Below are 142,558 nucleotides of genomic sequence, written 5' to 3'. Positions count from 1 at the left end.
CTCAAACTGGTGCCCATAAGGGGTTCCGGCATTGTAGGTGGCAGCTTAAACTGCTATGTTACAAAGCTACCTGCCCCTCCCCTCCAACTTCTATTTCTGATTCAGCTTCCTGCTGATGTCCCTGGGAGGCAACACATGATGGTCCAAGTACTTACGTTCCTGCCTCCCTTGTGGGAGACCTAGATGGAGTTCCAGGTTCCCGGCTTTAGTCTGGCCCAGCTCTGGCTGTTGTGGGTATTTGAGGAGTGAAGCAGTGGATGGAAGATCTCTCTCTCTCTCTCTCTCTTTCTCTCTCTCTCTCTTTCTCTCTCTTCTTCTCTCTCTCTCCCTTTCTCCTCTCTTCTCCTTCTCTCCCTCCCTCTCTGTTGCTCTGCCTTTCAAATAAATAAATATATCTTAGAAAATCTAAAGGGTTCCATGAAATAGAGACTGGGAGTGGGTAACATTTAATCAATGTGGGTCATTGATAGCAACCCTAAGGTCACTGTATTAATGAAATGGGAAGACAGGTGGCTCACTTCATTGAAAGAGAGGGTTTAATGAAAGACAATGCTTTGTTGAACCTGTCAGGTTAAGAAACAATGAGTCCCCTAGGGCTGAGGTATTCAAGCAGAAACTGGGAATGCTGACAGATTGTAGAGGACTTTTCACTAGGATCAGAGTTGACCTGGTTGACCTTCAAAGCCCATTCCAACTCAAAAATAATATAATAATGACTAACATTTGTTTAACAATTATTACATATGTCAAAGACTATTCTAAGACTCATAAATACCACTCTAATGAGTCTGAGCATACTATTCACTTAATCCATGCAGGTTTATGAAGTGGGCACTATTATTTTCTTCATTCTATAGATGTGGAATCAAGATCCAGGGAGATCAAGTCACTTAGTCAATTGTCACACAGCTGATGACAGGTGAAGCCTGGATTGGGATGCAGACAGGCAAATTCCAGAATCCATAGGCATCCTTTTTACTAAGGTTGGAGTGCTGATATCACTGCACATTGGGAATCGTGCAGAGACAGTCTGTCAGAAGAACTCAGAAACAGCAGGGGTAGACGCTGACGTGTCAGCAAGTTCTCATCCATTGGGTGAATTGCTTAGCTCAGTAATCTATGAAATGTCTACAAATGCAATCACCCAGGGGACACATCACAGCCCATTATCCCAGAGTGAGGAAGTAATCATGCCCTTGGCGGCCAGCCTCTAAGAAGCAGGTTACTCAGCAAGTGTACAGATGTTTGTACAGTGTAGATCTCTGCTGGTTCCCTGGAAGTCACCCTGGGTTCAAACACAAGGCCACTAAGTCCATGCGATTCTATTATACATAGCTCCTGCCCTTAAAGCAAACTCTTGTCATTGTCACAATTCACTTATATACAAAATCACATAGCAAATGGAATAGGAATGCTAGAGAGAGTTTTTAGTGACCATTTAGTGACCATTTTTTCATGTGTCTGTTGGCCATTTGAATTTCAACTTTTGAAAAATGCCTGTTCAAGTCCTCTGCCCATTTCTTAATTGGGTTGCTAGTTTTGTTGTTGTTGAGTTTCTTGATTTCTTTATAGATTCCAGATATTAACCTTTTAGAGTTTTTAGTGGGGAGCATATCCCCACAAGAGCAGTGGAGGAATCTTGCAGACAGGAATTTAGTTCATTCATTCAATGCCAACTTTCTTTTTTTTTCTTTTCATTTTATTTAAGGTATACAAATTTCACATATTTCCTATATACAGATTTAGGAACATAGTGATACCTCCCACCCCCCACCCTTGCTACCACATTTCTTCCTCTTCCCTCTCCTATTCTCATTCTTAATTTTTACAAAGATCTGTTTATTTACTTTATGCTTATATGATTAACCATGCACTAAGTAAAGCCTTCAACAAGTAGTGAGAAGAAACATAAAACACTGTTCCTCAACAATGGAGACAAAGGCAGTGACAATCATCAAATCTCAAAATGTTAATTTCATTCCAATACATTACATTGTAGGTGCTCTATTAGTTACCACAGATAAGGGAAAATATTTGATATCTGTCTTTTTGGGACTGGCTTATTTCCCTAAGTATAATGGTTTCCAGTTACATACATGTTGTTGCAAAAGACAGGATTTCACTTTTTTTAATCACTGGGTAGTATTCCATAAAGTATATATATACACCATAATTTTTTTTATCCTGTCATCAGTTGATGGACATCTGGGTTGATTACATATCTTAGTTATTGTGAATTGCAGTGAACATGGGGGTACAGATAGCTCTTTCATCTGATGATTTCATTTTGTTTGGGTAAATTCCCAAGAGTGGGATTGCTGGGTCATATGGTAGATCTATTTTCAGATTTCTGAGGTATCTCCATACTGTCTTCCACATTGGCTCACCAATAGTGGATTAGGGTTCCTTTTCCCCCACATCCTCACCCACATTTGTTGTTTGTTGATTTCTGTATGAGAGCCATTCTAACTGGGATGAGATGAGACCTCATTGTGGTTTTGATTTGCATTTCCTTGATGGCTAGTGTTTCTGAGCATTTTTTCATTTGTCTGTTGGCCATTTGAATTTCATCTCTTGAAAAATGCCTGTTCAAGTCCTCTGCCCATTTCTTAATTGGGTTGCTAGTTTTGTTGTTGTTGAGTTTCTTGATTTCTTTATAGACTCCAGATATTAACCTTTTATCAGTTTCATAGTTTAGAAATATTTTCTCCTATTCCCCATTTCTCCATCTTCACTTTGCTGAGTGTTTCTTTTGCAGTACAGAAGCTTCTCAACTTGATGTAATGCCATTTGTCAATTTTGGCTTTGATTGCCTGTGTTTCTGGAGTCTTTTCCAAGAAGTCTTTGCCTATGCCAATGTCTTGCAGAGTTTCCCCAATGTTCTTTAGTAATTTGATGAATGCTAACACTCTTGATGTTGTACTTGATGCTGGGAATGCACCAGCAAGTAAGCCATATGTGGACCCTATCCCCAGAGAACTCACCTTCTGTAGAGGAGGACAGATAACTATTCATCCCATAGCATGGCTAAGAGATTGGGTGTTGCTATCAGACTGCTCAGGTTCAGATTCCATCTGCTGACCAAATGACCCAGGGCAAGTTCCTGAGCTATTGCAAGGTTTATGTGATTTACATAGGGGGAGAAATGAAAAGCCTCACCAGACTGGCTGCTTGGCATATTGTAAGTGCTCAGGAAATACTGGTGATCCTTCCAAATGCTATGGAAAATGTGGGCTGCTGTAGGCAGCATTGGAAGTGCACCCAACTACCCCAATATAGGAAAGAAGTATGCCAGGGTATACTAAGTGGTGTATATGAAGAGGTGAAGAGGATCAAGAACAAAGACATGGAGATGGGATTCCAGGTCCTTTTTGGGAAAGGAAAATTATTAGCCAGGTGGGTTGAAAAAGGGTCAAGTGGTGAGAACTAGGTTTGGCAATTTGTTTATTTATTAAATATTTATTGAGAAAGAGAGAGAGTGAGAGAGAGAGAGAACAAGCTTTCAACTGATGGTTCACTCCGTAAAAGACCACAAGGGCAAGGCTGGGCTACACTTAAGCCAGGAGTCTGAAACTCTAACTGGGTCTCCCAGATGGGTTGCAAGGGCCCGAGAAATTGGGGGCATTTTCTGCTGCTTTCCCAGTATCATTGGCAGGGAGTTCTATCAGAAGTAGAGCAATTTATATTGAGAGTAGATTGTGGGGGACCTTGCCCGGCATGCTAAGCAATTAACCCAGTAGGAGGAGCCCTGAAGTGTGAGAGCAGGGATTGACTTCCCCTTACTTAAGCATCATTCTTTTGCAGATTGCTGAGTTAACTTAGAAGCAGGAGAAAAGTGGAAAGCACATCGATTCAATAAGATATTATAGGGAACTGATTGCACTAGGGAGTGGTTGTTTTATAATTTAAGCAATTCAAAAATTTGCAGAAAGTCCTAGATAACCATTGAGCTTTGTTTATTCAGAAAATCTTTAGTAAGGAAAAGGCTTGGAGATAGCAACATCTCCTCACTGGGAAAATAGAAAGTAGTTCCTTATTTATGGTTCTGAGTATCTAGGGTGTTTTGGAGGAGGGCATCTTGCTTGTACCAAAGCCACAGGTGTTTCATATAATTGTGACTCACAGGCTCTTAGAGCCAAGAGCAAACACTGAAGTGATGTGGTAGAGTTTGGCTGAGACTAGAGACACAGTCATGCAGGAGCAGGGAAGTTGCATTCCCTGGGCCACACAGCAAATCACACAGCAGCAGCAAAAGGCAGACCTCTCCTTCCTCTCGCCCTTGTTCTTTCAGCCTTGCTAATTTTCTCTCCAGTAGGCTTTGAGAGCTTACGTCTGTGGATATTTACTCGTGTAGGTATATATGCAAGGTGTGTAGGTATATATGCAAGGTGTGTGGCAACTCAGTCACAGCAGAGGCCAAGTGTTTTCAGAAGCATGGTCCCCAGCTGTCTGAAATGTAATTCAGTCAAACAGTGGCAAAATCCTAAAGAAAATAGTAAAGGTGTCACTTCTATTGACAAGGCAACGGATGCCACAACACTTAGACTAGGCATCCTTGGACTATTTGCCACACATGGTGACACCAGCATCAATATTAATTGTGAGACACTTCCCTATAATCAACAATCTATCTATCAATCTCTATTGTTCTCTTTCTCTGAAGACTCTCATACAATAAGCAAACAAGCTTATTTATTTACTTTCTGTTATGGAAATATTCAACGTACGCAAACTGGAAAGAATAGTGCAATGATCATCTATGCACCAGTTGTGAATTCACAGCCAGTCAGGTTTTATTTGTATCCATATAATTTGAAGGAAATATCAAGAATTATGTGACAGGCAATGTTTTGGAATGGCAGGTGACTGATGATTGCTGAAGCTGGGTGGTGGGGATATGGAATTTCATTGTTTTTTTCCAATTTTAGATGTGCTTGGAAGTTTCCATAATATGCAAATTAGCAAATAGAGATGGTTTTGCTATTACAAAAATTGTGCTGAGGATATAATTCATAATACTCCTCCTAAAATTGTGTTTCAGATACAATATATTCTTAATGAAAACTCTCATATTTAAAGAGTAAAACAACTAGTGTTCTGGTAATACAGATCATAAACAGGTGCCCCTAACATAAAAACTACAGCACACTTTCCCCTTTCTAAAAGCAGTTAATATTTATGGCCTGCTTACTACAGGTTTGCCCTTTATTAAGTGCTCTGTTTTGCACGGCACAGCAAGTCAAGGTTTCAGGGAGTGCCATGGAGGCACGCGGCAAAGAGGCAAAGACCTTTCCGACAAGGGGTTAGAGCTGCCGCCTCTGCAGAGTGAGTTCCTGTCGCTGGAGGTGTGCATGTGCAGGCTAGGAAACTGCTTCACCCTCAAGGGCATCAGTCATTATCTGGGCTCCACTAGTAACCCTCCGTATGGACCATCGGTTCTGATGATAGAGTCTCTTCATTCCAGGTGAAGTGTGATGAAGAGCGGATCTTCATTTGAGATATTCCAGAGTCACTGGTGCATCTGACTGGAGTTGGACTAGATAATCTTCAATATGCCTTCTACTCCTTGACTCTGCTGTGTATATATTTGTGTTTCCAGGTCATGTGGAAGAGGACGAGCTAACGTAATTGGATGTGAATTTGATTCAAGGTTAACCTGTGACTACCGGTAAGTGCGTATCTGCTAACTAGAGCAGCTCCCTCTGACTTCCAAAGAGACAACACTTTTCCCTTTGTATTGATTTTTTTTTCCTTTCTACTGTAATTTTTTATTTTATTTTATTTTTTATTTTTTGAGAAGTCATGCTCTGGGGAGAGTAACGTGTCAGGATGGAATTTTCTTTTCCCTTCATCCTTTCCTTTCCTTTCTTCTCCTTGCCCTACTGAGTAGAGAGTATTCAATTATGTTTTGTTTATTTGAGAGAGAGAGAGAGAACATTCTCACCTACTGATTCACCCTCCAAATGCCTGCAATAGCTAGGGCTGGACGAGGCTGAAGCCAGGAGCCAGGAATCCAGTCCAGTTCTCCCATGTGGATTGAAGGAACTCAACTTCTCAAGCCATCACCCCTGTCTTCCGGGATCTGTATTAGTAGAAAGCTGGAATTGATTGGGAGTCAGAGCTGGGAAATCAAGCCAGGTACTTTGATGTGGACACAGCCATCTCTCTTTTTTAAAGATTTATTTATTTATTTGAAAGTCATAGTTACACAAAGAGATGAGAGGAAGAGAGAGAGAGAGAGAGAGAGAGAGAGAGAGAGAGGTCTTCCATCCTCTGGTTCACTCCCCAGATGGCTGCAATGGCCAGAACTGCGCTGATCCGAAGCCAGGAGCCAGGAGCTATCTCCAGGTCTTCCACGCGGGTGCAGGGGCCCAAGGACTTGAGCCATCATCTACTGCTTTTCCAGGCCATAGCAGAGAGCTGCATCAGAAGTGGAGCAGCTGGGACTCGAACCAGCATCCATATGGATGCAGGTGCTGCAGGTAGTAGCTTTACCCACTGTGTCACAGCGCCGGCCCCCACAGTCAACTTTTTTTTTTTTTTGACAGGCAGAGTGGACAGTGAGAGAGAGAGACAGAGAGAAAGGTCTTACTTTTGCTGTTGGTTCACCCTCCAACGGCCGCTGCAGCTGGCGCATCTCGCTGATCCGAAGCCAGGAGCCAGGTGCTTCTCCTGGTCTCCCATGCGGGTGCAGGGCCCAAGGACTTGGGCCATCCTCCACTGCACTCCCTGGCCACAGCAGAGAGCTGGCCTGGAAGAGGGGAAACCGGGACAGAATCCGGCGCCCTGACTGGGACTAGAACCCGGGGTGCCAGCGCCGCAGGTGGAGGATTAGCCTAGTGAGCCGAGGCGCCAGCCCCCCACAGTCATCTTAATCACTAGGCTGAACACCTGCCCTAAGTGGAGGCTCTGACATAATAGTATGAAGGGACACAAATTCTTCAGATGTAGCTTTGCTGTCTTTTACTTATATCAGATATCCTGAAAACAAGGAAGAGAGATTTTTGAGGATGTGGTAATTTCTCTCCAGTATGTCCTTTCACTCCCTGGACCATGACACACTTCCCCTGGTGATAGCTGTCGAACATCTCCTGATAGAGTCTTTTCAAAGACCAGGACATACATTCAAAAAATAAAGTATAGTGTTTTATAAGGGTAAGAGTTCAAGAACCTGAAGATTGGGGGAGTTTAGATTTGAGGCTGTGACTGAGAAACATGTGAGCCATGGTATAGCTCTGATGTTGTCCTGGTCAGTGACAGCAAAGTCTCAGAAAATTGGGTGATAGCTTGAAATAGAAACTCAGTGTGTGAGGGGAAGAGGCTGGAGAGGTAGGGATTCCTATGGATCGTGATCTGGCATGCAGAGGTGGGAGGTAGTGGTGAACTTACATACTTGTGATGGAGTCCTCTGCTGTGTTCCAAAGGGAGCAGTCATACTGTATCCTTCTGGCCATGTGATAGAATTGGATTGAACTGGGGCTGTTGCTGTGGCTCACTAGGCTAATCCTCTGCTTGCAGCGCCGGTACCCCGGGTTTTAGTCCCGGTTGGGGCGCTGGATTCTGTCCCGGTTGCTCCTCTTCCAGTGCAGCTCTTTGCTGTGGCCCAGGATGGCAGTGGAGGATGGCCCAAGTCCTTGGGTCCTGCACCTGCATGGGAGACCAGGAGGAAGCACTTGGCTCCTGGCTTCAGATCGGCGCAGTGCGCCGGCAGAGGCAGCCATTTGAAGCGTGAACCAACAGAAGGAAGACCTTTCTCTCTGTCTCTCTCTATCACTGTCTAACTCTGCCTGTCAAAAAAAAAAAAACAAACAAACAAACAAACAAAAAACATTGGATTGAACTGGCTAACTCTGGCTATTTTACTTCTCTAATACTTAATTTATTTGCTTAACAAAATAATGTCAAAATCCACTCCATCATAGAATTTGACATAGCTTTCTCGAATGTGCACAGCTTTTTGGAGGATAAGGAAAAATGGTCAGCCATGGAGGTCAAATCTTCAAAGTAGCTTCCCCCAATTCCTTCCCATCCTGTAGGCACTACATGAAGAGGTACCAATTTCCCTCTCCCTTAAGTCAGGCCATTCTTGTGATTGCTTTGACCAACATAACAGGAATGATGTTCTGGAATTTCTGACCTCAGCCTTAGGAGGCCTGGACACTTCCTTCTTCTAGGAAACCAACCACATTGCTGGGAGGAAGGCTAAGCAGGGGAAGACAGTAACAGTGAATGGCAGAAGCGTTGTGGAGAGGGACGGAGACTCCACGTCTGCAGTAACAGTCTACCTCCCCTCCTGGAGATGGTCTAATGTGGTTAACCTGCTACCAGGCAGTTGGCTAATCGCTCCTGGCATCACACGCCAGTCAAAGGATCAGTGTTGATTTCTGTGTTAGCATTTGGGCATTCAGCAGTGGCTTTAAAGGATAGCTTATTTAGCATTGTGATATGCCACATAGCTTTGCTTCTGACTCATTTTAAAGCTCATGGAATTCATTGGCCTTACCATATCACCATCACTGTGAAGCAGCCGGTTTGAATGAACAGTGAGCTGATCTTTGGAAGACTGGATTATGGAACCAGCTGGGTGGCAGCACCTTATAGGACTGGAAACAGTGGCATATGCTTTGAATTAGCAACCAAAATACAGTGCTGCTTTTTCTCAGTTTGAGAATTATGGAGGTAGAAAATAGCTCTCTAAAAGTTATCCTAGTGGTACTTCAGTGATTTTACTTCTTGCTTCCTTTCCACAAAACGTGGAGCTCTCCTGCTTTAGAGATGTCGGTTTTCAAGGATGGAATGTTTCCAGCAGGGAAGAAAATCATGATCCCTTTAAACTGGAAGCTGAGTCTGCTAACTGGGCTCTTTGTAGCATTAGAGCAGCAGCTGTGGAGGGACTTACCTCTTGGCTCATGATTTTGAGGCAGGAAGAGTCTTTGCTGTGCGGATGTCAGGAACACTTAGGTTCTTGGTCCCTGAGCACAGAGTGCTGGTAGAAACTTCTAGTCAGTAGTCCAGTGCCACAAAACAGCCCTAGCCTTCCCAAATGCCACAGAGGGATAGAGAATAACCCTAGCTGAGAATCACTTTTCATTACTGCATTGCTTCAAGATGCGCACGTTTGTTTTCGTAGTATTTTGTTAAGTAATAACACAATAATAAGCTTTATAAGGCATTTCCTGTTGGGCCAAACAACAAATTAGAGATATAGTTTTCTTTCTACACTTTTCATCATTCTATTTTCTAGATGGTGATTTGGCTTTAAACCATTTTGTAACCTTTTTAAATGTTTTTCTGTATCTAGCTCTCTTTTGGTTGCTTTTTGCAGAATTTAGCTCTTTTTTAAAAAAAGATTTATTTTCTTTGTTTGAATGGTAGAGTGACAGAAAGAGACAGGCAGAGAGATCTTCCATCTACTTGTTCACTCCCCCACATGGCCACAATGGTTGGAGTGAGCCAAACTGAAGCCAGGAGCCAGGAACTCCACTGAGGTCTCCACACTGAATGGCAGGATCCCAAATACTTGGCCATCTTCCACTGCTTTCCTGAGATTCAATCAATTAGGAATGCTAGTGTTACAAGTGATGGCTTAAACTGCTGAGCCACAACAATGGTTCTCATTTTATGAATTTAAAATATGATCATAAGCTTTAAGAAATTGACCAGAGTGAGGTCAACAGCTTTAAAAATGTCTAGATTGGCAGAGTCTAAATTGTGGATTCAGAGATCATTTCATAAAGAGGAAGTCATACACCATGGGGTTTTTCTTTTTCTTTTCTTTTTTTTTTGTCGTGATAGATTTATGAGGGAAAACACTGTTATACAGAAGGGTTTTTTACATGGACCTCTGAATAGCGAGCTCAAGTTCTAAATTAAACTTAATTTGTGCCAATGGGGATTGCATCAGCTGGTCACACACACAAGCACGTGCACACACACACATCTGTGGTGATTCTTACTTTCTGTCTTCTCATTTTTCATCATAGTGTTTATTGTAGCAACAAGTGCAAAATACTTCTAGAGGATTCGTTCTGGGGATTGGGTAATGCTCTTCAATTTCTCAGCCTCATGTGTTTTCTGGGGAGGTCTCCCACCTCCATTCTCACCTTGGCCAGTGGCAACCACTTGAGATGGCTCCCATCACATCTCTGAGGCTGGTCATCTGTGTGTCTGTTGTCTTTGATAAGAGGCAAGAATATTGACTTGAAGTGTTGGAAGTTTGATATAGGCTGTTTAAGAACTTTAAAGTTCTTCCCAGTGGTATTGTTCAGTGGCTCTAAATTTAATTTCTGTCCTTAGTGTGTACAGGGAAAATTTGGTAGAGTGACACCTGCCAGAACTCTTCAAATATGTGACAGGCCCCCAGGAAACATGGACTTGCTCAAGGTGCCACCTGGTATAGCACGTTATAAGTTTCTCCCTTCCAATGGCCTCCATTCTACTTCTTGCTCTCTAAGGATTCAGGTTTATAAGTATAAAGCTTTTTGAGACAATACATGGCTACAGAGGGGGAACTTAGAGTTGTCATCTGCTCTATTTTTTCATTGAAAAGATGGACAAACTGTGGCCAAGAGAAGGAAATTGACTTGCTCAAGGTCGCAAAGCCAGTAGCAGAGCTGTGATGTGTCCTTTTATCTCCTAACCCCCAGTACTGCGCTTGTTCCACTGAGCCAGAGTAACCAGTACCAAATGATTATGGCTTCACAGGGTGGCGTGCCCAGACATGACTTTCAGAATTGTACTTTTTTGGGTGAGATTTAAGGATAAATGTCTTTCAGCTCTAAAATATTTACACTGAGCATCAAGGGTCTGTGGATGCTACTGCTTCATTAAGTTCAGCAGTAGAGGCAGCATCTCCAGTAGTAACAGGGAGTCTGGATGGTCAAATACAACACCCTGTTCCTCCCGGAGAGGGGCTGTGGCCTCAGTGTGGCTGTTAAAAGGATAAGTATTTCATTTCCAATTCTTGGAGTCACAGCATGTGATGAGAAGAGAGAAATACACATTTAATTAGCAAGTGTTATAGTTAAGTTTCCATGCAGGGCAGAACAACGGTTAAAGCTGGGGCTTTGGAGACAGTCATATTGGTTCAGATCCCAGTTGAATCTGTTGAATCTTGAACTGTTGAATCTTGGACTGTTTATAATTGGTGTGATTTAGCTTACATATTGGAAAAATGGAATTGCTTTTAATAGTCCCTATCTATAAGGTTGCCATTAAGATGAAATACGCTTATATAGGTAAAGCATTTAAGATAATGCCTGGTATTTAGTAGTTCTCTAAATGATGGCTGTTACTGATATGGTGTGGTTAGGCAAGGAGCTAGCTACATCTGAGTGAGCTGGAAATCTTAACAGCTGTACAATGAAATGTTACCTCTGTGTCTGTCAGCCAACAGCACCCACCTTTACAAGACCCCTGTGTCTCATCCAGGACTAAGAAGGGGGCGTTGCCTTGATGATTGCATGGATATTAAGCTCCATATGGAGTCTATGGAAGTGACAGAAACTTCCTAGATGGCTTCAGAATGTTAAAGAGCCATTGCCTACTTGTAAAAGAGACTGGAAATGGGGGAGGGCCCTCTTTCCACCAGGGCCCATGGTTGTGGGTGCTACTCAGGTTTTTCTCTCACTCCCCCTCACTTTGGGTGACCGTTTGGCCCACTCCTGATGCATATTTCTCCAGGTGGGTTGGTCCACATTCACATGTCGATGCTTGTTCACTTTCTCACATTTTGGATACATCTTCCTCTCACCTTGTGCACCTTTATTCATGTCTCTGCTTAGAATTCTTATCTCTGTGTGAGACAACAATCTGGAATGGAGATAAGAATACCCATGTCCACAACATTACAATGCAAATTAAACATGTATTTGCAGAAAATCACAGCATATGCTTTACCAGCTGTTAGGGGTTGAGTAGGCTTGCACCCCCAAACTCATGCAAGTGTTTAAACTCTGATGTCTTAATGTTAGTGGTTTATGGATTAAGGCTGGAGATTTGATCTAATGATGGCATCTGAGAAGTGGTCTGCTGGGAACTGTTTAGGTCATTAGGGTGTGCTCTCAGAGGGTGGTTCTTGAGAGATGATTATTATTTGAGTTCAAGTTCTGCCTTGCTATCTACCTGCTTCCTGATTCACCATGCAATCACTACCCCAGACCTAGCATGACCAGCCTCCATCAGATGGTGGCCTATGGGGCCTTCTGCTCCTTAATTGTAACTTCCACACTATAAACTGAACAAACCTTTTTCTTTCCTGTTTTTTTTTTTTTTTAAGAAGAAAGACATAGAAGTTCTAATCAATTTCAGAGATGTTCCAGGATAGATTCTTTCACAAAGGAGCTCCAGGGTATCCCGCTTGCCCTGGACCAGCCCTGGATTCTCACTTGGCAGGCCCGGGCACAGCTCCTGCTGGTGGAAGACCTAGGTGTCACCCATGTACTGCTGGCTTTGCCAGCATGCAGAGAACACAATAGTTATGGGGTCATGGCAAATTCCACCCAGATTTCAAAGGAAAGCCCGGGAGGCCACGCTGAGTGGTGCTGCAGGGCTGGAACCCCTGAGTGAAGCGACACATGGCATAGTGAAGCTGTGAAACTGGAGCTGCAGAGGAAACCCCGAGCAGGAGAGGAGAGGGACCAGTGACATAAGACACTAGCCAAGAAAAATTACCAGCAGTGTGAGAGCTAGCCTGGGAAAGTTGCAGACATCAATATGCAGCCTCAGAAAGCAGCCGTGGGTGCAAAGACCAGCAGGGCAATGGAGATATGAAGGATTCCACCTAGATTACATCTTGAGAAACATGAGCTGTGAGTAGCAAAGCCATCGGGACAGGACTGCCCAAACATTTGGAAGCCTATCCCCTAATACAGTGTGTCCAGGGTGCCAGACATAAAACCATAGAAATGAATAATGTTTGCCTTGCAGGTTTTCAGTCTTGCTTTGATCCAATTAATATTCTCTATTTCCTTGACTCCCCTGTTTGGAAAGGAAATGTATACCCTTTGCCTGCCTCACCATTGTGTCTTAGAATAATGTAGCTTGTTTTTGATTATACAGGTCACAGCTAAGAGTCTGCCTTGAACCTCTGAGAGGACAGTGGGCTTTTGAGTTGATGTTGTACTGAGTTAAGACTTTGAGACTTTTTGGGAGTGGAGTTGATTGTGTGTTGTATTAGAGAATGACATGGATCTTTTTCTTTAATGCTAAAGGTTGATGGATTAAGAGTGGAAGTTTGATATGCCTATGGCATTTGAGAGGCAGGTCTGGTTGGAGGAGCTTAATTTGTTTGGGGCATATCTCCAGCGGGTAGTTCTCAAGAGACAGCTGATTATCATTTGAGTTCAAGTTCTGTCTAGCTCTCCTCCCTCTACTCTGGCTCATCATGTGTCTGTTCTTCTGCATCTGTCATGACCAGGGGGTCGCCCAGTCCTGAACTGTAAGCTGGAATTATCTTAAATAAATGAAAAGTGTACTAACATACCAGAATGAAAAGATATAACTTAAATGGGTTAGAATGATGACCCACGAGGAAATAAGCAATTAAAAAAAGAGTGGTTCTAGAGCCTCTGCTTTTAATCACTGCAGACATTTCTTCCTTATTATCCTATGTATTGCCAACATGAGGAAATGGAGGCTCAAATTCTGTAAAACAAGGCATCAAGCATTCAGGCAGAGGCAGAAGGAGCATTAGTAAGATGGTATCTGGTATCAGATGGGAGACTGGACTCTTCTTTTTCATACCTAAGCTTTAAGATTTGCAGGCTCTGTGTAATTCATGTCAGAAGAGCCTGCTTTATATTCTGCTCATCACACCCTGCTTTTGCAGAAATTAGAGCCAGGAGATGGATTTTCTGACTGCAGGAAACATTGTCTCCGCTCTCTGCAATGCCATTGATAAGTTCTACGCAAATAGGTAGAAATGTGGGAAATGGAAATAAAACATTAATGCTCCCAAATGCAGGATTGGCTAAATAAATCATGCCCATCCATAAAACAGAACACAGATAAACAGTCTGCAAGCTGTTCTCATGAGCCTATGCTTCTTAATCTTTGTTCCAGATACTTGTTGCCAAAGAGATAAGAATTCAAAGTAGAGACATGAACCCTGTACTCAAGCGAGAGCAGGGTTTACTAAAAAGAGAAAGAGAGTGAATACGCATTCACGCTTGAGTGTGGACCATCCCACATGGAGATATACCCATCATGAGTGAGCCAAAGCGTTGCCTGTGAGGAAAGAGAGTTGGAGGAGCCAGAGAAGGACATGTAAGCATGGTCCCAAAGCCCAGAGCCAAAGAAGGCCCCCCTTCTAAGTTGTCATCTCATTTATGAGATGGGGAGTGGTGCTGTAATTGAATAAACAAATGAAGTGGAGTTTGGTGTGCCTGAAGTTTTCAGGATGCTTTATGGTGTCTTCATGGAATTCAACTTCCACATGGCCATGATGGTGCCTTCTCCTTCCTGGTCCCAGTGAGATGCAGGTGCTGCAGGGAAAAGCAGGTGTACTAGACTGACAAGTAAGGGGACAGAGTCACAATGCAGGGCTGACAGAAATTCCAGCTCTGGGCCTGTGTTGTGGCACAGTGGGTTAAGTCACCACGTGTGATGCCAGCATCCCATATGGGCACTAACTAGTGCATGCCCCAGCTATTCCACTTCCAAGCCAGCTCTCTGCTAATATGCCTGGGAAGGCAACAGAAAATGGCCCAAGTGCTTGGGACCCTGCCACCCACATTGGAGACCTGAAAGAAACTACTGGTCTTAGCCTGGTCCAGCCCTAGCCATTAAGGCCATCTGGGGAATGAAAAAGTTGCTGGAAGATTTCTCTCTCTTTTTCTCTCCTCCTTGCTCTGTAACTCTTTACTCAAATAAATAAATACATTTTTTTAAATGAATTCCAGTTCACTTATTCCTATCTAACTTCCACCTAGTACCTCCATATCAATATTACTGTGGAACATTAATGACCTAGAAAAATATTCATGCTATATTGTTATTTAAAACATGTCACAGATATAGTACGTACATCATAATATCAATAGCACTCATCTTTAGTATGAGTATTATGGAAGAATCTTACTTTTGTTTTATCTGTTTGTTGTAAGTTTCCTATGAATAAACCTACTGAAGGGCAAATAATTTATTTAAACAGTAGCCTGAGAGGCATCTGCAATAAAGGCTGTTTTGCATGTGACCAGTGCTCCTCTTCTGCTCTTCTGTAATCAATTTGGAAATCATCCTGTCTACCTTTGCCTGGCTGATGCAATGGCTCCCATCTGTGCACACAAGTGCCTGCTCTTGCTCATGGCCATTACAGAAGAGATCCCATGGCATTATGCTCACTGGGTACATGCCCAGTTATAAGTCTCTGGCATGGAGCCTGACCCATGGATATGATTGAAATGAGAGAATGAATGGATTGGTATGGGGTCAACAGGTTGGATTTGGATATGAGCTTTGCTTTCTGTAGGCTAGGTAAGTCCCGAGCTCCTGATCTGTACAGAGGCAACAATTAATTGTGGTTTAATATATCTCCAACTGTGTTTAGAACATGGCAAAGGCCTGGTCAAAAGACAGGAGGGTGTAGAGGGAGAGTCTATTATTTTTGCTGTCTACTAACGAGCCTACATCTCTCCACCCCTTATTTCTCCTTGACTCCCTAAGGCATCATGGTTACCATAGTAGCCAGATGCTGATGATGTCTCCAGAGGGATGCAAGGTGAAACTGAGCCTGCTCCCAAGTCCTCACTTCTCCGTGCCCTTTGTAGGCCTGGGTGAGATGGTCAGAAGCTCAGTCTCTCGTCAGATTCTCTACTCTATCTCGGATCAGCCAGACCCAGAAACTTGCCTCCATCACCAGAGTTCAGGGCCCTGAGATATCCCTTTGGAGACTCCCTCTTCTCCAAGCTCAGTCTCCTGGCACCTCGCCTGGTTGCCGTGGAAACAGGTTCCACTGCGGACAAAGGAGGGAGCTGGGTCCTGCTTCCTGCTGGTCCTGTCGATGAGGATTTTTAGACCGTGGAGACTGCGCTGCCCTGCCCTGCACCTGCCCTCCTTCTCTGTGCTCTCGCTAAGGTGCAGCTTGCCCTCCCTCACCCCCGACGAGACCATGTGTAAAAGTGTGACCACAGGTGAATGGAAGAAAGTCTTCTATGAGAAGATGGAGGAAGCAAAGCCAGCAGACAGCTGGGACCTCATCATAGACCCCAACCTCAAGCACAACGTGCTGGCACCTGGCTGGAAGCAGTACTTGGAATTGCATGCCTCAGGCAGGTGAGTAGCCAGGAAGTGGGGGCCCTGCAGAAAGCCCCTGGGTACCTAGCTGTAGGCACCTCCCAAGGACAGCTGGAGACATGGAGAACCCAGGTGCTTATCTTTGTCCTCACTGTTAGGGGAGTGCAGACCAGGAGGCAGAGGACGGGTCCCTAATGGGGGGCTGGGACACCTCAGCTTGATTCTGCTTTCCCACTGATCATCTGTGTAACTTTTTCTGAGCCTCAGTTTCCCCTCTGGGAAACAAAGAGGTAGGATATATTAATCTTTAATGCATACATTTTACATAGCTTCAGATTTTAAAATCTCTTAGAAAGTAATTGAAAACAGAGAGGCAAGAGCTTGAGGTGCTTAGGGCCAAAGGATCTGTGTTCCGGTCCTGGGATAATTCAGTTTAAACCTATTTCACTGCCTTTAGTCAAACATACTGAACACAAGAGGTGTGCCATAAACTGGCACCACCCTTAGCTCCATGGCCCTCAAGTGATTCAGTCTCTTTCTTGGAACCCTCTTTCTCCCTTTGCAAAATGAGGAGTTAGCCTACACCTTTGCCTTGTGGTTCATGGAGTGGCAGAATTAGCACCACCTGCACCTTGCAACAGAGGCAGAATCTTGGGTGCCACTCTAGGCCTGAATTCAAACCTGCGTTTTACGAGGACTCCTAGGTAATTTGTACTCATATGTACAGAAACACCTGAGATGATCTTCCAGCATCCTTGTCCGTGAGATTCTGGTGTAAAGACTTGGCCCTGGGACATCAGTCCCTCGTACTTGTCCCAGGCTGGAAGCAGTAGGGAGTTGCAGCCAGCTGGAGGCTTAGTGCTGCAGCCTGGGCATCAGAAGCAAGGCGGCTGGTTCCTCTCAGCCTGTTCAATACAATCCCATTGGAGAACCATCACTGGGCACCTGTGAAGTGCTGGGCACTGGCCCTGCCTCTAACTAGCTGTGTGCATGAGGGTGACTCTCTTATGCTCTACGTCTCAGAGTGAAACGAAAGACCAATTGGGTGATTTCCAAGGTCCCTCTGTTTCTGACAGTTTTCAATCCATTTTGTAGTCTAGTCTGAGAGCTGGAAGCAGTTCCTAAAGGATGTGAGTAAACAAGAAGATGAGAGAGGCGTCCTGAATCAGCTGACAGCAGTGCTGTCGCAGCGAAGGAACTTAGTGATGGTCGGAAAGGCCGAGGGGCTGAGCGGGAAGGGCGTGCGGCTCCTGCTGACCTGGCTGGCTCCAGTCAGGCTTGGGCAACTGCGGCCTTCTTCCAGGTCTCAGGCGGCACTGTCTGGCACTGGCCGGGGATGGTCCAGGGGTCATTCCCTCCTGGGCTGGATGCAGCCGGGCCACGATCCCTGCTGACATGCAGGCCCAGCGGTGCTTCCTCCCTGGTGCTATCAGACTCACAGAAAGGGTTCCTCTAGTGCACCGTGCCCACTTAAAGATGAGGAATGATGCCCAGAGAGACGGACCCCGGGCAAGGCCCTAAGGCAGGGGGGAGGAGGGAGCAGAGGCCTCTGGGAAGCAGGAAGGGAGCGGAGCGAGGCTGGTTCCCGGCTCCAGTCTCAAGGGCGCTCACATCGGGGCGGGCCAGGCGGCCTCCCAGGGAAAGCTAATGAACCCACGGGGCTGTCAACACACCGCCTCCACCTCCAAGGTCTGCGCACTCCCTGTCTAAGGACCACAGACCGGAAGCGGCCCTGGGCATTAACCAGGTGCCGCCCCGTGTGCATCTGGCTTGCGGGGAGCTGAGCCTGGGAGGGCTGCGGGAGGCAGGCTCCGGGGCACTGCTGGGTGCCAGGTGGCTCCATTGCCGGGCTCCTGAGGAGGCTGCTGGGGTCCCAGGGGTGCTCGCCAGGAGGAGGCCGGAGCTAACGGACCCACAGGGCAGTAAACACTCCGCCTCCGCTTCCAGGCCTCGCCTCTGTGGCCTCCCCAGGGAGGACTGTCGCTGGGAGGCGACACCTCCCCCACCCCTCCTTCCCCTGCCCGCAGGTTCCACTGCTCCTGGTGCTGGCACACCTGGCAGTCGCCCCACGTGGTCATCCTCTTCCACATGCACCTGGACCGCGCCCAGCGGGCGGGCTCGGTGCGCATGCGCGTCTTCAAGCAGCTGTGCTACGAGTGCGGCACGGCGCGGCTGGACGAGTCGAGCATGCTGGAGGAGAACATCGAGGGCCTGGTGGACAACCTCATCACCAGCCTGCGCGAGCAGTGCTACGGCGAGCGGGGCGGCCAGTACCGCATCCACGTGGCCAGCCGCCAGGACAACCGGCGGCACCGCGGCGAGTTCTGCGAGGCCTGCCAGGAGGGCATCGTGCACTGGAAGCCCAGCGAGAAGCTGCTGGAGGAGGAGGCTACCACCTACACCTTCTCCCGGGCGCCCAGTCCCACCAAGCCACAGGCCGAGGGAGGCTCGGGATGCAACTTCTGCTCCATCCCCTGGTGCTTGTTTTGGGCCACGGTCCTGCTGCTGATTATCTACCTGCAGTTCTCCTTCCGCAGCTCCGTCTAAGATTCCCCTGGTGTGCCTGACCGTGGGGGAGGGGGCGAGGAGAGACCTGGGGTGGGAATGGGGTGTGACTCACTGGGGACCCTGGAGTTACCCAGTTTTCCCATCTGTAGCACTGACGGTTTGGGCTAGATCACTGACTTTTGCAAGTGAAACCCAGAACCTCAACGTTCTGGGTAGGTGTCCCAGGGACTTTTGGCTTAGAAGGTAGACTAAGCCTGTTTCCAGCTCCTAGTCCAGCTGCCCACCCCTAACTCTTGCTTCCTCTCCCTTGGATCAGGGCAGTGCTACCTTAGATGGAGTTCCATTTAAGAATTTTATACCAAAAAACAAAACAAAACAACAAAAAAACAAAACCCACAATCCAACTGCTTTTAAAAAGTTTAAAAACTATGGGTCTAGGTGACCTCAAAAGGCCTTGTTAGAGCAATGAGCTCGACCCTGCTCTCTTGTTAAACCCCTACCCTACCTCATATTATCTCTGCATCTGTAGTTGTAGCCTTAAATGAACCTCTTTGCCTTCTCTGTTAGCTTCACCTGCAGCTCTGCCTCCATGCACACAGCAGAGGTTTTCCTTGAAGGGAGACGGATGGTGACACCAGGCTGTCCCTTGCTGCTGCGTCCACAGGGGCCCTGGCTTCTATTTTCCAGGTTCCCATATTCTGGCTTCTCTGCACGTGCGACAACAGATTTTGGGGTCTGCATGCTGGAAGACTGGGGGTTGGGTTGGAGTCCTGTAGTGCTAGGTTTTCCCCTGCATGTGAACTGGCAGAATGTTTAGGTGAGGTTTAGAAGACAGCTTTAGCAATAGCACAATAGCCTGGGGGAAGCAAATACAATGGCCCTCCGTTTTTAATGATGGATCTCCAGAATTCAGGGACCAAATGTCATAGATTCTCAGCAGTGCTGATGGGCGCTGGAGGGGCGTGGCTTGGCCTCCTGAGTTCTTTGTGGAAGCTAGAGCTGAGTGGCTTTTCCCCTTTGGCCAGGCATGTGTCCTCTTACCAGCGATAGGTGCGCAGATACATGGGAGAATCTTACATCACTTTAAAATGCGATGCACAGGTGGACGTTTGGGGCAGTGGGTAAGATACCACTTGGGACGCCTGCATCCCACACTGGAGTGCCTGGGTTTGAGTCCTGGTTCCACTTGGGAGTCTAACTTCCTGTTAATATGCACCTGGCAGGCAGTGGTGATGGCTCAGACTGTTGGATCTCTGTGACCCATGTGGTTGACCTGGATTGAATTCCAGGTTCCTGGCTTCCACATGGTCCAGCCCTGGCTGTTGTGGGCATTTGGGGGCGGGGGGAGAGAATCAAGAATAGAAGCTCTCTGTCTGTATTTCTGTCTCTCTCTATGTCTTTCAACTAACATGAAAATAAAAAAAAAACTTTTTAAAATGGGGTGCAATATGGTTTGGTGTAGGAGGAGAGAAGATTTTCTGGTAAGTGTGTGGAATGGGGTTGATGGGAAGGCAGGAGAAGGTGGGATGGATGCTGCCTTGTGCTCACACATCCCACATCTGTGAATAACCAGCTCCTCCTTCGCTTTCCCCCCGCCCTCCTCTTCAATAGAAAGTGGTTAACAGAAAGTGGTGGACAAGAGATCTTCAATCAGGCTCATTCCTGTTTGAGATTCCCCACACTGTCCCTGGATTGTGACAGGCTGTTGGGCAGCTCTTCCCACCATGGGGGCACCCACAGGCTCCAGTTCTGGGCCAGTTCTGTCCATAGTTGGGAGAAAGGCAAGTCAGTCACTCAGGAGATCAGCTCAAAGTCAGTCGCACTCCTGCCCTTGCTCTGATTGGGTGGGCAGCTGTGACTTCCTGCCCTCCATTCGATCAGTATTCATTTCCTTGTCCATGCATCCTGAGCACCGACCTCCAAGTCCTGATTTGGGTTCTGAGATACAGTGGACAATACAGGGCCAATCTTTCCAAGGTCCCTGCTTACTGCCGAGGACCTTAGCCCTGGTGGCACATTGTAAATCCCAAGGAGCTTTTACAAAAATGCCAGTGCTCAGCCTCCACCCTAGACCAGCAGGCTCAGAATTATTAGGGGCGGAGCCTGAGTTCTATCCAAAGTAGAATAAAACTCCCAGGTGATCCACCTGTGCTGCTTGGCGTACTGGCTTCTAACTGAGAAACAGACTTACTTTGGTGTCCGGCTTTATAAACACTGGGCTTTAAGGTTACCTTAATGACATGTCGTGGGCAGTCTAGGATTGGAGCTCCATTTTTCAGTCTTCAGCTGCCCTTGCACTCCCACCGTATGTCCTGCAGATCTGACCTGCCCCTTCCTCCAGTACACCTGCTCCTCTTGGTTTGCTGCTGCTCTGAAGATCTCCATGACTCAGCTCCACACTCATCAAACTTTGTTACAATTGCTTGGGTACGCCAGAGTGGAAGCCTCAAGAAGCCCAGACATCATGTACTTTTTCACCTCTATTGTTAAGTAAAGATCTGTTAAATAAAGGGATCAATGAGCTGGGCCATCTCTTGCAGATCTCACCTCCCTAGCCCATCCATCGTGTTTGTGACAGTATCTTAAGTCCCCCCTCACCCCACCGTGCATTCTTCCTGGATCCTGAATTCACAGATCTTAAATTAGTTTAAGTCAAGTTCTTGGAGCAGGGCAGAGTGCTTTTTGTTCTTTTAAAGGTGGTAGTGTGAGATCATGTAAGGGTTCTGAACCTGCGTTGGGAATTTAGGTCCTAGTTTTTCTTCGGATTTTCAGGTGACCACTAGTCTCTCTAGATCTCGGGTACTCTCTGGCCTCCCTCAGGTTTTGCTCATGGCTCATCGCACCTAGTTCTCCTGTGACACTCCAACATGTCCCATCTCACTGTCACTCCTGATCCCCCTGTGTTGCCTGCGTCCCCAGAAAGCAGAAGTTGAGGTTGAGTGTTACCCATTACTGAGGAGTGTGGCTCCAGGAAGCAGCAGTGAGACAGGAGGGCAAGGCAGGGCAGGAGGGAAAGCCCACGGAAAGGAGTCTTACCCAGTTGGGCACCTCAGCTGTTGCTTGGATGCTCAGGTGCACCAGCTCATCTGCGCTGTCTGAGAAAAAGCATCCAGGATCATTCAGGGTGCGGATAGAGGGAGTTTACCCACTGGGTTTTGTCCTCCAGTGGCTGAGGGTGTGCCCCATGGGGTGGCAATGCCCCTGTACTGTGGACTGTGAGTACAGGAACCGCTTCAGTATATGAATGAATAACTGAAAACAAGATCTGTGTCCTTGCCCTGAATTCCCAGGGTGACAGCTCCAGGTTCTGACTGAAGCTGTGCTCTAGCTGTGCTTCCTTCTGGGGACTCAGCACCCACTTCACATCTTTTCAGTCAAAGTACTCTCGGGGCCAGCACTGTGGCTCAGCGGGTAAAGCCTCTGCCTGCAATGCTGCCATCCCATATGGGTTCTGGTTCAATTCCCAGCTGTTCCACTTCTGATCCAGATCCCTGATAATGGCCTGGGAAGGCAGTGAAAGATGATCCAGGTCCTTGGGCCCCTGCATCCACAAGGAGGACCAGGAAGAAGCTCTTGGCTCCTGGCTTTGACATGGTCTAGCCCTAGCTATTGATGCCATTTGGGGAGTGAACCAGCAGATGGAAGATCTCTCTCTCGCTCTGTCTCTGTATGTCCTTCTCTCTATAACTGCCTTTCAAATAAATGAATGAATAAATAAATCTTTTAAAAAATGCTCTGACTTACTTCTCCAGGAGTCACCTTCCCTCTGGACTATAGCCTGGGGGATTATCAAGGAACTGTGCACCTCCACCTGGTACCAACCAAGGGGCACATGGCTCAGGAGAGGTTGACTAGGATTTCAGTGATGAGTAAAGGGATAAAAACACTGAAAACAGATGGAGCGCAATTAGTTCCAGTGGTCCTCAGCCCCGATGGCATGATTGTGAAATAGTTCATGCTATTTGTATTCTCAGCATGACCAAATTTTATTCTTTACAGAGACTTATTCTTCAATATTTTCGTTAAAACAATTCTATGAAACCCCGCTCCCCTGCCATCAGTTTTCAATGCATTACCTTTTATGTTTAACTCAGCTGCTGTCTCTGGGTGTTTCAACCGGAGGACTCTCCAGCTCTGGACACCCTCTACCTGGTCCTCTCTGAGATGGGAGCCCAGGCTTGAACACTACTGCTGTCTCCCTGGATCCATGATCCCTGTCCTCCAGCCCACATACCCCTCCAGATCCTGCCTTTTCTCTTCTCACTCACCACGAAATGTTTCAAAGATTGTCAATATTCTCTGTCTCAGCGTCTTCATTTCCCACTAATTCTGCAGGCTGCTTAAGGCATTCAGATCTGACTGAAAAGCCCATGAGAGCATTTCAGGCTTGGAAAGCCAAGACACTGTGGCAAAAAATGTTCTACATGAAGGATCTCTGTGAGTGAGACCCCAGTGGAAAAAAGAGGCCATCAAAGAAGGAGGTACTTTTCTCTGAAGGGAGGAGAGAACTTCCACTTTGATTATGGCCTTGTCTAAATACTGACGGAGTCTGTGAACTCAAAAGGCTTCCATAGGCTTGGCAGCTCATGTCGAGGGCCTCAGGTGATCACTGATATCATAAATAAGAGTGTCAATTGTTAAATCAACAACAGAAGTCACTGTGCACTTGCTCCCCATGTAGGACCTTTGTCCTTAATGAGTTGTATTATGAGAATTAACTGTAAAACTTGTTTTCAAACAGTACTTTATACTTTGTGTGTCTGTGTGGGTGCAAACTGTCAAAATGTTTACTTAATATAGAGTTAGTCTTCAGTATATAAAGTTAATTAAAAATGAATCTTGATGAAGAATGGGATGGGAGAGGGAGGAAGCAGGGTGGAAGGGTGGGAATATGGGTAAGAACCACTTTATTCTCAAAGCTGTACCTATGAAATTTGTATTCATTAAATAAAAGCTTTCTAAAAAAAATTCTGCAGGCTGGCCTCCACCCACAGAGGTCACCTGCAGACATCTTGTGGTTATATGCAATGCACACTTTTTATTGATATTATTATTATTATTAGAGAGGCAAGGAAAGAGAAAGGGAACTCTCATCTACTGGTTTACTTCCTGAATGTCCACAAACGTCGGGAATGGGCTAGGCTAAAGCCGGGAGAAGAGAACTCAGTCCAGGTCTTCCACAGGGACTGCAGAAGCCCAGTTCCTTGAGCCATCACTGCTGCTTCCCAGGGGCTTCAGTAGCTGGAGGGTGGAATCGGGAGCCAGAGCCCCGATACTCTAGCACGGGATGCAGGCATCCTAACCACTTGCCCCTGAATCTGCTTTCTCTACCTCTCAAAGGAGTTCAGCGCTATCAATCACTCTTTACCGGGTCCCAGGGACACCTGCCCACTGCTGTACTTCAGCTTTTCACTTCCTTCTTTCCGTCTTCTTTGTAGGTTGCTGCCTTTGCCCATCGCCTGCTTGCGGTGTTCTTGAGGGCCCAAGTCTTTTGTTCTCACCCAACTCCTTTGTCCTCATCCCCCAAGTGACCTAATCTCTCCTGAGATTTCCATTTGATATCTATATGCTGATGAATGGAACCAACAGCTTTAGGCCAGAAGTCTCTTTGGGCTTCTAACGCTTTGGGCTCTCTGCAATTGCCAGCTCCATTTGGCTCTCTCACAGGCACTTCAGAGCTGACATGACCAAACTGGTGCTGGAAACTCTCTCTCCCTTGGTGTTCCTTAAAGTTTGCCATTTTGGTCATTCTTAGCTGTCTACTTCAGTGGCACCGAGCATGTTCATGTTGTTCTGCAGTCAGTCCTCTCTAGAAAAAAATCTTTTTTTTTTTTTTTGACAGGCAGAGTGGATAGTGAGAGAGAGAGAGAGAGAGAGAGAGAGAGAGAGAGAGAGAAAGGTCTTCCTTTTTGCTGTTGGTTCACCCTCCAATGGCCGCTGCGGCCGGTGCATCTTGCTGATCCGAAGCCAGGAGCCAGGTGCTTCTCCTGGTCTCCCATGAGGGTGCAGGGCCCAGGGATTTGGGCCATCCTCCACTGCCTTCCCGGGCCATAGCAGAGAGCTGGCCTGGAAGAGGGGCAACCGGGATAGAATCCAGTGCCCCAACCGGGACTAGAACCCGGTGTGCCGGCGCCACAAGGCAGAGGATTAGCCTATTGAGCCACGGCGCCGACCTTTTTTTTTTTTTGACAGGCAGAGTGGACAGTGAGAGAGAGACAGAGAGAAAGGTCTTCCTTTGCCGTTGGTTCACCCTCCAATGGCTGCTGCGGCCGGTGCATCTTGCTGATCCAAAGGCAGGAGCCAGGTGCTTGCTTCTCCTGGTCTCCCATGGGGTGCAGGGCCCAAGCACTTGGGCCATCCTCCACTGCACTCCCTGGCCACAGCAGAGAGCTGGCCTGGAAGAGGAGCAACCAGTACAGAATCCGGTGCCCCGAACCGGGACTAGAACCCAGTGTGCCGGTGCCGCAAGGCGGAGGATTAGCCTATTGAGCCACGGCGCCGGCCTCTCTAGAAATTTTTAATCAACCCAAACTCAAAGTCTGGACCCATCACCACCTACTCCTCATTCACCTTCCCTGGCCCCATGGCGACCTCCATTCAACTTTCTATCTCTATGAAATTAAAAAGTTGAGCTGGTTTGTTTTAGCATATGTAGATCACTTCTTTTATCCCCTCATGTTTATTTCACTTTTTTAGGGCCATGGTAGCCATACTATTTGTTCTTCTGTGTCTCATTATTTTTCTTAGCATAATGTTCCAAAGGTTTATCCTTGTAGTAGTGCATATCAGAACTTCCTTCCTTTTTGAGACTTGACGGTACCCCATTGTCTGTGTGTGCCATGATTTGTGTATCCATTCATCCACTGAGGAGCATTGAGTTGCTTCTACTTTCTGCTATCGTGAATAAAGCTGCTATGGACATTGATATACACATATGTGCTTGATCCCTGTTTTCAATTTGTTTGGGGATTTCTTTTTGTTTTCCATGGAATGTCTGGGGAAATAGCTACCTCTCCCAGGCTGACTTTGTTCCAGAGAAGTCCTTCACTAATTAGCTGAGTATGCCTTGGGCCTAGCAGTCAATGAGAGATGAGAGTTCAAAGTCTTCTTGGGTCTTGCCTGGGACTGGTTTTTTTTTTTTTTTGTTTTTTTTTTTTAAAGTCCCTGGAACATGGAGCTGCTGTTGAATGTCTTCACTCCCCAAAGTTTCACTGCAGCCTCTCCAATGGGTCTTAGATGGTCTATTGCACATCTCTGCCTATAGTGCTTCCCCCAGCTATCTGTTGGTCTGCTATCTCCCCGCTGATGTCCAGAATGGAGATCTCTGTGTGACTCTGCAGGCTGAAGAGACAAGTCCTTCAGGTGGTCCCAGACAAATAAGATCTGTACTTTGCAAACAAGGCCTGCTTTTTCTGAGGGCAAACATTTGGAGCTGGGCTGCTACATCTTCCAGAATGGGACTGCGCTGCACCAAGGAAGGGTGAGTTAATGCTGAATAAAAGCATCTTGAAATTTCTCACTATTTTTTGTGTAGTTTTTTCTTGATTGGGCATTTGCTTGGTTGTTGTGGGCCTTTGACTACTTTCCATGCTCCTATGGGATTATTCAAGCCAGTTTCTGCTTTTGTTTTGCTTCCCCGGTGTCTCCATGGGGAAACATGAGCTGGAGACTTCCTATTCTGCCGTTTTGTTGCAGTGGCCTTAACTGCTCTCCTTGTTCTTACATTTGTTCCTATAGCCCAACCTCCACACGCGGCCACAGTGATTCTTCCTCACACATGCTGTTCCATGTGTTCCTCCTTGCAAGGCGAATTCCTGCTTATTCTTCAGTTTCCAGACTACACTATTTCCTCTGCATTTCATCCATGCGAGAGTAGAATTGAAGCATTCGCTGAGAGCTTGTATAATCCCCTCTGCTTTCCTTTCACACTCTCCTTCCAACTGTAAGGCTTTCTGATTCTTACACACACACACACACACACACAGAGAGAGAGAGAGAGAGAGAGAGCTCCTCAAATGCCGCCAGTGGCCAGGGTTGGGCCAAGGCTAAAGCTAGGAGCCAGGAATTCAATGAGAATCTCCTGTGTGAGTGACAGTGACCCAACTATTTGAGCCATAACTGCTGCTTCTCATGGTCCTCATTAGTAGGAACGTAGTGTCAGGCACTTTGGCACGGGACATGGACATTTCAACTGCTGATTCAGACAACTCCCGCAGGTTTATAATCCTGAAAGGCTATTTAGGGAAACAAATATTTGCCGAGTCTTGGGATGTTAATGTTAGAAAAAACATTAGAGACCCAATCACTTGATTTCACAGGGGACAAAATATCATCAGAGCATGGAGTGACTTATTCTAAGACCCACTGTAACATAGTGGGAGACCAAGGAATCCAACTCTCACCTAGTTTTAATCAAGAACTCTCTCTGCTCACTTGGACAGTATCTGCAACCTAAAGAGACCTCTTCTGTAGCCCCTTTTACAGCCCAATTATAGACTTGTTTATGGACTTAGCCCCTGTCTTGCAAAGACTTCTCTGGAATTATTCTTGCACACATTGCCACATGCCACATGATGAACTTGTTAGATGTACCCTGGATTTCATAAATAAACTCCTCAGGGACATTCCAGGATACATGGCCTCTCTCATTGGAGCTTCTGTGCACTGGTCTTGATGTTCAAAGCAGGAAGGGACCTACAGGCACTGAATTGTGGGTTCAGATACCAGAATCCTTAGTGTAGGGTCAGCAAGATGTGCTGGCTTGATACTTCCCTCAAATCCCGTAGGATGGGACCAGCTCAACAAGAGAGCCCTTCCTTGGAGGTAAGAGTCCTGTGAACTGAGAAGACCATCAACCTAGGAAAATTCCCAACATAATGAATCCACAAGCTGTATGACAAATTAGAGATGCTTAGATCTGGGGCCTTATTTTATGCATGAAGAACTAAAGACAGAGAACTTAAGAAACTATCCAGCATTGTACTGGGGTGAAGAGATTATGAAATTCAGGGTCAGGAAACACTTAAAACCTGGCTTTATTTAACAATTCTCTGACTGTGGCAGGTTCCTCAAGTTCTTGGAGCCTCATCTTGCTCCTCACCATAGTGGGAACACTGCTCTCTGCCTTGGAGGGCTGTTGTGCAGCATGACAGACAGTGCTGCCAGGGACAGCGCCTGCTCCGGAGCACACGCTCACGGCAGGCTCTTCCCTCTCCCTCTTTCCCTTTTAATTGGCAGCTTCCCCTTTGAGACCTGCAGGGCTTTCTCTCTCCATGATTTCAATTAAGTTCTGGGTAAACGTTTTAAAGAGAAAAAATGTGAGGCAAGAATTCACTTCCAGCCCAACATTGAGAACTGGTTTATTTTAATATGTGAAGGGTCATTCCTTTTCTTCCTCTCGTCTTTATTTCAAAGCAATGACTTCATTTTTCCAGAAGTATGGTGGCCACTCTTCCTTCTTCAAAGATAGCTATTTTAAAAGTCTCCTCAAACAGAAAACACCAGTGATTTCTGGGCTGCATTCCCATTGGATGGAATACCTCACAAGGAATTTAGTTCTTTTCCAAGCCCCATGCTGGTTCTCTGCAGGACTCCTTGCTAAGGAATTTCCTTTGGAGTCATTTTTGGCATTGCTTGGGTACTGCCACATGTACCAGGGAAATGAGACTTGCCTGTTGTGTGTCTATTTTGTGGTAGGGCCTCATGTGGGACGGTGGACTTGTGGTTGTGGTGTAGACGGTGTAAGGTATCTTCGGCACCATCTGTAGGTGTCTGGCGTGTAACATATCTCCCCAGGCAGACGAATTGATTAATTCACAGGCTTTTATTGGGGTTCCACTCCCGGGTGAGGTTCCCCGGTCCCAACAGAGCAACAGAGCGGGGGCCGGGGAAGTCGCGCGTCAGAGACTGGGAGAGCTCCTTTTATAGATTCAGGGCATGGGAGTTAAAGGTTGAGGTGGGTATGATCCTCATTGGTTGACCTTTAGGCACCCGCAGGGACCTTGACAAGGACTTTCTTCTCTGGAAGTAGGCCTCTCCATTCCCGGAAGTGTAGGCCTTCCCGTCTTGCGGATCCCAAAGCTACCAGACGGCACACTGGCCTGGAGACAGGCAGCCTGCATTTCAGCGCTGTTGCTGTTGGTGGCTTGGTCTTCCCCTCCCCTGGGCTTCAGCTTCTGCATTCTTAAAGTAAAGAGGAATGTGGTTTGAAAGGCACCTCTCAGCTTGGACCTTGCTCACAAAAGCCTCTGAGCCCAAACAGGCCATAGGGTATTTGGGCTGGTACCTTGACTTTGAGCCTCCCAATACACATCCAGTTGTCAGCCCAGGGCTTCGGTCTGCCTCGATTGCTTTCGAGGTTAACTCTCTTATATAAGACATCCCTAACAACGTCCTTGTCTTTCCCATCTGGAATACACTTTCATGCATCTTATTCTTTGACGTTTCTCTAGAGCCATTTGGGTTTGTAAAGGCAGTCGCCTTGGAAGGTGTTGCCGTATACAAGGACTAGTATGGCAGTGGTGCAATTTCAGTCTCTGTCTTATCGTCTCCTTCTAAAACAAGCCCTTTAATTCTTCACTCGGTCTTAATTGGGTCGTAGTGGTATTTTGAGAATGTAGTAAAACATTGCCTATTTTCAAGAGTCATTTGTTCAATGCATTTTTTTTTTTTTTGAGCGTATGCTACGTGTCACGCGTTGGTCCAGGCATTGGGCATATGGCGGAGGTAGAACAACAAAATTGCTGTTACTATAGGTATAGAGGAACTAGACATGAAAAAATGATGTACGGCATATTGGTGCTGAATACTAAGGAGAGGCAAAAAGTGGATGAAGTGACGATTCAGATTGGGTGTCTAGGGAAGGTTTCACAAAGAAGATGGCAATTGACAAAAGATGAAGCAGCTGAGTGAGGGGAGTGGCATGGGCAAAGGCCCTGAGGTAGGAGCACTTTGGAATGTTCAACAACTGTGGGGAGTCCAATGTATCTGGGGCCACAGTGGTAATGGGGATTAGAACATATAAACCATAGCTCATCATAAGGGCATCGGTTTTAATCTGAATTAAGACAGAAACCCACTGGAGGGGCTTAGTTATCCAACTTACTATTGCCACATTAATACAGATGATAGAGGGAAAAAAACGAAAAAGAAAGTGGGTGCTGTTGGGGTGCTCACATCCCATACTGGGGTGCCTGGCATGAGCCCCAGCTCTGCTCCTGACTCTAGCTTCTTGTTACACACACCCTAGGAGACACCAATGAGGGCTCTAGTACTTGGGTCTCTGACACCCATGTGCAAAACCCAGATTGAGTTCCTAGATCTTGGTTCAGCTTCGCCCAGCCCTGGTTGTTACAGGCACTGGGGGAGTGAACCAGCAGATGAATGATCTATCTTTGTCTGCTTCAGTTTGCCTCTGTCTCTTTGTCTTTCATACATACGTAGCTGTGTGTGTGTGTATGTGTATGTACATACATATATATATATATATACATATATACTTTTTTTATTTGACAGGTAGAGTTATAGACAGTGAGAGAGACAGAGAGAAAGGTCTTCCTTCCATTTGTTCATTCCCCAGATGGCCGCTACGACTGGTGCTGCGCTGATCCGAAGCCAGGAGCCAGGTGCTTTTTCCAGGTCTCTCATGCGTGTGCAGAGGCCCAAGCACTTGGGCCATCCTCCACTTCCCTCCCAGGCCACAGCAGAGAGCTGGACTGGAAGAGGGGCAACCGGGACTAGAACCCGGCTCCCATATGGGATGCCAGTGCTGCAGGCGGAGGATTAACCAAGTGAGCCACGGCACTGGCCCTGCCCCTATATATATATATATATATATATATATATATATATATATATACTTTTTTAGTGGGAGAGGGAAGACTGGCTGTGCGGCTCCTAGAGCAGTCCAGTCAAGAAGCAATAGTGGCCTGCTCCAGGGTGGTGACAGCTGGAGCTGAATCTGGTTGTATTGTAAAGGTTGAGCTGAGAGGATTTGCTCATGACTTAGATGCGCAGGAGGAGAGAAAGGAATCCAAGAGGTACCATTTCTTTTTTTTTGTTCTGGACAACTGGGAAAATGGACTTTTTACTTTCTGACACAAGGAAGATTGTGTGAAGAAGGAACACATCTGGGGCAATATCAGGAGCTTGATTCGTGACATGTCAAGTCTGGAGTACTTTTTTGATGTTCTATTAGATGTTAAATCTGGAAACCACCGAGGTGACAAATGAGTATTCGTATTCGTGCCTGGAGTCCAGAGAACAGCCCCAAGCTAGAGATGGGATTGTAGAGTCGTCAGCATTCAGGTGACGGGAAACGTCATGTGACTGGGTAGAATTATTCAGGAAGTAAGGGGTAGGTAGAAAAGAATAGAGACCTAAGACCTGAGTTCTGGAAGGCTCCATTCGTAGAGCTTGGACAGACAAGGAGAAACCAGCAAGGAGGCTGGGGAAACTGAGGCACAGGTAGTACATTAGCTTCAGTTCTCTGAGCCTAAGCAGCAGAGCGAGGACTTCAGAGCCAGCTTCCCAGTGCTTTCCAGTGACTCCAATGCTTTCCATCTTCTCTCTCATGGAACCAGCTCCTTGGGGGTCCTGTTGATGCCCCTTGCAAGGGACTCATTGTGTCATCAAGTCTGAGTAGGACAGACTTTGATCTTTATTTTTCTCAGGGTGTTTGAAGTGTTTCACAATTTTAAAATGTACTTGAAGTCTTAGTGGGAGGCCTAGACTGCCATCATGGACTTGGGCCTTGGCCATGCAAACCCAGACCATAGGGAGATGTCAGAGTTGTTTAAAGGAAGGATTTGGTTGTCTTGGATCCCACTGGCAGGCCTGAACTGTGTGTGAATGCTTAAGGGGTAGATATTAAATAAGCCACAGGGTCCCAGGAGATGGTGGAGTAATGTCGCAGGACAAATGGCCCAAGGGGAGATGAGAATCCTCACTTTCAAAATAGGCCATCGTTGCTGAAACCACGGGCCTGGAGAGCCCCACTGTACCTCTTGGGTTGCTAGGGCTGGTTCAGCCTGCTGCAGGCCTGTTGGTAGGGGTTGGGTGTCACAACCTCTGACTTTGCAGAAGTACCTCCTGGGCCTGGCAGACGTTGGTGGGGGAGACATGCTCCCGCCTGCACCAATCTGTTCATGCTTCAGCCACTTGCACTGGGCACCACCCGTCCCTCATTCTAACACCTCATTCCTTGGCAGGGGGTGGGATGGGGACTCTCTGGGAGCCTTTGTGATCTGCCTAAATGTTGAAATGGTTCTGGTCTTTTTCCTGGGATCAGAAGCTCAGTGTTGGGAATTGAGCTTGTTTTTTTTTTTTTTTAAAAAAAACCAAATGACATTTGCTTTATCTTTTTGGAAAAAAAAAAAAAAAAAGGCCAATGCATTCCAGATGCAGGAAATTGTTTCAGAGGCCCTGCTTGTCTGCTTCCCTCAAGCTCAGAGAATCTGTGGATTCCTTTCCAGGTACAGGCTCTGGTGCCAACAGCACACAGAGAGACCAGGGACTTGGAAGACGAGGCTGCTTTTGGGCTAGGTCTTTGCCCTGTTTCCTCTCTACTCCTCTCTCACTTCTCTCCGAAGTGTTAGCAGAGGCAGGGGCTGCTGAGGGACTCTCCGCCAGGATGTCTGCCTCCTCTCTATCTCATACCAGATGAATGACCAAAGCCAAAGACCCAAGCGTGACAAACAGAGGGCTCCCAACATTCCTCCATATCAGCAGGAGAACCTAGGCAGTGGTGCTCAACTGGAGGCCCATTAGAATCACTGGAGAATGGGACAGGCGCCAATGAAACGGGTAAGATGCCACTTGGGATGCCATAGCACATACTGGAGCGCCTGGGTTTGAGTCCTCGCACTGCTGCTGATTCTAGAGTCCTGTCAGTGCACACCCTTGAAGCCAGCAAGTGATGGCTAAAATAATTTGGTCCCTGCCACCAACATGGGATACCTGGATCGAGTTCCTGGCTCCTGGCTTCATTCTAGCCCAGCCCTGTTGATTATAGTACTTGAGGAGTGAACCAGTGGATGGAAGCACTCTCTCTCTCTCTCTCTCTCTCTCTCTCTCCAATCCAAATAAATGAAAACAAACAAACAAACAACAACAACAAAAAAACCAGATAATTTAGAATCACCTGTGGATCTTTTGAAAACACCCAGGCCATACTCAAGACCCATTGTATTGGAATCTCTTGGGTGTGGGAAGCAGACATTGGTATTTGTTTAACGTCCCCAGCTGATTTTTAAAGACACTTTATTTTTTAATAAACACTTTATTTTTAGGCTCGTTTTAGATTTACAGAAAAGTTGTGAAGATTTTTGGGCAAGTTCCAATATGCCCTACAACAGTTTCCCCTTTTATTAACATCTTACTGTATGTAGCAGGGCACATTTGTCACACTTGATGCACTGCTTTGACTGACACCTTATTATGAAGCAATGTCTGTGCTTCATTCAGGTTTCCTTGGTTTTTACCTAAGGCCTGTTTTTCTATTCTGGGGCTCCATCCAGGACACAGCGCTGCACTTGGTGGTCGCACCTCCTATCTTAGTGCCCTGTGACTGTTACAAAGCACAGAAAACTGCATGGCTTACAGATACCAGCATTCCTTGCACAGCTCTGGAGGTCAGGAGTGGGCAGGCAAGGGGCTGCCCGTGAGGCATGTGCTAGAGCGGGCTCCCTGGCCTGTGTCCAGCTTCTGCTGGTTGCTGGACACCCCTGGCATCCCTGGGCCACAGCTGCAGGACTTCAGGCTCTGTTTCCATCACTGCATGCAGTTCTCCTTGTGTGTGTCCTTGTTTCTGTGTCTCTTTTCGTAAGGACCCTGGTCCTAGTGCATTATAGTCCTGCCTCCTATACACACACACACACACACACCACACCACACCACACACACTCGCCCTTGGCCTCTTCTGAACTATGACACATCGACAATGGTACAGTTTGCAAGCAAGGTCACATGAGGGGGCTTCTGGGGTTAGAATTTTAACACATCTTTTTTTTCAGGGACACAGCCCAACCCATTCTAGCCCCTCTTGGCCATGACCGTTTGTTAGCATCTTCCTGCTTTTGATGACCTCAGCAGTTTTGAGGAGTATTGATCCAGGGCACTGTAGACTGTCCCCCAAGTTGGGATTTGTCTGATGTGGTGCTCATGATTAGACTGTGGTTAAGGGATGTGGGGAGGAAGAACGCCTTTCCATCATAGCACATCAAGGACCCAAACCGTCAACACGACTTGTCACTGTTAATTGCAACCTGGTTACCCGGATGAGTCATTATCAGGATCTCTGACTGTCAAGTTGCTGGTTTTCCCTTCCTTCCATCACTGTACTTTTTTGAAGGAAGTCCCTCTGTGCTGCCAACACTTAAAAGACAGAGAATGATGTTCCATCTCCTTGAAGGCAATGCATTTAAATAAATTATTTGCCATTTTTTCTTCATGGGAGATTTGTCTCCTCTCTCAGCTTTCTTATTTATTCAATCATTTATTCATAGACATATATACCCTAGTATCTATTTTATGCTTTTGGGTGATTATCCAGTACTATTTTGTGTGCTTTCTTGCTCAAATCATCCTAACTTTGGCCATGGAACTCTTCCTGTTGGCTCTTGTGTCTCCTGGACACAGCTCCAACGCTGTGAGGTTCTTGGGGTACCCTCTTACTTTCTGGTACTGCAAGATTCTCCAGGCTCATCTTGTAAATTTCTTGCCCTAGCCCCAGAAGCAGCCAGTTCCTCAAGCAGTCCTTGTTATTTTTATTGGAGAATGACATTAGACACTACTATGGTTTGAATGTGGGCTAAGAGGTCGGTGTGTTGGAAGCTTGTCCCGCCACTCCCAGTGTGGCAGCGTTCAGAGGTGGAGGACCTGTAACAGGCAGAGCCTAGTGGGAGACTGTTAGGTCACTGGGGGCTGTGCTTTCGGGAGGGATTAAGGTGGCTTTCAGGGGGCCCCAGATGCTCTGGCTTCCTGCTCCTCCTGATTTCTCCTTCACACATATGACCCTGCCGTAAGCTCATTTGCCACTATGTCCTCACCAAAGGAAGTCAGTGCCGGTGCCACGCCCTTGAACCTCAAGAGCTATGAGCTAAATAAACATCTTTTCCTTACAAGGTATGCAGCCTGGGGCATTTTTTTATAGTAACATAAAACAGACTAATGCCTGAGCTAAGATTTGGGAGCTGGGTGTGCTCGTGGCTGTTGCTGTGTTGCTGCTTCTAGGCTGGGTCACATTTTTAATCTCACTGTGCTTCAATTTTTCACCTGTAAAGTGGAAGCTGTACTAGCCCTTTTATTATGGGCTGTTGTGAGGGTATTATCAAAAGAACAGGTGTAAGAGCTTAGTGCAATCTCACTCAGACAGTAAGCGCTCAAAATGGCAGGGACTGTTATTTCCCATAGAACTTTTTATATTTGAGCTACGTTTACGGTGTCAGAAGTGTTTGTCCCACTTGCTAATTCATCTGATTCAACGACTTCAGACCGGAGTAGGACAAATGTTACTTTGCCAGTTTATAGATGGAAAAAATAAATGAACAAAAGAGTGAACCTATGCTGCACCAGGGCCGTCTAGATTTCCTCCTCTGACTCTTGCCTACCTTTTACCTGAAAGACTGGAGTTTCTCTGGTTCCTGGCCCCCTGTCCTCAGTGAATAGGATTAGCTCATGGCACAAAGAAAGCATAGGCTCCAACCCAGAGCTGGCCACCCATAGGCAAGGGGCTGTTAGCTTCTGAGTCAAATAGTGGATATACGTGGGTATAAAAACTATACCTATGCATATGTGTGTGTGTGTGTATGTGTTATTCAGAATGTGTTTGGCTATCAAGAAACGAAATTTGGGTGCTAAAACATTGGCATTCTAGAATATTTTGGTAACTTACAGGAACAGTAAGATGGGGTGTTCAAACACAACTGATCTGAAAAAGCTAAAACATGCCTTAAATTCATCTTCCCATCATAGTCTCTTTCTGTTCATGGTACAATGACCCTGATCAAATAGGGTCAATGTTGAAAAATGAAAACAACTCACCAGGGCATGAGAAACACAGAGGCCAAACGAGGCATTTTGACTCAGTGCAGATGTTTATTGGAACAAATGTGTAGTTTCCCATAAGCACAACTTCTGTTGCTAATGAGATCCGGGCATGAGCATTACTGCTAACAACGCCACTTGTGGTCAGAAACCATCACTTTTGTTATACAGGGAGGTCGATTTGGGTTGCAGAGAAGAGAGAACCTTTTTGGAGGCAGGACTTTTAAAATTGGAATGGGCTACACGTGGAGGTAGTGAGTTTCTCGTTCCTACGAATATTCAAGAATGAGGCCCTGGAGTTAGAGAAGGCAGTTGTAGTGGGCGCTCTGGCCCTCTGCTTCTCCGGTGCTGGGAGAGATTTGGGTGTCCTGGACCTTAACAGCAGTAGAAGAGTTGGGACCTGTCCCATGTGGCTTTGGATCAAGGGGAAACTGAGATTCCAAAGCCACATAGAGCTTTTTTCAGAATCGGGATGGAGTTGCAGGTGGGAGAATCAGCAGGGTGAACCAGGCCGGACAAGGTCAGTATCTGCACTCACAGCCTGAGAAGGTTCTAATCCAGTTTGGTAATCGGCTCTAAGATGAGAGACTGTTGCAGGTATGCGCTCTGGTCCGCAGGGTCTGCTACACTCTGTGGGTGGAGATGGTAGGTTCTGAGGAAAGCTTGAGTGGACGCTGATTCCTGTTCTCTCCCCATCTGCACAGCTCTTCTCCATCCTAGCTTTGGAAATGCCCCTCCTCCTCAAGGCTCTGCTCCTGCACCATCTCCTCCAGGAAGCCTTCCTGGTGCCCCAGCCCCAGCACCTCCATACCAGAACGGCCTTCCTTCTCCCTCCATAGCAGTCAGTGGGAGCTCATCCCCTTAGCAGGTAGTCACATAGGTATGTGCCACACCCCCCACAAGGAGCTGCTGGGGGCGTGTGATGCATGCTCTCCCCATGTTCATGGTCCCTGAGGTCATCAGCACAGCCTGAAGCATGCAGGGCACCCAAAGCTAGCAGCTGAATGGGAAGCTGTGGTGTCTTGGGATGCTTCAGGTAAATGCAAAACTTTGCATCCCAATTCTTTGGCATTGAACAAAGAGCTCCAGCTTGCACGGTGAGTGTCTGTTGGAGCTGAGTCACGTTGCCATCTTTGCTTTACAGAATAGGCAGCAGAGCACAGAGAGGTAGACAGACCGGATCAGGGAACTACAGGCACGCGCTGAATCACCTGAGTGTCCAGCCTAGGGCTTACTACGCCCATAGGCTCTCTTCCCTCAGTGCCTTCCTCTATCCGTAGGAGACTTCAGCAGCTGCAGTCAGATCAAGGCCTCAAGTCTTCCATGAAGATGGGCACCTGGGGCTTCTGCTCCTTCAACACCTTCTAGCTTGGAGCTCTGGAGGGGATGGGTTCCCTAGAAGCTTTCTGAGAGATGAGGTGACTCCTGGATGGGAGAGGCATTCTGTGTGTGTGGGGAGGGGGCATTCACGGCCTCACATGGCTACGGGGTGTAGGGTATTGGCTGCCTGGGGCTAGCTATGAATGTGAAGAGGGAGGCTGTGAGTGCCTGAGGTCCATCCTCCCCCGCCCCTCCCAGGGCCCACCTGTGTAGGAAGGGAAAGAAGGCTGGGTCCCAGAGCGGACGCTGCCTAGGTACAAGGAGGGATCCCTTGGCCAGCACTTTTCCTGGCTATGTCCCCGGGAGCCAGGCATGGTGGCTGGGGTGGGTGCCGCATTTTGTGTGCATCAAATCTCCTTGAACCTAGTGGAATTTTTGCCTGTGCTTACTTCTCACTAGAGAGACGATGGTCTCATTGTGCCCTAGATAATCAGAGCTGGGAGGGCCCTTGGAGCTGGGATAGGGCAGGGGAAAGGACTTGCATAGGGTCACCCAGGGAGCTGGGGGCACAGCTGATTCTAGAACCATGAGTCTGACTTCCCAAGTCACCCTCCCATTCTCCCTCCTCCTCTGCTTCAGCGCACTCACAATTTCATCTCTAGTTCATGTCTGTAACTGCGCTGCCATGGGACATGGCAGGAGACTCTGCAAGGTGTCTCCTTTGCTTCCTTAGAGGGAAGGGCAGGGATTGGGCTTAGGAAAATTGCACGGTGGCCAGGAAGCCCAGAGCATCCGGGGTCAGATGAAGGCCCGGGCGAGGCTGAGGGGGAGGAGGTGTCGCTAGCTCGCCCTAAGGACCAGCCAGGGGTTTATAGGGGAATTCTGTCTGCGGAGTCGCGTTTACAGAGCCCTCAGTTTATGCCAGGCGCTGTGGGAGCGCTCTGAGCGTATTAATTAATGTAGTCTCAGCAGGCGTCTGGGAGGTAGGTAAAGGGTGACATTCCCCTTACAGATGAGGAAACTCGCGGGGCAGCCACCCAGGGAGCCATGCAGAGCGGGCAGGTGCCGGAGCTCAGTTCTTCACTCCGGTGACCCTCTGGATCCAGTCCTTGTTGTGGTAGATGTCGGAATACACCCCGTAGCGCTCCTTCTTCCCGCAGTCCTCGCCCCAGGACACTGTGCCCACCAGGTACCACTGGCCTCTTTCTCTATCCAGGGTCACCATGGGGCCTCCAGAGTCGCCTGCACAGGCATCCTTCCCCCCTGGATAAAAAAGGGATGCAGATCAAAGTGAAATGCCCCGTTTGTGCGGACCCCATTACAAAGGAGGTCTGATTCCGCTAACTTGTAGTACAGGGATTTGGGCACTAGAGGGCGCAGCAGACCATTTGACCCAACTCTGGGCTCAGCTGTCAAGGAGACTTGAGAAAGCTCTGGGTCAGTGTGTCTTCTTTTAGAGGAGATAGAGCAGGCTTCGGAAGGAAATGACGGAGGAAATTCCTTAGCAGCCCTCTCCCCACGACCTTCCTCCGTTTCCCTCCCCTCTCCCAGGCCGACCAGACCAACCACGGCTGGTGGCGGTGTCCACACAACCCCGTCCCCACCCCCTGCCCCGTGTGTCCCATGCCAGCCTCTCACCTGCCTTCTCGCCGGCACAGATCATGTCCTTGGTCACCTTCTTCTGTATCTGGGCGTAGGCCTCCTGGCAGGTGTGGTGATTGACAATCGGGATTTCAATCTGGAACACAAAGCTGTCATCATCCCTGTCCCTGGCTGCTCCTTCCCCACCCCCCATTCGGATGGTTACAGTTCCTGGGAGAACCCGGAGATCAATGTTCTGTTACAGTCTCCACTGTGAACCTGCTGTGTGGCCCCCCGGGGCAAGTAACTTGTCCTTGGGGGGCCTCCATTTTCCCATTTCTAAAATGGAGGTGACCATACTTAGCTAGCACATGCGTTCTTTTGAATATGACGATGCATAGGAAGTCTCCAGTCAACCTTGGTGACCCCCTCCCATTGTTGAGGTCTGGGGCCATGGGATCTGGGCTTGTGGCTTGGTCACCATTTCTCAGACCTCTAAGGCTGTTTCTTTATGTGAAAAATGGCAGTCACACAATATGACATTGTAACCATGAGGAGCTGTGCCCAGAGGAAGTGAATGAACAAGTGACGTCAATGAACAAGTGATGTCCACACACTGGACAGTGCTGGGTCCCCAGGGGCTCTTGTTGGTTTCTCTGCAGCCAACTCTCCCCCTTTGCTACAGTATAACCAGACATTGGCCCTGGGGCTTGTCCATTTCTGTCTTACTTTGTTTGCAGCATAGGAGATACTCAGGGAATTTTTTAAATTGAGGCAATGAATTGTTCTGTAAAAGTAAGGTTTTGGAATTGCTAGTGGCCTTGAGGCTGGAGAAGCCGTCTGGAATAAAAAGAGGGAGCATACGAGACTTGTTCAACCCAAGCAAGAATGAAAGGGACCTGGTGCCCAGATGTACAACCTCTGCCTGCCCTTGCTGATGGGGAGCCAGAGGCCATCCCGGCCCTTCCCTCGGGGAGTGTGGAGAGGAAGCTGGGGCAGGCTGGGCATGAGGTGACGTCTCTGGGACCAACCTCTTGCATTGCTCAGGCATCGTGGGAGCATCACCTCCTCTGGGGAGCTCACCAGAACCTCCGAGGCAAGGTCAAGTCCCGAGCACCCCACACTTCTCCTTCAGCACCCTGTTACACCCAGCACTCATTCCCATCTGTCCCAAGTCCAGGGAGGCCAAAGACCCGATCAGTCCTTCTACCCTCAGCATACCCAGTAGCCAGTACAGTGTCTGGTACCTGGGAGACACCAGGTAAACACCTGGGAGTTAAGGACGGAAGGGGTGAGTGGTTGCGGCAGGTGCAGAATTTGGGAGTATATTAAGATAATACGTGTTGAAGGATTTTGAAACCACAGCGCCAGAGAACCAGGTGCTGGCCAAGCCAGCCGGCTCTTACAGGTTATTGAATGTTGTCTCTGACTTTGCACCTTGAGATCACATACCGTGGTCTAGATAGGCAGACTGACTTGTCTCAGGTCACCCAATAAATTGGTAGGGGCCAGGACACGGGGCCATGACTCTTTATGCCTAGGTCAGAGTTCTTTTCTGAAATAATAGACTGTGGACTTCCAAACGCGATAGTCAGGTTCATTGCTGTAGGGATGGCGGTCGGCAAGCATCTCGGCTAATTTGGTCTTTATCCTCACGGTGGACACATGAATATGAGCCTTTGGCATATCCAGACCTGCTCTTTTTCGGGAGAATGTCCATAAATGTAGGCTTTCATAAGCTATAGGGCACATTGAGCAGTGTTTTGGAATTAGAGCCTGTGACATGTAGAAAAAGTAAAATCAAGCTTTCTGGGGTTCAGAGCCCAGGTGAACTCTGAAGGCGAGTCTGAGCCCCAGTGTCTCCCTGTAACACACCCACACACCCACACCCACACCCACACCCACACACACACACACGGCTTTGGCCATGCCTCTGATTCCTTGAGTGGGCAACCTGGAGCAGCGAGGTCCAATGTCAGGCTAAAGTGCCACTTGTCTACAGGCTACTAATTGAACTTCACCTCCATCAGCGTCTCCGGGAATCTGTGCAAGAACTGCTTTCCCCAGCCGCTGACGATGACCATGGCTCCTGGAGGACAGAAGACACTGTGAGAGAGGGGAGGCTGTCTGGGGGGTTTTCAGAAGCCGGCACCTTGCAGCCCCTCGATCCTTGGTCTGCGGTAGGAGTGCTGGATTTCCTCTTAGAGAAAGACAGCAAGGTGGGGAGGAAGGTGGGAGAGCCTGCTGGGCTGGAAGCAACCTGGAGCAGAGGGGAGGGGCCTTGTTTCTGTGCCACGTGGCCTGGGTTGTTGATGGGGTGGTCTGTTCTCTCCCGCCCACGGATAGCACGGCATCTGGCTCCACACGAGCAGGAACGCGTTGTCTGCTCACTGCTGCATGGTAGGTTTCAGTGAATGCTTGTAAATCAATGGAGAAGCCCAGGCAAGTCAACAATGTGCTACATCGTCTTAAGCCAGCCTTGTCCCCTCTCTGCCAGCTAGTAAGCCTCCGGTTCCCTACCTACAAAGATAAAGAGACTGGTCTTGAGGTTCTCTAAGGCCCCTTCCAGTTCTGACCCCCAGAAGTCTATGAAGTTGGCAAATCTAGGGAAAGTGTGGAAATGGGTGGAACGTTGGTAGAGGAATTATTTTCTTATTTGGAAACAACACTGGACTCCAAGTCAGAAAACTTGGACTCTAGCCCTAGATCTGGTTCTTATAAGCTTTATCATGGGTGAGTCACTTCACTTTGCCTAGCCGCAGTTTGCTCAGCTGTAAAATGGGGCTGCAGTGTCACCTGGCAAGGCTTTAATGAGTAGCACATCAGTTAAAGAATGGGACGCACGTGGCGCCCAATGACTCAGAGCAGTTCTACCTCTGCCTCGCCCATTGGCTCACTTTTCCTAAAAGCTTCTCAGATTCCATCCTAACCAATTTTTCCCTTTTTAAAAAATACGTATCCCTGAGCAAAGGAAGTGACCTATGAATTCAGCATGCAAAGGAAGCCAACTCCTATGGGTTGGGCTCTTTTTGTTGGACACATTTAAATGTATGAGGGCATGCCAGAACATTAGGGATCAAAAGGAATGAAAAGCAAAGCAGAGAGTTCCCATGAACTTTCGGAAGACCCCTGTGTCATCTCATGTAACTCTCACGTGGGCTAACAACCCCATAGGGTATTCCCTCTAGCTGAGAGAGAAGGGGATCGAGGCATAATGACGTCAGATGACTCCTTTACCATCACCTGACTAGGAAATGGCAGCACTGAGAACTTGAACCTGTACTGCTTGTCAGGCTATTGACCCTCAGCCCAGCCTTCCCCTTCTGCTCTGCTCTGGGGCCTGGGGCTAAGACTATGAACTGGAAGGCCTGCTTTGCTTGCTAGTTTCCTGAAAACAGGATACCGGAAGACCTGCTGCTACCGTTGACGGCGCCCTTGCATGGGCAGCTGGCTCCAGCTGTCTTCGTTAGTATATCAACCTCTTTGTAGAAACCCAAGTTCTGGCTCCACTGGGCCTCTTGTTCTATTACCCTGGCCTCTTCCCTTTGCTCCCTCCTGAAGGTGCTGTCTCCATAGCTCAGCTTTCTCCTTCAATTTGTCCACCCTGCCAGTACCCTCCGTGAGATGCTCTGAGCTGCTACCCAGTCTGACTGTTGCTTTCCTATGTGTGCTTTCAGGCCTGCCTGGTTACTTCGTGCCTGCCTCTCTTTTTCCTACCTGGGAAAACCAGTTCTGGCCTAGCTGTTGAAGGGAGGCAGCTGGGGAATTCTGCAGACGTGATCGACCCAGTTACGTCAGTGCTGGAGCAGACTGCCTGCCGGTGCACCTGCAGCTCTGCAGAGGCCGGCTCAGGGATGGGGGGTGGGTACCTTCTGCTGGGGGCTCCTCGGGCAGGCAGATGGGCATCACGAAGTGGTTCAGCGTCGGGCCCGCCAGCAGCTCCAGCAGAGCCACATCGTTCTCAAAGGTGCTGGGTTTGTACTGGGGATGGAGGATGACGCGCTTGACGCTGAGCCGCTGTTCATTTTCATCTGACCGGAGCCTCCAGTGCTTGCCTGGGCAGGGAGAAGGTGCACAGGGCGTCAGATCCTACTCTGTTCCTCGTTAGTCCCCGGTCCTCTGAGCCCATGTACCCTGCCTTAGTCCTTCCACGCATCCCCAGCCATCCCACCTGACCTGCAGCTCCCCATGGTCTCCTGGCTTCCCATGAGCCAACCCCATCACCTTAGAAGGATCCTTCTCGGGTCTGTTGCCATATGTTGCATCCATATGGCACTGGAGCAGGCACTGGCTCTTCCATAAAGAAGAGCCAATGAAGCCTTGCCCTGGGAACACCCAGGCACTTTGCCTCCCTCCCTCTTTCCTTCCTCCTTCCTTCTTTCCTTCCTTCCTTCCTTCCTTCCTTCCTTCCTTCCTTCCTTCCTTCCTTCCTTCCTTCCTTCCTTCCTTCCTTCCTTCCTCTATAAAAGATTATTTATTTGAAGGCAGAGAGGGAGAGGGAGAAAGAGATCTTCCACCCACTGCTTCAGTCCTCAAGTGACCACATGGCCAGGCCTAGGCCAGGCCCAAGCCAGGAGCTCCCACGTGGGTGGCAGGGGCTCAAGGTCTTGGGCCACCTTCCTCTGCCTTCCCTTGCCTGTCCCTCTCACAGCCTGCCTGCTTCCTGCTTTGCAGCAGGAATCTACGTGCTTACGTCTCCTTCCTTTGTCAGACTGCAAGCTCCTGGAGGGCAGGAGCTAGGTCTTCGCTGCACTGCGCCCTGAGATCCGGGCTCGGTGGCAGTGGCTAAATAAGTGAGGAACTGAACTGAGTCAGCTGTGGCCTTGACTTTGTACAGGAGAGGGAAGGTCTGAGCAGTATCTGTGTGAGACATTCAGAGCCATGGGTTCATCGAGGCCTGAAGTGTCCTTGGAAATGACCTAGACCAGACTCTTTATTTCACCCTTGTGGAAACTGAAGCCTAGACCTCGATGGCCTGCCCACGGCCACACCGCCAGAGCCTGGGACCTGGTTGGGGCCCCTGACCTTCACCCTAGGTGTCCTGCCCTGGCAAGCGAGAGAGCGGCCATGTGTCTTTCCCTGGGAATCGTCTTGCCCTTCACTCACCCATGATGACTTTGAAGTCAGAGGGGCTGATCAGGTCTTCATCACGCAGGGTGGACTCCTTGGGATCCAGCGACTGGTGGAGGCAGTGAGCGGCGGTCACGACCCAGCGGGAGCCTGTGGAAGAGAGCGTGGGCACGCATGCCCTGCCCCACCCCACCCCATCCTGCCCCTCAGTATCTCCAGCTGAGGATCTCCCAACTGCCCCGGGGCGCCCCCGAGCCCTGTGAGTGCCACACCTTTCTCCACTGCTCTTACACGATTCTAACCTGAAGACACAGGTGTCAAACTGTGACCTCAGCTCCCTATTTGAACCCGGGGCCAGCACTGAGGGTTTGAAAGAGAGTTTCACGGCTCCCTGGAGCCCAGGGAGTTGGTAAGGAGCAGACGGAGCAGGGAGGGCCCACAAACTCGCTGTGTGGTTCTGGCTGCTTCTCGGGCCCGGCTCCGCGAAGTGTGGTCCCTGGGCCGGTGCAGCACCCTGCACAGGAGCTTCTTAGAGAGGCAGGCTCTCAAGATGCACTTCGCCCCATGAGATCAGAATCCACTTTCAAATTCAAAGTCCCCCACACAGTCCCCGTGCCCGGCAGCGGCTGAGAAGCCCTGAGCAGAACGGTGAGTGGTGAGCAGCACTGGCTGTGCCCTGGCATGCACGGGGGGGGGGGGGGGGGGGATGGAAAGAAGAAATCGGAGAGTGGGCAGGGCAGGCAGGCGGGTCTGGAACATTCCTGCAGGTGATTCTACTGCCACCCGTGTTGGGACCCCGAGGCCTGGAGGAAAGCAGAGCAGCCAGGGGTCCCCGGTAGGTTGCAGGCAGGGTGAGGGCAGGCCTCCAGGCAGTCAGCCCAGCGCACACCCTGTCTCTGCTGTCTTCTGCCCCTGGCTGGGCACTCCCTGCCTTTCGCTGTAATACAAGGGCAGGCTTCTCCGTCACCCTTCGGGAGAGCAGAGGGCAAGCCTGTAGGCAGTGGAGCCCATAGGTATCCCCAAGATGAGCCTGGGGAAAGACTGACTTGAGAGGTGGCAGTGCGGGCTCTCAGGTCGTAGTTCAGAGTCAAGGGCAGAGGTGCTTTGCTGGAGCAGGTGGCGGGCTTCCTTGGCGCTCTCAGGAGGGGCTATGCAGAGTTCCATGTAGGCCACTCCCTTTCCCACGCTGGCATTTTGACCCCTACCTGGGCTGAGGTCTCTCGGCAAGATGTTTCCAGGTGGATAGGGGGTGCTGAGGTACCCGGGTTAGGAACGCCTGGCTCAGAGCAGGGCTCCCGGCTGTTCAGATGAACCCCGGGGTTCGCTGCCCAGCTCTGTCCAGCCTCTATCCCTCGGCCTCCCTCCTGGCTCCTCCACCCTCCTCTGGCCCTCCCGGAGACTGAGCCACAGGGAAGGAAAGAGGCTGTAGGCCAGGACAGCTGTGGGGAGGGCCGGGGCGAGGGAGCTTTTAGCTTGGCTGAGAGCAGAGAAGTGAACTTCAGGCATCGTTCAAACCTAAGTCACAGGGAACAAGCAGGCGACAGACACCAATGCATGCAGAACCTTTTTGAACCTAACGAACACAAGGTTAAGAAAAGGAATAGCATTCTTGCACCACTGGGCAAGGAATCCCTCTGCTGTACAGGGCGTCAGACGGCGGCGCCTTCGGGTAGCGTCTGAGGAAGCAGCGCCCCCTGCCGTGGCTCCGCCTCACTGTGGTCCCTCTCTGCTTCCTTGGGGGGCTGTGCTGCATCGGGGCCAGCGCCCCCTCCTGTCTTTCCTGGTTCTCCTCTATCTAGGCTGTCTCCTGCCTGACCCTAAGTGTCATTATTCCGTTTCGTTTTTCTCTCTCCAGTAAGACAGAAGCCTGTCTCATGTTCTGGGTCTGTCCTCTGCCGGCTCTCTGTGCTTTCCTCTGCTGAGCTCCCTCCCCTTCTGTTTCTCAGTTCTCTCCCGCCCTGTGCCCCCTGGACCACCCTCGACCCATCGGCCTACCCTAGCTCCCTTTCACAGCCCTTGCTGCTGCTGCTGCTTTTTGCAAGACTTATTATTTTTAAAATTTATTTCAAAGATAGTTACAAAGAGAGGAGAGAGAGAGAGAGGGAGAGAGAGAGAGAGAGAGAGAGAGAGAGAGAGAGAGAGAGATCTTCCATCCACTAGTTCACTCTCCAAATGGCCGCAACAGCCAGGGCTAGACCAGGCTGAAGCCAGGAGCTTCTTCCACGTCTCCCACATGGGTGCAGGGGCCCAAGAACTTGGACCATCTTCCACTGCTTTCCCAGGCGCATTAGCAGGGAGCTGGATGGGAAGTGGAGCAGCCAGGTCTTGAACTGGTGCCCATATGGGAGGCCAGCATTGCAGGCAAAGGCTTAACCCACTGTGCCACAGCACCGGGCCCCAGCCCTTGCTGCTTTGGGAGGCCCTATCAAGAGAGAGCATGCATCGTTGTGCTTGTGGGAGTATCAGGATCAGCTCCTCAAGGCTGTTTTCACTTATCCCTGTTGCCCCTTTGCATATCCCTGGTGGCTGCCTCTCCGAGGAGCTGTCCATGCCGTCTGTGATCTGGAAGGGGGCAAGACTGACTGCATGGCTGCAGCCTAGGAGCTCCCACACGGAGGTGGAGCCACCAGGCCTTCCTCTGAGATGGGATCAGGCCTGGGACTCCACACTGCAATGGATCTTAGGCCACCCAAACCGGACTGTGGCAGGGACAGCCGTCCACTGCCACACCCTTGCTCCCGCCCCAGCCAGAAGCAGTGCATCACAGAGTTGAAATCGCTCCCCCCGCTGTGCCTCCTCATTTCCATCGCTCATGCCCTCTTCTCACTGTGTGGCTCTTACAGGAACCACCTCACTGAGTCACTCCTTAAATTGGCGCTGCTTCTGGGGGGACTTCCCAGTACACGCTCATAAACCTGCAGCGCATTCAGGAGGAGACCCACGTTCCTAAGATGCCACTCAAGGCCTTGTGAATCTGCCTTTCCTGACTTCCCAGCAGTGGGTTTCCCGGTTCTCCTCGATCTTACGGCACTGGCCTATCCTGCTTCAGGGCCATGGGCCCGCGCCCTCTGCTGTAATTCAGGTTGGAGGGGCAGCCTCCCCCACTCAGTCCTTCCTGGTGCCGAGAGCCACCAGGATTCAGAGGGTGTTCATTGCGGGAGCAGGACCACGTGTCTCCTGGTTCCAGCTAAGGGCTCTTCGTACCTCATGGGACTTCCAGTCCCGGATCCTGCGATGGACAGGGATTCTCAGTGGAAAACCCTGGGTCAGTCCCCAGGAAGAGTGCTGTGTCCCCTAGCTTCTACCTTAGCCTCAACCTGGGTCCCTCAGCCCCTCCACCGTCTGCTTACCTAGAAGGGAGCCCCCACAGAAGGGCTGCTCATTCAGGTGGGACAGCATGGCGATCCAGGGAGCAGTGCCAGTCTGCACTGGGCGTCCATTGAAGATCCTGGCCATCAGCGTGCGGGAGAACTTGGGGAAACCACACTCTGCAGCCAAGGGAGGACGGGAGAGGTCACACACCTGGCTCCCACTGCTGGGCTGCCGGTTCATCATCCATCACCCTGTTAGGAGCATCTGTGATATATGATCTCCCAGCATCCATTGCCCTTTCTAATAAGTGAATAGGCAGGCAGCTAGGTAGGCCTAGGTGATCTGGATTTCTTGCCGGCCTTGCAGTCTAATGTTATTTCTTTGCCATCAGTCTAAAACATCCACTTCCCAGGACCTGGAGGGAGACGTCATGATGGCCACATGGGTATTAAACGCCACATGGAGGTGCTGTAAAAATCCAAGATGACTTCAGGCTTCCAAGACCCCACCTTGCTTGCTTACTCATTTAAGGCAGCACCCCTACTTCATAAAAGAGTGGGGAAGGGGGTCTGGATTTTCCCTCTGACCGTGGTTGGGGGTGGTAGTCAGGCTTTTTATTCTCTCTGTCTTTAAACAGCCCTCTGGCCACTCACGAGGGGTAGTTCTTTGTGTGGGACAGTTTACTCTGACATCTGAATGCATGTTCACTCTCACACTTTTGAATAGATCTGTTCTCACTCGTGCACCACATATATGTACGTATGTCTGCTTCCGCTTGGAATTCTTGTCTTTGTAGGGGCAAGAACCTGGATTGAAAATTAAGGTCCCAGGCCCACATCAACAGCACCCTGATTTGCTATAGGGTCTGCACACCCCACCCCTCAGTCCTGCCCCATTCTGTTAGTCTGTGCAGGCAGAGTTGCTCTGACCTCTCCTCTGGTTTCAGGGATAGGAGTGCGCTTCTGGTCACAGCGCTTGCTCAGAGTTGAGCATGTGACCTTGGCTAGGCTGGTGAGATCTTAGGAACATTAGAAAAAGGGAAAATCCTTCTCTGCTGGGTTGCTGTACTGTTGGCTGTAAGCTCAGCTCTCACAATGAGTAGTTTACAGAGAGTCTGCTGAGAATGGTGCTACAAACACAAAGAAAGTGCCAAGAGATGGTGGTGGTGGGTGGCGAGAGACCGGGTGTCCTGATATTTGAGTCCTTTAATGTAGCCACACCAGAAGCCTTTTGGTATGGCCTTTTCAGTTCCCAGAACCTATAACCTGTCTCTCTGCTTTGCTCCTCGAGCTGTCTTGCTGGGTTTCTGTAACTTACAAATGAAAGAGTGCTGACCAATTAGGTGTCCTCATTATCTACCCCTAGGGATCTCTTCTCTGTACAGAAACCCTTCTCAGGGTCTGTGGAGTTGAAGACCCCCACAGGGGTCCACCTGCTGCAGTCCCCTGTTTCCCGCTGGCTGGGAGTCCCAGACACATGCACACCACAGCTGAAGTCCATGCAATCCATCCCGTCTACCCTTCTCATCACATGGAGAAAGGAACTGAGACCTACAGAAGAGACCTGACTGACTTGTTGGAATTTATCCCATGAGTCTGTGGCAAGACTGTCAGCCGCAGTCTCCTGATTCCCAGCTCTGGGTTTTTCCTGCCCTGGCCAGCACCACTGACTTAACGATACGGATGCTCCCAGCCCATGGATCTAGGCAGTCACCTGCCACCTTTGTACGTCTCATCAGACTGCAGCAAATCAGAGATAAAAGTGCTGCAACCTTGGGGACTTCTCAGTGTCTCCTAGCACCTTGCCACTTGTCCCTGGCCAGCTGCTCCAAGCTAATGTCCTACCTCCATTCCCAGTAGATGCTCAGAGCCCATTGGGTGGGAATTTGCCAGGCCATTCTGCTCCCTGTCTCCCCTTGTTGTGTACATTCTTCTCCTTAGAATCCATTATGTGCTCTGGATCCCCTCACTTCTAAACCCCTGGCCTTGGAGTTTTCCGTCCCTCTCCTGTGTTTGCCTTCTGTGCCTCTAACATGTGGTCGAGACTTCTTGTCCTAAACATCAGCTTCCACTGCCCTGCCTCCCACTCATTCCACAATCTCTCCTCCAAAGAGGAGTTGACAGTGAGTCCTCATATTCTTCCATCTCCTTTGGAGATGAAGATTTGGAAGAAGAAAGTGCCAGAAAATGCACAAAATTGGAAATAAAGCAAGCATCTGAATATTTAATAAACCTACACTTCCAGGGGGCGATAGAATGGCTCTGGGACCATGTGTGGAACTGTAACAGTGATGTTTACATATAAAGGAAGATGCTATTTTTTAAGCTTTATCTGAAGCATTTTTTCATCAGTCAGGAATGTTCTTTGCCCTTAGGGTCTTCAACCATTGAAGCTGGAGCTTCTATTGCTTTAGGTGAACAAAAGGCAGGTTTTGACTTTTGAAAGAGCAAAGCAGAGACCAAGGTCTGGAAATTCAGATTCTCATTTGAAGAGCTGGGCATTGTGGTAAGAATAAAAGGTTGGTAGGTTTCAAGGAACCCAAATCTGGAGACTTGAGCATGTAACTTTTTTACTATAAACCATAGAGAAAAAAAGGATGCATGGACAGTTTCTTGCCTCTCAGGAAAAAGTTGAAAGCCCTTCTCAGGCAGAGGGAAAGGGGAGGAGGGAAGTGAGAGAGGGAGGGAGGGAGGGAGGGAGAGAGAGAGAGAGAGAGAAGGAAGAGGGTGCTCACATGTGCTGTTTCATTCCCTCAAGTGCCCACAACAGAGAGAGAGAGAGAGAGAGAGAGAGAGAGAGAGAGAAAAGGGAGAGGGTGCTTACATGTGCTGTTTCACTCCCCCAAGTGCCCACAACACAACAGCCAGGACTGGACCAGGCCAAAGCTGGGAGCTGGGAACAGAATCTGGGTTCCCCATGTAGATAGCAGGGACCCAGTACCCGAGCCTTCACCCACTGCCTTCCAGCATATGAAATAGCAGGAAGCTGGAATCAGGAGTTGAGCCAGCACTCAAACCCAAGCACTCTGATAAGGCATGTGTTTGTCCCAAGTGGCCTCTCATTCGCCAGGCCAAACACCCAACTCCTACAGACTTTTATCTTTACAACAAATACATAAAGATTGTATATATTTATAGGGAGCTATGTGGGTGTTTGCTACCTGTATACATTGCATAATCTCTCATCAGGGAAAAATAATTCTATTTTCTCAAATACTGAATATTTCTTTATAGTAAAAATCATGTAAAGTCCTACCTTCTAATTTCTTCTTCATTTATAGAGAAATATACAGAACTGAAGTCACCCCACTGTACACAAGAACCCCAGGGCTTCTTCCTTGGTACTCATCAGTAAGCCTTTCCCCACCCCTCTCCCTGCCTCCCTCTCCGTGTCACTACACTTCGAACTTTTATGAGATCAACGTTTTAAAGACTGTGTGTGAGTGAGATGTTGTGACGCTTCTCTGTCTGTGCTTCGCTTATTGAACCTAACACAGTGGCATCCAGTTCCATCTATGTTGTTGCTAGATTTCATCCTTTCGAAAGGTTGGACAGCGTTCCCTGTGTTTACGTGCCACACTTTATCTCTTCACTTAGTGATGGTTGATTCTGTATCTTGGCTGCTGTGAGCAGTGCTGTCTCTTCCACAGACTGATGTCGTCTCCCTTGGATAGACCCCAGTGGTGGGATTGCTGGATCATCCGGGAATTCTAGCTTTAGATTTTTGAGGAACTTCCATACTGTTTCTGCAAGAGCTGTACGAATTACAGTCTTGCCAGCAGTTTGCAAGGGCTCCCTTTTTCCACATCTTCACCAACACTTGCTATTTCTTGTTTTTTTTTTTTTAATATATTTTCTTGTTTTTTAATGTAACTGGGGTGAAGTGGTATCTCATTATAATTTTCACTTGCATTTCCCTGATGACTAGTGATTTTGAGCACTGTTTTCTGTACCTGTTGGACATTTCTATGTTTCCCTTTGGGAAATATGTTTAGATCTACGGCCCAGTTTTTAAGTTGGATTTTTCTTTTTTGTATTCAGTTGTTGGAGTTGCTTATACTTTTTGGACCTGACCCCCTTGTCAGATATGTAGCTTATGAATATTTTCTCCCATTCTACAGGCTATCAGTTTACTCTATTGATAGTTTCCTTTACGGTTCAGAAGCTCTTTGGTTTGATGAAATCCCACTTGTCTATTTTTGCTTTTGTTTCCTGTGCTTTTGGGGTCAGATCCCAAAAAAATCCTTGAATTGTTTCCCCTATGTTTTCTTCTGGTAGTTACAAAATTTGTGTCTTACATTTAGGTCTTCAATCCATTTTGCAGTGACTTCATAGATGCTGAGAGGTAGGGGTGTAGTTTTAGTTTCATTCTTCTGTGTGTGGAGATCCAATTTTCCCAGCACCATGTATTGCAAAGACTGTCCTTTTTCCAATGCATGATATTAGCGCTTTTGTCAAAGACTAGCAGGCTGGAGATGCATGGACTTGCTTCTAGGGTCTCCTTTATGCTCCACTGGCCAATGTATCTGCATTTATGCCAGTGCCACGTTGCTTTATTTACCATACTTTTGTAATATATTTTAAAATCAGGTACTGTAACACCTCCTGCTTTATTCTTTTAGCTCAAGATTGTTTTGATTATTTGGATTCTTTTGTGATTCCATACAAATTTTAATAGTGTCTTTTTCTAGTTCTGTGAAGAATGTCATTGGTATTTCTCTAGGGATAGCATTACTCTGTAAATCTCTGTGGGAGGGTGTACATTTTAATGATATTGAGTCTTTTAGTCTATGAAACATGGATGTTTTTCCTTGTCACTGGAGCCTCTTCAGTATCTTTCAACAGTGATTTATAGTTTTCCCTAGAGGCTTCAAACACCAGCAGGCGGCCGCTCCCTGGGCACTGCCCCAGAGATGACAGTAGCCGCTTTGTCCCTGTCTCGGGGCGCTTCCACCTTGGAGTCATTCCCTGGACTCTGGAGCAGCACTGAGTGCTGTGGCCTCCAGCATCCTCTTGCCAGCTTCCCCTCCCCGACCCTGGAAGCACGTTCCCTCTGTGTTTCTCTGATCCCTTTCTGTGGTCTGCTTCTTCCTTGGGGCTTCTCTTCTCTCCATGCCTTCCAGCTAGTGTGTCCCTTGTAAATCCCTTGGCTCCCTTTGCCTTTCTGTACATTTCTTACCTCTGACACAATCTGCCCCCCATGCCATTGTACCATCTCTAGGCCAGTGGATTTCAAACCAGCATCCAACTCTGTTCTCGCCTCTGAATTGCACTGCTCCTTAGTGCCTGCCTGAATTCCAGCTGCCTTGCTCATAAACTCTTCAACCACAGCCAAACCAAGCCCTGGTCCCCACCCTTCTCAAGCCTTTGCTGTCAGTCCAGATGTCTGTTAACATCTGTGTCACCCACAGCCTTGTTGCCTGCCTTTTCTTCAACCCGCACAGTCAGTTGCTAAGCTGGTGGCGAATCACTAGGAGACGCAGAGAAGCTGTTGGTTATCCACAGAGGGTTTATTTCCACTGTAGACCCCTGACAGGAGAAACAGAGTGCAGAGGCCCCGTACAGAGTAGCGAAGCATGTGATACAACAGCTACGGAATATAACATCGTCTACATGCGCCATAGACATGGGAGTGTGCCGTGTTCTGATGAACCGAATGGAGCGGTGGACGCTTGCTGAGTATTCCCTTGGAAGCCCACTCAGGGGCTTCTCTGGTTGCCTTCCTCTGAGTCCCAGGGGAGAAGCATCACCATCAGCTGTGAGGGCCAGGGAGGGGCTTCTGGCCACCAGGGATGCACTCAGCCGGAGGACTTTGAGAGGGTCGAATGCTTTCCTGTTGTAGATGAGGAAACTGAGGCTCTGGGAAGGAAAACGATTTGTAAGCGATTCTGCAGCCGGTTGGGGCAGACCTGGGGCAGACCTGGGACTCCACCTCTTCCCAGTGCCTGCAGTAGTGGAGCTTGGCTTTTCTTGACTGCTGGCCCCTGGAACGCAGGGTGTGGATCCCTTTGAACGTGCTGCCAGGTGGACTCTCCAGGGGTGCTGGAGAACTCTTAGTGCCCCAGGCCCACCCTTTCTTCCGTGTTCCTGCCCAGAGCACAGCAGATGCAGTGCCGGGCTTCTCTTGCTCCAAGTGATCAACGGGGCTTGGGGCTCAGGTTGCCTTCACAGGTGACACATGTCAAGGCTGGGGGTGGCTTCATGCTTGTCCCAAGCGGCGGGTGTGAGACCCCTGTGGTGTCAGCTGACATTTGATAGAGGCAGATGGACAGAATTCACCTGTTCTTAATCAACAGTAGGAATTTAGGGGGTTGGGCAGCCCTCAGCTGCCATTCTCCTCCCCAAGTTACCATAAATCTTTGAGCTTTCTCTTTGCCTTTTGAAATTCCTTGAATGACCTAAGGGGCGGCAAGATGCTTCTGGGAAGGAAATTTCAGGGACAAAACTGCCCCCAAGGAATTAGCCTAGGAGAGAAGGGCCACCAGGCTGTGGTCCCTGCCTCCTCAATCCCGAATGGTATTTTCCTAGACGAGGGGCTGGAACTGTTTCCCAAGAGGGAAGAGCTGGGAGCGTTTGGTTCAAAGGAATCCTTGCTGTTAACCAGACCCGAGCTCGGTTGCACCCATGGGTTTGGTAAGTGATTAGGGGTGAACCAAGGCCCCTGGAGCAAAGCCCGGCTTGGAGAGGAGTGCTTACATTGGCCCGGAGGCCCTCTGGTCTGGCTCCCTCCTTGCACTGCTGGGGAGAGCAAGGCGCCGGGAGGAGAAGGGATTTGGCTGAGGTCACAGACTCAGGTCTCTTGCCCAGAGCCTTTTCTTCTTACCACATCGTTGCCTCTCAGGGTCCCAGGGGCTGTCTCGGGAAGAGGGGCCCCCCGCTAGATCAGTGTGTGCCCTTCCCTTTGGTCTGGTCAATATCATGGAGTGTGCTTTTGGAAGTGTGTGGTGCAGCCTCACTCGGGCTGGGGCAGGGTAGGCGGGCCCTGAGGATGTGAGCCAGCTCACCGCTCCACCTGCAGCTCCCCCAGGCCCTGGGGTGAGCCCATCTGCTCCCACACCCAGTCCACGTAGTTGGAGACCTTGGTGTAGACACCATAGACTTGCTTGCTGCCACATTCTTCAGGCCCCCCCCAGGACACCAGGCCTTGGGCCACCCAGCGCCGGCTCAAGTCATCAAGGATGACAAAGGCTCCGCCGCTGTCCCCAAGGCACGTGTCCTTGCCGCCCTCATAGTAGCCAGCGCAGAACATGTTCTCCGTGACACTGTAGTTGCCTGAGCGGGACTCATAGCTGGTTTTGCACTCAGCGTGCGGCACCACGGGCAACTTGACGTACTGTAGGATATCCGACAAGGTTCGGGTGCCACTGCTGATGATCTCGTCCACTGTCACATTGGGATTGGAAATGCCCCAGCCGGCCACCAGGCCCAGCATGTAGGGGGCTGGGCCTTCAGGCTCCGGCCTGGGCAGGCAGATGGGCATGACGTGGGGCCCCAGGGGCACGGGCTCCTGCAGCTGCACCAGAGCTATGTCGTGGTTATAGTTCTGGATGTTGAAGTCCGGGTGCAGCAGCACTCTGGCAGCCGAGCTGTTGACGGCCCCCGATTTGTCTCGCACGTCGTGCAGGCCCAGGTAGACAGTGACGTGCTCCCTGGAGACTGGGATCACTGTGTTGTCTCTGCGCTGGGAACGCAGCACGTGAGCTGCCGTGAGGATCCAGGACTCAGAGAGCAGGGCGCCACTCCCAAACCACTTGTCGTTGGGCACCCTCGAGGTGTCCTCCACCACTATGAGGGCCTGCCACGGGAAGAGGCCAGGCTCGGCATTGCGGCCCCCGATGATCCGCTTGATCAGGTTGGGCAGGGAGCGGGAGGGCTGGCCACACACTGTGAGGAGAAAGAGGGAGTGGGGACAAGAGACGGACACTGGTCAGGCCAGCGGGATGAGAAGAACCCTGAGGAATGCACAGCTTGCCCACTGTAGATTATGCCACTGTGGTACCCTGAGCTGCCTACGTTAGGCTAGCTTGGGGCTGCTCTGCCCAGGTCATCTGGGGATCTAAGCCTTTCTGGGCTGGCCTATCTTCCATCTAGTCCTTTCCATGTGGGGACCTGCTCTGGACCAGACCATTTCACGTTTGGGCTTTCTCCATCCCGAGCCACTTCTGTCTTGCTCAGACCAGTTTGGGCCCAGATCGTCTTTAACCAGGCCTATCTTTAGCAGTGGTCACTTGTCCCCGTTTTTCACAAAAGGCATTTCATACCCTTATGTAGGCCCATGCTGTGGGTACTTCCACCTCCACGGGCAGAGCAGGATGGGAGGGAACCGCAAGACTAGCCTGCAGGCCACAGCAGATGCTGCAGTGGGAATGGAGACTCCTGGAGACGACCTGGCCTTTCTATTGCTGATGTGACTCCAAGCCACTACATGTCCCTCCCAAGATTTCAGCTTTTGATCTGCCAAATGAAGCAGTTGGCCAAGATGATCTCACATTCTAATTCCTTTGAATTTTGTTTCAGTTTTCCCTTGGTCACCCACATTTTATAGGTTGGTAGAACTCTTCAGAGGTTAAAGATTAACCCAAGATGACAACCATCAACTTGAGATGCACGGCTTCAGTAGAGCCTATGACAGCTGTCTCGTCCTCCATACTACACTGCCTCATTACATATAAGCCCATGGGCATGAGTTCTGTAGACTCCTTCTCTGCTCTAAAGGACTCATGGATTGGTAGCCATGGATTCAAGGCCCAGGGATCCAAGGTCAGGGAAATGTGGCATAATCTACAAGCAATGATGCATGGGTCCTGCTATAGGCCACCCATCATTGTACCCAGGACCTCTGCAGGCCCTGCAGGGGGAGGAGAAAAGTCTGAGTCACTTCGTTCCACTGGGTTGCACCTTGAGAGCGCACACACATCACCAGCCTCCTCCAGCCACGCACTTCTGGCCCATGAGCAGAGGGTCTTCAGTACCAGCCCCCTGCTGGATAATAACAAGGTTGCTTGGACCTTTTCCAGGCAGTGTGCTTGGGCCTGGGAGGAAGCCTGGCATGCGTGTGGGCCTCCTCCAGGTTGCAAATGGCTAGGCTACACTCCTTGACTCTAGGTGCCTCCAATAGGCCTTCAGAGACCATGGAACATTTGAGTTTTGTTGGCAACCTCGGGATGGCAGCCTTTCAGCAGGCTAATGTTTTTCAGATGCTCTTCTTCCTGATGCCAAATGCTTCTTGCGTGATCCTGGGGAACCCTGTCATTCATTCGCCCAGGCCAGATGTGAACGGGTGTTTGCAACTCTCTGTGGTCTGCTCCTTCAAAGTTGAGGGCCAGGCTCCCAGTTACAAGCAGCAGACGACAAGGTGACATCTCAAGACAGGTTTGGGACTTGCTCTGCATAACAGTCCATCCAGTACTGAAAGGCCTCATTTGGTGAGGGACTCATCATTTGGCTCAATCAACAGCCACAACAAAGCCAGTGCTGAACAGTGTCCTTTTCCAACCAAGTCTCTTTTGGCAAACGCTGGGACACAGAAGGTCAGGGCTGCAGGCACCTCAGAGAAGAGCTGATTTACAGACAGAGAAACGGAGTTTCCAGGAAGGCAATTGACTTGCTCAGAGCCATTGGTGGCAGGGAAAGAGGGGAAACGCATGTCTCCAATGACTCTAGCTTCATTTTGCACTAAACTGCTTTTCTGTTTGACGTGCCCTTGTCCTTTCAAGAGGTTGAATAATGCAACGAGCCTTTGGCAATGTTCATTGAAACAGGGTCATTCATGTTGGCTGCTGCCAATCCCCTACTCTGTCTTTTCTGGGACAAAGAAACCTTGAATTCTTACAGCTGTAGCTGTGTAGAGCCATGCGCTCTAGAAGACAGTACATACTGAGATAGAGTCTTTAAGACAAACACGGGATGCTCCTGGAGTCTAGGTTACTGAGGACAGCACAAAACACGACCAGAGTCAGACAATGGCTCAGCGTTGCTTGTGTTGACACCAGAAGCCTTGGGTTCACCTTCCAGCTCTTCCCCTGACTCTGGAGGTATGCTTGGACAAGTTGCTGCAACATCCTCATCTTTAATTTTCTTGTCTTTGAAAATAACATTTGCACTCTTCCTCGAAGGGTAGACATCATAATGCTGGACAAAATGGCTGCTTCCATCCTCACTTGCAACCTGTTTTAATCTCAGTTTTTTAGAATGAGAGAATTTAGCAACTTCTGGCCTGGTCCAGTAATATATCATGATTCTGCTCAACACTGGGTGTTAGAATCGTATCACAACTTGTTGTATCCAAGATGCTTTGTACGAACAAAGAGTGATGACTGTTAAGAGTCACTGAATGTCATGGATCTTTTGGTCCTGCTCCAGCACTTCTAAAGTATGGAATACTAGCCCAACAGAGGGGCGGGGGTTACTTACCAGAGTAACCTTAGGTTACAGGTACAAAGCAGCATAACCAGAATTGGGATCCAATTCTGACTCTCAGCTCAGTGCACCTGTTCCTTCCAGAAGTTACAACATGGCTTCCTGGGATAGAATCCACTGTGAGTTTTCTTTGGCTCACATAATCTTTTGGCAAAATGGGGATTTGCACCTCCAGTTTGGCACAGATCTACCAATGCCATCTTCTTTGGGGCTCCACCACCTGGAGTCCTTGGGTTTGCTCCTGACCAAGCCTAATTGAAGTGAGTGGGATGTCCTTTCCCTTCTTTCCACCTCCTCATGAATTCTTCAGTAGACCTCTGGTGTGGAGTCTCCCTCCTGGTCCTCACACATCCTAGACAATCATGTGAAGCTATATCCCACTTCTCAAGGATCCCATAGCACCCTTGATAGCCAGAACTGACCCCTAAATGCTAACATTCTCTTCACTTGTTAAGGATTGATAGTAAAGAACTCCATAGCCTTTTCAATGTAATGACTAATCTGACAACTGGAAGCCTACTGAATCATTAATGAGGGATACTAAAATGTACTATTCATATAATACAGTATCTCAGCTTATCCAACAGTATAGCTTAGAAAAATACAGATGCCACCCAATACTTAACCATATTGCAAAGCTCCTACTCTTTGTGCAAGCTTGCAATTGGAATCAGGGAAGACATTCAATTTTCATTTTTGATCAATGAAATCTTTACTGGTTATATTATTTATTTACTTATTTAAAATTTAAATTATTTATTTATTTATTACTTATTTAAAATTTAAAATTATTTATTTAAATTATTTATTTATTTATTTTCAAAAATGTTAATCACTATAAATATTAAGTTTATGTTTTCCTAGGTTATTGGTTTCACCCTACTGTGTGCATTTTGGGGCTGTAATTTTCCAAGTCAATTTGAATGTGTAGGCATTGTGATTGTAATGTAAATCATCCATACTGGTAATTACAATGCCAAAGCAAATATCTCCAGATTCTGTATGCACAGTGACATCATAAAATTCTGTTCCCATTTTTTGGAAATAAAAGAGGCAGAGGCAGAGGCAGAGAGAAATTGAGAGCTTCTACCTGCTGGGTCTCTCCCCAAATGGCTACAATGGCCAGGGCTAGGCCAGGGTGAAGCCAGGAGCCAGTAGCTTCATTCGGGTCTTCCATGTGTGTTCAGGGCCCCAAGGACTTAGGCCATTTACCACTGCTTTCCCAGGCACGTTAGCAGGAGCTGGATTGGAAGTGGAGCAGCCGGGAATCAAACTGGTGTCCTTAAGGGATGCCAGCACTGTAGGTGGCAGCTTTACCTGCTACACCACAGTGCTGCACCCCTCCCACTATTTTTAAGTGAAGGCAGTAGGTAAATCATGGAGAAGTCAGCAATCAGAAAGACTTGAGCACACTGCTGTTTGGAAGAAGCTATTATTATGTCCCATAGTTATTTGTTATCTGTCTTTTGTCATCCTCTCCTTTATAGCATAATGGAACTCAAGGACAGGATGATCACTTTCTCGATTTCCCTGAAGCAATAGCAGGTGCACACACAGATTGCTCTGGATGAAAAAGTGGTTTGATAGGAGCAGAATTGGACAGAGAGGAGACAAGAGAGCTCTCGGTATAACAGAGTAGGCTGAATTTATAGTTTGGTTGATTTGAGAAAGTGTAAGGCTGTGTCACTCTGACCTTTAACCTTCTGAAGACATCTCTTAAGAAACCATCAAAGTATCATCCCTGCCAACTCCCTTTGAGCAGCCAGAGCAGCTGGAGCCCTAGGGCCTTGGATGGGAGACCTTGAGGCCTAGGATTTGGAGGGTGAGGTACCTGGAATGCAGGTGGGCAGGCTTCTCCCCAGGACTTCATTTGTCCAGATGCCTTGGGCAGAGCAGATATACACACCTGTGTGAGTGAAAAAGGAGGGCGGGAGGAGCTTGATTTGTAACCTGTGGAAAATAGATCTGGGTTCTTATTCCTCTACTGTGGGTCACTGCAAAAGTTTTTCAATGGTCTTCGGGTGCCATTTCCTCTGAGCCATTCCCCTTTGTGACCTGAAGGGTCAGACCATGTCCCTCTTCAGCCCCACATCACCACTGGCTCCTCCTTGTCCTCACAAATGACCACAGCTCTCTTCAGCACGCCAGCCAGGGCTCTGACACTGCCTGCAGCTTCTCCGAGGGCCGCTCCCCTCCCTGCCCCACACTCCCCAGCCCTGGACAGCGCCTCCTCCTCATGAGTCATAGAGACCTTGGTTCACACAGTCCTCTGCACATGCCCTTCCCTCCCTCCCTTCTCCACTTGGCCGCCATCTCATTTGAGCCCATGATAACCCTGTGAGCTGTGTCCCTGCTCCCTTTTTGCAGACTGAGGACTGGGAGACTTAGAAAAATTAGGAAAATTTTTTCATGGCTTGTGTGTGACAGAGGCAGAGCTAATGTCTCCCCTTTCCCAATCTCCTGAGGGCTCCTTTTCTGTTGGGGACCGAGCATAGAGGGAGAGTGTTGGGGTACCACAGCCTCACTCTTGGGGTGTGGGCTTGAGAGGCAGGGAGAGGTGGGGCAGGTGCCCAAGTGTTTTGCCTCCCAATTCCTTGTACACCTCCACTGGGGCCAATGGACTGGCCACTCTATCCTTTGCCCTTTGGCCTGTGTGCTGTGCCCAGCTCCTGGGGCAGCAAGGACTCCTCCTGTCTGGTGGCATGGATGTGGCCTGGATGCAGACAGCTGCAGCAGGGCTTGAGTCATAATCAGAAATTGTGCTGGGCCTCGGGTGAGGCAGCCAGATCTGCTCCTCACTCCACTCCTTCCCACACCCAGACCCTGTGCATATGAGGGGGCAGGTCTTTGAAGGAAGGACTCCCGCCAGGCCCACTGAATGGGGCTGGTCAGGTCAGATGTACCCACAGCCAGAATCTAAGGCAGAGAGTAGCCAAAGCAGCAACCCTGGCCATTCTCTCCAAACCCTAGGCAGTTTGAAGGGAAATGGGGGTTCTTTTAGGCTCTTCTTTCTTTTAGTTGTGCCAGCCTGTGGCCGTTTTGTGCTCCCACCACCAAGAGCTACGCTCGTTAGCAAAATCAGTGCTAGATTTAAATATAGGAGAAAAAAATGCCCAAGTTTTGGTCCTGAAACTCAGTTTCTGCATCTAAGTGGGGACAACCCCAAGAGCTCCTGGGATAGGTGAATGGGCTGAGGAGAAATGGGGGAGGATGCTCTTTGCATTAGGAGAGGCCGCAGGTTGAGGAGTAGCTATTCCTTTCCGAGCCTAACCCCGAGGCCCACGTGTGCAGGGTGAGACAGGGATGGGGTGGTACGGAGAGCTCACCTGAGCCATTGTGCAGCAGCTGGTAATAGGGCTGCTGACAGGAGTATGTGATCTCAGACATGTACGTAGTGAGGTTGCTCCTGGAGGAGAAGGTGAGCAGCCCGTGCTCCAGCTCTGCTGGGACTCCACAGTCTACCACTGGAAGAGAAAACGTCAGACGCCTCAACTACCTTTTGCTCTTCCTATTGGGCCTATCTAATGAGCTGGACTCAAATAGGTGTGCAGGGTGCACGGCTCCAAGAAGCAATGTTATAATCTACCTGAATGGTGCCCCTGGGTTCCGCAGTGCACCACGTGTTTCACTTCCAACAGCCCTACCTTTGGGTTTTCTCCCATCCATTACAGTACTACTGGGTGGTCAACTCACCTGATCTGGTGTCCATTACAGGGTGGGCCAGGTCTGCTGATACAAGCAGACCCCAACTCTGCCCTGCCATGAGCCCTTTCTTTTTTTTTTGACAGGCAGAGTGGATAGTGAGAGAGAGAGACAGAGAGAAAGGTCTTCCTTTGCCATTGGTTCACCCTCCAATGGCCGCTGCGGCCGGCGCATCGTGCTGATCCGATGGCAGGAGCCAGGTGCTTCTCCTGGTCTCCCATGGGGTGCAGGGCCCAAGCACTTGGGCCATCCTCCACTGCACTCCCGGGTCACAGCAGAGAGCTGGCCTGGAAGAGGGGCAACGGGGACAGAATCCGGCGCCCCAACCGGGACTAGAACCCGGTGTGCCGGCGCCGCAAGGCGGAGGATTAGCCTGTTGAGCCACGGCACCGGCCCATGAGCCCTTTCTTGACGTCTGGTTCTGCCGGGCAGTATTCTGCCTCTTCTGCCTAAGCACGAAGCCCCGTGGTTCAATGAGAAAATGTTGGCAGACATGACCCAAAGAATCTTCCATTCCTCCAGTCCCAACCATGGCTGAGTAAGAGTGATTAATGTGCTCACATCAGAGCTTGTCACCCAAAACACCAAAGCCAGAGAAACAAAAGCCCAGTTGCTGCCTGAGTACCCAGCCCACCTTGCTGGCTCTCTCCAGGTAGCACGCTTGGTGCAGAAGGCAGGAAATGGATTGGGATGAGCCAGTTTTTAGTCTTTGCTTATTCATTTTCTCCAGTTATTGGTAGCTGGTCACTGGGGTTGGCTGTAGTCCGGTATAGGACATGACCACAAATGCCTGCTCCTCAGAGGGGTCTTTGGAGGAGCTTCCATTCCAGCCAGGTCTTCCAGGAGTTGCCAGCACTGATGGTGTCCAGTGTGGGTTAGCCCATATTCATGGCTACATGAGAGACTGAGGACTCAATCCAGGGCCCTCCTCCAGAGGGGGATGCTCATGTCATTTTAGGTATGACAGCCTACGACAGAGCCCAAGAATCATAGAGGGATCCTTCAATTTCATGCCCGGAAACCAACCCAAGGGTGGGCAATCTAGCAAATGCTCCGTATTTCACTGATGAGGCCGGCCAGTAGACTTGACTAGTCGAGGTCACTCAGATACTGATGTCCAGATTGAGAACTAGATCTGACCTTGGACTCAGTGCTCTTGTGGTAAGTGGAGCCGAGCATTCTTAAGGGTCTGCTTTTGAGTTAAGTGGCCTCTAGCAGATGCTAGCTGGCTACTATGGATGTTAGTTGTCAACAGGTATTTCCCAAGTTTCACCTCCTCCTGAATTTCACTTGCATCCCATGGGAAACAGTGAGAGGTAATAATTTACCCTGAGTATTACTCAGACATTGTGATTTCCAAACTCACCTTGGACTAGAGCATTATCTACCTTAAAATGTAGGTGGTTCCAGGGCCCTCTGGGTTGAAGGAAAGGTGAAGAAGGGAGTCAGTGTGGATTCCCCTTATCCACAAGGAAGGCAAACACCAAGAAAGCTGGCTTTGTCCTGGCCTCCAGCTCCCCTGGACAAGCCACTCACATTTGTTGTGATCACCCCAAACAAATACTTTGCGAGGTAAAACGTTTGCAAGCCAACAGTAGGATAAGAGAGGTGAGCATAGTTATTATTAAAACTGGAAGGAGTTTTAAATTTGTCTTTCTGCTGAGATGAGGGCAGGCTTTTCCTCCTCTTTCAGGAAACATGGTGGTGCTTAGATATCGGGGTCACTCTTGTCCCCCGTAACTTTGATTGGTAGTTTGTTAGGAAAACGGCGCAGTCTCATCTATGGTGCGATCTACACCCTGACACCATCCTAGGCCCTAGCCCCTGCCGCCATTGCTGGAAGCCAAGTGGCCACATGGCCCAACCACCGATGTCAAGCTCCACCCCCATCCTAATGGTATTTGCTCACCACCCCCCTCGCCCCCTCCCCGGTAAAGTTTTAAAAGGACCTGTTTCTGAACATGTGGCTTTGATAACAACCAGACAGAGGGAGAAATGAACAGTGGAAACTAAGGGCTCACGTCAGCTTCGTTATGGTGAGCAGGGAAAGGGTGCACTGTTCCCGAGTCCACCTGACAAACAGCCGGAGTCTCACTGGGACCTTGGAGGCTACTTCCCGTGGTGAGTGCCCCAGGGCACAGCCAGCACACAGCAGACCCCGCCCCCTCAGCCTGTCCCTCTTCTCTTTACACAGGGTTAGTCCTTCTCTCTAAGGCTCTCTGTAGTCCTTTCCACAAATGGAATCAAAATGTCCTTCTCCTTCCTATCCCTTGGCACCCTTCCCTCAACTCCAACCCTGCGCCCTGTCTCCACGGTCTTCTCCTGCTGCCGTTCTCCATGCACACCTCCCTCGGCCTGCCGTTCTGAGCACGCTATACGACACTCCAGGGCCTCCCTAGAGAACTACACACAGTCAGCTCCCCCTGGTGCTCAGCCCCAGCCACCCTCCCAGTCTCATCCTTACCACCCTCGGGACACCCACTCCAACACCAGCAGAGCCTTCAGGGAGCCACCGCCCCTCTGCTGCCTCCCGCTTCCAGCAGAGTTCCAGCCACCCTGCTGCCTGGGAAACACTGCCCCCATGCTCTGGCTACCCTTGAAGCCTTCGTCAAACACAGCTTCCTCCTGCTAGCCTTTCCTAACTCTTCTAACTGGACAGGACAGCTTCCTTGTTCTAGAACCCTTTATGCATGTCCCACTGATGCCATGTGGCATTACTGTGTTGCCTGGCATTGCAATTATTTAGGCACATATAAAACATTCCTCTTGAATTATGGTTCCCCAAATCACATTGAGTACAGTGTCTGTTCATACGTCTTGGGTTTAACGTGATTTATTCAACAGCTGCTTGTCATTAGCAGCCAGTCCATCACCTCCCATGGTGATCCCTCTACCTCAGGCTGTCCCTCAAGTCTCCAGATTGCATTCTGCTCTCATCATGCGGCCGTTTAATTGCCAGATAGATTGGGTAATCACAACTGAATTCCAGGGTTCTCTGACGTGGCTGTGCAGATTGCAGCATCTTCACCACTGTTTATAAGCCAGGGATGCTCCACAGCACCAGGGCTGAGGACCACGGCTTTCAATTGTGATGACCATCGTTTTAAACCCTTTCATCCATGAAAACGTAAGGAACACAAAACTTGTAAGCCCCAGAGGAAAGACCCTCTAATGGTGGAATTTCAGCCCTTGGTAGGTCTGAGTGGGAGGGGTGATTTGTGAATGAGAAGATGTTCACAGTCTCAAAAGTCTCCAGATCCACAGCACACGAACCAGTATTTGTTTGCCTACTCCTGGCTGTTAATAAAGCAGCAACTGGTAACAATTTTGAAGGCAAAAAGTCACAGGTATTCTGGCTCATTGAAGTGTGAAGTGTGGACCAGATTAGAAATGAGGGTCCACTTTAACTTTGCTAGCCCAAGGCCATGTGATTGTACATTGAATCCTGTGTCTCTGGGATGGAAGGCATTTTTCCATTGAGAAAAGCACAAAGCACTTAGGGGTGCTTAACAAAAAAAGAATAAACCATTGTCTGTTCATTGTTTGCCGGAGTTGTGTTTGAATGATGGGTGAACCCTCAAAATGGAGAATTTTTGTTTTCGTACACGCAGCAGCTTCCGCTGCTGTGGCGGTCGCCTTGTCCAGCATCCAGCCTAATCTTCAGGAGAATGCACAGTGGAGTGTGGGTGGGTGGGGAGGGGTGGAGGAGCTCTAGCCCCAGGGGGTCTTGTGAGTGTTCCAGTCCTGGATGTCTGCACTGGGTGGGGTCCCGTCATTCATTCTGCCAATTGCTCTGACTCGGAATCCATTTCTCTTTCTGCCACCATGGTGAGGATCCAAGAGGGATCAGGAGACGCAGAGAAAGCAAGCCGAGAAAGGAAAAGAGAGAAAAGAAAAAGAGAAAAATTAGCAAGAAAGGCAGGAGCAGTTCATGCAGGAAATGCAGAAATCACTCCACCAGAATTATTAGGAATGCACAGCGCGGGTAGAGCCAGCGGGAAGGACAGTTATGATCGTGGAATCTATGCCGTGCTGAGAAGCTGCCCAGCCGTGCACCCTGCCTCAGGGGGGTCATCAACTTCTGCCCCTGGAGGGAGCTTTGCATTCAGCTGGTTCAAACCCTCATTTGATGGGGAGCACTCAGAGTAGAGCAGGATTTGTCACCAGAGCAAGGGGAGGAGGCAGGGCCAGGACAGCAACCCCAATCCCCACTTCTGATTCCAGAGCATACTTTTTGTCTCTTCCCAGCCCCTCGCCCACAATCCCTGTCTTTCCATCCTCCCTAGGAACCAGTACAGTGCCTGGTACAGATGCTCAATATCGCTGCGTGAGCATGGTTACCAGGTATGTCTGAAAAGGAATTTTCAGGGTCTTAATTCATCCAAGAATAGAGTCGCAGTAGGAAGGAAAAACTTTCTCCTTTCTTTAGTAGGAAATGACAGGGAACTCTGTTGTATGCCAAGTCCTATAAAATAGTTCTCTCCCATAGAATAGTAACTTCCCAATCAATGCTTCTGTTACAACAAAAAGTGCTTCGTCATGGGAAAAGATTAGGGATAGTACTGCCTGCTTTCACCAGTTGTGATGAGACAAACTCCATCTAGGAAGTGGGGAGATCAGGCTGGGGAATGGGAGGAGCAAGCTTCTATTGTGTCTTTTTCCAGGTGCTGCACATGTGTGACAGGTGTGCTAACTAACCTGTTGAGACCTCAGGAAACAGAGGTCAAATGAGCCTGAGTCAGTTGCTTAGGGACACTCGAAAGATGGAGTTCAAATCTGGAACTTCCTGACTACAAAGTCAGCCTCTGTCCTGAACACTCTGTAGCCTCCTTTCCATTCACCTTGTGCTGTAGGGCGTGTGGCCCAGAACCCAGCCACAGAACCACACACTGAGCCACGGGTTAGAGTCGCGTGTGTGGACTTATCTTTTCCCTCTGTATTCCTACAGAACTCTGCCCAGGCATCCAGGGAAGGCGTGCTGAAGCCATGATAAGCCCCTCCTCTTCCACAGTGGGCCCTGAGCCACATCATCACATTAAAAAGAAAAACTGAGAACACAGTCCACCTCAGAGTTCTGTCTGGGATTTGCCTCAAGGGAGCACCATGGCCTGAGGTATCCCCGTGGGCCCCTGGGCAATTCTCTGCTTAGGAGAGAGGGAAGAGGTCAGCACTACCAAATCTTCAGGAAAAGTCAGAGAATGGGGGCGGGGAGGCCAGCCCTAATTCCTTACTCCTCACCTCAAGGTTCTGAAGTCACCCCCACCCCTTCCTCCCTTCCATGTTTCCTGTCACCCTGCCTCCTGTATCACTGCTGCCATAAGCAAGATTCTAAAACTATGGTCCTGGGTGGGTGGGTGGGTGGGTGGGGGTGTTTAGAAATTTCTAGATTTAGATGGGTTATATTACTGTAGAGCCACTGGCATATATGCAGAGTCTTCAAAACTTCATTAAAATACTTGTTATGAAAAAAATGCATGTTTTTCAAATATTTCTTGTACCCAAATAAATGCATCCTTCCACACACTTTTTGAAGGACTACTAAAACTAGTCCAAACCCCTTCATGTTGTCATTGAGGCGATGGATCCTGTCCATGGTCAGCATGGATGAGGAGCAGAGGGAGGGCAAGAACCCCAGGTCCCAAGGGCCAGGGGGAGCTACATCCCCTGTGCTATCCTCATAGCCCTGAGACAGGAACTGCCCCGGAAGACTCAGTGGAAAGGGCTGCTGGTCATGCAGAGAGCAGCAGGGTCCCTCAGTGCTGGGTACCAGAACCTAACTTACGTCCTCAACTAACAACTGGCAGAGCTGAGTCCACAGCTGCAGATGCGCTGGTCCTCCAGCAAGTGAGGCGACCCGCGTGCAGGCTGAGCTAACATCGGAATCTGGAAAGCAGATTGGGGCCCACGAGAAGTGTCTCTTGGGATTCTAGAGTGTTATTGTATACTCTTTTTGTCCTGTGCTCAAGTGTCCTTAAGCCCTGCCCCTACCCCTCTTAGGGTGCTCTTGGCAAGCTTTCTCCCTTGTGCTCTCCGTGCTCAGATCCCCCCAGTGAGTGGGGAGGCCGGGGGAAGGGAGAAGGCATGTTATCCTTGGAACCAACCACTTGGTTTTCTTACTTTTGCAGGTAGGAATCTTGTTACTCCAAGTCCCATCCTTCAGACACTCGATCTGGAAGGTGTCCATCTCCACATCGTCCTAGAAAGAAGCAGAAAGAAAGGAGTGGGGGAAAGGAGGTTGGGGGAGGGGGCTGGTCAGTGGTCATTTATCAGCCAAGCACACTGAAACTTTCAAACTTGACTTCCCACCCCTGGGCCTCCAAGGGCAAGCCTGAAGGTCAGGGAAACAGGATGCCGGATGCATCTTCCCCACTCGTACAGAGGCCAAAAAAGGCGTTTGGGCAACTGACTCCTAAGGGAAGACTGCAACCTTGACTCCTTCTCTGGAGTTGAAACCGACTGCTGGGCCTCGCCCCCAGAGCTTCTGACTCAGTGGGTCTGGCTTGCCCAAGACCTGGCATTTGTAGAGAGTTCCAGGTGCTGCTGCTGCTGCTGTCCAGGGAGCCCTCTGAGAACCATTCTAGAGGGTAGCGGTCCTCTAGTTTGGCTACACATAGCACTCCGCTGGAGAGCATCAAAGAAAAGCCTGTCCCTGTCCCCAGCCCCAAAAATTCTGCTTTAATTGACCTAGGTGAGATGATATTTTACGCTCATCAAGTGATTCCTGGGGAACCATTATGTCAGAGCACCGGAATCTAGGAGCGCCATCTGCTGGATTTCCCTTTCCAGGGGTCACCCCCTAAGGCTGCTGACCTTACAAGGCTGGATGACCCCTATTTCATGAAATTCAAGCAAGCTCATGTTCTCATAACATTTTTTTTTTACCACTTCTGGAAGCAACAGACAGTCTGGGATGCATGCTTTGGAATTTGTGGAGCATTCGGGAGGAAATCCTGTGCTGGGACTTGTGATAAGCTCTGGCCCGTCTGCCCTCGGGGCGGGGGGACAGGTTTCTCTGGCTTGGCCGCTCCCCTCCCCAAACAGGGCCCTGCACCTTCAGCACTTTGTAGCCCGTGTCACAGCTGACGAGCACTTGGTCTTTGAAGAAATACTTGGCCTGCAAAGGCTCGATTTTCCCCTGGTCGGGAGGCTGCAGCTCTGAGCATTCGTTTCCTGGTGGGCAGCAAATGAAAGGACAGCAGATGAGAAACTAGACAGTCTGGCTGCAAAGGAGCAGCCCCCCGGACCCGAGTCCTGATGGAACCGTGATTTTCTTGTCAATGACATCCACCTTTTTGTTACTCGAGCTACTGTAGACTCTTGGGCCAAATGGTTCTACTGCTTTGGGGCCAGGACTGGCTGTCTTGAGAAAGAGAGGAGCAAGAGCTGTGGCTTTGCCATCTAGGTGCCCAGGAGTAGGCAAACATTCAAAGGAGAATGAAACATTCTGGGCTTCCAGGCCACACCCAATTCCAGTCCCTGACTTACAGGAGGCTGGAGCTAGAACAGGCTCCAGGACTCAGGAGTCAGCACGAGCCGAGTGGGAGTCAGGGAAGAGGAGAATCTCCCCCACATGATGCTGAAGCGCAGCAGGTCCTGAGAATTACCAGTCTGGTCCCAAACCCACATCATGGCTGCCCTGGTCCGCATTTTATAGATGGGGAAAGCACGATCCTTGGTCCCAACCTCCACAGCCAGTGAGTCCCTGAGGTGCACTCTCTCCTTTGGACAACAGCCCTGTGAGTGTGGAGCACAGCCACTCAGTGTGCAGTGTGTGTGTGTGCTCACGGGGGCAGCGGTTACCTGCAGTTCTGTATGGGAGCCTCCAGCCCCAGTTTGTGCAGTGTGTGTGTGTGTGTGCGTGTATGTGTGTGTGTAGGAGACGAGGTTACCTGCAGCTCTGTATGGGAGCCTCCAGCCCTGGTTTGTACAGCGTGTGTGTGTGTGTGTGTTTGGGGGCAGGGTTACCTGCAGCTCTGTACGGGAGCCTCCATCCCTGGTTTGTACAGTGTGTGTGTGTGTGTGTGTGTTTGGGGGCAGGGTTACCTGCAGCTCTGTACAGGAGCCTCTAACCCCAGTTTGTACAGCATGTGTGTGTGTGTGTATGTGTGTTTGGGGGCGGGGTTACCTGCAGCTCTGTATGGGAGCCTCTAACCCCAGTTTGTACAGCGTGTGTGTGTGTGTGTGTGTGTGTGTTTGGGGGTGGGGTTACCTGCAGCTCTGTATGGGAGCCTCCAGCCCTGGTTTGTACAGCGTGTGTGTGTGTGTGTGTGTGTTTGGAGGTGGGGTTACCTGCAGCTCTGTATGAGAGCCTCCAGCCCCGGTTCTCTCCCGAGTTATCGCTGCGGAACAGGATCTGGACACTGTGGCTCTGGGTACTGATGGCTTCTGGGGCTTTCTCTCCACAGTAGGGTCCCCAGACATTTTCACCCACTTTAATCTGAGAGAAGCGAGATAGAGAAGAGTCACATCTGAGCAGCTGCAGCGACTGATGTAGGCAACTCCTCTACGCTGCACTCTGGGGTTTTCTGGAAACCTGGAAGTGAATCCATCACATTCACCCACAGTTTTGGTGGATCTTACCATTTGTCAAGTAGTTCCTTCTCCACTCTCTGATATACAGTTTACAATGGCCTTGGAATTGGTGAAGGCAGGTTAATATTCTGCTGCCTAAAAATGAACACATTGTGGCTCAGAGAAGGGCACAGCCCTGCCCAGTGCACAAAATAGTCAAGGTCTCTGTCCTCAACGACTCTGAGGTGGAGTTGAAAGGGAACAACAATAAGTAATAGGAAAGTAACCATAGGCTGTCATAGGGTAACAATAGATAAGCACAGTGATATTCACATATTACAGAAATACATGCCATATGTTTGTATTTTATATACTAAAACCTAATGTAACCTCTTATATAAATCCATTACATATCATCTAATATAAATCATTCTTCATATAGTGGTAATATAGTAACAGATACTAACTTTAAATCGGTGGTCAAGGTTATGAGGAGGTGACATTGGATCTGACATTAGGATGAGGAGAAGCCTCTGGTTTGAAGAAGAGGGAAGTGTGCAGTTTTCATGCAGAGAAAACAACATACACGAAGACCAAGGTCAAAGGTAGGGAAGAGCTTGGCGAGGGCTGAACAGGACAGGAGCCAGTGTGGCTGCATGGAGGGTGTGCTGCGGCAGGCGGCTGGGAGGGGAGGCAAGGTCTGCAGCTTCGCTCGCAGTCCAGTGCCATCCTGATCTAATCTACCTTTCGTAAAGCTCCTGTGGATGCCATGGGGCTACAACAGAGCGGGCAGGGGAAGGGCGGAAGCAGGAAAAGCAGTGGGGAGGCTTTACAGTTGAGCGGCAGAGAGGGTCTGGCGTGTGGACGAAGATGGCAGTGGAGGAGGAGAGGAGACGACACTCTTAATTGATGGAGTCGCCACCTCCCAGTCCTGCATCCCTCCTGTGCCTTTAACCTCTTTTCCGTCCATCTCTGAGGACCAAGCTCCTTAACAATGGTGACTTCTACAATACTGGGTGACGTCTTCACATCTGCACCTTGTCACCCTAGTTATGGAGAGAGGAACAAAAATGAAGTCCCAAGAGGTTAGTTGATTGCCTGCATGAGGCTTCCATGCATAGCCCCTGGGAAACTTGGTGCGGTAGGTAGGGTTCTTTTTTTTTTTGACAGGCAGAGTGGATAGTGAGAGAGAGAGAGACAGAGAGAAAGGTCTTCCTTTATGCCGTTGGTTCACCCTCCAGTGGCCGCTGCAGCCGGCAATTCCTGCTGATCCAAAGCCAGGAGCCAGGTGCTTCTCCTGGTCTCCCATGCGGGTGCAGGGCCCAAGGACTTGGGCCATCCTCCACTGCCTTCCCGGGCCATAGCAGAGAGCTGGCCTGGAAGAGGGGCAACCGGGATAGAATCCGGCACCCCAACCGGGACTAGAACCTGGTGTGCCGGTGCCGCAAGGCGGAGGATTAGCCTGTTAAGCCATGGTGCCGGCCAGGTAGGTAGGGTTCTAAGATGGTCCCCATGACCTTCATGGCTGGTGTTGGTGATTATGAAATGTTCCATGGCAAAAGGGATTTCACAGATGTCATTGATCCTTTGTTGACATAAAGATAGGGAGATTGTCCAGGCAGGCCTCATTCAATGAGGTGAGCCCTGTCAAAGCAGAGTTCTGCAGAGGTTGTGGTAATTTGTAGAATGAGTGGAATTTGATTCAGGTGAGTATCTGTGTTGCTTTGGAGGAGAGGCACAGTGAGGAAGGATGTGAGAGCAGCTCCTAGATGCTGAGGGCCAGCATCCCATAGAGGAGTTCCTATTTGAGTCTTGGAAGCTCTGCTTTCGACCCAGCTTCCTGATAATGTGCTTGGTAAAGCAACAGAGGCTGGCTCAGAGGATGACCCAACCACCTACCCCTGCGACCAACACAGGAGACCTGGATGGAGTTCCAGGCTCCAAGTTTCAGCATGGTCCAGTCCCTGCTGTTATGGCCATTTGAAGAGTGAACCAGTAGATGGAAAATCAATCTCTCCCTCTTTCACTCTCTCTCCCTCTCTATGTAACTCTGTCTTTCAAATAAATAAGTACATCTTTAAAAATAAATAAATGGGTGTTCTAGAAAGACAGATATCACATGTTCTTTCTCATATGTGAAAGCTAAATAGAGTTGATTTCATAGAAATAGAGAGCATACTAGCAGTCACTAGATGCGGGGAAGTGGAAGGGAGTAGAGGGTCAGAAGGAGGTTGGGTAATGGGTACCAAAATGCAGTTAGGTAGAGGGAACAAATCCTAGTGCTCTACAGAACAGCGGAGTGATTGTAGCTTTTAACAATTTATTACATGGTTCATAAAGAGCTAGATGAGAAGAATCTGAAGGTTCCCAACACAAAAGAGGGAGGTGTGTTTGAGTATATGGAGACACCAATCCCCCTGCTTTGATACCACACATTGTGTCCATACATGTGTCAATTGATCATGTGCTCCTCCATAAATACATACAGTTAAAGACTACTTAGAGTGAGAAAGAAAGAAATGGGTATTGTTGTGAGCTGTTGTGCTTGTGGGAAATTGCTCCACAGCAATGGAAACCCCACGCCTTATGCTTCCTGTTGTCCCACCTGCAGCCAAGCTGGCTCTCAGCCTCTGGATCCAAGGAGGAGGTCAGCTAGGCTCCAAACTATGGAGTCTCCTTTCAAGGACTCTACGGTTTCTCCTCCCACTCGTGACAGCTCTCTCCTTGGCAGTTTCATTTTCTGCCTCTCTCCAATCTCATGTTTGGACTATACCTCTTCTCTCCAGCTCTTTGAATGGATTGTGTCTTGCTTTCTCTCTAGAACATTCCACCATTTCCATGGGTTAAACCAGTGCCTATCTGCATACTTGATGGCACCCTTCTCTACCCCCAGCTCAGCACCTCTCCTGAGGTCTGAGCCTGCTTGGCTGTTCAGCTCCATTTGAATGCTTCAGTTGATCATTCTCCAAGTATTTCTGATTTTACTTCCTACGTCTCTCAAAAGCACCTCCCTCCACAATCTCAGCCATGGCTCGAATGCAGGCTGCCTTTGCATCTCTCCTCTATGGTTAGAGTAACCACAAACTGAGAGGCAATTTGCCTGTGACATCCTTCCCTCTTTGTTTGCCTTTCACAGAGTTCCTTCCCCCTGGCAGGGCCAGCTGCATAATTTGTGGGGTCCAGTACAAAATGAAAATACGAGTTCCTCGTTCAAACTCAAAGCTCAAGATGGCAATGGCAGGTGACATTAGGCCAAGCATAAAACTTTGTGTGACTATACAGGTTGCATGCCATGAAGCTACGCCTGCTTCCAAGGGACCTTTCTAAGATGCATATTGGACTTCGTGACTCTTCCTCAAACCACCTGGGCAGCCAGGGCACTGGTTTTGCATTGGGGAAGATCTCTCAGCTGGACCTGAGTAAGCTAGCAGATGCTATTTCACATAATGACTTTTGGGGAAGCTGGCAGCTCAGCTGCATTGTGACAGAAGGTGAAGAGTCCAGAGTATCAACTTTCCCATGTTCACTAAGAGTCTCCATCATCCCCAGGATAAGCGTCCATCTCAGGCTCACCTTGATGTAGTCATAGGGGCAGGGCACCTCGGGGTGGTCCTCAATGTCAAAAATGTCTTCAAACTGCAGGCTGATCATGAAACCCTCCTCTAGCTCGATGGTGTAGAAGCATTCAGAGCTCTTGGGATAAGGGTTGGGATAATCGGGGCTGGTGATCACGCCGGTCCTCTGGGTAAACAGGTTGTCACTGCACTCCACTGTGGGAAACACAGCAGAGAAAGTGGTACCCCGAAGCCATGGCCACAGTGGCCCTTTGCCCCTCTATTGCTATGACTTTCCCAGTGGTGGGAAGGTAAGGGATCAGAAGCCCCATTTTACAGGGGACACTGAAGCTCATTGAGAGGAATTGATTTACTCAAGATCACAGCTAGCTATTTGCAGCACTTTCAAGGTCAAACCTAGACTTTCCAATTTTGTATTCAGATCTATTTACCCTGTGGGATAATTCTTCTTGTCAGATTCTCTGGTATTGGTGGGGAGTACATAGAGGGGCGGGGATGGGAGAGTTTGAGAGGGGTATTAAGGAGTGTCTGCACATCTTTGGCCCTACTTGGCCCTCTACCTAGAACTTCCTCTAGGTCTCTGTTCAAAACCTTCCTGGATCCTCATCCAATATGATCACACTTTGGAAAGTTTGTGGAACATGGAGTTAAAAGATACATTTATTTAGGTGCGAAAGTCTGAAATCCATGCATCAATTCTTATAACAAGCATTTGCATGAACTTTCTGAAGACCTCATATGCATAGATTTAAAAGCATTTTGGCACCAAAGCAAAGTTATCTTTCATAAGTTCCCCGTGACCTTTTGGCTACCCTCATCCAGGCTCTTCACACACCCCGCACCTCTTCGCCCCGCCCACTCTGTTGTCTTCACGGTGTTGTACCCCTGCTGACGTTATGTCCTTATACAGTCATTGCGTTTCTTGTCTCACTGGACTGCGAGTTCCATAAGCTCAGGGACTCTGCCTTGTTCTTACTGCCTTACTTAGCTCAACACCCAGCATGCTGGGATCTGGCCATAACTTAGCCCTGCTGAGGCCCCTTTAGAGCCACTGCGTGTTTGCCCTTGGACTGACCTAAGAGGTGGGACATCAATGCTTTCCAAGTCCTTGTTCCGCCTGCTCATTTGCAAATGAGAAACTCTAGGACAGAAATGTAGGTGGGCTGCTGAACAAGGTTTAGACTGAGGTCTCGCGAAGCCCCATCTGTTTCTGTTTTCTACCCCATGCATTCTCAGGGATGTGCTGTCCTAAAGGAGGAGGAGGTCTTACTTTCCTTACACCTGAGACACAGACAGACATACTGTATATACACAAATATATAACATATCTATGGTATAAGAAAAAGGCTCCTAGGAGCAGGGCTGGAAGTGACATAAAAAAAAAAAAAAGGTTGAAAATCTTGCTCTACCCTGTGCATTTTTAGCCCTTGCTACACTCAGCACATAGTGGATACTCAATAAATATTAAATGGAAACAATAAAAATATACCCTCAGGGTGGGCATTGTGGTGCAGAGAGTTAAATTGCTGTTTGGAATGCCCACATCCCATATCTGAGTGCTAGTTCAAGTTCTTCTTTTTTTATAAAAAAAGTATTTGTATGAAAGGCAGAGTGACAAAGAGGGAGAGAGGCAGAGAGGAAGGGAGGCAGAGAGGAAGGGAAGGAGGGAGGGAGAGAGAGAGACACACACACACACACAGATACAGAGAGATATCGAGGTCTTGCCTCTGCTGGTTCACTCCTCAAATGTCTGCAATGGCCAGGTCTGGGTCAGGCCGAAGCATAAAGCCTGGAACTCCATCTGGATCTTTCATGTGAATGGGAAGTCCTAAGCACTTGGGTCATCTATGGCTTCCCCAGGTGCATTATCAGGGAGCTGGATCAGAAGTGGAGCATCCAGGATTCAAACTGGTATTCATATGAGATGCCGGTAGTGCAGGTAGTAACTTAACCTGCTGTGTCACAACACTGGTTCCTGGCTTTTGATACAGCTTCCTGTTAATGCACCTGGGAGGCAGCAAATGATGGCCTAAGTATTTGGCTTCCTACCACCCATGTGGGAGACCTGGATTGAGTTTCTGGTTCCTGATTTTGGCCTGGCCCAGCCCTGGCTGTTGCAAGCATTTGGAGAAGGAAATAGCAGATAGAAGATCTCTCTCTGTCTCTGTCTCTGTCTCTGTCTCTCTCTCTCTCTTTCTCTCTCCCTCTCCCTCCCTCTTTCTCTCTCTCCCTCTCCCTCTCCCTGTCACTTTGCCTTTCAAATAAATAACTCTTGCTTGTTTGCTTTTTTTTTTTTTTAAAGAAAATGTAGTGCTTTTGGAGCCAACCTGGGAGTGGGTAGTTTTGTTTTCTGCCATGTTGTACCGATGGGTCCTGCAGGGTTGGCTCAGAAGCAAGCGGCCATTTTTGAAGGAGGAAGGCGAGGACTCTGCTCTCCAGCCCTGTGTTCCTCCCTCAGCTTTGCAAGTGGGAGCCCAGAGCGGATGCTTCCTCCAGATCTCGCTCACACTGGCAGCTCCTCAGACACGCCCCCAGCATGCCCTGCTGCACCTTCCTCTGCCATTCCTGACAAAGGTCACCATCTCCACCAAGCTTCAGCTCATGTCTCCAGGCTGACTTAAGCCTGAGTGTGCTGTGTCCACGTTTCTATCACGTAAGTGTGGCGGATGGAGCCTCTGCAGCCTCCCACCATTTGCATAGGTGGCCTGTGACCACAGGAGCCCGGGATCTCCTCTGGGGAGTGGCTCAAGCCCTCCCTCCCTCCTTCCCTGCCCACCCTGCAGATTGCCGCACAGGAGGTTTGTTGATGAGAGAGGAACACAGAGGGAAGGAAAGGGCCCTTTCTTATTGGCTCTGCCTTTCCCTCTCTCCTCTCTATCTTTTGGACTGAGGTTCTCCCTGGTGCTGAAGAACGTATGGGCCACGGAAAAGAAGAGAGAACTGCTAGAGAGGCATAGTCAATGGCCCAGAGGGGAAGGACGGGGACCCCAGGTTTTCCCCTAACTCAGCCAGGCCAGGCACCCATGGCAGCAGAGGAGACAGGGACCTCTGCCCAGGGACAAGCACCTGGGCTTCTAGTCTGGGTGGGTGGGCATTTCAGCATCTCCCACCATGCGGTGTCTCAAGTGCATTTTGGACTTTGTTTTAAGCTCTCCCTACCACAATCAGTCTTTCTTCTGAGCCTCCTCCAGTCTTCCTGGAAGATGTGGCCTGGAACGTTCATGGAGAGAAGCCCCCCAGGCCCTACCTCGGCAGGTTCTGTTGTCTGTGTGGAGGATGTAGCCGAAGCGGCAGGAGCAGTAGTAGCCGCCAATGTAGTTGTGGCAGTAGTGGTCACAGGACAGCTCCTCGTCCTCCCTCTCCTTGCATTCGTCCACATCTGCAGAGTGGGTACAGCCTCTCAGTCAATCAATGCATGAGTGATAAGGAAGACAACAGCCCACACTTACAGAGCACTTAGCATGGGTCACTCACTGTGTTGGCAGGGGGGTGGTTCATGAATTCTCTCATTTAATCTCTGCATTAAAACCACATACAGCCACCACCTTCATTTTACAAATGAGAAAACTTGAAGTCAGAGAGGTTAGGCAACTTATTCCAGACTAGAGAGCCAGGCTGCAACCCACACCACCGGACTTCAGCTGGGACCATTGTCCTATTAGAGTTGTGATAATAGCTGTATGCCAGCCAACAATTATAGCAAGCAGAACTGCTGTGGCCCACACTCTATAGGTGATGAAGCTGAGACAGGGAGTCATTAAAGAACCCAAGGCCAGGTAGACAGTATGGCAGACCCAGGATTCAAGTCCAGAAGAGTTGACTTCAACACACACTCTACTCTGCACTGCCTCCTCCTAAGCCTATCATGTGATCAAACCCTATCCTGAGCATTTGAACATAGTTATCCTAAAGAGATGTATGAAAGCCATGAGCACATGAAAGGGTGCTCACCATCCCTAGTCATCAGTGGAATATAGCTTAAACTATAATGCAGTACCACTACATACCCACCTCAGTGCATAAAGGCTTTTAAATTGACAAGTTATGTTGGTGAAGAGGTGGCACAGTCAGAGTCCTCATACATTGGTGGACATAATAGGATAATTGCCTTAGAAAAGGTCTGGCAATTTCTTATTAAGCCAAACATATATCTACCCTATGAAACAGCAATTCCCAGTTGATCCAATAGAAGTAAAAGCACATATTCATAAAAAGACTAGTGCAAAAAGGCTCTTAGCACCTTTATTACTGAGAGACAAAAAGTGAGTAGAGCCCAGGTGTCAACCACCAGACTGTCTGTGGTAGAGTCACACAATGGAATAGTACCCTGCCAGGAAAAGGAGCAAATGACTGATGCATGCAAGAGCATGAATGGATCTCACAGGCGTTTTGCTAAGTAGGAGAATCCTCACGCTCAAAATGAGGTTTTTCTTTGTGTTCATTTATATAAAGTTTTAGAAGAGGAAAAAACCTGAAGAGTATGGCTGAAAATGATCAGACAATTGCGTTCTTGAAGGGAGATGAGGGCAGCGATTGACTGGACATGAGCTTGAAGGAATTCTCTGGGCTGATGGTAAAGTCCGATGTTTTGTTAAACACAACTTTTTCAAAATCAACAAATGTGCACTAAGATTTGTGCATGTCGCTGCATGTAAACTTCACACAGAAAGAGCCACCTGAACGCTAGCAAAATGATCGGCATGTTCAAGTATTTAGGAAGAAGTGTACGGATGTTTGCTGTCTACTTTGAAATGCATCAACAAGGTGAGCTGATGGATGGACAGAGGACGTCTAGACAGACAGGTATGTGATGGAACGAGGGAAGTGAGATGACAAAGGTGGGTGTATGTGGTGAGAATGCAGATTGGCCTGAAGGGCGAGGGCCCAGGCAGTGGCTGTCTTTATAGAGAAAAGGAAGCCAGCAGGATGAGCCGCTCAGTTCTCCAACTTACCCACAGCCATGTAGTGGGCGTCAAAGCCCGTGAATCGTTCCTCATTGGAGAAATCTGACCGGAAAGTGATGGACATGAAGGAGCCAGGGGAAAGGACCACTTCCTGGCCAGGGGTCTGCTCTGTGTCTGTGGTCTCTCTGCCACAAAATGTTGCCAGCACCTGATCTTCAGTTTCTACCTTTGAGGTTAAAGAGAAAGGGAACAAGATGAGCAGCTTCCCATTTGGCTTCTTTTCGGATCTCCAGGAAGAAAGAGAAAGGGGCTGTCCATGAGTAACCGGGCAGCCTGGGAAACCCAAAGGAAATAGGGGTTGAGGATTCTGGGATCTAAGGAAGGACACACTGCAGGTTAAGTCAACATGGCCATCGGATCAATTTCATTCATTTCACTGAATTCCCCCAGAAGTCGTTTGCCATTCAGCATCTCTGTTGACAACCCATGGGGCTTTATTTACTGAAAATAACTCAATGTTATAATTCAAAATGTGTTTGGTAATCGCACAGATGAGTCTATATCCAACAGGAACTTACCATATTTCCAAAGAAGGGAAACTTTCCACACCACATAGATTACTCACGGAGGATCCTGTGTGCCTACCACTGAGCAAATCATGAGATGGAAGCGATGAGAGATGAGGAAGACAGGGTGCTGTGCACAGGCTCAGGAGAGCTGCAACAGAGAGAGCTATTGTGCAGTGTGGTCCATGCTCCAACAGCAGCATGAACACTGAGTACGCCCTGGGAAGGAGGTAGAAGTTCCCCATCAGAATGTGAGGTTTAGGTGAGCAGGGCGTTGTTGTCTTTGTAGACGTGCATCCAATGCATGGCATGTGACCTAGCACATAGTATTTATCCAACAAATTCTTGTTCACAAGAGCTAAAAATGTGAGACCATTCTGAGAACATTAAGGGGAGTCTGTGAGGATTATAGGAGATGTACTTGGATGGACAAATGGAAAGTAGATTATGAATGACCTTGTATGCCACTATGTGAGTAAGTGGAGGACATTGGAAACATTTGGACAGGAAAGTCATGTAAACAGAATTACATTTGCTAGGCACTCTTGAAAGCACAGAGACTATTTATTAAAATCATCCAGAAACTGTGTGTATGTGTGTGTGTGTGTGTGTGTTAAAACCTACATGAAGAAAATTACCCAGTTGCTGAAAGAATTTCTTACTTTGGAAGATCCAGCGACTCTGCCAATTCAGAGACCAAAGCAGAAATCCATAACCGGTCTTCTAAGCTGATTTTATCTGAGTGCTTTGGGAAGCAAAGCCAGGCAGCTGGTTGGTATGTTTGTCGGACTAGGACTATCTGACCTACCCAGCACCCTATTATCTTATACCTAACCTGATTCTTCTAGGCGTGAACTCGTGTTTGCATCCTCTAGGCCGACATGGCGGTCAAGATGCGTGAGAACAGCTGTCCCAAGAATGACTTCTGATGCTTTTCAGAGTTGTTAAAGGAAAGTTCTCAAAGTCTGCCTATCTCTAGTAGCTTCTAGTGAGTTCATTGTTTTGTTCATTAACTTCATATGGCAGAACTATCTTGACATTTGCCACTTCTGTTTGGAAACTAATGGTTTATTTATTTAAAATAAGAGGGAGTTTTAAAAGAAAACAATTTTCCCTGGCAACAAACACAAGGACAATTAATCACTAACTTTGGGAATTGAAGTGTAAACAGAAGATGAGATCATGGCTTTGCTATCTGTTCCTCTCCTCTGCAGATACTGGTGAACCTCACACCAGCCTTCTACTGTTGAATGTGCCTTTCTTCACACAGCTGAAACGTCGCTTCTTGAACATCTCCGTTGCAGTGTTATTTTGGTTTAGGCAGTTTTCCAGATAGCTGAAGGTTTACATAACTATAATTAAAAAAAATCTTCCAGGTGTAATTTGTTTAAGCGCTTTATTCAAATCTCTACTTCCTTAAGTGAAACACACCAACCCCTTCCTGGTGATCCAGGGGCACTGCTGTGGATGTTGATGGTCACACCACCGCATTCAAGTGAGACCCCTGGCGTTCTGGAGTGCACAGCATGGCTTGCCTGCCTGGAACGCTGCCAGACCAGATGCTTTTGTAACTCTTCGGTCTTCTCTCTGGTACTCTCTTTCCTGCCCACCCCCCCTTAAATCAGTTTATTAGCTGTACTTTTCTGTTTGTGTATGTTTAATATGTTGTGAATTAGAAACCAGTTAAACTGCTCTTGGTGGAACTAGGTAATAAGAAGACTAAATAGGTTTGCAGTGAGGGCCTGGAAAGGGAATCTCCTTGAATAAGTGCATGAGCTGGAGGGCCCTATCTTGGTGATCTCTGCTTCGGAGCAATGTGAAGTGTAGGAGCCCAATAGGGGGAGGTCCCAGGTCCTATTCCATTCCTCCTCTACCTCTTAGTTAGCCCCCCTGTAAAACAGAAATTGAAACCAGCTGAGTCCTAGGTTCCTTGTTAAGTAATACACTAGTGTTCTAACAAGTCATCATAGCAATTGTTTAAAAAAACCAAGTCGAGGCCGGCGCTGTGGCTTAACAGGCTAATCCTCTGCCTTGCAGCACCGGCACACCGGGTTCTAGTCCCGGCTGGGGCACCGGATTCTATCCTGGTTGCCCCTCTTCCAGGCCAGCTCTCTGCTATGGCCCGGGAAGGCAGTGGAGGATGGCCCAAGTGCTTGGGCCCTGCACCCGCATGGGAGACCGGGAGAAGTGCCTGGCTCTTGGCTTTGGATCAGCAGGAATTGCCGGCCGCAGCGGCCATTGGAGGGTGAACCAACGGCAAAGGAAGACCTTTCTCTCTGTCTCTCACTATCCACTCTGTCTGTCAAAAAAAACAACAACAACAACAAAAACAACACCGAGTGGAAGGTAGCAGTAGTTTCCATCACAGATTGCTACCTGCTAATAAACTTGAACTTGTTTGTGGCTTATTCCATGTTGTCAAAAATCAATTGCCAGAATAGTTTGCCTTACATGTTAAGAGTTCCAGCAATATTCTTCATGAAACTTGCCACCCCCAACCCTCCCTCTTGAGTTCTGTATTGGCTGAAGTAAGATACTTTCAAGTGAAACCAACCAAAGGGCATTTGGATTCAGGAAAGACATTCTGATAGCCTGTGATAAAAATCCTCCTTGGATAATTTATGGGTTTAAGGACCTTTTCTTGATGACAGATAAACAGTCACCAACAGCAGCGCCTCAGTATTTCAGAGAATAGGGAAGCATGCCCCAGCTGAGACCCAGGGGAAAATCTGAGTCATGTATACACTTTTAGGAGCAAAGAAGTCCAGTAGCAGAGAGCCCTGGGAATTCAGCCCCAGAATAGAGTCTTGGAATATCAGAGCTTGGAGGGACCCCAAGAGCTCTTTCTATCTCCCTCCTTCAAGAGGAAATTGAGATCCAGAGAAGGGAGTGACTTGCCCAAGGGTAGAGAGATAACATAAGCATTTTCTGATATCAATTTTACTTTTGGAACTACTCTGAGGCTGGGGAAAGGAATCAGCAAACGAGAGAGTACATGCCAGAAGACACAGACACTTGGCTAAACAATGTTCCTGGCTCAAGGGCCTCTTGAAACCTTATCTAGGGTGCATGGATTGTCTCTCAGAGAGGATGTGGCCCAGTGACAGCTCTAGCCATAACCTAAACAGAGGGCTGACTGGCCCTGCTTAACATTTGCCTCCTCTGCTGTAGATTATAAAGTTCTACAAAGACCATTCACCTCGGAGTGTAGGCAAGGAGTGAGCCCTGACTTCTGTTGGCACTGACCCATCTTTGGGGTCATCATATCAACCTGATAGAGGAAATTTATCAGGTGAAGGCACAAAATTTATAATGAAGACCCATGTGGCTAAGGATTGTAGACTCTTTATTTTTCCATTTCTTATTGTGGGCAACAATGTCGTTACAGACTATTGTTATTTAGGGCACCAACATGTGGTTGCATGTATTCAATTCATTTTCTTTTAACTCAATTCAACAAATATTTATGTACCAAGTTCTGTCTGGACTATGGTGTGGAGGATGCCAAAAGTTACTTATTTGTTGCATGAGCTTAATAAGCAAGTTCCCTGCCTCTGGGTATGTGACATTTAGTAAAAGAATAAGATAAGTATGTGTATGTGTTGGGCATTGTCATAGTATAGTAATGCAATGAGAGATGGACATCCCCAGGGATTGAAAGGGGAAAAAATTGCATCCAGCTGAGGAAAAACAGAAACATCTAGGAAGAGGAGAATGGTTTTTGAGCTGAGAACTGAAAGGTGAGTAGGATTTAAGCAGCTAGAAACAGTGGGTGGAGGGAGGGGGAACAGTAGTGAGAGCATCTAGGCAGAGGGCCTAGGGAAGGCCTGGGGTATTCAGAGTCTTAACCCTGTTTCAACCCCAGACCCCCAACCAGCCACCTAGGGTAGGAAAGGGGCTGTGTTATAGACACAGAACTGGGAAAGCAGATCTAATGAGGAGAGGCCAGAGTCTTCATTTTCCTTGCGTTACTGCTGAGCTCCATGTCCAGCACAAATCTAGGCAAAAATAAGACAGGGCTACAAGAAATTGGCCAAATTTTTGTTGGAGGACAGCACAGACTGCTGTCCACAGGTCTGCAGAATTGTCATGGCATCAGTTTACCAAAAGATTTGGCAGATACCCATTGGCTTCTTAAAACAATGTATGGAGAAAGTAGTCGTAGAGTGATTGCTCTCATTCTACAGAGAAGGGCACTGAAGCCCAGATCATTTCAACGAACTGGGCCAGGTGAGTGGTGAATCCTCTAGTGGAGAATGAATCTAGGGAGTGGTGAACTCAGGTCCACTATTGCAACATCCGGATTCCCTAATTAGTGCTCAAGACATTGGGCAAACAAGGGTGCCCTACAATCTGAAGGCCTCAGTGTTCCCAAGCTATACCCTGGAATCTTTCTGAAATCTATGCTATACCCTTAAAGAGCATTTCAGATTTAATATAGGCAGACAATCATGGAGTGTGATCATCAGTTTTATTGTCAGTTAGTAAACCTATTCCCTGGAATCTTCCCAGTATAGTTCCAGGTTAGAGTTGGCCAAGAAACACAGAAGGCAATGGTGAGCACCCTTGAAGGTTGTTTTGTGATAAGATACAAAAATGGACTGATGTAGAAGTACTTGATAGGTTCTGATTTGTCCTCATACTTCTCTACTCTGCACCCAGATTTCTTTCCCACTGGTGGCTCTGATGAAGAGCAGTGGTCCATGTCGACACCCAGATGCTTGCACGTGGACCCTCCGAGGTGGTAGCTGCTTGGAGCCAACAGCTTCTTAGAGACCTCTTCCCTGTCCTACTTGGCAGGGAAGTCCATCCTAATATGAACTTACCCTATTGAATTCCCATGCATACACCAACATTTCCAGGGCTCTAAGAAATGCTGGTGACCCCCTTTGTGGCCTTCTAACTCCTCAGCCCCAACTCTTATTCACTCAGCTCCTACCAACGCCCAGACACGCTCGTCATCTCATCTTACTAACTGGGATTCTGCTTTCCTTACTGAGCTCTGACTGACACAGTGCTGGGCACCAGAAGTGGGATAGTGCAGTAGCAAAAAAAGAGAACAGGTGGCCCCAGTGTGGGGATTGGCCAGTAGGTGGTGAGGCAACTGTTACAGGAGTCTTAAAAGCAAAAAGGCCACCCGAGTGACGTGAGGGTAAAAAACATTGGCACGACTTGTTTATGCAACTTGGAAAGGAGAAAAATGTGTGTGTAATGAACTTGTGAATTTGGCTAAGGAGCCGTTAGGTAGCGTGAGAGAAGGGGCTGCACGTACTTCTCACTGTGTGTGGCCAGGCACTGCAGAAGAAAGCGAGGCTTCCTGAAGCGTGCAAACAGAACTTATAGAAAACACAGAAGGCCCAGGACTATTTGGGCTGAAAAAGAATCTCCCTACTAGCAAATGACTTTAAAGGGGAAAATAGCTTTAGGATAAATATGAAGTAAAAAAATGTGGCTGCAAAAAAAGTTTGTGAGGGCCAGCGATGTGGCATAGCGGGTAAAGCTGCCACCTGCAGTGCCGGCATCCTATTGGGTGCTGGTTGGAATCCTGGCAGCTCCATTTCCTATCCAGCTCTCTGCTATGGCCTGGGAAAGCAGAGGAAGATGGCTCAGGTCCTTGGGCCCCTGCACTGAGTGGGAGACCTGGAAGAAGCTCATGGCTCCTGGCCGTTGCAACCATCTAGGGAGTGAACCAGCGGATGGAAGACCTCTCTCTTTTTCTCTTTGCCTCTGCCTCTCTGTAACTCTGCCTTTCAAATAAATAAATAAATAAATCTTTTGAAAAAAAGAAAGCTTTGTGAACATCTAGAACATTTAAGGCTGTGCCAAGTATTCCCTATTAGCCAGACAAAAAAGACATCCGAGAATCTTAAGGGCATTGTTCCACAGCACCTTGATAGGCCTTCCAAAGCAGAGCTGCCTACTTTGAAAAGAATTGTGCTTTATATTTGTTAGTGGAGTGAACTATATCTTGAATACAGGAGATTAAAAAAAGATTTTAAGGCAGTATCAGCCTGGACTAAAAATGACTAAGACAAATTGAAGAGGCCTCTAGGTCCTAGATTTCTATGTGCAGAAAGCAGGTTAAGGGGCCAACATTATGGCACAGTGGGTTAAGCCACCACTTGTGACACTGGCATCCCATTTCAGAGTGCTAGTTCAAGTTCAGGCTGCTTTGCTTCTGATCCAGCTCCCAGCTAAAGTGCCTGGGAAGGCAGTGGATGATGACTCACGTGCTTAGGCCCCTGCCACCCATAAGGGAGACCTGGATGGAGTTCCTAGCTCCTGGCTGTGGCCTGACCTCAACCTGGCTGTTGTAGCATTTGGAGAGTGAACCAGAAGGTGGTAAATCTCTTTCTCCCACTCTGTCTCTCTGTCTCTCCCCATCTCTCTTGCTCCCTATTTCAAATAAATAAATAAATCTTTAAGAAAGCAAGCAAGCAAACAAGCAGGCTGAAAGGACCACTCAGCTGCAAACATGGGCCATTTCTTGTAGAAATGGAAGAGTGAGTCAGAAGGTAAGTCTAAGAACCCAGATGCAGAGCCACAGGCAGCATCAAGAGTCACGGAGAGCAATGGACTGGAGAACCATGCCCGGGAAACAGAGCTGGGCTCTGCAGAGGAAGAGTCTTGGCATCTGGAGTAGCCAATCTGTGCCTGGCTGGATTTCAAGGTTACTATGGAGCTTCAACTGCTATATGCCTCCATTCCTTCCCCTTTTCATTGGCAGCTCTAAGGTGCTGATTTGCTTGTTCTTATCATCAACATAAGGAGATTTTGTGTGTGTGTGTGTGTGTGTGTAACGCAAATCACTTTCTAAGGAAGTTGAGAGATCTTTGGAACAAAAGGGGCTGCACCTGTAGACACTACACCATTGGTGTCTCTGCCTCTAGACCTAGCTCATATCATGACTCATGATGTTGTGGACTTTAAGTCTGATTAGCTAATGGGATGAACCTTCCAGAAGAGGGAATATCAATGTATTTTCCATGAGAGAATTACATGTATTATTTTATCCAGAAGGTAGACTGTGGTATATTGTTTGCAAAAGATATCAACAATAATCCCGTTCATGCCTAGACACAGACTCTGTTGCAGTGACGCTGTGGCTCATGGTTGTCTCAGTGACCCACTTTGACTGAAACCAAATGATGTGATAGAAGTGGCATGCTGCTTCCTAACCTAGCCTTGAGTGGCCTTAGAATTCTGCACAAAGAATCTGTACATGGCCAAACTTTAGTTAAGCTTCTAAAACCTCACCTAGGCCTGTCTGTGCACTTGTAGAGAGCAGTTTTAGCAAAGAAGCCAGCTCAATCAGTTTAGCAAGAACCACCCACCCCTGATATCACTCTAAACATTTGACTGGAGTCCTCACCCTCCACTGTCTCCCACATGACGTCTGACTACCCCGATCTGACTTTGGTAAGTATCCTATTAGGGCTATTAATGCCGAATCGCCTTCTGCCAAGATCGGCCATCCACTGACCTCCTGATCTTCCACTCTAAATCCCTACTTGCCCAATTCTGTGTTTGAAATCAGCCCCGATTTTACTTCCCCACTGCAAAATCCCATGCCTATTGAAATGGTCTTAAAGTCTACCTTCTGCGTGGCTTCTCTGTATCCTTGAATAACTGTTTCCTTAATGCTCTGTCACACATAGAATATGGCCCCGGGGCCACCAGGTGAAAGAAGACTTGTGCGTGTGAGGGCTCTGGGGAATCAGCAGCTACGTAAGGCAGAGAGGAACCTCCATCTGAGATCTCCAGAGCAACGAGCTGGCGATCCCTGCCAGCCACCACTGGGGGGGGAGAACCTGGAGCTTCTGTCAAGCCTCTGTACGACTGCAGCTGCACGCACGACCCAAAGGAAATGCAGCCAGAGGACCATCCCGCTGAGCCCAGCCCAAATTCCTGACCACCGCATCGGGAGAGCACACAATTGGCTGTTTCAATTACTAAGTTTCGAGTGGCTTATTACACAGTGATAGATAACTTCTAAGACTGACATTTTTGAACTAAAATTTGGAGGATAACAATTCAGGTTCTGGAGGCCCTTGAAAATCACCTAATCTCACCTATAATCTTCTGTAAAAAATTACTTATTTGAAAGGTAGAGTGACAGTGGGGTGGGAGGGGGGAGGTGGAGACACAGAGAGACTGGGAGACATCTTCCATTTGATGGCTTTTTTTTCCAAATGGCCACAATGGTTGGGAAAAGGCCAGACTGAAGCCAGGAGCTAGGAGCTCCATCTGAGTCCTCCATGTGGGTAACAGGGTTCCAAGCACTTGAGGGATCATCCTCTGCTTTCCCAGGCACGTTAGCAGGGAGCTGGATGGGAAGGGGAGCAGCTGGAATTCACAATGGCACTCTGATATGGGAAGCTGATGTCACAAGCCATGTCCCAACACACTGCCCTGCAGTGATGGCCACAATAAACTATAATCTTTTTACCATAACTTTACCAAAAAAGCATGCCACGCTTTTGCTATCAGCTGCAGAGACAAGAAACTCAACACCTTCTAAGCTAGATCTGAATATTTTGGATTATATTCTTTACTTGGAAAGTTACCCCTGGTTTTATAGCTATAGATACAATCTAGGGGAAAATATTTCAAATGTGGAAAAACTTATGAACAAAGATGTTCACAGAAGTCATGCATAATAATAGAAAATTAGAGGGGCTAGCATTTGGCAGTCAGTCAAGCTGCCATTTGCATCGCTGGCATCCCATGTCAGAGTGTGGGTTTGAGTCCTGGCTGCTCCACTTCTAATCTACCTTCCTGTTAATGCACCTGGGAAGTCAGAGGATGATGTCCCCAGGGATTGGGCTCCTGCCACCCATGTATGAGGCCCAGATGGTGTTCCTGGCTCTTGGCTATGACCTGGTCCAGACTCGTCTAATGCAACCATTTGGGGGAATTAATCAGCAGATGGAGGATCTCTCTCTATCCCCATCTCTCTTTCTCTCTCTGATGCTCTGCCTTTCAAATAAACAAACTGAAAAGGAAAAAGGAAGAATAAGAAAAAGTTAGAAACACTACAGGAGTGAGCATTTGGTTGTATTCCCCCAAAACCTTTGCTCAAATCCTAACCTCTGGTATGATTGTGATAATACATGGAAAGAAATTTTTGCAGCTGTGTTCAAGTGAAGATGGCCCTGTATTGGATGCAAGAGGACTCTGATCCATTGACTGGTGTCCTTCTATAATGAAGAAAAGTTGAATGCAAAGGTACACACAGAGGGAAGACGGACCTGCGAAGACAGAGGCAGAGACTGCGGTGACACTGCCTGAGCCAAGGAATGCCAAGATTCTGCCTGCAACCTTCAGAAGCTAGATGAGGCTTCTCCCCTCGAGTCTTCAGAGGGGCCATGATCCTGCCAATACTCTGATTTCAAACTTCTAGCCTGGCCGGCGCCTCAGCTCACTTGACTAATCCTCTGCCTGTGGCGCTGGCACACCGGGTTCTAGTCCCGGTTGGGGCGCCGGATTCTGTCCAGATTGCTTCTCTTCCAGTCCAGCTCTCTGCTATGGCCCAGGAAGGCAGTGGAGGATGGCCCAAGTGCTTGGGCCCTGCACCCACATGGGAGACCAGGAGGAAGCACCTGGCTCCTGGCTTCAGATCGGCGCAGCGCACCAGCCGTAGTGGCCATTTGGGGGGTGAACCAATGGAAGGAAGACCTTTCTCTCTGTCTCTCTCTCTCTGCTCTCTGTCTCTCTCTCTCTCTCTGTCTAACTCTGCTTGTCCAAAAAAAAAAAAAAAAAAAAAAACAAAAAAACCAAAAAAACAAAAAACAACTTCTAGCCTGGAACTGTGTGCCAACAAATTCCTGTTGTTTTAAGCCACCTAATTGGTAGTAATTTTCTGTAGTATCCCTAGGAAGCTAATGTCCTCTGCATACAGGTTTTTTTGTATGTAAAATCGTGAAAGTGATAGCATTGACATCATTTTCACAAGACTCTAGTGACTACCACGTAAGTTATTATATGTAAAAGACTTAAGAAAGGTGCATGGAACATAGTGAGGACTCAGTGAAGAAAACAGGATGCTGAAGTCCAGGCAACTGAGACAGCAACTTTCTGGGCTCCCAGCTGCATGAGACATAGAGAATTTCATGTATCTGAAGCAGTGTCACAGGTGGAAACTGTCCCTGGGTACCCTCTGTTGTCTAGACCTCACTCCTTCATTTCTAATCTCCCAGATGCCATTAGCAGAGGCTTCCTCTTTTATAAGGAGCCCGGATGCTGGGCAGATAAAGCTGGAGGGAACTTGCAGAGCCCTCTCAGTCCAAGCTCCTCATCTGACAAATGCTTTGTAAGGCCTGTTTGATGCTTTGGACTTCACAATGTTCCCCAACAATCCTGGGGTGCAGGGGTGATGGGAAAGATATCAGCCTTACTTTATAACCCAAGAACAAAGTGATATACACAGGGGTCTCTAAAGACTTCCAGCCACAAGAGTACCAAGTTCAGGAATCTCTCTGTTTACTTGCCTGTACTTCAAAGGATCTTTCCAGGTGTGTCAGTGTAGACCAGTGATTCAGTGGCAGCCCCATACCCCTGCTTGCAGTTGAGTGCGCTGTGCTTCTGAGTGTAACCTCACTGCAAGCCCATCGCCTCCACTGGCTGGGCCAGAGGTCAACGGCCCAGTCTCACTACTTTCTCAGGGGTCTCTGATTTCAGTTCTGTGTTCAGTTCAAGATCATGGGCAGAACCATGTTAAAGGTATTAGACACCAAACAAGAACCTGGCCTAGGACAGAAGAAGTCACCTGAAGTATGTGTGTGTGTCTGTGTGTGTGTGCGTGTGTATGTGTGTGTGCGTGTGTGTGTGAGTGTGTGTGAGTGTGCTGTGTTTCAGAAGCCTTGGAAAGCCAGCATAGCAACACAGGGCTAAGAGTCCATGGGCCTCCGTTGACAAGTGCTGAAGGCTGGTGCTCTAGACTGGGTTAGGCCATAATAATAAGATTAGCAATCCTTCTACCCATGTAAATCTCCCTTCTGTCCCTAATTTATTTCCACCTACTGCAGTTGGGTAAGGAGGCAGATTTCATAATTCTGAGCCCAGAGAGGTGACGTGACTCGCCAAGGGCCTCGTGGCCTAAGATGAGCAGACCCGAGATGATGTGCAGATGCCCTGGCTTCCAGTTTTGCTCAATAACTGGAATCCGACAGCTCTAGAAGAAAGGTCAGAGCTGGATAGGGCACGCGAGGACCTCCCGTCCTTTCCTCTGGAGAAGCGGAGACTTGTTCAGAGTCACGAGGAGGCCAGTCAATGGCAGAGACAGGGCTGAGGCTCCAGGTGTACTTGCCTACCAGGACAACGTCATTAATCAGAGTAAAGCCCAGCCAGTGTCGCTGGGTGCATCCCTGAGAAGGAATTGTGTGCATGCAAATGTGAGGAACCACGGAGCAGAGGGGGCCTGCGAGAGCTGGCAGTTCCTAAGTATGCAAGAATCCCGCTGCTTCCAGGAGGGGCTGCCCATTCTCAGGGCGGGTACTGAACAGAAAAGGGGCAACCAGAGCAGGGGCAGAAGAAAGAGCTGGCAGCGGAAGCAGGCATCCCGCAGGTGGGAAATGGGCAGTGCCCACCGTCTCAGCAGGAGTGGGCGGGAGGCGTCTGGGAATTGTGGCAGGGGAGGAGTCTGGGAGCATTGACGCCGCCTTTGGCGGGTGCACGACTCCATCTCCTCCACCTCACCCCTTCTGGGACTTTGGAGCCAGCTCATTCACATGCAAATCCCTTCAGCAACTGGAAGCCAGGCCTCTGACAGCTCATCGAAGGAAAACAGCCGGAGCACTGGGAAACAAAGGGTGGCTGTGTTCTGCAGCAGGTTGCCTGGCTCAAGGTATGTCGCTGTCAGGACTGGGGTGACCAGTCCTGGGCGAGGGACAGAGGAGCCGCCTCCAGCCCCTGTCCAGGGCAGAATTTACAGGCACGTCTACTGCTGTCCAGGACCCTGCCCTACCCCAGCCCCAATTCACATCCTGAAATCTTTGCCCAGAAATCTTTCCGGGGTGCTGGGCTAGGAACGGAGGGATGGGCTCGCAGGTCCTGTGTCGCTCTAACCTCCTCAGCGGCAGCGTGCTGGAGTCTGCAGCTCACAATAGCTTAGAGGCGCCAATCATCAGTTTTTCAGAGATTTTGCTACCCTGTTGTTAGACACAGCATCACTAAAAGTGAAGTTTCATAACCTTACAATGAAATAAATTATAGTAGAAATAAGCCAATTATGTGAAGACTCATCACTTTCTAATGCCTTTAGCATTTTCTATTCTCTGCACTCCTAGGTTGTTAGCGTTCATTGTCGCTGAGTGGTGACACTGCAGGCTCTTCCCCCTCATTGCCACCCACCCGCCAAGTCTGGTCCTTAATCATTTACAGGCACCTATACCACACTCTGCAGGCCTCAGGTTTCCCACAGGCACAACTCATGCTGCTCTGCAGGCGTCATGTGGTCAAAGGAGACGTGGGTATGAAAGCGGCTTGTAAGATCTGCTGTTGCTGCGGCCTGGCACTGTGGCATAGCGGGTGAAGCCACTGCCTGTAATACTTACATCCAAACCGGCACCGGTTCAAGTCTTGGCTGCTCCACTTCTGGTCCAGCTCCCTGCTAACGTGCCTGAGAAAGCAGCGGAATGTGGCCCAAATGTCTAGGCCCTTGCCACTCACATGGGAGACCCAGATGAAGCTCCTGGCCCCTGGCTCCTGGCTTTGGCCTGGTCTAGTGCTGGCTTTTGTAGCCATCTGGGGAGTGAACCAGCACTGCCTCTCCTTCTCTCTGTAATTCTGACTTTCAAAATAAATAAATACTTAAAAAGAAATCTGTTGTTACCTGGAAGCCTTTAGTCGCAGCCCTATTTCCCAGTTTCCCTCGTGCTCCGCACCTGGACCTGTGGGCTTCCTCCCCCGTTCCCGTTCCTGTCCTTCCTCCGCCTTCCTTGCTGTTCTTCATGCACACACCACACACTTTCCCACCTGGCAGCCTCTGCACTGCCTGTTCCTCGTGGCTGCAATGCCTTTCCCCAGGGAAAAGCAGCGGCTCATTTCCTCACCTTCAAGTCTTTATGCAGATGCCGCCTGCTCAATGAGGTCTGCTCTAAAGGGGGACATTTAAATCAGGACCTGGACCTAAACTCATGCAGCTGCCCTTGACCCTGTTCTCTTGTGTTTCTTTGCCTACCAGCTTCCTACTGTAGCCAGTCCCATCCTTGGTGGCCTCTGATGGCCTTTGATGGACTTGCAGTCTCTGTTTGGTGTTGTCTGCCCACTCCTCCCCCACCCCCTGCAGTGTAAGCACCAGGCTGGCAGGGATTTCTGTCTGCTCTGATGATCGCTGTCTTCCAAGCAGGTGCTTGAAGACATTAAGAATATGCTTGCCCAAACGTTGCCCCGTGGCAGAGGCAGGCAGGTCCCGCTCACCTTGCCCTCACTGGACGCAGGCCACACCAGAGGTACCCTCCCTCCCTAGACTCAGAGGAAAGGACACCCTTATCTCTGCAGAGGCTGGGATAGAGAGCGGATTCTGAACAAACAGGCTGGCTAAGCTGTCCCCAGGTTGTTACCATGACGTCATAGCCTTGTGTCCTCCCATCAATCAGCTTTCTCCCGTACTGTTCTCTCTTCATCAACCTAAGCATGAAATATGCACAGCATTCTATTTCTTTGAGTCTTCACTTATGCCACGCAAACCTTACATGACATAGATTTATGTCACTCTATCTTTTTTTTTTTTGACAGGCAGAGTGGACAGTGAGAGAGAGAGACAGAGAGAAAGGTCTTCCTTTTTGCCGTTGGTTCACCCTCCAATGGCCGCTGCGGTTGGCGCGCTGCGGCCGGCGCACCGCGCTGATCCGATGGCAGGAGCCAGGTGCTTTTCCTGGTCTCCCATGGGGTGCAGGGCCCAAGTACTTGGGCCATCCTCCACTGCACTCCCTGGCCACAGCAGAGAGCTGGCCTGGAAGAGGTGCAACCGGGACAGAATCTGGTGCCCCGACCGGGACTAGAACCCGGTGTGCCGGCGCCGCAAGGTGGAGGATTAGCCTATTGAGCCACGGCGCCGACCGTCGCTCTATCTTTTGTTGCAAGTGTCTCAGACAAGATTCTAGCTAGCCACAGGGAAGGACGATTTCTTTAAACAAGGGCTATTTGTAGGATAAATGAATACTCTGTCTGCTTCCTACTTTTCCTTCTACAAGACCCCCGGAGAAAATTCAAGCTCTACCTTTCTAAGAAACTGTTTCCTATGTTTGCAGATGCTCAGAGATGTGCACCCCTCCCCCCCGGCCCCGTGTACCTGCCCCGGTCACAAGCCCCCCTCACATTCACCCACACACACCCACATCCTCTGCCCCAGCACCAGGGTCTTCCTTTGGCTCCCTATCACCCAGGAGCCTTAACTGTTTGCATTTCTGCATAGAAGGAGCTATTGTCACACTTTCCCAGGCTTATTTGCACTCCCTGTTTCTTTAGGATTGGTGTTTGGAACCTGGTGTCTCAGGAGGGAAGAATCTCTCACTGGGACTACAGAATTGAAATTCATGAGAAACAGTTATCACTTTCTCATTTCCTCCTGGGACCAAGGCCTCCTGTCCCTTCTCAGAGAATTAGCAGAGCTGCTGCAGGAGCTGGGGTCAGCGCAGCCTGCGGGCAGAGGGCATGTTCTAAGTAAACACTGAGTGCTGCATAGAAGTTAGAGCGCTGGGATTGGAGGATTTCTCTCTCAATTACACAGCAAGATGCAGCCTGACCCGGATGGCCTGGGGCAGGGATAGACTCGGAGTCGCAGGCCATCAGAACTGGAAGAGCTGGCAGAGAGCAGCGAGTCCAATTCTCTTGCTGGGAAGAGGTAAAAGTGAGACCCCGACCGGAGCAGTGACTGGCCCAAGGTCTCAGCAGGATCCGTGGCTGATTTCTAGATCAGAGCCCTTCCATTTAAGCTCACTGCCAGGAGAGGTGGGCCTTTCCTGCTCTGTGCTTGCTGCTCGAGAATACACAGACACGGGCCCTGAACTCATGGGGCCGACAGTCTAGTGGGAATGACCTTGAGCTCACCATTAGAACTTGTGCACCACAAGCAGATAAACTGAGCACTTTCCCATCCTTCGTAGCTCAGATTCCATTTCCTGTTATTTTTGTAAGATAGCTTTCCCCTCAAAGCTGGATAAAGAAGAAAGTTCTTTAATATGGTCTAGACAACCTCAAGGTCCTCTTATTTTACTAAATGACCATGACTGACAGGCTAAGTGATGCTTTAGGAATAATGCCTGTCCAGGAAGCTCATCAAGGCTCCTTTCAGGATGGAACTGGTCTGAGAAGGACCCCATGAGGGATAGAGCCATGACTTGGGACTAAGGAGACCAGGATCGGAACCTGGCATTTCTGTAGTGATTCGGGCAAATCCATTTGTGCCTCAGTTCCCTTTTCTGTAAGTTGGGTATAATAATCTCTGCTCTTCCTATCCTATAAGAATAAAATGTACTCATAGGTTAGAAACTAGTATAAAACTTATGTTGCTGCAAGAAACACACATAGGAGAAATTAAAAAAAAAAATCTCCTTCATTTTAACATTCCTTTCAAAGTCCTTTCCTACCTATTGTCTGAAAAAACTGTGTGATGGAGCATGGTTGTGGAAAGCTGGGTAGAGGTAAAGCCAGAGGTGAGAAAGCTGACATTCGCTGGGAATATGGTGGTTGCTGGCAGGCACTTGATTAGCCACACCATTGCCATCCTTGCTGCTGTCATCATATTTATTGAGCTAATTACATATGTGTTGGATTCAGGTCATTAGAGCATTCTCCTCATTTGGCATTCATAAAAAACCCAAGAAATAGCAATTACTGTTATGCCCCTTTTACAGATGGAGAAAGAGAATCATACCAAGTTCAATCAGCTGCTCTAGAAAGAGCTAGGGACAAGACCTGACCCCAGTCTGACTGGCCCTAAATCCTGACTCCAAACTGCTCAGCGCAACTGTATTGTGCTATACTGATTCCACTTAAGAGCCATGACTTCATTTAGGTCCGTCCACAGACCATGACGAAGATACTATATCCATTATGAGCAGGGCAAAACCAATGCTTAGGCGGTCAGAAGTCAGTAAAGCTTGGCTGCCGTGCCTCACTCAGGAGTGGCAGAGACGGGATTTCAGCCTTATGGTATTCTAAGTCCTATCTCAAAATCTAGATCAGCATTTTAACTGTTTTCCAGACTCCATGCACCTCAACTCAGTCTATGTCTTTCTGACCTTGATCTTCATCTTCCTGCTTTCCATCTCCAGGAAATTAGCTACCATGCTGTCGTGAACTTGGCCTGGGACCTCTGCTTCCTCCCTCTCCTTTTTGCAAGCACGGCCATCTCCATTATCCCCACCTGGGCTTCACAGCTCTCCTAGAAGCCTGTGGGCTCCCTTGGAACATATATATATACTACATTCAACATAGCTGTGGTCAATCTATGCAATACAACCACCTATGCAACCTTGTTCAGTGATGCCAGGTTCTTTTACCTTTACCTGTGCTCAACCCCCTTTCCTATAGTTCCAGCTCAAACTTCCACAAGAATTCCCCGACTGTGTTATCTCCCCATACCCCGTATCCCCATGTCACTGTATAGCTTCTAACTGGAGATTTTAGGCTCAACTGTCAAACGGTGCCAGGTGGAGTTGGTGCTGTGGCAGAGCAGGTAAGGCCATCACTTGCGATGCTGGCATCCCATACGGGCACCAGTTCAAGTCCTGGTTGATCCTCTTGTGATCCAGCTTCCTGCTGATGTGCAAGTGCTTGGGCCCCTGTACCCATGTGGGAAATCCAGAGGAAGCTCCTGGCTCCTGGCTTCAGTTTGGTTCAGCCTTGGTTGTTGTGGCCATTTGGGGAGTGAACCAACATATGGAAGATCTCTCTCTCTCTCTCTCAACTTTTCAAATAAATAAGTAAATCTTAAAAAAAAAAAAAAACAACAACAACAAAAAAACAGGCCGGCGCCGCGGCTCACTAGGCTAATCCTCTGACTTGCGGTGCCGGCACACTGGGTTCTAGTCCCGGTCGGGGCTCCGAATTCTGTCCCGGTTGCCCCTCTTCCAAGCCAGCTCTCTGCTGTGGCCCGGGAGTGCAGTGGAGGATGGCCCAAGTGCTTGGGCCCTGCACCCACACGGGAGACCAGGAGAAGCACCTGGCTCCTGCCATCGGATCAGCGCGGTGCGCCAGCTGCAGTGCGCCTACCGCGGCGGCCATTGGAGGGTGAACCAACGGCAAAAAGGAAGACCTTTCTCTCTGTCTCTCTCTCTCACTGTCCACTCTGCCTGTCAAAAAATTAAAGAAAAAAAAAAAACCAAAAAAACAAAAAAACAAAAAAGATGTGGCTAAGGGATGAAGGTAGTGCAGTAGAGTACCTTTGGTAAGCCTGCATCCTGTGTTGAAGTGCCTGCTCCAAGTGACAATTTCTCTACTTCTGATCCAGCTTCCTGCTAATGTGCACCTGGGGAAGTAGCAGGTGATGATTCAAGCATTGGGGTTCCCTGTCACTCACACAGGTCGAGACCCCTAAGAAGTTCTTGGCTCCCGACTGTGGCCTAACCTGGCCTTGGCTGCTGTAGACATTTGGGGAGACAATCGGCTAATGGAAGATCTGTGGAACCAGCTAATGGAAGATCTCTCTGTGGTCTCTCTCTCTCTCTCTCTCTTTCTCTCTCTCTCTCTCTCATTTTCTCTGTTTCTACCTTTCAAATAAAATGAGAATAGATAAAATGAAATAATGCCAATAAATAAAAGATGCCAGATGGGAAGCAAAGCAGAATGAAATAAGCCGCTTTGTATTCTATAGATAAAAACATGGTTTGCACATTAAACACACAGGGATATTCTTGACTCTGCAAAGAAAGGCTTTCACTGATTCCTCCAGAAATATGTGTCTTTCCCAGGTCCTTTCAGCTTTACTATTTTTGGTGGAGACACTAAAGCGAATGTTTCACTCTCTTTACTGTAAGAGAAGCAATAGTGAAAACAAGATGTGAGAAAGAATTAGCCTAGAAGGAACCACAAGGAGTGGTGGGGACCCCGTGTCCAGGCCCTCTCCACCTGTTTGAGCTGATTGCTGGCACACAGAAAGCTGCAAGAGTCACCAGATTTTCTGAAAGAATTTGGAAATGTAGACTTTTGTGTGAGGTCAGAAATTCTATGTTGATGAGAATTCATATTTGTTTTTATTCAAAACACAGATTAAGCCAATAGTGTTATCTTGGCTGGCTAAGAAAACGCATCTGCAGAATTAGTTCAACCTTTTGAGCACTTGTTTGTGACATTGGGTACACATGCTTAAACCCAAATTTACCAAGGATTTTCTCTGTCTGCCCTCACATAGCCTTCCTAGGCTTTTCTCCTGCATCTCCCTGAAATGTGCCAACCCTGTCTATTCTCTGTTCCGCATTGTCCTGGCCTCCATTCCTTTAGGGAGCTGGGCTGGGACATCTGCTTAGGGAACTGCACTGTGGAATTCCTGTATACCCTTCCAAAGACCTGTCTCCTATCTCAACTATTTCCACAGGCTTTCCTGATTACCCGGGAACGACCGCTCCCACACTCAGCCCTCTGTCTCACACCCTTTGTGTTACTTTGTCCAGCTTGTTCATTAGGCAGCTGTCTCATTACATACTGGGAACCTGGGAATTCCTCCAGGCTGGAAACCATCTAATTCACCTTTGAGGGCCTGTTCCTTGGAGGCGGCCACCTTATCACAGACTTTCAATAGAATTCTTGGACTTCATCTCATAGAAAATGAGCAGCTGCTGGAAGATTTTCAGCACGACACAATCAAAGCAATATTCTAAGAGAATATCTGGGTATACGTAAGTGGGTGGACTAAGGGAGAAGGATTGGTGTCAGGTAGACATCGAGGAGGCCATGGCAATGGACTGGATGAGAGGAACAAGAAGCAGAACTAAAGAAAAGAGTGGAGGAAATGTTGAATAATAAGCCAAAGATACAGGGTTCGCAGGAGGACAGTGGCATTGTGTCATCCCAACATCCAACAGACACCGATTGGCCTTTTATGCACATGAGAAAAAGAACAAAAACAGCAGCAGGCAAATTTTTTCAAATGAACAGATGTCATGAAATGAACTTGAAAATGAGGTGCGTGCATGCTCCATTCTTTTGGTGGTTCTGGTTTCTAAGTAACTCTACCGCTTTCAGTAACTATAGCTCTTCTCTAAGTACTAGTTGCTCACTCCATCTGGTGCTCAACCAAAAGTACTGAAATTTGCTGCATTCCTGGAAGCCAAAAGGCTCTTATGGACATATTAAAACACAGTACTCTATTATATTTAAGGAATTTTTAAGAGCAGGTTTGACTGTAGGCAACATTTGCCTTATCTTACAACTTAACAATCTATGCGTTCTAAGATGGGATTCCACTGTTGGTTATTTAAATAGAGAAGAGACTGTGAGTCTTGAGATGTAAATTCTGCTTCCAGCATGACCTTGAATTCTTTCTTTTTGGGACTTCAGAGATGATTATGGAGGTAGACTGTGATTGCTAAGGTTTTAGATATGTAGATATTCAGAGTTAAGTTAGCCAGAGACACCATCTGGTTCAACTCCTTGCATTTGACAAAGCCAGAGTCCCTTCTAGAAAGAGTCACGTGCCCAAGGTTAGTTAGGATAGTACGGCCACCGGCACCTAGGTCTCCCACCTCCCTGGCCAGCACCTGTGCTCTGCCTCTAGCCTGTGCCATTCACCAGCCGTGGTTGGGGTTCTTCAATCGTGCCCTGCAGGAATCCACAATGGCAGCCATATTCCAAGAAAGCAGATGTTGCTGTGCACGTGTGCACACCCCTCAAGAACCAGGGGCTGTGGGAGGTCAGGCTAGAGAGGAATTTTCACAAATGAGCATCCGGCCCATGGGCTTGGAGTCCTGCTGTTCTTCAGATTACTGATGTGCACTGTCAGCAGTTCCATCATGGCCACCCTGATGGGCTGGGTGGGAAGGGCGGTTTGTGGGCATGGGCTGGGCTGGAAAGGGTTCTCATGGGCTGGAAAGTCCTTTGTACTCACTCCTCAACCTGCCAAGGGAATTGAGTCATGCAGTAAAAATCTTTCAAAACATAGGATATTCTCACTTCCAAGGGAAATCTGTGATAGTGCAATCTGCTTGGCAAAGGACAGAGGTGGTCCGGCAGGTGTAAAAATTCCGCTCCAACAATTTGCCACTGTAGTAACCCGCTCAGCAGAGGGTGGGCTGGGATCATGTGCTTTTCCCCAGAGCTTGGGGAGGTAGGTATTATAACCACGGCCTCACCATTTTCTGAGTGTATCCTGACTATGATAATGACGATTTGGCAGGGTCATCGGAAAAATTCTGGGAGGGAGAATTGGGATTAGGATTCTGGAACTTAAGGTGCCTTAGGGATCCTCTCATCCAGTCTCTCAATGAACAGATGAAGACACAGAATGTTGGAGCGGAGTGCTGACGGATTTGGCAGTCACATGGCACACTCGTGCTTTGATTCAGATTGAAAGTGAAGAGCTTGCCTCTCATTCTTAGCCAGAAACAGCACATGTTCCTGGGCCTGGGGCTGGGGTGGCAGTTAGAAAAAGTGAACAGGGCTTCAACCATGTGCATGAGGCTTCTGGTGTGGACTTCAGAGGCAGTGGAGTCTAGCGCTGCCCCTGCACTCTGACCTCCAGTCTCCGCTCTGTCGAGGGGGAACTCAGGCAGAGCAGCAACCTTCAAGCTGTTCTGCCTCCAGGTGCTTCAGCGTGATCACGTCAGACAGGCAGGAGCGTGACCGTTAGTCTGCACAGCTCCACTCCTGTTGATTTTCTGTATGGAGCCTACTTCAAGGTGATTAGAGGGAAATGTTCCCGAGGGAGGAAATATTCTAAAAGCAATAAGAACAACAACAATCGGGGGCGAGATGAGTCTCTGGAGGGCGCTGTACCCTGCTGTCCTGTGAGATCTTGACCGTCAGAGGGAAGCACTGCCGGGCGTGTGTGGACAAGGGCATAGGGCCCTGGTCCAGGTGAATGCCGGTTGTCGGCTGATGAGGGTGCAGCGAGTCCCCCGGCTTCTGGGACCCCTGCAGGGAGTCAGGAGTCCAATGCCAGGAGGCCTTCTGGAAGCATGCACATGTGCATCTGTGGCTCCTCCCCACTATGCTCACTCCTTGCAACTTGGAGCATCGTGTTTGTTTGATTTGGAGCTGTAAGGATTGCAAGCCATCAAGCCTAGGTAGCCGGTCCCTGAGCAGATTGCTTTGTCATTGCCAGAGGTTGTGTTTTCTAGGCTATGTCTCTCTGAGATGGGCCAGATCTTTTGTTTCACAATAGTCTCATCATTCCTACCAAAGGGCACCCCATCCTGCCATGGTCTGGGACACCGGAAACATCTGGAGATAGTTTTTTGGTTGTCAAGACTGGAGGGGAGCGGCTGCTGGGGTTTAATGAGTAGAAGAAAGAGATGCTACTAAAAGTTCTACAGTGCTCAAGACAGCTTTTCTCAGCACAGGAATCCAGTTTCAAAATATAGAAGAGGATGAGACTGAGACACCCTGACGTGGAGCACCATGGGATACTTCATGCAAAACCAACATATTCAGTAGCAACACCCTACATAGACAACATGCTGAAACATAGGCGTGGCTCCAGCTCCTCTGACCAGGCTTCTTTCCCCGTCGTAAATCCCTGCAGTATCCTGAGGCTCAGGGGAGCACAACTGGTCAGTCCTTTGGTGGCCAAAAGAGCCTGGAGTCAAAGTCACAAGACTTGAGTTTGCAACCTTGACCTACCACCTACCAGCTGCAGAGCCTTGGGCGAGTTGCTTGACCTTCCTGAGTTTGTTTCTTTACCTATGAAATAGAATAGAAGTTCCTGTCTCCTAGGATTGTTTTAGAGTTTGAATGACACTAGAAAGCACCTTGAAAACTCACAACTTTGCTGGTGATCAAGTACTGTGGTTAATACAAGGTTAACTCCTATTGAACAACTGGCTAAGAAAAAATATGACCACGACAATACTAAAAATACACAAAGCCAACTCCAGAGTTGTTGGAAGAGAATCCCTTCTGGGAAGTCAGAGAGAGCTTAGAAAGTAGGTCCTTAGCTGTCCACATCTTCTTGAACTAGAGGCAACTTTAATAAACTTGATCTTTCTGAAACTCTCTGATCTCAGCCCCACCTTAAACCAAAAACAACTTCCTGCTCATGGCAATTTCTGTGGGTTCTTTCTAAATTCTAGGGCATGTTGTTTTTATGTTGTACTCCTCTGCTGCTCCTCCCTGTGTGTTTCTGTATCCTCTTCTCACAGTGAACCCCCAGCTCCCTGCCTTTGCGGATGACATGCAAAGCCCTTAGCCTGGCAATCACGGCCTTTCAGAAAGAACCACGGTCTAACCCACCTTTTCACCTGCACCTCTGACCGTGTGCTTCTGCAAAGCCTACATTTTCCAAACATTTGGTTATTATTTCCGGAATTGAGCAATGCTTTCTAATAGCTCAACTTTGGACATAATTATGACTTTGTTTCTGATTACTGCTTACTCTGAAGACTCTGTGCTTTTCTAACCGAGACTGTGGAACAGAAGGGAATGGCAACATTAAAGGCTTGAGAACAGAAAGAAGCCAAGGATGCTGTGGTTGGCTGAGTCACACCCTACCTGCCTCAGTTTCCCTGGGGTCCTTTCTCATTCTAGCATTCAGCTTCCACTTTAGGGCTTCACCCAGACCTTCCTTCATCACATTGCGACCTTCTAGATGCCACCCTAGGAGGGTATAAGGACAGTGTCTCGTCTGTGCTTCTTAACTCCCAGTGGAACTCTGGGCCCAGGTGAAAAACACTGATCGGGGGGTGTCTTACCTTCACATAGTCATATTCACAAAGATAGGAGGATTCCAAGTTGAAGTGCATGAAGTAAAGCTTGATACGAAAGCCTTCCGGGACAGTGATATTCCAAGTCACCTCCGAGTCACTCGGATAGGAGTCTGGATAGCCGGGTGACTGGATCTGGCCAAACATATCATTTAGCTCCACAGTGTGGGCCGAAGCCTTCAACAGGGAGAAGCACAGAGCATGACAGAGAAGGAGCCACCTGGAAGACATGAATGTACATGTACTTACATTCATGGACCAAGGTCCTCAGCGCTTAACTAACCAGCAGCCGGCAGACAGAGTCCTGTGCCTTCCTCTGCTTTGGTCCAGCCGGAGTGGCTTTCCCGCTTTGGACCTTGCTTACCCAGGCTGAAACATGGGAAGGTGGGATCCAGATGACTTCGGAGGTTTCTTCCAGTTTTGCTCTTTGGGAGAACTGATAATCTTATGAGTACTGAGCTTGTCCACAAAGCTCCACAGTTGGGACTCGGACACACATCATTTTACTGTTGACAACATAGCTTGCAAAAGTAGGCATGAATTGTTTTTTTTTTTTTTTCAGTTTTGCTTCCATTAAGAATCATACATTCCTTATTCTAATTTTTTTTATTCCTTTTTTTCTAATCCTTATTTTTCTAAAGGGTATTAATAACTTACTTTTTCTACTATTGGTATGAGAAATATTCAGTAACAGAATCCATAGGAGTTTAAACAGATTTAATGAAATATTTCACCACAAAAATCAAATGATGCAAAATTTTGAATAAAGATAGGATGGACAAAATAATTTTTCTTCCTCTTGGTAAGTATTCTAATGAATGATCCAAACCATAAAATGTATATGAGGGTACTTCAAAAATTTCAGGGAAATTGTGTATTGTGGAGGAAAAAAACCTATTCAACGATTTCAATTCTTTTTGCATTAAGATAAGCTTACCTTTTTATTCCACTTTTCCGTGAGACTTTGAAAGTGCCCTCATATTTCTGTAGTAATCAGAGATAAAGGGCCATTAAAAGAGCTACAAAAAGGGGCAAGAAATGGAACTTATAGAACACAACAAGAGCGGATGATGCAATAATGAGGCAAACTGACCAAGGCCGAGCAAAGCCCTAGGGGTCAGTGTGCACGCCGGGCACCTGATCTAGTAGATCAGTCCTCTCCAGCACCCAGGGACCTTGAACTCAAACATCCCATATTTGGCTCACCAACTTCCTTCCTAATTAGTTCCTGCTCTCATTTTGCTTTTCTTTGAGTGGTATCCCGTTAGCCAGTTTCCTAAGCCTGAATTTTCCCCTTCCCCTTTCCTGTTATACCACGTGTATGGTCAATAAGCCCTATTTCTTTTTCTTGCTGTCTTCTGCAAACCCATCTCTCCACGCCAGTCCATTACCTGCTTTAAACCCTGTGATCCAAACTAGTGCTGAAGCTTCCTGACCGACCTTCCTGCCCTCTCCTTTATATCATTCAGCAGCTTTCTGCCAACGTTGCTTTCCTAAAACACAGCTGTGGCCATGCTGCTCTGCTGTGCCTGCAGGTGCAGCATCTGTTCCCAGGGTAGCTGCTGAGGCCCTCTTGGATGTGGTGCTGACATGCCTGCTCAGCCTCATCTCCGCAGCCACCGCGTGTGCCTCTTTCATCCTGGAAGCCTGCCGTACCCTTCCACACCTCGGCCACGTGGCAGGTGCCATATGGGTTGCGGGTGTCCTGTTTGTCCACCACCATTCAACTCAAAATCTCCTGGGCTATTGCACTTTCCTTGGTCCATCCAGATTCCATGGCTCCTGAACATGGTTCTGTGGGGTCAGCCACCACACTGCCCGACACAGCCTTTGAAGCTAAGTGTACTTGGGTTCAAATATCAATTTTTCTACTTACTGGCTGTGAAAACTCAAGTAACTAGTCTCTCTGAGCCCCAGTTTCCTTATATATTTAATGAGGGTTATAAGCCCTAATTTCCGGGGCTTATCTGAACATTAGAGGTGATGTATGGAAATGACCTAGAATATAGCCTGGTGTATAACTGATTATGAATGAATGAATGTGCAGCCAGAGTCTTAGACTGCTTAAAAAGTCAACGCTGGGAAATTATTCCAGCATCTCTGGATTAGCAGCTGTCTATTTGCTGATCAGGAAGTTGTCTCGTCCCAACAACTCTCACTCCCGCATACTCAGGTGCGTGGATGTGTCTATACATACACATGCATTTTTGAACGTGCCCACACAGCAAGACAACTGCATACATAGATTCAATTATCTAGCTGTCTCATGGAACATGCCAGTTAAGTAGCTAAGTACAAAAAAAGTATTAACAGGCTGGCACTGTGGCTTAACAGGCTAATCCTCTGCCTTGTGGCGCCGGCACACCGGGTTCTAGTACCGGTTGGGGCGCCAGATTCTGTCCCGGTTGCTCCTCTTCCAGGCCAGCTCTCTGCTATGGCCCGGGAAGGCAGTAGAGGATGGCCCAAGTGCTTGGGCCCTGCACCCGCATGGGAGACCAGGAGAAGCACCTGGCTCCTGGCTTCGGATCAGCACGATGCGCCGGCCGCAGCGGCCATTGGAAGGTGAACCAACGGCAAAAAGGAAGACCTTTCTCTCTGTTTCTCCTCATTATACACTCTGCCTGTCCAAAAAAAAAAAAAAAAGTGTTAACAGTCTCGGTCTGTGAAATGGAAATATCAATGTTTTTAGTACATGATCCTTCTAGACCAATGAGAACATTTTATATACATAAAATGATTGTTTTTTGATAAAAAAAAAAACTAAGTCATTAAAATGTTTCCTGAGGCCCCTTCCATTAGCAACATGTGAGATGCTGTTAAGAAAGTGAACTATTTTAATGCAACAACTGGTGTCAATGTTTTAGAAACCCACTCTGGAGGGAAGGCCTCAGAGGCAGAGAAAAGGCAGGGCCTACATCCAACTTATCCAGTGAATTACTAGGAAAGCTGAGGCCAGGAAGCCTGAGCTGAGGGTCTCAGGCCTCCCATTTTCCAGTGTTAATGGGCCTGGGAGTTCAGGTTCAGTCACGCCAAGGAGGGGAGAGCAGACTCGCTTATTCATCCTCGCCTTAGGGAAGGCATGGCAGGTCTTTGGTTCCTCATCCTTGAAGTGGTCATAGGAATGACTTCCCACAGGGCTGCGATCCGAGGGAGGGTTGGAAAGTACTTTGTTAAGTGTCCAGCCCCAGGCAGACTTTAGCTATGATTACCCCATCAGACTGCTTCCCGAAAAGCAGGCGCTAGGAATGAGCCTTGGCTCCCTAAGCGGACTTCTTTGCAATAGCGACACCCAGATTATGCAAGGCTGAAAGGGCAACTTTCTCCGTGCCGGCCTTTTCCAGACCACAAAGAGCAGACTCTGAGCCCCAGAAGGCCAGTGCTGTCCAGGCTGGCAGCTGAGCCCCATCGAGCCCAGAGGCTCAGTGCCATGTGCGGTAGGCAACCGGTCAGCGGGGGAGGAAGCCTTGTGAAGCTTTTTGTTCCCCTCTGTTTGCATCTCAAAACAGTTTCACACATATGAAGCAAATATCTCCTTGCATGTAATGGGATTGAGCATATGCTTGCTTGCTTGCTTGCTTGAGGGGCTGTGAATCAAAGAATCTAAGTGGCAGCTTTCATTCCTCATCACACTCTCTGTTCTTGGCTTCTTCTACACCAGGCGCCGGCTGTACAATTCCTGACACCTGTTATCTATCCTCCAGCTATTCAAAAAAAAGTTTAGCTACATGTGTTGGAAATGTCAAAAGTAATATATAGAGCTTGGATTTCATAGGCTGCACTGTGGGAACAGGCTATCGGGGCTGCGTGAAGATGCCTGCCGGCCTCTGTGATTGTAGGCTGAGTGACAGTTTCTGTCTGCTCCATTCAGTTTCCTCATTCCAACCTACACAACACCAAGACTCCCTTTCTGAGATTAAGAGTTGGGAGGGACTGCATCTCTCCCTTTCACAGCACTTTTTTTTTTTTTTTTTGGAGTGGATAATGAAAAGGATACCCCAAGCGATGTCATATCCTACCCAACACCATCTGGTGAGTTAACTTCAACAGAAGAAGGGACTAACAAAGACCACCAGAAGAAGCTGGGGCCAGGCCCATAGCATGCCCAGGCATTTGGCCAAGGCAATTAATCCTGTGAAAGATAGTTTAAAAGCCTATGGCTTTATGTGGAAATTAAAAAAAAAAATACGAATGCCAGAGCCACTCCTCAAGACAGATTCTGGCTTAATTGGCCCAGGGTGAGGTCTGGGCACGAGCATTTTTGAAAGCGCTGCAGGTCATTCTGCTGCACGGCCAGCATTGAGAGCTGTGGCTGTAGAATAATAACCTGGTGGAGAGTCCAGTGGAACATAGTAGAAAAACTCTTGGACCCAAGGTTGAGTCTGGGTCTTTTCCAGACCACCAGTGTAACTTATGCCAAGTTGCTTAACTGCTTTTATCCTCATTTAACCATGAATCCCTGCCTCACCCCAAATCTGAAAACTTCACGAGACGGAGCCCAGGAAAGTGCTTTCCCATCTCTGAAATGCCATGTCCCAGGGAGCCAAGACCCTCTCGAGGCTTCCAGTGGAGAACTTTTCTAGAAGTTCCTTTGCTCTTCAACTGAGTTTGTTGCAACCAATAGTTAACGTATGCCCGGCAAATAACAGACATTTTGCCAGGTGCCTGCTGTCCAAAGACAAAGAAATAGATCATGAACCATGTATGGGAGGTGGACACTTGGACAAGGAACTAATACAAGGACAGTAACAAGTGCAGTTCCAGCCCTACCCTGGTGAGATGGTAGTCAGGGGAAGAGGAAGTGAGTTTTGAGCCAGTCAGGTCTTCTAGGTGGAAAGTAGGGGGGATGGTTGTTCCAAGGTGAGGGTTGCACACATGTAGAGATACACAGATGTCACTCAGCCCTGATGTTGGGCACAGCTGGGGCATTGTGGGATAGGGTGGGATTTAGATTCCTGACAGGTAAATCAGAATATCACCCCATGCGAATGGGCATACATTTCATTTTCTCAGGAGAAGGGAAAATGTCATTTTACTGTAGGTTTAAAATTACAATGGACTGGTAAATGGAGCTACTGGATACCTTGAAGGCTTGATTATGGCTTTGACGGCAGGTAATTGGCCCAGATGCAGAGAAGTTGCTAGGTGATTTTGCAGAATGGAGACAAATAGAAAGACTTCTCTATTAAAAGAAAATTAGTGGGACAAGAGGCATTTAGGGACTTAACACATCAACAGAGGGTTTTTTTTTTAACTTTTTTTGTGGTTTTAGCAGCATTAATATTTATAAGGAATATAAATAGTACGGAGAGCTGGGTTTTAAGATTTTCAGAAAAGAAAAAGAAACTTGTATGGAATACCTGGGAAGATGAAGACCAAGGAAGCCGGAAGAGCTTAAAAGCAGGTAGAATTTAAAGTCCTAGGTTCCAGAACACCAAAAGATCCTTTTGTTAAGAAACGTTGCAGTATCCCTTTAAGAGTCATTTGGTGCCGGGATTCATAGACTGATTCATGCCACCAGCTGCCTCTGATTTCAGTGAGAAACGCAGAAATGTCTAAACTGTAAAATGGGGACAGGTTCCTAGTGCTTTTTTTTTTTTTTAATGGAGCTTTAACTGGCAAACTTTCGGAGAGCCTAGCGGTGGGAAACGGGGTCTTTTCCGGTTGGAACAAATAAACACAGAAACGCAGACCTAACCCTGAAAGTGTCTGCAGGGCCACATCGAGGCTGTTTGCAGGGGAGAACAATGAAAAGGCAGCCTTGTGGGCCACGGGAGGAGAGCCTGGTGGCCGGCAGGCAGCGCCCTGCGCCTGCCGAGGGGGGACCGTGCCGCCCGCCGCGGCGCTGGTGCTGGAGCAGGCTTTGCATAGTCTCCGATTTCAACTTGCTGGGCTCAGCAGCCTGGGGAAGGCGCCTCGGGCGTCTGCGACTCCCTTTGCAGAACCCCGAGGGCTGTTGAGAGACCCCTCCCCTCCCCTCCACTCAGAGGACTCGCAGGTGAGCCTGTTCGGGGCCAAGGTCAGTCGCTCTCGCTGGCTACTTGACACCTGGCCCCCCGAAAGGGCGCAGTGCCCTCTCCTGCCCTGGTACTCACCTCATTTTCCTGCCTTGCGCCCTCCTGGCCGCCTGGTCTTGGTCCCCCCGGGCCGACTTGTCTGCGCTCGTCCCCGGTGCGGTGTCAGCGATGCCTTATCTTTGTTCTGAGGTCCCTGTGTGTCTCCGGAATTGGCTGGCATTCTCCATTCAGGTCACGCCTTCCCCTGCCTGCAACAGATCCCCTCTCCCCCCTCTCCCCCTGGCTGTTCCTCTCTCCCCGCCGGCTCTTGACTGCTCTTGCACACACGCAGAGGGGCCTGACACAACAGTCTGTCTTCACCCTTCCGAGATCGGCTCCTCCACGTCCCTCCCTTCTGCTACAGCCGATTCCAGTCCTGGAGAGAAAGTGACTGGGAGGCTCCCAAAGGTATTTGTACCACCGAGTGTGTGTGTGTGTGTGTGTGTGTGGAGACAGTGCAGGGGATGAAGTCTAATCTCTGTCTTCACTGTCCCTTGCCTCTTGGCTGTAATTTTCTGCTTGTCTTCAGGACACCAGCAAAAGAACCCCAATTAAACCGAAACAGCCGCAAAGGCGATTCTAGCATTCACACCAGGAGGAAGAAAAGAGCTGAAGCCCAGAGCCTCGGTCTGTGTGCAGATGAGAGCAGGTTTTCTGGGAACAGAGCTGCCGGCCTGGGAAGTGCAGGAGACACTTGTTGGCACTGTGCTGCAGCTCAGGGCAGAGGCCCGAGCCAGCCCAGGAAGGGCCCATCCCAGCAAGAAATCCTGGTGCACCCGGGGTGTCTGAAGGCCCTGGGCCTGGGTGCACCATCTCTGTGCCCGTGGTGTGTGCAGACGTGTGACACCGGGGCTGAGGGAGCTGAACAGGAGGAGAGAACTTTGTTGCCTGGACAGCTGTATGGAGGGAGGCGTGTCTGGGCATAAACCATGGACAGGTTTTGCTGAGGACTTTTTCTTTGTCGGACACAGGGCTGGGCACAGATGTCTTTGCGGGTGCTCCCCCAGACCTGGGAGCATTCCACTATTCCATTCATTTTAAAATGATCAAACTGAGGCTCTGAGATTAGACAGTTTGTGAAGATCATCCAGTTCTTCCTGAATCCCCACTGCGACCACCATGTAGAGCTAAGAGTCATTGAGCGCCAGGTGTCAGCCACTGTTGGAAGCATCTAGCGCATCCATTCTCTTCAATGATCTCTCTGTCTCTTCTAGGCAGGCTGTGATGTGATGTTATACCCATTTTCCAGATGAGAGAATTGCCCAGAAAGGTCAAGTGACTTGCCCCAGAACACACAGCTAGGAAGTGGTAGGGGCAGAATTTGATCTCTTGGCCACTATGTTACACTGCCTCTTACTAATATATTAATGTAGGTGGAATTTCAAACATGCACACAAAGCACAGAGCAATTCAATTTGAGTCATTTTGAAAGGTGCACGGGACTCCACATCAGAGTTTGGCTGTCATCTTTCTTTTGCATTCAAGCTGGCTGTGCACCGTGGGTGCGATCCTTACCCTCTCCGATCCTGTTTACTCAGGTGGAAAACGGAGGTTGCTAGGAGGCCGGAGTGAGACTGTTTGTGCAAGTGCATGACAGCAGTCAGGGGGACCAGGGAGAGAGAGAGAGAGAGAGAGCGAGCGAGCTTCCTGCTACTCCCTGCTACTCCCACGGTGGCAGTGGCGGCTACACACACACTCCCCACCTCCAGTGAGTACTCCCGCAGCACATTCTGGGAAGCCCGGGCTTGACTCGCACTAGAATTCTTGTTCTGTTTTAACCCTTTAGAATATCAGCCTTGTGAAGCGTGGCATGATTAAGAGGCCAAGGTTCCTGATGCAGGTGCAAGCTTAGGAGATGAGAAAATATGATTGAACTCAGGCACTGTTAGAGAAAAACATCGCTTTCTGTTTCAGGCAGGGTAAGCAAAATAAATAAATAAATAAATAAAATGCCTTTAAAATTCTCATTAAAAAGACTCTCCGGCTCCCCAGACATCAAATAACTCTCACAAAACAGCATGTTAATGATTTCAGTGTAAATGAATCAGAAACACATGGGCTCCATTTCTGCTGGAATACACCAGGGTTTGCAAACCGGAGGGAAAGAACTTGGCAGGAGGCACACTGTGCCGTGCAGAGGGTCCTGCCCGGTGTGGGCATTCTCTCCGGGCCTGCTGTGGCTGAGCAGACTCTCGCTTGTTCTGGACACAGAGGGAAGGACTTGGGAGGGACAGCCATCAGGTTTCTCCTTGTAAAGTGTCACAGAACAATTAGGTCTCCTGCAATAATTTCCTGGCCCTGTTTTTACAAGCCTGTCAATGGTCAATGGGAGGCATTTGAAGTCTGCTCTGGGCTAGAGTTCTGCCAGTTGCCAGCAGATCTGAAAGGTGTGCTGCTTCTCTGGGAGCCAGCCAAGGTGCAGAGGAACTCGGCATGCAAATGTGAGTGGTGCGGCCCCCAGAAGGATCTGGGTGCAGGAGATGCGGGTGGGATGACATTTGCGCTATTGTCCCTGAGTGGTCACAGATCCCCATGGCTGGGAGGAACAGAAAGAATGTTAACCTGGGAGTTGGAGAACAGGGTGCAACAGCCGTAGGCTAACTCCCACGTGGTTTTGGGCCAGCTGCCTACTTTCTTGGGGGCAGCACATCCGTTTGCCTGACTGTGAAGTCAACGGATTGGACTCAGTTTCTCGTGGAGCCTGTCGGTGTGTGAATCCGATGGGATGGAGCTGGTTCCCCAGATGGCTGGACCTGTGGAGGGAGCCCTGGTTCAGAGCAGCCCTCAGAGTCACTGGCCTTTCTGTGGTTCTGTTACCATTACTCAGAATTCAATCACAGACATTCAGAAAAGGAGTCAACTAATTTTAGAAAAGTTGGGGCAGCAAGCACTGAAGCAAGCACCAAAGGCCTGAGAGCGTGTCATTTAGAACCCTGGAAGTGTGGGGTGGCGGAAGCGGCCTCGCCAGCCCCCGGGCTGTGGGCAGGAGAAGGGGCAGAGCTCCCAAGACAGCAAACCAGCAGCATTCCTACCCGTGCAAGGCGTCCTGGTTTACACGTTCTACCAAAGTATTTATTTTATGCCGCTTCTGAGGGAGAGTTTCTGGAATTCCCTGAATGTGTTAGAAAATGTTAAGAATTTGGGCCATGGTTTTTTACTGGCAAATCCCAAGATCCAGGCTTTCTATAGGAAACCTAAAAAACCAAGAAGTAGCTCCAAAGAGAGTGCGACTCAGAATTAAATTTGGGGCTGCACAGGACACCGCCTCTCAGGCTCCTGACAGCCGTGGCTTCTGAGCTTACCAGATCTCCACAATAACATAAAAACTTTAAAACCCCACCCCATGACCTTCAGATGGAATGGAATGGGTATGGCTCCTGAGCCTGAAACTTCTTCCTTACATAATTTTGCTATTTTGGGCACATTAACCTAATGGTACAGATACCTGATGGCATCTTCGATTTGATGACATGCGCGAACTGTACACCAAACACGTCCACACACCTTATTGCTTGTGATAGTCACTCATTCTGAGAAGGCTCTGAGGTTCAGAGAAACTAAGTGTGGCCCTTGTGCCTGACCGGTGATCCTGACCCTGAACTCAGAGCTCTCCCCTCATCTGCGGATCTTCATGCTCCTTGTAGACACCGTGTGTCCATGAACCGTGCTGTCATGTGAGTGCCAGGCCTCAGAGAAGAGAGTACGGCTTCTGCTTAAAAAAGAAGCAAAGAGGCTCTGCTACCGTCTGAATTGTACCCCCTCAAGCCCCCCAGTCACACATGGAAGATCAAACTCTCAGTATCTCAGAATGTGCCTGTCCTTGCAGAAAGGGCTTTTCTTTGAACGTGAAGTGTGAACTCTGACCCCAAATGCCTGTGTCTTTGGAAGAGGAAATTAGACCACAGGCACATCCAGAAGGAAGGACCCGTGAAGGCACAGGGAGGAGAGGCTTCAGAGCAAACTGACCTAGCCAGCACTTTGAACTTGGCCTTCTCACCACCAGACCTCTGGGAAAATAAGTTTCTGTTGTTTAAGTTACTGAGTCTGCAGTATTTTGTGAAGGCAACCCTGGCAAATCCACGTCCCGTGCACATCTCCTTCACCTCTTCTCACCCAAGTCCACTGTATACCAATTATAGTTCTATCCGCTCACATTATCCCCCCTTTCCTACAGGTTCCCTAGATGAAGCAGAGCCAAGCCAGCACAGGAGAAGAGAGGCTGTGGCCATGGAAGCCAGAGGCAGCTGGGAGGCAGCAGGCAGATCCCGGGAAGTCAGGGTCCTCACCTCGCTAACTCCCTACTGCTGTCTCTCCACTGCTGCCTCACTTTCCCACCCTCCTTCCAAACTCCCTCACTCGTCTCTCCTTCTGTTGCCACCTTCATTCCTTTCATTAATAACAGAGGCATATGACATAGGGCTTACTACTCCTTCCCCATCCCTGCCCATACCCTGGGGGCCACTGGCCTCTCAGACTGCAAGGATCATAGAAAGAAGTGTGGACGGAGGTACAGTAAAATTGACCAGTTACATGTGTGGAGGTTATGGTTTCAAGACTATTTTTATCTACAATCCTTCAAAGTTTTTAGTGCCAGTCACTATAGGACGTGGACAAGAGTTTACTTGGATTCTCAGTACAAAAGGAAATCACTGATGCCCTTTTATTTAAAAAAAAAAAAAGCATATTTATTTGCAAGAGAGAGAGAGAAGGAGAGGGAGGGAGGGAGAGATCTCCATCCACTGGTTCACTCACCCGATGCCTTCAACAGCCTGGGTTATGCCAAGCTCAAGCCTGGAAACTGGAACTCAATCTGGATCTCCCACATGGGTGACAGGGACCCGACTACTTGAGCCACCACCTGCTCCCGGGGTGCATAGCAGGACTGGGGCTCCAATCTGAGTACTCTAATAGGAGATGCAGGTGTCTCAAGCAGCTGCTTAACCTGCTGTGCCAAATGCTGGCGTCCACTCATGCGTTTTAAGGAAGGATATGGCGCAGTGGAACTTATGCTTACAAAAGGCCCCTCTGCATATTAAGAGGAGAATGGATTTGGACATGGGAGACAGGGAGACCAGTTAGGAGGCCATGGCAATAGTTGACACCTGGACCCATTTTTGTATTAGTTACAGAGGGCACAGAGCCCAAGATTCGTGAAAATGTTTTAATTTGAATATCTTTTAAAATCAGAATAAAAATAATACTGAATCCAACTTTAATTATATTTGCCTTTATACTGACACAGCACAGAATACAGATTTGAGTAATTTTTTTATGGATGAAGAAAGCAGCCCTGGGTAGCAGGGAGAACGCTCGGATAGTTTGGAGTGGTGACAGCAGGCCTGGGGCTGAGAGGAGTAAGGCAAAGGAAAGATAGATTCTGTAAGAAAAAGAAAAGATGCACGGGTCTGGCCTTCAGCTGGGAATGAAGAATGAAAGAGAAGGAGAAAGCAAAAACAGACCCCAGAGTTCCCACGTAGGGTGCTGTTGGTCCCATCTACTGAGATGGGAGACAGAAGTGAGAAGAAGGTCAGGGTCAGAGTGGCAAGCGCACTGCATGCCAGGCTGCTGTTGAAGTTTGCCACATGGGTCAGATTCTCAATGCTGTCTGGATGTCATAAATTCACACTTCTGCCATAGCTTCCAGCCCACCAGACCCAGACTCCTCAAAGTGGGCCAGGATTCGGCATCACTGCATTTTCTGAGACACAAAAGTCTTTTAAAAATAGAGAACAGCATGACCAGATGGTGCTTTAATAAGTTTGCGTGTGTGCTAGGTACATGGGACATGCATGAGTCTGATGTCCCATCAGCATTCTCTGGCTGAACCACAGGGCAAAATTAAATACTTTAGTTGTTACAACACAGAAAATCTGAAAGACAAGGACTTTTTTTTCTTTTAAAAAATAGGATTTTCATAACAAAAATACATCTTCACAAAAAAGGCATCTCAGGAAAACTGATTGTTTCTCAGGCAATCATAGGTGTGTCTTTTTAGGTTTATGCACTTTGTTTTTTAATTGGCTAAAATTTCAGTTGACAAATAAGGACTGGGTATATTGATGGCATATAGCATGTATTTTGAAATACGGATGCATGGTGGAATGGCTAAATTGAGCTAATTAACATATGCACTATCTCACGTTTGTACCTGTGATGAGTACACTTAAAAATCTGCTCATCAGGATGCCATTAACTGTGTTCTAAATTGCACAGTAGATCCCGATGAATGATTCTTTCCTGTGTGATGGAGATTTTGCATCCTTTGAACAACGTCTCCCCATGCCCTGTCTCTTTAAGCCCTGGGAACCTCCACTCCACTCTCTGTTTCTGTAACTTCTAGTATTCCACATGTAAGTGAGATCCTGCAGTATTTGTCTTCCTTTCCCCCACTTATTCTGTTTAGCATGTCCTTTAGGTTCATCAATGTGGTCATGAATGGCAAGAAGTCCTTCTCATTTAAGGCTGAATATTGTTTCATTGTGTCTTCATCATCCACTCATTTGTCAAAAGACACGTAGGTGTTCTCTGTACCTTGACTATTATGAATAACGCTGCAATGAACCTCGTTGTGCAGAGATCTCCTAGAGAGATCAAGGTCAGTTTCTTGAATGTATATCCAGGAGTGGGATTGCCCAGATCCTGTGATAGTTCTGTCTTGAGAACTCTATGCTATTTTCAATAGTGGTTGTACTAATTTACATTCCCAACAGTTGTGAATAAGGGTTCCTTTTTCTTCATATCTTCATCAAAACTTGTCTTGTCTTGTCTTTTTGACAATAGCAGGTTTGAGTTAATATCTCACTTGGTTAGCATTGCCTTTTCTTAGATGCATTGGTCATTTGTGTGTCTTCTTTGGAAAAATGATTGCATTCTTTAACTATGTTTTAATCTAATGATATGCTTGTTTTTGCTACTGAGTTGTATGATTTCCTTATATTTTGCATATTAATCCCTTACCAGATACATGGTTTGTAAATATTTTCTCCCATTTTATTGAACCACCTGTGAGCATCCTAGAGATAAATCTCACTTCATTAGGGTGGGTGATATTTTGATGTGTTGTTGAATTTGATTTGCTAGTATTTCATTGAAATTTTTTGCATGTGTGACCATCAAGGATATTGGTTTGTAATTTTCCATTCTTGCAGTGTTCTTTCCTGACTTTTCTGTGAGAGTAGTGCTGGCCTCATAAAATGAGCTTGGAAGTTTGCACTCCTCTTCAGTTTTTGGGAACAATTTGCAAGGATTAGTGTTCTTCTTTGAATGCTTGGTGGAATTCAACTATGAAACCATCTGTTCTTGGACTTTTCTTTTTGGGGCATTTTTTGATTCCTGATTAAATCTCCTTACTCATTCTCTGTTTGGTTTTTCTTTTTCTTCATTATTCAGGTTATTTATCCACTTATTCCAGGTTATTCGATTTGTTGGTATAAAATTATTTACAACAGTCTCTATGGTCCTTCCATTTTTGTGATCTCAGCTGTAAAGTCTTCTTTTTCATTTATAATGTTATTTATCTGCATTCTCTTTTTTGAATAGTCTAGTTCAGGGCTTGTTAAAATTGTTTACCACTTCAAAAATAAACTCTTAGTTTTATTTATTTATTTATTTATTTATTTATTTTGTGTCATCTTTCTAGTTTCTATTTCATTTGTTCTACTATAAATTTCATGATTTATTTTCTTCTATCAATTTTTTGCTTAATCTTTTCCTAGTTCCTTGAAGTTAGGTTGTTAGTTTGCAATCTTTCTTTCTCTTTCTTTATTTCCTTATTTTTTCCCTTCCTTCCTTCTTTCATCCTTCCTTCTTCTCTTTCTTTCTTTCTTTCTTTCTTTGATTTATGTATTTATTTGAAAGGCAGGGCTACAGAGAGAAAGGGAGAAATAAAGAGAGAGCAAGAGAGAGAGAGAGATCTTCTATGAACTGGCTCACTCTCCAAATGGCTGCAACAGACAGGGCTGGGCCAGGCCAAAGCCAGGAGCCAGGAGCTTCTTTCCAGGTCTTCCACATGGGTGCAGGGCCCAACCATCCTTTGCTGCCCTCCAGGCACATTAGAAGGAAGTTGTGAAGACTTGTTTTGTGGCTACATACATGTGTATGGATCCTGGAGAATGCTCCATGTGCACTTGAGAAGAACGTATTCTGCTGCTATTAGATGGACTGTTCCGTGTGTGTCTGGTGGGTCTGCTTGGTCTATAATTTACATCTTTGCATTGTAATGAATAACTGCTTCTTATCTTTTTAAATTTTAGAGCATTATTCTCCTTGGAGAATATATTCCTATTCATTTTCTGTGTGGCATGACACTTTTTGAAATTCTTCTGAGATTTGGTGTGTATCAACATGAGCATCCCTCTTCTTGCCATACTTAAGCTCTCCCATCTTCTGTGCTGTGTATATGTGTATTAGGTATGTGGAATTCCATTCTGCACGCACTCCTAAATAGACCACAAGTTTAGCAGAAACAGTCCTGGGGAATCAAACAACAACAACGCTGTTGTAGAAATGACTCCTTATCCTACTGTCCACATAATTATTTTCAAACCATTTGGTCACTTTGTTGGCTTCTTCAGGCAAATGTGGCTTTAATTCATTAACAGCTTCTGCAATTTCATCAACAGAAAGAAATGCCATTGCAGACAAATGACGCATTTTGAAACTGAAGTTTTCGTTGTTGTCCTATCATGTGGCCAGTCCATTCATCTGGATTTTCCACCAAATGAATTGAGTGAATGGAAAAAAAAAATCAAATGTTATTAGTAATGCCTTGAAATTCACTTTTAGAAGCCTCAATCACACCTAGTTCCAGATTTGTTATTCCGGTTTGGGTTTCAACTAAAATCCGTTTTCTTCACCAAAGTTCATTAAATTTTTAAATAGATACCTGCAAAGTACTCTTTATTTTTCCAATCATTCATACATAAATGAGTGGATAAGTTCTAGAATTTTTGGATCCAATAGTGGCACAAATCAGATAAAAGCCATGAAGACAGTTGTGGAAGTGCCATCCATTAGCCAAAATGAAGCAAGCGCTAACGTTTCCTGTGTTGCATTTGATGATAAACAGAAGCAATTTATCCTCTTTGACAGTCACATTCTTCACCAAGAATAGTTTGTCACTGGATGTGTTTTGTAACACGAGAGGAAACTCCAAAGGCCTTTGGTTCAGAAAGTCCCCGAGCTTGTTGAATTCTTTTTGTTCTATAATAAAGTGCACCTTTTAGGGTAAGCATGGTGCTATGAGTGAAGAGACAGAAGGAGTGCATGATTGAATAACTTGGCAATTGTTTTGCATAAAACCAAAAATGCACTAATCCTCTACTTAATTCATCTTTCTATTTTTCCTATATAGGCTATTTTTTTTTGGGGAGGGGATCAATTTTGGGCTTTCAGAGTTTCAACATTTGGAGTTTTAATATTTGGGAGTGTGGTTTTTGAGAATTTAGTTTTTAAGAATTTTAGACTTGGGGCTGGTGCTGTGGCACAGCAGGTTAAAGCCCTGGTCTGAAGTGCCGGCATCCCATATGGTCACTGGTTCTAGTCCTGGCTGCTCCTCTTCCAATCCAGCTCTCTGCTATGGCCTGGGAAAGCAGTAGAAGATGGCCCAAGTCCTTGGCCCCTGCACCTACATGGGAGACCTGGCTCCTGGCTTTGGATCTTCCCAGCTCCGGCCTTTGCTGCCATCTGGGGAGTGAACCAGTAGATGAAAGACCTCTCTTTCTGTCTATACCTCTCTCTCTGTAACTCTGGCTTTCAAATAAATAAAATAAATCTTTTTTAAAAAAAAGAATTTTAGACTTAAAAGATTTTGAACTTTTGGGTTTTCAACATTTGGGAATTTGGCATTTCAGGTTGTCTTTCAGGATTATGATCAGTTTAACCTTTATCAGTGAACTTTATACCTTCATATGTTTTTATGTTGTTACTAGTGTTCTTTTATTTCAATTCAAATAAATTCTGTTAGTAAAATGGTGCAGTCTTGTCTGTGGTGTGATTTACATCCTGGACACCATCCTAGGCTCTATCCTCTGCCACCATTGCTGGAAGCCAGGTGACCAGTTGGCCCAACCACAGGTGTCAGCTCCACCTCCACCCTAGTGGGATTGGATGCTCCTACTTCCCTGCCCCCCTCAGCAAAGGAATAATAGGAGCTGATTCCCAAACACGTGCTCTCTCTCCAGATCTTTCTCTCTTTCTTCTTCACCCTCTCTCTCTCTCTCTCAACCTCTCCCTTTCTCTCTTCTTCACTCTTTCCCACCCATCTGTCAGATTTTCCCCCATCAATAAACCTTTTCCCTTAACTTGGGCATTTGTTGTGTTTTGTGATGGCCTTACATGGGTGTCGTGACTTGGATCCAGGCTCTCCCATTGACCTTGCTTTCCCCTTGGGGATCTGAGCTGCTTTGGGATCCTGGATTTCTGCCAGTCACAAAACACACCCCTGGACCTCCTTCCATACCACTGAATGCTCTGTGATCTCCATCCACACATTGGCTTTTCAAATTTCTGAGGTAAGATGGGGTAGGCAGAGGATCCTCTCAGTGAGACTCTATGGGTTGTGGTTCTACTCAACTTCACCCCAAAGTTCTGGTACCAGGCACCGCAACTCCTATGGCCTCAAGCCTCTCCGGACTCTGTCCGGGCAACAGTGAGTGTGGGTGATGACTCAACCCCATGTTTCCCTTCTACAGGTTAAGCCCTGGGCTCCAGTGGGTGCATGGGTGATGACCCCCACTCTCTGATCCCATAGCCTCCTGTCAGGTGGCGGTGATCTTGGGGATGCCCGATATCTGCCAATCCGACTCTATGGGTCACCATGGGAGCTTCTCTTCCTATCAGATTCTCCAGTCCATGTTTGACCCTGACACTATTCAAGATCTTTATCACTTCTGTGAGTTTTTGGGAAAGTGGAAGAAAATTTCCTGTGTCTAAGCTTTCTCCTATCTCAGCTCTAAACTTTCTCCAGCTCAAGTTCTCTTGACTTCCAAAGTTCTCACTAAAAAAGCCAAAACCCCTTTCTTCTATGTTAGCTGCTCCAGCTCTCACTGTATCTCACTATATATTGCTGTATCTCCCTCTCCTGCCTGGGAATTCCAACTTTAGGTCAGAACTAGCTCTTGTCCAAAGGCTACTCCAGCTGCCTTATCTATGATCCTCTTTAACACCCTACTCCTGGAGAAGCAAAGGCAAGTTTGGGAATGGACCCTGTCTCTGTGCTTCCACCCTCCAGCCCTCATCCTCCAACTGGTCTTTGCCTCTCCATTCCTGTTCCAATTTTATCATAAGAATAGCAAGGGAGTGGTGATTCCATCAGTCTGAGCTCCCAGTTTACTGCAAAACAAATTAGGTATCCTACCCTTTTGATGGCTCTTTTGTTTTATCATGAGCGAGCCAGAACGGATTATCAGGTCTTTAGATGGGTTTTGTCCCTGCCTTGTCACTCCATGTCAAGCTGTCCTCACCAGATTCCCTCAATTCCTACAAACTTGATTTCCTGGTCCCATTAATGAGCATTTCCTGGACTGGCCCTTCAAACCAGCCCGCTCACCAGGTTAATTACTATTTCCAGACATATCTCCTTTTCCCTAATTGCCCCTTACTCTGCCACCTATCAGATTCTCCTCCTTAGGAATCTCTGGAGGGGTGCCCATCTGCTCCGGTGGATGCCCTCTCCCATTAAACCTAACACAATGGTGAACAATCGCCAGTGGACTTTTTGTCCCTGGCACATTGACCTTTAGCCCGCAGTCATCTTTGGGACCTGTGTGGCAGCTGCCTGAACATTTTGTTTCAGAGGCAGTTCCAAGTAGATGACTGCTGACCGGGCATCGTTGGCTTAAGGTGGTGTTCTTTGGGTAAAAAGAAAAGTAGACTCAAATTCAATTAGAATGTAAAAAGATGGCTTTGGTAAATAAAAATTTTGCACGTGAAAGTTTGGTTCAGTTGTAGCTGGACATTGGGTTTAAAGGCCTTTCTCTCTTTGAATCTAGGAAGATCACTGCCTTTTAAATTATTGCTTTGTAACTTGCCAAACTTATTTTGCAATTTGTTTTAGCAGGTTTCCGATAAAACAGCAATGAGTAATCAGTACTCATTATAGCCCCTGAGGTAGATGTTGCAATCTCTGGTTTAATGTCATTGATTTATAACTAGAGTTTTATAAAAGGGATAGAATACCATGTGAATGCAATTTTGATCTTAATTCAGATAGAGGATGATATAATACCACCATCCTCAGTCATCCAGGTGTAATTGATAAATGTAAATTGGGTAAAGACAAATGAGATAAATGTGCTTAAACGTAAATGCTTGTACTCTTAGCACTTTACATTCTATAGAAAAACTATTGGGTTTGATAATGCTTTTGTAAATTGTCCATAGAAAATAGTTTAATGCTGCTTAAAAGTAACTAAGGTTAAAATTCAATGTGTTATCTTATTTTGAAAATAGTGTCTTAATTTGGAGCATTCTCAAGGGTGATTTCGAAATGTAAATCAAAGAAATCAGCAGATGGAAAACAAAAGTTATTAGTCTATGTGACATAGAACTAGAATCTGATCCTCTATTAAAGCAATGAGATTTTTGCCGCACATACATGTTAGTAAATATTTTGAAATAGCCTTTTAAAATCTGTTTAAAAACAGCAGCATCTCCTTTTAATAGTTTTGTTTAGTTGGTGACTCTCTGTCAGTTTTCCAGCCAGTCCCAGTAAGCTATTTTCGCTCCCCTACTTCTAACTCTGTTAAAACTGTTCCAGGTTATGGGATATGATTTCATGCCGCTAGCTCTTAAATTTGAGGTTTTATTTCCAATTTTTGAAATAACCAAAGAGACACCAATTTTGTGTTCTGTTGAAGTAATCTATTAGATTATCTTAATGTCTCTGTTAAGTTCTGATCGTTTAAAACATCCAAGTTTCTATTAAGAGTTACAGTTTGTTTAAATATATGCTTATTCTAAAACATCTGATTAATCACCTTGTAACAATGATCAAATCTGGTCTATATTATGTCATGATGTTAAGGAATCTTATTTCAACCCAGTATTTTAAGCCTTCTTGGCATCCTTGACAGGCATTCAAAAAAATCGAAGTTCCAATTTCTTCAGACTTTGATATTTCCAGTTGGGCCCCTGGAAATATCAAAGGATATTTGTCTCTCATCTTGTAGAGACACCAACTAATCACGCTATTTGGATTATATTACAGGTACTGTCAAGATGTGAAGTGCTAAATTTTAAGTTATGATAACGTAAAAAGCTACTGATAAAAAGTTAAAAAGTCTAATGAACTTGTGTTACCAGATGTGATGGTTATCTTAATGGGAAGTGCCCAGAGGCCTAAAAGGGTTAAATGTTTTATAAAACCCTACAGGTGCTTTCAAAAATATTGCATGGAGTAAGCAAGTGCCTCTTCTTGTTGGCTAATGAATTTATATTTTTAAAACATGACTATTTAAAGTCTTCTGTCAACCACAGTTTGTGTTCTCCTTCAAATACTAAAAATCAGATTTGCTGCTCATAAAACTAAAATGTTGGCTTTTTTTTTTTTTAAAGATTTATTTATTTATTTGAAAGTCAAGAGTTACACAGAGAGGAGAGGCAGAGAGAGAGAGAGAGGTGTCTTCCATCTGCTGGCTCACTCCCCAATTGGCCACAATGGCCGGAGCTGTGCTAATCCAAAGCCAGGAGCCAGGAGCTTCCTCTGGGTCTCCCACATAGGTGCAGCAGTCCAAGGACTTGGGCCATTTTCTACTGCTTTCCAAGGCCATAGCAGAGAGCTGGATTGAAAATGGAGCAGCTGGGACTCGAACCTGTACCCATAAGGGATGCTGGCATCATAGGCGATAGCTTCACCACTATGCCTCAGTGCTGGCCCCTAAAACATTGTTGGTTCTGTGTTTAGCTGTGTCCTCCTAAAGATTCTGATGGACTTTTTCCAGCAACTTCTTATATTCAGTACGTTGGGCTCTGTAAGCAGCTGAAGCCAATAACGCACTACAGGTTCCAACTGAGAGAAAGTATGGTTAATCAAGGTTACTAAGAGAAGAAAATAATTTGAATCAATTGGTAATTTAGAAAACCATTAAATATTTTAATAATTTATTACTGAAACTGCCTTGTTCTATCTTGTAGGTTATTTTACACGTGTGCCCATATTGTATGTCTACATGGAAAAATTTATTAAGAATTCTGTTTTAATTGGCTTATTAATAAAAAATTGCTCATAAATTTAAACTGCTAAGTTAATTGAAGATACATGTTGGTTCATGTGGCTCAAGTTTTATAAAAGGAGTAGAATTCCATTTGAATTTCTTTGTGAAATCCATATTTCCATTGGTATCATTGTGCTTCTTTCTGAAGGACTTCCTTGAAAATTTTTTGATGTGAATTTGCTGGTAGTTTTTTTTTAAAACTTTGCATATCTGAGTAGTTATAATTTTCCCCTTGTTCTTAAAAGATATATATATATATATATATATTTTTTTTTTTTTACAGGCAGAGTGGATAGTGAGAGAGAGAGACAGAGAGAAAGGTCTTCCTTTTTGCCGCTGGTTCACCCTCCAATGGCCGCTGCGGCCGGTGCATCTCGCTGATCCGAAGCCAGGAGCTAGGTGCTTCTCCTGGTCTCCCATGCGGGTGCAGGGCCCAAGCACTTGGGCCATCCTCCACTGCCTTCCCGGGCCATAGCAGAGAGCTGGCCTGGAAGAGGGGCAACCGGGATAGAATCCGGCGCCCCGACCGGGACTAGAACCCAGTGTGCCGGCGCCGCAAGGTGGAGGATTAGCCTGTTAAGCCACGGCGCCGGCTCTTAAAAGATATTTTTACCAGCAGCAGAGGAATCAATGTTATTCCAAGGGTAACGAAAAAGCATAGTTGAAACAACAGTTCACATATAACAGCCACTTAGCATATCCCAACAACCTTCTGAGATAAGTGATGGTTTTCCTTATACAGACTTGGAGACTGAGGCTCAGATAGTCTATGTAAGTCATTCAATGTCATACAACCAAAAAGTGGTAGCATTTATGCTGTGCTAGAGTCTGTAATATTTTATTTTTAGAGAACTACTCATTTATTTGAGAAACAGAGTTACAGAGAGAGGGAGAGACTGAGAGAGAGGTCTTCCATCCGCTGGTTCACTCCCCAGATGGCTGCAACAGCCGGAGTTGGGCTGATTCAAAGCCAGGAGCCAGGAGCTTCATCTGGGTCTCTCATATACGTACAGGGGCCCAAGCACTTGGGCCATCTTCCATCTCTTTTCCAGGCCATAAGCAGAAAGCTGGATAGGAAGAGGAGTAGCTGGGACTTGAACTGATGTCCATATGGGATGCTGGAAATGTAGGCTGAGGCGTAACCTACCATGCCACAGTGCCGGCCCTGAGTTTGTAATCCTTTAACCACAATGTCCCACTGCTTATCAAGAGAGTCAGAGGACACATGAGTAGATGTTTCAGGAAATATCTCATGCCTGTGTTTCTGTGAAAATTAAAATGTCATGTTTTTCAGACTCTTCATGACAATGATCTCAACAGGAAACTCCTGGAGCCATACAATCTATATAGCTCCCCAGAGATATAGACATAGTGTGACACCAAGGCTCCACAAAGAGCAGCCTGAAGTCATTTCCAGGGCCCAAGGAATGACTCTACAGAACCAGCTCTTTCCAGGATAGCAGAGAGACGCATGACGAGCAAATGAGATCTCCCCAAACATCCCCGGGGACACGGCCAGACCAGTAACAGGATGGGGAGCAGATGGGCAGGGCTTTAGTCCTGTCTTCATCAATTTCTCACCTTGGCAACTTTGACAAACACGTTCACCTGGCTGTGACTCAGTCCCCTTCTCTGTAATGGAGGGTAAAATATCATTGTGACTCTCCCCTTCAGCTTCCCTGGCAAACCGGGAGGATACGGATGCAAGTTCTTGAAAAGCACCTGTTGATGTTTGCCCTCTCCTTCAGGAAGCCTTTCTGACTCCATTCTCCCTTGTGTTTCTCCAGCCACAAGTGTCCTCTCTGAACCCTCTGAGCTATTTTACATTTCCTTTTTAAAAAATGTATTCAAATTTGTCTTCTGTTTCTATTTTGAGAGTTAATATTGATTTTTATTCCTTATTCTTTGTTTCATTTCTTTTCAATCTTTGTTTCTTTCCCTACTTTTGTTTTTAAAAGATTTGTTTATTAACCTGAAAGGCAGAGGGAGGGAAGGAAGGAGGAAGGGAGAGAGAGAGAGAGAGAGAGAGATCGATCTTCCATTCACTTAATCACTCTCCAAATGGCTGCAAGATCAGAGGCTGGGCCAGGCCAAAGCCAGGGGCCAGGAACTGTCCAGGTCTACCACAAAGGTAGCAGATTCAAGTACTTGGACCATCTGCTTTCCCAAGCACATTATCAGGAAGCTGGATTGGAAGTGGAGAAGCTGGGATTTTAACCACTGCCTCAGGCTGTGGTTTAACCAGCTGCCCTACAACACCAGCCCCTCTACATTTCTTTAAATCATTAAATGTTGCTTGCCTTACATTAGATTCGTTTGCGTGTGTACCTTGTACTTCCTATCACACTATTTTCCCTTTGAAGAATCTATCTATAACTATATTGCTGAAACCCCACGGTGACCTGAACAATGCTTCATGCATTTAAGAGCGTGTCACATTTCATAAGCATATGTTGAATCAGTAAAAGACTGCATGAATGTTATTAGAGATAATATTGGCCTGGACATTTCAGGAAGCCCTTGTGAAGATCTCTATGAGAATGCCCTTTAATGGGTAGATGTTGTTTTTATCCTCATTGGTTTGGTACATTTAAAAATATTGAGGCAAATTTGTTGGTGTGCTTGCCTTTGTCCAGTTCAAAACTGCATCTGAAGTGTACTCCAAGTCCGTTCTAGTATACTCCACGGTCGGTCAGAACACTCTGGACCATTCCATGCATGGCTGACAACTCTGTGAAACAAATGCTGGGAACCAAAAGGAGCCTCTGTGGGCCTCAAGGGGTCTCCCCCAGTTTATCACGAACGCACACCCACATAAAAAGAAAGGTGTTTTAGTTGGGGTGGAGTAAGTTGATGGGAGGGGTGGAATATAGGTTCTTTTCTCAAATGTTCTGTGAGAGCAGCACGGACAAGACAAAGAACCCTGGGTCTACACCCAAGCTACCCAATGGATGGACACAGTACTGGTTCTGCCCTGAGCCTCCCAGGTAAGTTCCTGGGGCCCAATTCCTCACCTGCAATGAGGGCCTCACATTCCTGCTTGCTTGCCAGTTGCCCCTGGAGAGCTGGGAGGAATCACTTTGTGACTTTTCTGAACACTGCAGGCTTCTATGCCACAGTGAAAATATTGCATGCCACACACTGAACAATGAGACATACCAAAAAAACTGTGTGCACCACGTTAGCATTTGGATCAGAAATTATTTATAAAGCAGGCGTTAGCTACTGAAGATGTTTTGTCTTTCAATTAAATTCTTTTCAAACTCTGGCTCCATGGTGTAATGGTTCTGGAATTAGTAATAATAAAACATCGGTTACAACGGCTTTATTTAAAACAGGGTGAAAATGTTAACCCTGAGGTGCCCAGAGCCAACTGTGAGATGGCTCTGTGGCTCCCTTGTCCTTGGAACCGTCAGAGGTGGGCATGGCAGGCGACAGCTGTCTTCATGCGACAGCCTGCATTTTGCCTGGCAGCTTCACCTTCCTGCTGTCTTCAGCCTCAAAGCTCACCTTGGACTTGCCATCATTTCTGTGAGGCTCAGATGCATTGTTTGCCGAAGGTCACATGGTTTTGGGGAGTCCCCGAACCTGGGCGCTTCTGAAGCCGCATAGCGGAGGGTCGGACGCGGGCCTCAGCCGGTTTGGGCAGGGGCTTGGTTTGAGCACCGGGTAACAGGCAGTTACCGTGTGAGGACCAGGGGTGACGCCTACTTCACTGACCTCGAACGTGCAAAGTAGCGAGCCTAGGGCAGCCGCCTCTCGAATGCGTGGGCAGTAACAGTGGCTGTTCCTCTGCCGCTTCCGTGACGCCTTCCCCTGGCCCACGAGGGTGTCGACAGACAAAGCCACAGGCCGCAGGTACCCTCCAGCTCTCGCTGGCCCCACTCCAGAGCAGCTCCCCCAGCAGCCAGGTGGGGTGTGTCAGGGGTGGGGGATGGATTCCACTCCTCCCCGCCCCTCCCTCTGCCCTTGCAGCCTGGGTCCCTGCTTCCCCTCCTGGAGGAACCTCGCGCCCGGAGCCCGGCGGTGTGGGCTGCGGCTGGGGGAACGGCGCTTCATTAAGGAGGACAAGTCGTTGCGGCGCCTCCATCTGTCCTTTCTCCTCCAGGGGAACCCTGCTCTGAGCTCCCAGACCCTGTGCCATCTGCCACTGCACACACACGCGCACACACACACACACACCCGCCATCCCCCAACCAGGCTTAGAGCACTTGCTCCAGTGCCCCAGGGGGACCACACCCGCAGCCAGTCGGTCGCCCCGCCCCTGGGATCTCTGGACCGTGGGAGGCCTCGAGGGTGGGGCGAGCAGTCTGTGTTCCGCAGCTGCTGGCCGATTCTGATGCACTCTGAAGTCTGCAAGGAAGCAAAGCTTTCCACTTTTTGCCTCTTGTCAAGCGCAGGGATGGATTTGCAAGTCTCTGCAGAAGGTGTGAAGTTTCACTCCACATAGCCGGTGGGGAATCAGAAAGCTTAGATGGGGAGAGCAGGGGAGAGAAGAAGGTGAGAGTGGTGGAGCTGCAGGACCACTGATAAGGCTGCACGGAGTGGGACAGAACAGCATGCAGGAAGTGGGGAGAGGGCAGCCTGCTACCCATTTCTCAGATGGGGAAAATGAGGGCTGGGAAGGCAAAAGGACTTGCCCCAGGCCACACAGAAAATCAGCATCTCCTATTCCTCATCCAGTGCTCCTTATCACTGAGCACTTTTTACAGTTTGAATCATTTTTATTTTGCATTTATTATTTTAAAATTTTTAGTTATTTTTAATGTTTATTTTTATTTTGGATTGACAGTTGTAAAAATAACAGTTTCCTTTCCTTCTTTCTCTTCCCTTCCTGATAACATCTCACATATCCGTAGTGCGATTAGCAAGAACTCTGGGAGGTGAGTCATTGTAGGATTACATTTTGTCCTAAGAAACAACACAGAGCTCCCTGGAGCCTCACGCAGGGGTCCCCAGTGCTAACATCTTATCCAGGAGTTTTACATTTGTTTATTTTATTTTGAGGGTTCCTCAGATCTCTCCTGAGGGAACAGAAAGGAAGAAAATAGAAAGAGCAGAAGTGAGGGGCAGGTGTTCGATTTGGACCTTTACATCCCAATGAGGCACGCAGGTTCTCATCCTGGATGCACTCCTGACTCCCACTTCCGGCTGATGTGCATCCCGGGGGGCAGCCAGGATGATTCAAGTGTTTGGTCCCTGCATTGAATTCCTGGCTCCTAGCTTTGGCTCATGGCTGTTCTAGGCATTTGGGGGAATGAACCAGTGGATAGGAACTCTATCTGTCAAATCAAAATAATAATAATTAAAAAAAAAAAAACAAGGGATAGTGAGAGGGGCTCTCAAGCAGGGAGAGTGGATGTCTACTTTTCCTGGACCCACGTTGCTTCTCCAGGGACCCCTGTGCCTTCCACCCAATCACTGTGCTCTAAACTCCTGCAGGTGCCCTCCAGGGACAGCTGCAGGGGCGGGAGGCCGGCAGGAGCAGGGGCAGTGCTGCTGGGATGTAAAAGCCTCCAGGAACCGTGCACTTACAAGGCATCTTGGAGGTTAACCACCCAACCCTTCGTCTGCTGCTGAGTCTCAGTTGACCTTGGCCGACCACTTCCAGAGCTGGGAACTTTCTCCATCCCAAAGCTGAGGAGTACTACAAAGTTCTTCCGCTTGGACGTGAGGACACGACTGCCACATGCCTACCCCTTGCACAGTGCTCAACAAATAGTTGAAGGGAAGGACTGAATGGACCAGCTAATGAGCAGACACCTGCAGCCCTGATGGACAGGCTGCATGCGCAGTGTTCCTGGGAAGGGAGGCAAGGGCTCCTGGTGATGCCGCAATCGGGACTGGGACCAGCCTGGCAGGGACGGAGCCCCTGGCACGCAGAGAGAGAGGGGTGGCCCGGGTGAGAAGCCCCTGGGGTTGGATGGAGAGATGACAACACCACCCAGTGTTGGAGTGCCAGGTGAACGGCAGCCTTTCCCCATGGCGTTGACACGGGACCAGACCGCGTTCCAGGGCATGCAGAGGGAAATTCGATTCAGATGTCTCTGGGTTGGTGACACGGCTCCCAGCGAGATGCTGCCGTTGTGCAAGAGCCTTTTGACGTTGATGGGGCAGCTCCCATTTTTCCCTTCTCAGAAGAGTCCCTGAAGAGAAGCCAGGGCCTCCATTCCCGGAGAAAATGGAGGTGGGAGTACTGGGAAGAGCCAACCAGGACCACAGCCACCTGTGCTTGCAGTGTCTGGGGAGGCCACGGAGAGGGGGGACAGAAGCAGCAGTGGGTGCTGCCCAGCGGGCGGCCCCACAGTCTCAGCCAGCTACTGTCAGTGAGCCGGGCTGGAGGGGTAGAGGGAGGGGGAGGAAGCAGCTCATCTGCTGCAGGTAAGCAGGGCAGGGAGAGAGGGGCTTCTGGCAGGCAGCTGGTACAGCTTCTGGCATAACTGGGAGGTGGCTTCCTTTCCAACGGCCTCCGCTTCCCAGTCTGCAAAGCGTGAGGTCCTCTGGCCCACCGTGGTCGTGCACTCCTGCAGCCTATTTATTCTAGGACACTTCCTGTGTCTTACCGTGAACATTAGTGGGCGTTGCCTCGACAACCATCTTTTAAAAATATTCTTAGCACAGTTCTCCATAAGAAAAGCATGTCTGGGGCCAGCATTGTGGCATAAGGGGTAAAGGGGTTGCCTGCAACACTGGCATCCCATATAGATGCTAGTTTATGTCCTGGCTGCTCCACTTCCCATCCACTCCCTGCTAATGCTCCTGGGGAAAGCAGTGGAAGATGATCTAAGTGCTTGGGTCCCTGCATCCATATGGGAGACCTGGAAGAATCTCCTGGTTCCTAGCTTTGGATCAGCCCAGCTCCAGCCATTGCAGCCATTTGGGGGGAGTGAACCAGAGGATGGAAAACCTCTCTCTCTCTCTCTCTCTCTCTCTCTCTCTCTCTCTCCCTGTATGCAACTCTGCCTCTCAAATAAGTAAATAGTCTTTAAAAAATAAAATAGAGAAAAGCATTTTTACACTGTATAAATCAATGCTTAACCTTCCTATGGGGATACATGTATGAATCAATGGAACACTAGGCAGTCCAGAAATCAACCCACTCATTTACGGCCAGCCCATTGACTTCCAGCAAAGGTGGCAAGGCAATTAAACAGGACAAGACAATCTTTGTAAATGTCGTTGGGATCATTGGCTATCCATGTGCAAAAGTAGATAAACACGTACATATGCACATAAGCTAGACCCTCACTTCAGTAATGCACAAAAGCTGATTTAAAATTGGATCAAAGACTGAAATGTAAGAGCTGAAAATGAGGAACGGATTTCTTGTAAACAGGATGACAGCGATGACATTGTGTTGAGTGGAGGAAGCCAAACACAAAAGACCAAATATATGTTAGTTCTTTTTATATGAAATTTCTAGAAGAGGCAAAACAATGGAGACAGAAAGCAGATCCCAGGCTGACTGAAGCTGTGGACTGCAAATAGACAGGACGGCACTTGGTGGAACAATTGAAGTGTTCTAAAACTATGGTGATTTATGCCGTTGTGTGTGTTTACTGAAAATCATCCAACAATACACTTCAAGTTTGTAAATTCTCATTTTGTTTGAAAGGCAGAGAGACAGAGACAGACAGACACACACACACACACACAGATCGTCCATCTACTGATTTACTCCCCAAATGCCCACATCAGCCAGGGCTGGGCAAGACCAAAGCCAGGAACCTGGAACTCCATCCAGGTCTCCCATTTGGGTGGCAGGGATCCGAGTACTTGAGGGATCATCTGCTGCCTCCCAGCAGGAAGCTGGATCGGAAGTGGAGCAGCCAGGACTCGGATCATGCCCTCTGATATGGGATGCAGAGCTCCCGAGTAATGTCCTGACTGCTGCACCAAATGTCTGGATGAATCACCATGGATGAATTTTATGCTTGTAGATGACAACTCATGGAGGGGTGACAACTAAGATCAAACCTAGGATTAAGATGTCAGATGGATTGCTTATTTGCATTGTGTCCTTTGGGCCTGAGGAGTTAGCTCAAACCATGTCTTCCTACTATATTGGTCTCTCTTCATAACACCCAGACCGTCAGCACACCTGAATGTCACTTATAAATGGCCACTTGGGAACACTAAGGAAAGGATACATGTATATTGATCAACTTATTTTGAAAACTAAACTTCTTTTTTAAATATTTATTTATTTATTTGAAAGTCAGAGTTACACACACACACACACACACACAGAGGTTCTTCCACCTGCTGGTTTATTCCCCATTTGGCCACAACACTTTCACAGCCAATTTCCGGTCAGATTTCTCCAATAAGGAACGATTCACGGGCTTTGACGCCCACTACACGGCTGTGGGTAAGTTGGAGAACTGAGCGGCTCATCCCGCTGGCTTCCTTTTCTCTATAAAGACAGCCACTGCCTGGGCCCTCGCCCTTCAGGCCAATCTGCATTCTCACCACATACACCCACCTTTGTCATCTCACTTCCCTCGTTCCATCACATACCTGTCTGGCTAGACGTCCTCTGTCCATCCATCAGCTCACCTTGTTGATGCATTTCAAAGTAGACAGCAAACATCCGTACACTTCTTCCTAAATACTTGAACATGCCGATCATTTTGCTAGCGTTCAGGTGGCTCTTTCTGTGTGAAGTTTACATGCAGCGACATGCACAAATCTTAGTGCACATTTGTTGATTTTGAAAAAGTTGTGTTTAACAAAACATCGGACTTTACCATCAGCCCAGAGAATTCCTTCAAGCTCATGTCCAGTCAATCGCTGCCCTCATCTCCCTTCAAGAACGCAATTGTCTGATCATTTTCAGCCATACTCTTCAGGTTTTTTTTTTTTCTCTTCTAAAACTTTATATAAATGAACACAAAGAAAAACCTCATTTTGAGCGTGAGGATTCTCCTACTTAGCAAAACGCCTGTGAGATCCATTCATGCTCTTGCATGCATCAGTCATTTGCTCCTTTTCCTGGCAGGGTACTATTCCATTGTGTGACTCTACCACAGACAGTCTGGTGGTTGACACCTGGGCTCTACTCACTTTTTGTCTCTCAGTAATAAAGGTGCTAAGAGCCTTTTTGCACTAGTCTTTTTATGAATATGTGCTTTTACTTCTATTGGATCAACTGGGAATTGCTGTTTCATAGGGTAGATGTATGTTTGGTTTCATAAGAAATTGCCAGACCTTTTCTAAGGCAATTATCCTATTATGTCCACCAATGTATGAGGACTCTGACTGTGCCACCTCTTCACCAACATAACTTGTCAATTTAAAAGCCTTTATGCACTGAGGTGGGTACGTAGTGGTGCCACATTATATATTTTTCTTAAAGATTTATTCATTTATTTGAAAGTCAGTGTTACACAGAGAGAGGGAGAGGCAGAGAGAGAGAGATAGAGAGAGAGAAAGAGAGAGAGAGGTCTTCCATCCGCTGGTTCACTCCACAATTCTGGAACTGAACCAAATCGAAGCCAGGAGCCAGGAGCTTTTTCCAGGTCTTCCATATGGGTGCCGGGGCCCAAGGACTTGGGCCATCCACTGCTGCTTTCCCAGGCCATAGCAGAGAACTGGATTGGAAGTGGAGCAGCTGGGACTTGAACCGGCGCCCATATGGGATGCTGGTTCCGCAGGCAGCGGCTTTACCTGCTACACCACAGTGCTGCCCCCCCCCCAAGGGATTTTATACATCTAAGGAATCCTTCCTACAGTTTTGTTTGCAATATCAACAAGTGCTGGGGCTGGTGATGTAGCGTAGTGGGTAAAGCCACCGTCTGTCATGCCAGCATCCCATATGGGTGCCGATTAGAGTCCTGGCCACTCCACTTCCTATCCAGCTCTCTACTATGGCCTGGGAAAGCAGTAGAAGATGGCCCAAGTGCTTGGGCCCCTGCACCCATGTGGGAGACCTGGAAGAAGCTTCTGGCTCCTGGCTTTGGATAGGTGCAGCTCCAGAAGTTGTAGCCAATTGGCGAGTGAAACAGTGGATGGAAGACCTCTCTCTGCCTCTGCCTCTCCTTCTCTCTGTGTGTAACTCTGACTGTCAGATAAATAAATAAATCTTTCAAACAAACAACCAAAAAAGGTAAGTGCCATGGGTATACCATAATGAACCGCAGTTTTAAGCACTCACAAGGTAATGGCCCTGGAACCCAGGAGGAAGGCTCTTTCTCTCCTTAGTGTTTTGGGAGGGGAAGCAGCCTCCTCTAACCTAGTCCACTGTTTTCCTAACTGATTTCAGATCAACTCCTTGACCACTGCCCTGCTGTTCTGTTTCTCCAGGTGGTCGGAAAGGTTTATGAAGCTCCGCTGTGGCCACATCCTTTGGTGTGATCAAGTTGAGGAAGATCACACAGGATCTGATTTCCAACCATAGCTTAAACACCGAGGGTTGCAAAGAGGCAACTTCTCAGTTTTATAAAAAGAAGCACAGACTGCATTGTCTCAAGCGTCACGGCTCTCGCCTTCCCGGCTTTCGGAGCTTAGTAAAGGAGTGGAGTAATGTTTGGTGCCAGAACTCTGCAAACCCCCTAGAACCTGCGGTGATAACTCCAATTCTTGGCTTTCCAAAGCCTTAAAACCCTTCTTAGTCAATTGGAAAACATCAGCTGCTTAGTGGCTGCTATGGGGTCAACTCACCCTCTTATAGTTGCCAGCTAATTTGAAACCAACTACAGAATTTACATCCACCTGATAGAAGTCAATTTGTAGCTCTTTAGACTCTCAATAAATGTATTTTTGACTCTTCTTTGGGTCGTTCAAGACTGATTATCCTAGATTTATATTGGCTCAGGTTTTCTTATTTATGACATTTGTTTTAGTTTCTATTTTCTTGCCCTTTAAGGGAACTTGCAAACCCCTTCCTCTATGCACCTGTCCCGGGAAAGGACACTGTGGTTGCTTGAATCCAAACAATCCCCCCCTTTTAAAATTATTTTTATCTACTTGAAAGGTAGAGTGACAGAGAGAAGCAGCAAGAGAGCAACAGAGATCTTCCATCTTCTGGTTCACTCTCCAGATGCTTGCCACAGCTGGGGCTGGACCAGGTTGAAGGCAGGAACCTGGCACGCCTAGGTTTCCTGCATAGGTTGCAGGGACACGAGTATGGGCATTTTCTTCTGCCCCGCCAGGATGCACCAGCGAGGAGCTGGGTCTGGAGAGGAGTAGCCAGGATTTGAACCAGGCACTCTGATATGGGCAGCCAGCATCCCAAGTGGCGCTCAGCCTGCTACAATGCCCACCCTCAAACAATCCCCTTCTGCTCATACCTAATTCACCCTCCTGTTGAATTTGCCCTTGTGAACTCTCCTGCCCTTCTTAGGGAAATGTCCCGTTAGTCCTCCGGACACGGCTCCAGCCCCTTCCCTTCCCGCTCTTCTGTTACTTCTCAGCTCGCATCAGGCGATGAGATGCTCTTTGATGTCCCATCTCTTGCACGTTGCCTCTGTCTTCGGCTCTCTCCTCTCCCTCTTTTCCTGTGGTTCTTTGAGGGTACACTGTGAACTATTGGCATCAGAAGCACCCAAAGGGCTTCATGCTCACTGAAGGTACAAATTCCCAGGCTATAGTCTGGGGCTACGGTAGTGGAGTTCACATGATAAACTGAATCTACATGATGAACCTGCTCTCCTGTAGATCCTGCAGCCTCCTCCTGGACCCCTCTCTCTAATGTTTCCCAGCTCACCCTGACCCGGCACTGCTGCTCCCAGCCCGTCTCATTGCTCTCGTCTTTGAATCCTTCGTGGGGCTCTCATTCCTTTGTGACTTGGCCCCAGGCCACCCACAATGTGCTGTATATTCCAGGCGCATCCTTGGCCTATTTGCTTGCTCACACCTCTGGGCCTGGCAGCCCCTGTTCTCACCCCAGTGCCTTCTCCCACTGACTGACTTGCTGGTCCTCCGACCTGACCATGAACTTGGCACAATGGCAACCATGTCTTGTTCTCCCCAGGACCCCAGAAACACTGGGACTCCATAGCCTGCAAGAGGAAGGCAGGTGGTCATGGTGACCTGTGCAGGGAGGTGCTGCAGGCCCAGATGCCAGGATGGGTCCCAGTGTGCAAACGGTGTCCATCCTCGGGGGTCTCTGGTTGAGGGAAGCACACCTGGTTGAGTTTAATGACAACCTGGGGTGAAAGATATTGTCAAAGAGGGAACTGCAGGGACCTGTGGCAGAAAAGAGGAGGGACAGTCAGCCCAGAGCCTGGTTCAGATGGAGAATTCCACCTGTCCCAGGGAAGCAGTGAAGTCATAAAAAGAACTCCAGGATAACAAAGAATGTCCCAGCCCTGCTCTCGGCCCTGCCACTGACAGGTAATATGGCATAGCCACTGGACAATCCCTGGGCTCCGACTCACACGTAAGCAAAAAGAGGACTCGAAACTGCCGTTTTGGATTCCTTGAAAAGACCAGAAATATAAGTTAGATACATTGTGTTGTGGAAGGTGCAGTAACAAATACTAGCCACCAGATGACACTATAGGATCTCTTTTAGCACAAACTTGGCCCTGTCTCTTACTTTAACCTCATTCTGGGGGTGAGCCATTACAATTTTGGGCTAATGGAAGCCACCAGCCCCACACCTTTGTGTAAGGCTATTCTGAGATATAGGGGCAGCTTATCCCATTAAAAAACCCCTGCTTTGGAACACAATGAAATGAGTCATTAATTGTCTTCAAACACACAAGCTTGTTGCTGCATTTTGGAGGCTGTCCTCTGTCCTCCCTTAACTCCTGACCCCAGATGGGTTCAGATCCCATATACTGGACACATGGAAGAATATGGGGTCCAGCACCTAGAGGGACCATCTGCCACACACCCTCTCTCCCAGCGTGCTCATGATACACCTGCCATTTCCGCAGCTCCTCTCACCTTAGGCCCGGGGGCCCAGGCTGTGGCCCACCTATGATTCCTCATGGCTTGCATCACCCGATAGCTCGTGGTCATGCTGCATGAGCAGCCACGCTCATCAGCAGCTTCCTCACTGCGAAGACTGGGGGTGGTGGTGATGATACCTACCTAGGGGAGCACCCATTGCGTCCGGGCTTCCCTTTATGCACTGCGGTCCATGGGCCCTGCGTTCTGAAGCTCTTCTCCAGGGAGACTGAAGAGCCAGGCATGTGTCCAGCCAGGGCCTGCCTGCTGGGTAGGTGCCCTGGCTGACTGGGGAGGCGTCCGCATCTCTGTCCTGAGTCTTCTCTCTAAATCTATGCCAGAGATTCTGCCCGCTTTTCTCCACGCTGTACAGCTGCTCCAACCCCTCACGTGGGTGGGGTTCTTTGTGTCCTGAAGTCAGTGTCCTGCGAGCCTCACAGGACAAAAGAACCAGCAATGACCTTGAGACTAGGCCTTCTGGTCTGGTCTTGGCTTTTCCATTTATTTATTTATTTATTTATTTATTTTTACAGGCAGAGTGGACAGTGAGAGAGAGAGACAGAGAGAAAGGTCTTCCTTCTGTTGGTTCACCCCCCAATGGCCTCTACAGCCGGTGCACTGCGCTGATCTGAAGCCAGGAACCAGGTGCTTCTCCTGGTCTCGCATGCGGGTGCAGGGCCCAAGGACTTGGGCCATCCTCCACTGCACTTCTGGGCCACAGCAGAGAGCTGGCCCGGAAGAGGAGCAACCGGGACAGAATCCGGCACCCCGAGAGGGACTAGAACCTGGTGTGCCGGCACTGTAGGTGGAGGATTAGCCTAGTGGGCCGCGGCGCCAGCCGGCTCTGCCATTTATTAACTGTGGGACTCCGAGTCTCAAATATAAGCTGGGGTAATGATTGCCATTCTTGCTCTCGTAGGATTCGTTTATTTAGCAAATACGCATTGAGCTCCTGTTACTGCCCCAAGCACTGTGGCTGCAGCAATTGAGACAGACACAACTTCTGTCCCGATGAAGCTGAAGTTCACGGTCGCTTGAGAATCCCATCCGAAAGCAATCTGAACCCCTTCTCTGAACTACCATGTGCTCGACGGAGATGCCCTTCCTGCTGTTTGTTGTAACGATGTGACGGCCTACGCAGCAGTGAATATAAACTTGGGGCTGCCAACAGTACTAGTGCAGGGAAAGACGGCACCGAGAGGAACCACTGCAGCTCAGCCCTGGGTGGGTGGGGGCTGGCATGGGGCTGGTCATCGCCTGTCCTCCCCCCCCCCCCCCCAGTCCTTCTCCTGAAACACGGTGGTGGATTGGGACTTCTGTCATCAGACAGAACACAAAGCCCTCCGAGGAGATTTGGACAGAAGAGCGGGGTCTTCAGAGGAGGTGTGCAGGATGGTGCTGACGCCTAAGCAGCCCGGGGCACCTGCGAACTCGCGTTCCTCAGGGGGCTCTCCCTCCCATCCCGCTGTCCTCAGCACTTCCATTTACCGGGGGTAGCAGCATCACGTGAGGGCCTCACCATTTATCTCCTGCTGTCTCTCCTCCCCTCTTCTCTTTCCCCCTCCATTCCTTTCTCTTTCTCTTTGCTTCCTTTCTTTTTAAGATTTATTTATTTGATGGAGCTGGCGTTGTGGTGTAGGTGGTAGAGCTGAGAGCATGATGCATGGGTCCCATAAGGGCTCTGGTTCCTATCTCAGCTGCTCCACTTCCAATCCAGCTAATGGCCTGGGAAGAGCAATAGAAGATGGCCCAAGTGCTTGGGTCCCTGCTACCTATATGGGAGACCCAGATGAAGCTCATGGCTTCTGGCTTTGACCTGGCCCATCTGGAGAATATACCCTGATGGAAGATTCTCTCTCTCTCTCTCTCTCTCTCTCTCTCTCTCTCTCTCTCCCTCTTTCTGTAACTCTGACTTTCAAACATGTAAATAAGAAATCTTTTTTTTAAAGAAAGAATGTATTTATTAGAAAAGCAAAGTTACAGAGAGACAGAGGGAGAGAGGAGATCTGTCTGCTGGTTCACTGCCCAAATGCCAGGGCTGGGCCAGGCCGAAGGCAGGAGCCAGGAACTCTAATCTGGGTCTCTCACCTAGGTGGCCTGGGCCCAAGTACATGGACTATTGCTCACTGCTTTTCCAAGGGCATTAGCAGGGAACTGGACTGGAAGTGGAGCAGCAGGGATGCAAACCAGTGCTCTGATATGGGAGGTCAGAGTCTTGTTTTCTTTAGCATAATTGATTCATTGGGGCATTGGGAAGGAGCACTTTGCTAATACACGAGGAGAAATAAAAAGGAAAATAATAAGCCACACAAAATGAGACGTGTTTTCAGTAAATGCAGTGGGAAGCTCTGAATTCCGTTCTCCAGAAGCAGCGTCCCCTGCACTCCCTCCCCCGGGGCCCCCAGCTGGCTTTGCCTCCTCCTCCCTGGCTCTGTGCGATGCGGGTGCCGAGTTCCTGGTCCCTTGGGGTGGGGCCACCCAACCCCATGCAAGGACCAACTGCAGCTTGCCTGAAGCTAAGCCTTTCCTTTTTTTTTTTTTTTTTTTTTGACAGGCAGAGTTAGACAGTGAGAGAGAGAGAAAGGTCTTCCTTCTGTTGGTTCACTCCCCAAATGGCTGCTAAGGCCGGCGTTGTTGCGCCAATCCGGATCTAGGAGCCAGGTGCTTCCTTCTGGTTTCCCATGCGGGTGCAGGGCCCAAGCACCTGGGCCATCCTCCACTGCCTTCCTGGGCCACAGCAGAGAGCTGGACTGGAAGAGGAGCAACCGTAACAGAACTGGCTCCCCAACTGGGACTAGAACCATGGGGTGCCGGTGCCGCAGGTGGAGGATTAGCCTGGTGAGCCGTGGCACCGGCAGAAGCTAAGCCTTTCCTTTGCTCCAAACCCTCCCAGCCAGTCCAAGGTTTGGAGCGGCGTTGGGATCACTGATTTCAGGCCTTTCTGCTCCTGCCAGCGGCTCCCTGGTCCGTCCGTCCGCTCTCCCAGAAGAGGAGCAATTGCGTTCGCGTGAGTGCCTCCCTCCCTGCATCTGTGCCCTCTGCTCTTGTCTTTCACAGGGATTTGGGGCTTGGCTGGAGGCGTGCAGTGGGCGATGTGACGGTGACAATCCCCAGGCAAGCAGAGGTTTTGCAGAGTGCTTGGTTCCTCTCTGGATGCTCTGCTGCTACTGCTGTGAGGCTGTGCTTGGCCTGGGCTGCTGGGGACAGTTGATGGAGCCGTGAGGAGAGCTGACCGGCCAGAGACGTAAGTGAGCCCGTCTCGCCTGAGCAGCAGAACTGTGCAGGTGGCATGTGGGCTTGTGAGAAATGACAGGTGACACAGCCTTCCTGCTGACTCCTTCCCTCTCCCCCCGCCTGTCTGGAGAGAGGCTGGGACCCCTCACGTTCTGATGGGGTCCCCAGGTCCTGTGACGGGCATCCTTTACCTTTTCAAAGGCTTCCCACGTGGCCTCTGGGTGCATTTCCTGATACCCTCTGATGGGGCTGTGCTGTGATCAGCAGCTGGGAGTCCGCCAGAGACTGTAACACAACTCCTTTCCCAGCACAGTGTTAGTACTGCCCTGAGCCCCCATGTGTGGTGGTGCTCTTGGGGCCCAAGGGCAGAGCGCCCGGATCTCTCCCAGACATCACTAAGTTCCTGTGGAGCCCTGACCCCGGGGCATTGGCTGCAGTCTGGCTTTTCCCCCAGTGCCCCGAGCCCCTCAGAACTGATCCCCCAAAGATAGCTACTTCATGGCTCCCACTTGCTCTGCTCCCTGCACATGGTACAGCACTCCCTTGAACATTGGTGGAGTGATTACAGTAAACCAGTATTAGTAATGGGGATCTGGGGGCCCCTCGACTCCTGCTCCCAACTCTTACCTCCTTTTGATCCCCACCAAGTCCCCTCCTCCGAGGGGGTGGGGAGGAGGAGCTGTCAGAGGCTCAGCTACAGCTGGGCAGCTGCCGGAAGTCCACCTGCCCAGGAGACTCCAGGGGACCGCCCGGGCCTCCCCACGCCCCAGGTGTTTGGAGATGTAAAATATCATGCCCAGGCTCCCCCTTGACACTCTGAGTCATTGAAACGCCCACCCCCTCCTACCCGTGGCTCTCAAGGGCCCTGGGATGCAGAGGGTCGGTCCGTGCTCCCTGGGGAGAGGCTGTGGGAGTGGAGGGCACGGTCTGCATCTTTGTCTAACAGCCTGTCAAACTTGAGCCCTTTTCTGCTCTGTGAGAATTACTCAGCAGCCGTGTCTGCCTGGGCAGAGTGAAAGGGCAGGGGGAGGCGGGATGAATGATTAGGGACTCAGGACGAATCCGCCCCTTGTGTTTTGGAAAAAGAAATGTAAAAACAGGCATTGGTTCTGGTTCCAAGCCGACATGCGGGCAACGTTCACGTCCAGCAGAGCTCCGTGCAGCCTGCAGCACCCCCCACCAATACTCTCAACCCCAGCGGGGCACGGAGATGTTCTGATGATTCCCCGCCCCCTGGCTAGGGGCGGCTCTGTGCCTCCCGGCGTTGCATCCATTTGGGGAGTGAACCAGCGGAGGGAAGATCTCTCTCTGTCTCCCCTCACCCCGCCCCGTAACTCTGCCTTTCCAATAAATAAATAAATAAATCTTTTAAAAAATATATAAATCAACAGCACCTGTTTGCATTCTCCCTGACCCTCGCTCTGCAGGGTTCACCACGACCGGTTCTTGGGCTTGGGCTGACTTCTCTTATTTACTCCCTGAGGCAGAAAGATCTTGGAAAATAGGGGTTTTTCAGAGATAGGCTGAGATTTGGGGGATATCTTCAGTTTGCATTTCCTGACAATTAAATGGGGCCCCAGTTTCTCCTGAGAAGCTCAGAGCAGTGGTGGCCGCAGAGCCCTGACAGCCAGGGGCCAAGGGAGCCATAGGGGCGGGCAGCAGCCAGCGGCTGCAGGAAAGCGGAGCCAGGAAGAGTCAATGGGAAATCAGCGAGTCTGGGCACAAGCTCCCCTAAGCCGCCAGGGCTCCCTGCTTTCCCTATACGCACCATTTCTCCTGCAAGGGTGCTCTGCCTGCCAAGTTCTGTAAGCCCTGATCGGAAGAATGGGGCTGATAACACCGATGATAGTTAAGGATTATTGTTAACTCAGTGCCAGATAGCATTTTTTTTTTTTGACAGGCACAGTGGACAGTGAGAGAGAGAGAGACAGAGAGAAAGGTCTTCCTTGGCCGTTGGTTCACCCTCCAATGGCCGCTGCGGCGGGCGTGCTGTGGCCGGCACACCGCACAGATCCGAAGGCAGGAGCCAGGTGCTTCTCCTGGTCTCCCATGCAGGTGCAGGGCCCAAGCACTTGGGCCATCCTCCACTGCACTCCCAGGCCACAGCAGAGAGGTGGCCTGGAAGAGGAGCAGCCGGGACAGAATCTGGCGCCCCGACTGGGACTAGAACCTGGTGTGCCGGCGCCGCAGGTGGAGGATTAGCCTATTGAGCTGCGGCGCCGGCCTACCAGATAGCATCTTAAATGTTTAGAGTCATTCATTCTTCTATCTACACACACACATAAAAATGTGTATTGAGTGCTTATTATGTGTTTAAGCAAATAAGACAGAAAAACCAGGGCTTGCATTCTGGCAAAGGGAGACAGACAACAGATGATAACCATAGTGCATTTTATTCATTCAGGAGGTGATGGGGCAAAGGGAGGAGAGGTGTTTGAGAGCGGGGATTGGAATGTTAAATAGTTGGCCCCTGTGGACTTGCTGAGCAGAGGTGGGGGTGCTAAGAGGAATTTTCCAGAGAGTGCAGGGGAAAAGTTGACCCTCTACACCCACGGGTTCCGTGTCCTTTTTTCACCAACTGTGGATCAAAGTTCTTGGGAAAAATTTGCCTGTATATGGACATGTGCAGACATTATTTTTGGTCATCATTCCCCAAATACTATAGTGTAGTGACTATTTACGTAGCATTTACATTGTATTGGGTACAGAGAGTCATCAAGAGATGATTTAAAGTACACAGGGGGCTATGCATGGGTTGTCTGCAAATACTATGCATTTTTATTATGGACCTGATGGGGCTGGCATTGTGACAGCCAGTTAGGCTACCACCTGTGAAGCCAGGAGTCCTGGTTCCAGTCCTGTCTGCTCTGCTTCTGATCCAGCTTCCTGTGAATGCGCCTGGGGAGGCAATGTGGAGATGGTTCAAGTCATTGGGCCCCTGACACATGGGAGACCAGGATGGAATTCCCAGTCCTGGCTTGGGCCGGGGCAGGGCTGCAGCCGTCTGGGGAGTGAACCAGAGAATGGATGACCGCTCCTCTCTCTACCTCCCTTTCTTTCCTTCCTTCCTTCCTTGCTCTCTGCCCCCACCCCACCCTCTGCTCTGCCTGTCAAATAATTAAATAAATAATAGAAGGGACTGAGCAGCCACCTATGTTGGAATCAGTCCCCTGTGGATACTGAGGGTGGGTGTCATTGACAATGCCCCTGGCTCTGTCCCTGAGACTGGTCTTAGCAGGCAGGGTCTCCACACCTGTAATCACACAGTTCTGACTGCACTAATACTTTAAGACAAGCGAGGAAACAAATGATTTCTTCAGCTCAGAGGGGCTGTGAAATTCAGGAGACAGACGCCATCACTGGCTTGCCTGTGGACAGGGAAGAGGGCACGAGCAGGTGCAACTGAGGGCTCTTCTGAGCATCTTGTATGAGAAAATAATCCTGCCCAGCTTGTAGACAATCCTGTGTTCTTCCAGTCTATAGAGAAAACCGAAACCATTCTGCTTGGGAGAGAAGGAGGCTTGCCCGACGACTGGCTCACAGACAGGCCGCTGGCCCCCGGCTCTACCTCCTGAGCTGCAGTTCGCAAACAGGGAGCCAATGTTGCTAACTGTCTCTGGTGAGCAGCTTAAGGTTGATGTTTTATTTACGTTGTTTTACCTATTGTGTATTTCCCATATTTTCTACAACGTGAAGATTTTAATTAACCTTATAGTATTAATGCATTAACATTAAAAATGTGAATCTTGGTCAGTGCCACGGCTCACTAGGCTAATCCTCTGCCTGAGGCGCCAGCACCCTGGGTTCTAGTCCCGGTTGGGGCACCGGATTCTGTCCCGGTTGCTCCTCTTCCAGTCCAGCTCTCTGCTGTGGCCCGGGAGTGCAGTAGAGGATGGCCCAAATCCTTGGGCCTTGCACTCGCATGGGAGACCAGGAGAAGCACGTGGCTTCGGATCGGCGTGGTGCGCCAGCTACAGCGTACCGGCCATAGCGGCCATTGGTGGGTGAAACAACGGAAAAGGAAGACCTTTCTCTCTGTCTCTCTCTCTCTTACTGTCCACTCTGCCTGTCAAAAAAAAAGTGAAACTGAAAGTTCATAAGTAAATAGCTTCCACTATGGCCAGCGCTGCACCGATCCAAAGCCAGGAGCCAGGTGCTTCCTCCTGGTCTCCCATGCAGGTGCAGGGCCCAAGCACTTGGGCCATCCTCCACTGCCTTCCTGGGCCACAGCAGAGAGCTGGACTGGAAGAGTAGAAACCGGGACAGAATCCGGTGCCCCAACCAGGGCTAGAACCCGGTGTGCCAGTGCCACAGGTGGAGGATTAGCCAAGTGGGCCGTGGCGCCGGCCATAAGTAAATAGCTTCTAAGACCTATTCCTACTCAAAATCTGATTTTAAAGAAAGAAAGATAAGGGGCTGGCATTGTGGCATAGCAGGTAAATCTGCTGCTTGTGATGCCAGGATGCCATATACAGGGACTTGTTTGAGTCCTGGCTGCTCCACTTCCAATCTGGCTCCCTGCTAAATGTGCCTGGCAAAGTGGCAGAAGGTGGCCCAAG

At 48.4% G+C, this 142,558-nt stretch overlaps 2 protein-coding genes across 4 annotated transcripts; one reads left to right on the top strand and one right to left on the bottom strand.

Moving 5' to 3' along the window:
- The first annotated feature begins 15,955 nt into the window (after positions 1 to 15,955).
- Positions 15,956 to 18,780, top strand: RTP1 (receptor transporter protein 1). Its single transcript, XM_062177570.1, has 2 exons — positions 15,956 to 16,272; positions 18,261 to 18,780. Exons 1-2 carry the CDS (start codon positions 16,001 to 16,003, stop codon positions 18,778 to 18,780), a joined length of 792 nt encoding a protein of 263 aa, XP_062033554.1. The 5' UTR covers positions 15,956 to 16,000.
- Positions 18,781 to 35,815: 17,035 nt separating this feature from the next.
- MASP1 (MBL associated serine protease 1) lies at positions 35,816 to 107,833 on the bottom strand. 3 transcript variants are annotated; one of them, XM_062210275.1, is made up of 15 exons: positions 101,591 to 101,833; positions 78,226 to 78,403; positions 76,521 to 76,652; positions 73,272 to 73,468; positions 69,477 to 69,624; positions 68,239 to 68,357; positions 67,305 to 67,383; positions 60,812 to 60,949; positions 59,317 to 59,391; positions 47,106 to 47,243; positions 43,792 to 43,905; positions 42,555 to 42,740; positions 40,707 to 40,774; positions 38,743 to 38,842; positions 35,816 to 38,367 (listed from the first exon to the last, which is right to left on the bottom strand). In XM_062210275.1, exons 1-15 carry the CDS (start codon positions 101,831 to 101,833, stop codon positions 38,177 to 38,179), a joined length of 2,106 nt encoding a protein of 701 aa, XP_062066259.1. In that variant the 3' UTR covers positions 35,816 to 38,176. The 3 variants fall into 3 exon arrangements, with proteins under 3 accessions (XP_062066259.1, XP_062066247.1, XP_062066266.1); XM_062210263.1 differs by lacking the exons at positions 35,816 to 38,367; positions 38,743 to 38,842; positions 40,707 to 40,774; ... (1 more) ...; positions 43,792 to 43,905; positions 47,106 to 47,243 and adding exons at positions 52,556 to 54,950; positions 107,695 to 107,833 and having other exon boundaries at positions 101,591 to 101,822; XM_062210282.1 differs by lacking the exons at positions 35,816 to 38,367; positions 38,743 to 38,842; positions 40,707 to 40,774; ... (3 more) ...; positions 59,317 to 59,391; positions 60,812 to 60,949 and adding exons at positions 64,837 to 65,004; positions 107,695 to 107,828 and having other exon boundaries at positions 101,591 to 101,822.
- Between the last annotated feature and the right edge of the window lie 34,725 nt (positions 107,834 to 142,558).

This window comes from Lepus europaeus, chromosome 2 (assembly GCF_033115175.1).
Source record: "Lepus europaeus isolate LE1 chromosome 2, mLepTim1.pri, whole genome shotgun sequence".
In the NCBI taxonomy this organism is placed as follows: domain Eukaryota; kingdom Metazoa; phylum Chordata; class Mammalia; order Lagomorpha; family Leporidae; genus Lepus; species Lepus europaeus.
This window is presented reverse-complemented; position numbering and strand designations above follow the sequence as displayed.

Bases quoted from the DNA above. Each gene is read 5' to 3' on its own strand.
- RTP1 (XM_062177570.1), top strand. From the start codon at position 16,001: ATGAGGATTTTTAGACCGTGGAGACTGCGCTGCCCTGCCCTGCACCTG. The intron at 16,273-18,260 runs GTGAGTAGCCAG...CCCTGCCCGCAG, and splicing joins GAATTGCATGCCTCAGGCAG to GTTCCACTGCTCCTGGTGCT.
- MASP1 (XM_062210263.1), bottom strand. The intron at 69,625-73,271 runs GTGAGCCTGAGA...CGCTTCTCTCAG, and splicing joins GCCCCTATGACTACATCAAG to ATTAAAGTGGGTGAAAATGT. The intron at 54,951-59,316 runs GTACCTCACCCT...TTCTCCTCACAG, and splicing joins CCTGCCCACCTGCATTCCAG to TGTGTGGCCAGCCCTCCCGC.